This window comes from Rana temporaria, chromosome 2, assembly GCF_905171775.1.
Source record: "Rana temporaria chromosome 2, aRanTem1.1, whole genome shotgun sequence".
NCBI classification, from domain to species: Eukaryota; Metazoa; Chordata; class Amphibia; order Anura; family Ranidae; genus Rana; species Rana temporaria.
In genome coordinates this window covers 503106868-503251046 of record NC_053490.1, presented here as the reverse complement: position 1 = coordinate 503251046, position 144179 = coordinate 503106868, and the positions used below count along the sequence as shown (strand labels likewise).

At 45.0% G+C, this 144179-nt stretch overlaps 3 protein-coding genes across 3 annotated transcripts; 1 reads left to right on the top strand and 2 right to left on the bottom strand.

Annotated features, from left to right (window-relative positions):
• Positions 1-10736: 10736 nt before the first annotated feature.
• LOC120928365 (fibronectin type III domain-containing protein 11-like) lies at positions 10737-11579 on the bottom strand. The gene has a single exon (XM_040339462.1). The coding sequence runs from the start codon at positions 11577-11579 to the stop codon at positions 10737-10739; it is 843 nt and encodes a 280-aa protein (XP_040195396.1).
• An 8602-nt stretch (positions 11580-20181) lies between these two features.
• On the bottom strand, positions 20182-21078 carry LOC120928364 (fibronectin type III domain-containing protein 11-like). Its single transcript, XM_040339461.1, has one exon. The coding sequence runs from the start codon at positions 21076-21078 to the stop codon at positions 20182-20184; it is 897 nt and encodes a 298-aa protein (XP_040195395.1).
• A 53785-nt stretch (positions 21079-74863) lies between these two features.
• On the top strand, positions 74864-140776 carry PAXBP1 (PAX3 and PAX7 binding protein 1). The gene is made up of 18 exons (XM_040338886.1): positions 74864-75195; positions 76667-76792; positions 86061-86237; positions 87419-87637; positions 95442-95545; positions 96771-96991; positions 98816-99005; positions 103553-103676; positions 109971-110073; positions 112986-113101; positions 114843-115042; positions 126425-126569; positions 126753-126874; positions 131832-131908; positions 132128-132194; positions 133020-133166; positions 136589-136743; positions 139516-140776. Exons 1-18 carry the CDS (start codon positions 74967-74969, stop codon positions 139631-139633), a joined length of 2640 nt encoding a protein of 879 aa, XP_040194820.1. The 5' UTR covers positions 74864-74966; the 3' UTR covers positions 139634-140776.
• The last annotated feature ends 3403 nt before the right edge of the window (positions 140777-144179 follow it).

Below are 144179 nucleotides of genomic sequence, written 5' to 3'. Positions count from 1 at the left end.
GCCCCTCCATACTAGCAGAACATTCTTCTGGGATTTTAGGCATTCCTGATTCTATTAAATATTCCTTTACTCTATCCTCTCTTCTCTGACTCTTCGCTGATGTAGGTTTACTTTCCAGTTGGTACAGACCACTATAGTATTCTCTAAAAGCTTTCGCTATTGACTGTGATGAGCTAACTAAGTTATCCCCTTGTATTTTTATTTTTTCAATATGGTTTTTGGCTCTTGTTTCTCTCAATGCGTTTGCCAGCATCCTGCTTGGTTTGTTCCCATATTCATAGTATGCCCTCCGGCATCTACTTAATTTGGCCTTCGCCTTATCCATGAGTATCAGGTTTAATTTATCTCGGAGGGACGTTAGTCTCTCTTCAGTGTGTACTTTTTGCGATTTCTTGTGTTCATTTTCTAATATTCGGATCTCCCCAAGCAGGCGATCTAACTTTGCATTGAGAGACCTCTTTCGATGAGCTCCTAATGAGATAAGGATTCCTCTCAGATAGCACTTGTGTGCCTCCCATTTACACAACGGCGATGTTTCATCGTCTTTGTTCATTGCAAAAAACGTTTCTATTTCCTGATTTATCTTACTCTCTTAATCTGGGTCTTTAATTAATGTTTCATTGATCCTCCAGTTCCACTCCCTGGGACCTGATACCCCCCAGTCAATAGAGCAACTAACTGAGGCATGGTCTGAAATTGTAAATGAGCCAATTGAAGTTTCTCTTAAGTTCAACAGTATATTTTGATCCAAAAATAAGTAGTCGATTCTAGTATATGTTTTGTGTTTTGATGAATAGAAGCTGTAGTCTCTCTCATGGACATGTAGAGTCCTCCAACTGTCTATTAACTGTAGGTCTTGTAGTTTCCTTGCTTTTCTCAGTTTGATGTTGGATATATTATAAGACCCCTTGGAGGAATCCAGTCTAGGGTCTAGAACCATGTTCATATCTCCTCCCAAATTTAAGACCCCTTCTTTGTTTCGAGTTACAATCTCCGCGAATTTTTCCAATGCAGAGACTGGGTCTTCATTTGGGAGGTAGATATTTTACTAGAGTGACCTTTTGCTCATTTAATGTCCTTTTTACCATAAGAAATCATCCTTTCTCATCAGCCTCTACCTTTTGATTCCTTCCATTTTATACTTTTAGCCAACAAAATTGCTCCTCCATTGGCTTTTGAAGTCTGAGATGCCCCCATATACACTACTGGGAATCTTTGACTCTTCATCTTTGGGATCTTGTCTTTTCTAAAATGTGTTTCTTGCAAAAAAAACTATTTGATTTTAATCTTCCTAGTTCCATTACTATTTTAGATCTTTTTTTCTGGGATGTTTAACCCTTTCACATTATAGGTAGTAATGTTTATTCTATCCATCCTGACTCTTCCTCTCCACCCCCCTCGTAATTCTTTTGAGGTGGACCCCAAAGAAGGAGAGAAATATATATATATATATATATATATATATATATATATATATATATATATATATATATATATATATATATATATATAACCCCCCCTCCCCTCCCTTAGTATCTCAGATTATAGTCCTCTGTCCAAGTATTCTTTACTTCCCACCTCCGTGGCGTCCCTTAACCTAGGGGAGCTCCTTGGTTGGCGTGGGAGAAAAAAAACAAAAAACAAAGACCGATCTTAAAGGGGTTGTAAAGGTAAAAAAAAAAATCCTAAATAGCTTCCTTGACCTTAGTGCAGTCCTCCTTCACTTACCTCATCCTTCGATTTTGCTTTAAATGTCCTTATTTCTTCTGAGAAATGCTCACTTCTTGTTCTTCTGTCTGTAACTACACACCGTAATGAAAGGCTTTCTCCCTGGTGTGGAGTGTCATGCCCCCTCCCTTGGACTACAGGAGAGTCAGGACGCCCACTAACACACAGCTCCTTTCTCTATCTGCAACGTAGAGAGCGTCCTGACTCTCCTGTAGTCCAAGGGAGGGGAAATTCTCAGAAGAAATGAGGACATTTAAAAGCAAAATGGAAGGATGAGGTAAGTGAAGGAAGACTGCACTAAGGTAAAGGAAGCTATTTAGGAAAAACAAATTGTACCTTTTACAATGCCTTTAAACTCAGCACTACTCTTGTAACCAAAATAATACAGTATCTAGCATTCAAATGCATCAACATATACAGTAACATAATATTACTTGGCAATAAAGTGCTCAGTGCAATTAAAGTGCAGTTAAAGCACTGAAAGTCACCCAAGAACCACATCGACTTTACATAATTTTCACAAGTTCAGCACACCATATTGGACTTTTTATGATTGCACTCTATTTGTCTGCACTTATAGTATAAAGTGCTCAGTGCAATTAAAGTGCAATCATATAAATTCCAATATGATGTGCTGAACTTAACGAAAATTATATAAAGTTGATGTGGTTCTTGGTAGGACTTGCCGTGCTTTAATTGCAAGTAATATTATGTTACTGTATATGTTGATATAGGCATTTGAATGCTAGATACTGTCATAGGTGTGCGCACAGGGTGTGCCTGGGCACACCCTAATGATGGTGTGCTATGCAGATTCCCCCTGCTGCTTGACTGCAGAGAAAATGAACTTAAAGAATCTATGTCCTCAGTCCCTTTCGCTATCTCAAAAGTGAGACATTGGGGGGTCTGTTTAAACCCCTGATATTTCACCAAAGCCCACCAAGAGGGCTCCTAAAAAAAATTGTAAAAAAATAAAACAAATTTGTAAAAGAATATTGTATAAAAAAATAATAATATATAGATAAAAAATAAATTGTGAAAATAAATTGTAAAAGAATATTGTAAAAAAATAAATAAACTGTAATAAAAATTAACTTCTGACACTTTCCACTGCTCTACTGAGATATATACAGTGCCTTGCGAAAGTATTCGGCCCCCTTGAACTTTGCGACCTTTTGCAACATTTCAGGTTTCAAACATAAAGATATAAAACTGTATTTTTTTTGAAGAATCAAGAACAAGTGGGACACAATCATGAAGTGGAACGAAATTTATTGGATATTTCAAACTTTTTTAACAAATAAACTGAAAAATTGGGCGTGCAAAATTATTCAGCCCCTTTACTTTCAGTGCTGCAAACTCTCTCCAGAAGTTCAGTGAGGATCTCTGAATGATCCAATTTTGACCTAAATGACTAATGATGATAAATGGAATCCACCTGTGTGTAATCAAGTCTCCGTATAAATGCACCTGCACTGTGATAGTCTCAGAGGTCCGTTAAAAGCGCAGAGAGCATCATGAAGAACAAGGAACACACCAGGCAGGTCCAAGATACTGTTGTGGAGAAGTTTAAAGCCGGATTTGGATACAAAAAGATTTCCCAAGCTTTAAACATACCAAGGAGCACTGTGCAAGAGATAATATTGAAATGGAAGGAGTATCAGACCACTGCAAATCTACGAAGACCTGGCCGTCCCTCTAAACTTTCAGCTCATACAAGGAGAAGACTGATCAGAGATGCAGCCAAGAGGCCCATGATCACTCTGGATGAACTGCAGAGATCTACAGCTGAGGTGGGAGACTCTGTCCATAGGACAACAATCAGTCGTATACTGCACAAATTTGGCCTTTATGCAAGAGTGGCAAGAAGAAAGCCATTTCTTAAAGATATCCATAAAAAGTGTCGTTTAAAGTTTGCCACAAGCCACCTGGGAGACACACCAAACATGTGGAAGAAGGTGCTCTGGTCAGATGAAACCAAAATCCAACTTTTTGGCAACAATGCAAAATGTTATGTTTGGCGTAAAAGCAACACGGCTCATCACCCTGAACACACCATCCCCACTGTGAAACATGGTGGTGGCAGCATCATGGTTTGGGCCTGCTTTTCTTCAGCAGGGACAGGGAAGATGGTTAGCCTATATATACCCTAGATACCCTAAATGATAACTGCTACAAAGAGATACCCTAAATGATAAAAATAGATTTTTATCATTTTTGGGAACAGCGAAATCGTTAGGTACACCGGGGGGACTAGTGAATCCTAGAAAGTGACCTAATCGGGTGAACCTCCACTTTAAGTAAATGCGGTACTAGGGATTTTTTATAGCTTTTAATATCTCTTCTACAAATCTCAGTATTTTCTCCCAATACTTCTTACCTTTAGGGCACTCCCACCATACGTGGGCCATAGTTCCCAAGATTTTACAGCCCCTCCAGAAATCTCCTGATTGCCCATCGTTAAATTTACATAATTTGTCAGGTGTTATGTACCATCCAGTTATACATTTTAAAACTAATTTCTGCTGTACGGCTGTCTACCGCTGAGGTATGTGTCAGGTTCAACATTTTTCCAATTGTGATCCTATCCCGCTGTGTGCCTAATTCTCTTTCCCATTTTTTAATAAATGGAGGTATACTCTGCTCGTCCATCTCCAATAGGATCCTGTAAAGCTTTGATATAGAACCGTGCCGAATCGCGAAAAGACCTCTGATCTTTAAGCTGGCAAATGGTCCGGGGCTTAAGTGGTTAATTGAACAAGCTGAAGTTAGAAGCTGATTGGACACCATGCACAGCGTCACCAGATTTTGCTCTCTCCAGTTTAAATAACTCAGCCCCAATGGGTAAATGGAGTTCTCCACCTTACCTTAGGCAGAAGGATGGTGATATGTTGCCTACGAAGAGCTGGGTCGTGCTCAATCCATTGATGGCTTCAAAAGCAGCTTCCTCTTTTATAACAAGATCATCTTTGATGATGAGAGCCTCAAACTCCATTAGGCTTATATCTGTAAGCTCCTCGGGGGCTGATGTTAGTTCATGAAAGTGGTGAAGGTAAGCCTGGGAATATTCTTGCAGCTTGGGGCAATTAAATTATCTGGAGAATCTAGCAATTCCAATTCCGAGCAGCGTGCTTGTAGACCCATGATGAGGACCTTATCTGATGCCATAAACAACGCTTGTGCGTTTTCATCATTGATGGTCACATCGTTGGTGTAGATGTATTTAAGGGCCAAGCTCATTGTACCTCCGGAAATGCCAAGTATATGGTATTCATTGTTTTCTGTTTCTGTCCATCGTCCAGAAAACATACCCCTGGGAGAAGAATTCACATTACACTTCTGTTTTTAAAATAACGGTTTTCATAATTTAATATGTTGTTTTTTTTGTTTTGGATTTGCAGTAGCACAAATGCTACACAAAGGGTTGCCACCTTTTCTTCAAGTGAAACACTTTAGCAGCAATTTTTTTTTTTATTATATAAACTCAGGGCCGCCATCAGGAATTATAGGGGGTGCTGCCGCCTCAAATTGAGAAGGGGGGGGGGGGTGCCGCTGCGAATTGGGGTCGAGGGGCTTTGGATGCTGCGAACAAAAAAAAAGGGGGGAGTTGCCCTGGGGATTACAAAATATATATAAAAAAAGGGGGGTAGCCATCCGGGGCCCTGGGGAACTCTGGGCCCTTTAATAAAAATAAATAAATGTTAAATTTTTTAATAAAAAATAAATATATATAAAAAAATGTAAAAAAAGGGGGGGTTCCAACAGGGGCCCTGGGAACCTCCGGGCCCCTAGGGACCTCTGGGCCCTTTAGTAAAAATAAAATATATATAAAAAAAAATTTTTTTTTTTGTCCGGGGCCCAGGGGATATCTGGGCACTTTAAAAAAAAAATAATAATAATAAAAACACATATATATATATATATATATATATATATATATATATATATATATATATATATATATATAGTCCTGATCAAAAGTTTAAGACCACTTGAAAAATGGCAAAAAATCATATTTTACATTGTTGGATCTTAACGAGCGTCAACATGCAACAAGAAGAAATGAGAGCGAGACAAAACATTTTTTGAGCATTCAATTTATTGAAAATAACGATTAAACTGAAACAGGCTGTTTTTCAGCTGATCAAAAGTTTAGGACCACATGCCTTTAAAAGGCCAAATCTGTGCAAAGATGTTGATTCATTGTCACTTTCTGTCAGGTAGTCACACGTTGTGATGGCAAAGGCAAAAAACTCTCCCTTTTTGAACATGGTGGGGTTGCTGAACTGCATAAGCAGGGTCTCTCATAGCGCGCCATTGCTTCTGAGGTGGGACGCAGTAAGACAGTCATTTAGAATTTCTTAAATGATCCTGAGGGTTATGGAAGAAAAAAGTCAAGTGGAAGACCCAAATAAATGTCACCAGCACTGAGCCGGAGGATCCAATTGGCTGTCCGTCAAGACACTGGACGATCCTCGACCCAAATTAAGGCCCTTACTGGTGCAGACTGCAGCCCCATAACCATCAGACGCCATCTGAGACTGAAGGGCTTCAAAAACAAAAAACTTCTTCAAAAACCTTGTCTCCTTGAACGCCACAGAACTGCTTGTTTGGACTTTGCAAGAGAGCACCAAACATGGGACATTCAAAGGTGGAAGAAAGTTTTATTCTCTGATGAGAAAAAAATGTAACCTTGGTGGGTCCTGATGGTTTCCAACGTTGCTGGCATGACAAGCAGATCCCACCTGGGATGTTTTCTACGCGCCACAGTTACATAGTTAGTCAGGTTGAAAAAAGACACAAGTCCATCCAGTTCAACCACAATATGGAGGGGGCACCATAATGGTCTGGGGTGATTTTTCCTTCAGTGGAACAATGGAGCTTCAGGAAGTGCAGGGGCATCAAACGGTTGCTGGCTATGTCCAGATGTTGCAGAGAGCATTCCTCATGACTGAGGGCCCTCGTCTGTGTGGTAACGACTGGGTTTTTCAACAGGATAACGCTACAGTACACAATGCCCACAGGACAAGGGACTTCTTCCAGGAGAATAACATCACTCTTTTGGCCCATCCTGCGTGTTCCCCTGATCTAAATCCAATTGAGAACCTTTGGGGATGGATGGCAAGGGAAGTTTACAAAAATGGACAACAGTTCCAGACAGTAGATGGCCTTCGTGCGGCTGTCTTCACCACTTGGAGAAATGTTCCCACTCGCCTCATGGAAACGCTTGCATCCAGCATGCCGAAACAAATTTTTAAAGTGATCAACAATAACGGCGAGCTACTCATTACTGAGTTCATGTTTGGAAGTTGGATTTCTGTTTTGGGGGGGGTTTCGTTTTTTTTTTGGAGGTGTGGTCCTAAACTTTTGATCAGCTGAAAAACAGCCTGTTTCAGTTTATTCGTTGTTTTCATTAAATTGAATGCTCAAAAAATGTTTTGTCTCACTCTCATTCTTCTTGTTGCATGTTGAAGCTCTACTTGGAACCTTGTTAAGATCCAACAATGTAAAATATGATTTTTTGCCATTTTTCAAGTGGTCTTAAACTTTTGATCAGGACTGTGTATGTGTGTATATGTATGTGTGTGTGTGTGTGTGTGTACATTATATATATATATATATATATATATATATATATATATATATATATATATATATATATATATAGTGCCTTGCGAAAGTATTCGGCCCCCTTGAACTTTGTGACCTTTTGCCACATTTCAGGCTTCATACATAAAGATATAAAACTGTATTTTTTTTTTGAAGAATCAACAATAAGTGGGACACAATCATGAAGTGGAACGAAATTTATTGGATATTTCAAACTTGTTTAACAAATTAAAAAACTGAAAAATTGGGCGTGCAAAATTATTCAGCCCCCTTAAGTTAATACTTTGTAGCACCACCTTTTGCTGCGATTACAGCTGTAAGTCGCTTGGGGTATGTATCAGTTTTGCACATCGAGAGTCTGAAATTTTTGCCCATTCCTCCTTGCAAAACAGCTCAAGCTCAGTGAGGTTGGATGGAGAGGGTTTGAACAGCAGTTCTCAGTTCTTTCCACAGATTCTCGATTGGATTCAGGTCTGGACTTTGACTTGGCCATTCTAACACCTGGATATGTTTATTTGTGAACCATTCCATTGTAGATTTTGCTTTATGTTTTGGATCATTGTCTTGTTGGAAGACAAATCTCCGTCCCAGTCTCGGGTCTTTTGCAGACTCCATCAGGTTTTCTTCCAGAATGGTCCTGTATTTGGCTCCATCCATCTTCCCATCAATTTTAACCATCTTGCCTGTCTCTCCTGAAGAAAAGCAGGCCCAAACCATGATGCTGCCACCGCCATGTTTGACAGTGGGGATGGTGTGTTCAGGGTGATGAGCTGTGTTGCTTTTACTCCAAACATAACGTTTTGCATTGTTGCCAAAAAGTTTGATTTTGGTTTCATTCTTCCACATGTTTTGTGTGTCTCCCAGGTGGCTTGTGGCAAACTTTAAACGACATTTTTTATGGATATCTTTAATAAATGGCTTTCTTCTTGCCACTCTTCCATAAAGGCCAGATTTGTGCAGTATATGACTGATTGTTGTCCTATGGACAGAGTCTCCCACCTCAGCTGTAGATCTCTGCAGTTCATCCAGAGTGATCATGGGCCTCTTGGCTGCATCTCTGATCAGTCTTCTCCTTGTATGAGCTGAAAGTTTAGAGGGACGGCCAGGTCTTCGTAGATTTGCAGTGGTCTGATACTCCTATTTCAATTTTATTGCTTGCACAGTGCTCCTTGGTATGTTTAAAGCTTGGGAATCTTTTTGTATCCAAATCCGGCTTTAAACTTCTCCACAACAGTATCTTGGACCTGCCTGGTGTGTTCCTTGTTCTTCATGATGCTCTCTGCGCTTTTAACGGACCTCTGAGACTATCACAGTGCAGGTGCATTTATACGGAGACTTGATTACACACAGGTGGATTCTATTTATCATCATTAGTCATTTAGGTCAACATTGGATCATTCAGAGATCCTCACTGAACTTCTGGAGAGAGTTTGCTGCACTGAAAGTAAAGGGGCTGAATAATTTTGCACGCCCAATTTTTTATTTGTTTAAAGTTTGAAATATCCAATAAATTTCTTTCCACTTCATGATTGTGTCCTACTTGTTGATTCTTCAAAAAAAATTAGTTTTATATCTTTATGTTTGAAGCCTGAAATGTTGCAAAAGGTCGCAAAGTTCAAGGGGGCCGAATACATTCGCAAGGCACTGTATATATATATATATATTCACACACACACACACGTGTGTGTGTGTGTGTGTGTGTTTGAGCTTGGGAGGTGCACACCCTAATGCCATTGGCTGCGCACACCTATGGATACTGATACTGTATTATTTTGGTTACAGGAGCAGCGCATAGTTTAATATTCATTTTTCGCATCACTTGGGGTTTTTCACCTTACACTATAGCAGCAGCAGCCCAATTGTGTATTGTATATTCATATCACTATATACTTTGTTCCAATAGCATGGGTTTTCTCTCTAACTTTTAAGCAGAGAGATAGTTATGTCATCTCTCACCACTGGCCCACATGTGGAAGTTCTTATTGTGAAGACCATAAGTGGCCACGCTGGCAAACATTGCACTGCCACATTCCATTGTTGGGAAGCCCGCCTTGAGCAATGACATGTAATCAACTTTGCAATGTATACTACTAGACATGTGCACACTGAAATATTTTGTTTCAGAATTTCGTTTTCGTCCAAAAAATACATTTATTTAGTTACACCCCCAAAATTAAGTTTTTATTTCTTTAAAAATGCATGCCTACGAAAATCCGAATTAATTAAGGTCAAATGTTTCAATTGAAGGCTTATGGTGTCTGTCGAATGTTCTAAGAAGATTCGACAGAGCAGCTAAACTGTACGACGCCGCAATCGTACATTTCCGGTCGAATGCTTCGCCCACAAGCTATAGTAGAATTCTAATGTATGACTAATAATAATTATTATAATTATTATTACTAGTCAATCAACATTATAATGCTTCTATAGCCCATGGGCGTACATTCAACCGCAGGTTCGATAGACATAGAAGATTCAACATGACGGTGATAATAGCTATCTATATCAAACTGTTGTCGCAACAAAACGAAAATAAAGCATTTTTTATGTCAGATCTTTCAGATTTCGGATTCTGTGCGTTCGTTATCGTTTGTTAAAACGAACGCGAAAATCCCTGAAATTCGGACAAAAATGCATTCGGACGACAATGAATGCACATGTCTATATACTACCAGACTACTACCGGCATCTGTAAGGTGCTGAGAATATAAACGAGTGCCAAGGGAGATGTAACTCCAGCTTCTCTAGACGAGTCTACCTTGCTGTGGGTAGAGCAATAACTCTGACATAAAAGTTTGTTTTTTCAGTGACTTTTATTTATCGTTTTACGTGAAGTCACATTGTGTTAGGCTGAGGGGCAGGATGTGCCCATGCAATCAACATGGCGGCGTATACTACCAGGCTACTACCGGCATCTGTAATATGCTGAGGATATTCATGATTGCCAAAGGCAATGTAAATCCAGCTTCCCTCGTCAAGTCCACCTTTCTGTGGATAGCACAATAACTCTGACATGAATGTTTATTCTCTCAGTTACTTTTATTTATATAGAAGACAAAACCTAGTGAACAGGTTATGTGAGGGGAATCGGAATAAATGCAAGTGAAACATGACATCACACAATGACTTCTTGAAAAAAAAATGCGTGAGCAACCAGGCCAGGCAACAATGAACAAATAATAGTCCAAAATAAAACCTCAAATCATCATAGTAGTTTATTCCATGACTATATAGAGCAACAGATGACCAATATAAAGTGATACAAATAACTAAATGCGAAAGCACCCAGATGGGAATGACTAAGGTTTGTCCAAAATGAGCAACAGCTGATCATGGAGGTCTACTAAAAGACTACACGAAATATCAAAAATTAATAGTTTATTCAACCATGTTTCGTCCTATAGGACTTCTACAGGGGCCCTTGTAGTCAGTGTAAAGACATCACGCCACTCATCATACACTGTGTTGCTCACATTGGTCCTCCCGATGGAAAACTTGTATGTCTCTTCTGGGAGGAGAAAGTGGATCATGAAGGTGTTGCCATCCAAAATTATTACACCACTATCTGCTTCTTCATTTTCTGGTACATTTATCTGTCTAAAGCGCAGATCAAAACCATCTGTCAGATGTTGATGTCCAGAAACATGCCAGCTCAGGTTTGCCCAATCATCAAAAGCCGTTGACTCCAGTCGATCAAACATCACTGGCCGTTTAAAGTACAAGAACAGCCTTAAGGAGGGAGGGTGGCGGACTGCAGTTGGTGATATCAGTTGGTGTTTAAAGTGCAGTTGTTCATGCACTGACATGTTGTTAAAATTATTAACCAATTTGTTTAGTCCTGACAAAGATTCATTGATGGTCTCCTGCTTTGTCAGAGAGAACTCTCCTTGATTTGACTGCACCATGTCCACCAGTTCTGAAGGGCTTTTCCTCATCTCCTCTAAGTAATTCTCCAGGAGAAACATCTTTGTCATGACCTGGTCTCTACCCATCTCTTTCAGATGTTCGAGTCTCCGAGGGTCTAATAGCAGCAGTGTTTTGACATTTTGCTGACGTATTGATATTTTTTTGGGCTGGATTTTGATATAAAAATGTATTTTCCTGAGCACATCTTCGAAATGTTCGCGCATGGTCATGCACAGGTGATTGTCTATGAGCTTCAGGTAGTTGAAAACTGCAGGACGTTCTTCTTTATCCTGTTTGCTTTTGACAGATGTCATACTGCTTGTAGCTTCAGCCATTTACTTAGAGGATCTGTACCACTGTAATCTATTCAAGATAAAGGCAAGGCATATTAAGAAGCAGACCCTTTAAAAAAACAAAAAAGTAATTGGTACATTGGGGTTAAAGACTGTCTTTGGTTTTGGAGAAAAGTAGGAAGTTATGCAAAGTAGGCATTTCCAATTTTTTTTTTTAATGAAGGTTTTGGTGTATTCTTCAAGAACGGCATTTAAAAGAGATGTATTTTTTTTTTAAGAATACTACTTACCTAGGTGGGATGCAGCATCAGTCCGATGCTGCATCTGTCCCCTGCCGGCTCTAAGACTGAGAACCAAACGATCAAACACCGCTGATCGCTTGCTTCTCAGAGCTCCCTGAGCAGAGAACTGGTGACTGTCAGTCACTGCTGTCTGCTCTGCCACCCCCTCGCTCACTGGAGCACTGGGCTTTGGAGGGGGGCGGGAGAAGCCCGCTCAGGTTCTCAATGGCTCGCTGATAGGCTGAGCTGGGTGCCGTTCCAGGCATGTGGGCGGATCCTGACTTCATTGTCGTGATCTTGCCCCAGCCTGGACCGACTCTGTAAAGTCAGCCCGCTGTCTGCTGAGAACAAGTCACGTGATCCACATGAGAAGTACAGCCAAGTGAGGTTTGGCTATACACGTTCAGCTGCAAGGTGGGAAATGTCTTGGCCGCCTATGATTGGCTGTCTGCAGAGGCGGCTCTAGACTTTGTGAGGCCTTTGTAAGCCTGCACTTCATTTCGGACTTGTGTGTTAATATCCTCCTCAAGTTGCCCCTCTTCCTCTTCACTGCTGCCCCCAGACTCAAGGAGTATGTCAAGTTGAGAATGAGATGATGTAGATGTTGAAGGCTCAGCATCTCTAATTACAGGCGACGTGGTGGTCACCATCTCCCTTCTTAAAGCAAGCGCCTCTTTACTTTTGCCTGCACATTTATGATCTGTTCTAGTGATAACAAATTTCGTTTTCTAAATCGTGGGTCCAGGGCAGAGGAAAGGATTACAGTCTTTGGGACGTGTTCATGGATCCCCTTCCATCTGCTTTGAAGTTTGTCCGTTGCAGTGGCTTGGAAGCTCTTTAGCGGAGATGATTCAAAAGAAACACCGTCATTGGACCGCAACAGCCCCTTTACCAGTGCAGGCACGGATGATAGGGTAACATATGGGATTGCAAACAGCCCACGACCCCATAGTAAATACTTAACTTAACCGATAATAAAATAAAAACAAGCACAAAATTGTATTTTTTGGCAAAATTTTAATGGCCGTGGCACTCTATTGGTATAAAATAAATACAATTCATAAATATATATTAAATAATATTAATTAAATAAATATCATCAATTCAAATAAATCTATAAATATGACAGCTCAGTTATTGGAACTCGAACCAAAACAAATTTTAAACATAAAACATCCCCACCAGCCGGGGGGTTTGTTTGTAAAACAAGAAACCCGGCCTAACCCAACACCACGGCCTGTTCAATCGCATTTTGTAAACCTAGATTGAATATATCTATCCCGACGTCCGAAAGATGAACGCCATCCTGGCGGTACAAACCAGGGAAAAAACCCTCCAGGTCAACATGGCGGTACGCGAAACCTCGAATTACCGGTAAAAACTTTGCCATAGACCGATTGACGCGCTTCCGAATCTTTTCCCGAAAACGCAACTGATCCGTTGAAAACCAGCAGAGTCTGGGGATTATCTCCGAAAATACCACTACGGACGAAGGAGAAATTAATTTAAATCTCTGGATATCACTTTTTATTTGAAAAATCAAATACAAAGTTCTAACTGCACACAGGTCATTCCCGCCTAAGTGGATGATCAAAACCTTTGGCAACGGCCAGACGCTCAATAAGTGTACTAGTAAACTATAAAGATTAGCCCAACGAAGACCTCTGATTCCTTTCCACAGGACAAAGAAAGCCTCTTGCGGCAGGGATAAATTTTCGGATTAAACCCGTCGTGCCGCTCTTTTCTTCGCCCAGTAAATGTAAGAATGGCCAATGATCCATATACACTTTCTGGATCCTAAATAATAAATCAAATAAACAAATTAGGGCGAATGTACTTTTAAAAACAATTGGAATCCCACCTACCCAATTTCTGGATGTCCTCCGGCTTCATTCCATTTTCGGCTGCAACCGATGCTGCCTCAATCCGGAAGGAATGGGGGGTGAATTTGAACTTACTCAAACCCATAACCTTAATGCATTTCTTAAAAACAGCAGAAAACTGAAAATTAGTAAGAGGGGTTCCTTCTGTATGAATAAAAAGATGACCAGTTGCTAAAGGGCGGACTGCCATATATTCCTTCAAGATGACTAGTGGGCAAACGTTACGTTTGGCCGAAGGATGAATAACTACCCAACGCCCTCTCCCCAGCTGATCTGTTTTGGACTTGCTGACCAAAACTCTAAGCAAATTCTCCTCAAGAATAATGTGATCCCACATTAAACCCCCTAAACTATACCTGTTGTAAGGAATCAACTCCGAAATTCTGAATGCCCCAAAAAAGAAAAGAACAAAAACAGCCCTAAAAAGTAATGCTTCAAAGGCTGAAAAACATACGGAATTTGTAACTCAGCACAGCCCTTCAAGCATCTTCAAAGATATGGGCCTCCTATCATCCGGAATAGCCTTCTGTCTTCTGTAGCCTTTTAGAGCCTGTCTCACAGAAAAATAACTATTGCAAGACGGCATGTGCTGCAAACGACAGAAAAAGGATACCCCTGCCAACAATTTAACAATATGGCTTGGAGAAAAACTCCCAAGCATTAAAGTTTCCAAGAATAACAAAACCTGTTCTTCGGCTGGAAATAAATCATAAAAAATTTTCTCATTGCAAAAACTTTCCCACTTCTTCCAAGCTCTAGAATATTCACACCAGGTTTTATGAGCTACAGAAGACTTAATAGCCTGAGAAACGGAATTTAAATTAAATCCCATAGAAGCCCTGGACACGGGTGACCTTCTGCGTCCGCCGTGGGAAGCAACTGCCGAAAACGTAGCATCTGAAAACGAGAAAGTGCATCTGCTAAATTATTATCCTTACCAGGAGTAAAATGCGCTTTTAGCCAAATGTTACGTTTCAAGCATAGGAAAACCAGATGCCGCAGCAATTTAATAACCGGTAAGGATTTAGAGGAAAGGCAATTTACCGCAAAAAGCACACCCTTGTTATCCGTTTTAACAAGAATGCGCTTATTTTCAAAAAACCTCCCCCAAATCTCAATGGCTGCCACCACTGGAAACAATTCAAGGAGGACAATATTTTTTGTCAACTCCCTCCGAATCCACGCTTCAGGCCACGCCCCGCAACACCAGTGATCTCTCCATATGGCGGCGAAGCCTTTGGAACCAGCGGCGTCCGTAAAAAGGCAAAAATCGTTCGCAAAAACGAATTCTTCTTGAAAAAATGAACGCCCGTTAAACTCGTCCAAAAATTTTGCCCATACCACCAAATCCTCCTTTAAGGACTCCGTTAACCGGACGTGCGAAAAAGGAGACTTTAGTCCAGCTGTTGAAAGATAGAGCCGCCTGGAAAAAATCTTTCCCACCGTAACCCTGGATGTAAAGGCCAGCAGGCCCAACAGCGACTGCATTTCTCTCAAAATGACTTTCCTCCTCCTCAAGAATTTTTGGATCATGTTCTGTAGTCTAATAATTTTTTGCATGGGAAGCCGGAGTTCAGATAACTCTGTATCCAAAAGTATACCCAAAAATTCGATCGAAGTGCACGGAAGCACGGTTTTTTCGGACGCCAATGGAATCACGAAACATTCCGCTAATTTGAAAAAACTTTCAAGCAAATGTGAACAAAAATCTGAATCTTTTGGTCCAATAAATAAATTGTCGTCTAAGTAATGGACAATACCTGACCAATTAGTCTGTACCGCCAGAACCCAGTGAACAAAAGACGAAAAATCCTTGAAATAGGCGCACGAAAGCGAACAGCCCATTGGTAGGCATTTGTCAAAAAAATAAAAACCGTCAAAGAAAAAACCTAAAGAATTAAAGGCCTCCGGGGCAATTGGCAAAAGCCGAAATGCCGACTTGATGTCGGCCTTGGCCAACAACGCGCCAGGGCCCACCTCTCTAATTTTCTGAACTGCCTCATCAAAGGATGAATAAGTTACCGAACACGCCGAAACATCTATTTCATCATTTAGCGATTCCCCAAACGGAAAGGACAAATGGTGGATTAGTCTAAACGAGTTCGGCTCCTTCTTGGGAACTGATCCTAAAGGAGATGTCCTGAAATTTAAAAAGGGGGGGGAAGAAAAGGGGCCTGCTATCCTACCTTCATCCATCTCACACTGAAGTTTTTTCCAAACCACCTCAGGGGCTCTATCCACTGATTTCAGATTTTTTACTACAGAACAACCTTTACCTTCAAAAGCAGGAAGCGGAAAGCCAAAATGAAACCCTTTCATCAGAAATTCAGCTTTCGCCTTGTTTGGGTATCTGCCCAACCACTGAAGCATAATTTCCAGCTTCACTGGTGTTCGTGCCCTTGACCACATGTTCTCTTTGTGACTGCAATGATGAGTTCCTTTTATAGCACTTCACTACCGGATGCGACCCCGTGCAGAAAGAGCACTCGTGCCTGTACCTTCACGAGGTATTCCAACGGCACTGGGATTCATTATAAGAGAAACATGTTCCCTTTTTGTAGGCACTCGCTATATTGCTCACTACCGTTTGGCTGCCGGCGGCTTTTGGGGGGTAATCAAATTTAGCCAAAGGCTGACATCTTTCATCCCAAATTTTAGGGACGGGTGAACCACCAATTTATGGCGAAAGGATTCGTCATATTGATACCACCCCATGCCACCAAAATTGCGGTAAGCCTCCAGCACATGTTCCACGTGCTGAAACAAACCGCAACACAATTCTGATCTTTTCTCAGCTAAAACGCTTGAAAATATACAAAAACCTTGGAGCCAGTTAAAAAATGATCTTGGCACGGATTTGCCTTCACTATGTTTGTCTTCAAATTTCTTGTCCTGGCGACTATTGAATTCTTTAAAATTAGGGAGGAGTGACATTACATCAACAAAATCCCCATTCCAAATTTTTTCTTTAGTAGCCATGGGTAAGTGGAAACCCAAAGGCGACACATCACGCGGCATCACTTCCTTGAACAAACCCTCAGGAACTGTATTACTGGCAGCAATAGAATGCACGCCAGAAATCACTACTGCAGGACTGTCAGTAACATCCACATTCCCAGCCAAGCCAGTATTCACATTGGCTGGAACTGCAGCTGTGGCTACATTCTTTTGAACTGACTGTACTAAAACAGTTAAAGAATTTACTAACTCAGTCAATACATTATTAGTAATAGACTCACCTGCACTCACAGTGGAATTCCTACTATTCTCCACCTGTGAAACTGGATAAGTCATGCTGCTGTACATAATTGGTGTGTTCTGTGAGTTCCCACTGCCTCCAGCGGCAGCGCTATACTGTGCTTCTCCAGCTCTGACTGAAGTGACTGCTGTAGCATCTGGTTGCCTAGCAACCCTCTCCTCGCCATCTTCACTACAGGCCTGCCCAGGGGATGTACGCGGCCTGGAAGCTCTCACAGCGCTACCCACACTGCTCCGTGCTGGTGTGCTGTGCTGGGATGTCACCCTCTGACTCACCGCTCCCGACTCCCTGCGACCTCCGGGCGCCCGACCGGCCTCCTTCTCCCCAGCGCTCTTCTGCTTTCTCTTCCGTCCACCCGCCGCTGGGCTCTTCGGGACTCCCCCTGTAGACGCGGCTGCTTCAGCCGTTCTCTCCAGCGGCTTGCTTCTCCCTCTTGGGCCGCACCGCAACCACTGCTCCGGGCCGCTCCTGGGACGAGACCCCCGGAACCTCCTCCGCTCGTTCCACCGCTGCGTCCGGGGGAGACATGCCTTCCTCTCCTTCGGCGAGAGCCAGGCACCTGCGGAGCCATTCATCTCCTCCTCCACTCTCGGCCTTTTCCAAGATTTGCCTCAGGAGGGTCTTCATTTCAAGCAGGTAAGCTAAAATAGCTCCTTACAAGGACTGCTTGACAAATTGTCTGAGGTGAATCACCTCGGAGTACCCCTATATATAGGGTACCAGGTATTCCAGAAAATTCCGCCACTTCCTATTGGTCCCTACAATCCCTTCAAAAATTTAAAGGGACAGTAACACAATATTCAAATACTAGTCTGTCATGAAAAAGGCGGGAATGACCTGACAAGAAAAAGAGAGGGGCGGGGCTGCCACAAGCCCATGAAGGCGGGCACAAATTCTTGCTCCCTCCTTTTACATTCTTGGACACTCATGAATACAGTGGCGCATTCAAAGGGCTTAAGAGCACTGGAAAGTTCTTCAAGAATTCTCCACTGGTCTGGTTTTAAGTCCAGATAATGTTGGCCCTATGATGGGTCAGACAGAGTTGCAGTTACCGGCCACCTTTGTTCAATGAGTCGTTCAACCACATAGTAAGTGCTATTCCATCTTGTGCTTACATCTTGAAGAAGCTTGTGCTCAGATGTACCCATTTGCTTTTGTTCCTCCTTCAATCTGCTGCTGGCTAGCTCACTTTTTTTAAAATGTTCAACTAGTCCTCTTGCAGCACTAACGGCTCTCTCAATTCCAGAATTCTTTAACGCAGCACTGATCACCAGCTGCAAGGTGTGGCCAGTGCAGCAGATACTGGCCCAGCCATGTGTGTCTGCCAAGATTTTCGTAGCAGCCACAATATTTGCACCATTGTCATGCACAATGGCAATTATTTTCTGAGGTGGAATTTCAAATTTTTCAGTGACCTCCTCCAACTATTCGGCAATATTTGCTGCTGTATGTCTGTCTTCCAGAGGCATGGTAGTGAGGCAGATCGAAATCATCTTCCAGTCCTCCGCTATGTAGTGGCATGTAATGCCAAGGAAAGCCTTGGTCGCTATACTTGTCCATATGTCTGCAGTAATGGCAATTCTGCTTTCATTAGCGCTGATGGCGTCCTTCACATTCTGAAATGCCTCCCGGTACTTTCTCCCCACTAACTTGGTAAAATGTGTTCTTGATTGTATATAGTATATCCAGGGTTCAGTACACTGATCATGCTTTTAAATCCTCGGTCTTCAACCATGGACAGTGGCCGCACGTCGGTGACTAGCATTTTCATGACAGAATCTGTTATCATTGCAGATTGTTGGGGAGTGCAGGGACGATTTTGCTGCACAAACTCTTGTCATGGTGCGCTGTTTCCTTCTGCAATGGAAAAGATGATATGAATGATTAGTATGCAGGAAAAGCCATTTCTGTGTAACTCAATATATCATTTGAGTTAAACTTACCGTGATGTTTCGCCTTCCTCTGGGAACCCCACGTGTTTCCGTTTCATGTGCTCGTTCATCGTTGTTGTGCTTCCATGCCATGCAAGTTCCGTTTTGCAAAGTTTGCAGGTGACCATCTTCTTGGCAGAATTTAAATGAAAATGCTCCCATGCCTTCGAAGTTTTGGGTCGCACACCTTTTTCTGAGCTCATTGTGTCAGCAGCACCCTCTGCCATTTTAATAAGCGTTTTTTTTTTTGACAGCTAGAAGTTAAAAAAAAAAAAAAAAAAGCAACTGCAATTAATATTATTATTGTACAGTTTTATAAAAATAAATGATTCTTCAATATTTATGCACTGCTATTCCTCCCGGGAACACCAATGATGGGGCACTATTCTTCCCAGGAACACCAATGCTGGGGCACTATTCCTCCCAGGAACACCAAATGATGGGGTACTACTACCCCTCCCAGGAACACGAATGGGGCACTATTCCCCCCTCCCAGGAACACCAATGGGGCACTATTCCCTCCCCTCCCCCAGGAACACCAATGGGCCACTATTCCCCCCCTCACAGGAAAACCAACGATGGGGCACTACTATTCCATCCACCTCCCGGAACACCAACGATGGGAGTTAGGAGGATGGGGAATTGTCATATTGTATGGTACTGTTACTTGTTTTCTTTTCTTTTTTATTTGATTTTTTCACTTATTTTGATTGAATTGATGTTGGTCACATGTCTTATCATTTTTTTTACCTATATATGCTATTTCTTTGACCACATTTTTACATTAGGATTTGTTTATTGTATAATTTTTTCATTATTTATACACTTTATAGTATTGTAATTACTTACACACACATTAGGTTGTGTTTTCTAGCGCAACCCATCCCTTTTAAAATTTTCCCAACTGTTACGTGTATATCACATTTAGGTGTTGCTGCTGGACTTATTCACTTATAATATACTCATATCTCCTTTTTTTTTCAGTGTATATATAATCACTTTTCCTTAGAGATTTCCCCTTTGATAGAATACTTGTTTTTTACCTTACAGCTCGGCTCTCTGTACGGCTGCTTCTCGTCTCTGTTCCCTCGAGGCAGCAGCGGGCGGGGCTGAGAACTTAAATAAAACTCTCCCTATTAGCACAATAACTCTCAGACATGACTGTTTATTCTCTCAGTTACTTTTTGTTTCAATCATTTTTATAAAAAATTTAGTCAACTTACAAATCCACACCCACCACACTTCCTATCATTCTCTCAGTTACTTTTACATGGAGTCGCATTGTGTTTTCTAGTTGTCTATTGCGTTAGGCTGAGGGGCAGGATGGGCCCAGGATGCCCTTAGCCTCAGTGTAAGGACATCACGCCACTCATCGTACACTGTGTTGCTCGCCTTGGTCCTCCCGATGGAAAACTCATGTGTCTCTTCTGGGAGGAGAAATTGGATCTTGAAGGTGTTTCCATCCACAATGATTACACCACTGTCTGCTTCTACACCACTGTCTGCTTCTACATTTGCTGGTACGTTTATCTGTCGAAAGCGCAGATCAAAACTATCTGTCAGATGTTGATGTCCAGAAACATGCCAGCTCAGGTTTGCCCAATCATCAAAAGCCGTTGACTCCAGTCGATCAAACATTACTGGCCGTTTAAAGTACAAGAACAGCCTTAAGGAGGGAGGGTGGCGGACTGCAGTTGGTGATATCAGTTGGTGTTTAAAGTGCAGTTGTTCATGCACTGACATGTTCTTAAAATTATTAACCAATTTTTTTAGCCCTGACAAAGATTCATTGATGGTCTCCTGCTTTGTCAGAGAGAACTCTCCTTGATTTGACTGCACCATGTCCACCAGTTCTGAAGGGCTTTTCCTCATCTCCTCTAAGTAATTCTCCATGTGAAACATCTTTGTCATGACCTGGTCTCTACCCATCTCTTTCAGATGTTCGAGTCTCCGAGGGTCTAATAGCAGCAGTGTTTTGACATTTTGCTGACGTATTGATATTTTTTTGGGCTGGATTTTGATATAAAAATGTATTTTCCTGAGCAGATCCAGCCGATCTTCGAAATGTTCGCGCATGGTCATGCACAGGTGATTGTCTATGAGCTTCAGGTAGTTGAAAACTGCAGGACGTTCTTCTTTATCCTGTTTGCTTTTGACAGATGTCATACTGCTTGTAGCTTCAGCCATTTACTTAGAGGATCTGTACCACTGTAATCTATTCAAGATAAAGGCAAGGCATATTAACAAGCAGACCCTTTCAAAAAAGTAATTGGTACATTGGGGTTAAAGACTGTCTTTGGTTTTGGAGAAAAGTAGGAAGTTATGCAAAGTAGGCATTTCCAATTTTTTTTTTTAATGAAGGTTTTGGTGTATTCTTCAAGAACGGCATTTAAAAGAGATGTATTTTTTTTTTTTAAGAATACTACTTACCTAGGTGGGATGCAGCATCAGTCCGATGCTGCATCTGTCCCCTGCCGGCTCTAAGACTGAGAACCAAACGATCAAACACCGCTGATCGCTTGCTTCTCAGAGCTCCCTGAGCAGAGAACTGGTGACTGTCAGTCACTGCTGTCTGCTCTGCCAACCCCTCGCTCACTGGAGCACTGGGCTTTGGAGGGGGGCGGGAGAAGCCGTCTCAGGTTCTCAATGGCTCGCTGATAGGCTGAGCTGGGTGCCGTTCCAGGCATGTGGGCGGATCCTGACTTCATTGTCGTGATCTTGCCCCAGCCTTTGACCGACTCTGTAAAGTCAGCCCGCTGTCTGCTGAGAACAAGTCACATGATCCACATGAGAAGTACAGCCAAGCTGGGAAATGTCTTGGCCGCCTATGATTGGCTGTCTGCAGAGGCGGCTCTAGACTTTGTGAGGCCTTTGTAAGCCTGCACTTCATTTCGGACTTGTGCGTTAATATCCTCCTCAAGTTGCCCCTCTTCACTGCTGCCCCCAGACTCGAGGAGTATGTCAAGTTGAGAATGAGATGATGTAGATGTTGAAGGCTCAGCATCTCTAATTACAGGCGACATGGTGGTCACCATCTCCCTTCTTAAAGCACGTGCCTCTTTACTTTTGCCTGCACATTTATGATCTGTTCTAGTGATAACAAATTTCGTTTTCTAAATCGTGGGTCCAGGGCAGAGGAAAGGATTACGGTCTTTGGGACGTGTTCATGGATCCCCTTCCATCTGCTTTGAAGTTTGTCCGTTGCAGTGGCTTGGAAGCTCTTTAGCGGAGATGATTCAAAAGAAACACCTTCATTGGACCGCAACAGCCCCTTTACCAGTGCAGGCACGGATGATAGGGTAACATATTCTTGGACACTCATGAATACAGTGGCGCATTCAAAGGGCTTAAGAGCACTGGAAAGTTCTTCAAGAATACTCCACTGGTCTGGTTTTAAGTCCAGATAATGTTGGCCCTATGATGGGTCAGACAGAGTTGCAGTTACCGGCCACCTTTGTTCAATGAGTCGTTCAACCACATAGTAAGTGCTATTCCATCTTGTGCTTACATCTTGAAGAAGCTTGTGCTCAGATGTACCCATTTGCTTTTGTTCCTCCTTCAATCTGCTGCTGGCTAGCTCACTTTTTTTAAAATGTTCAACTAGTCCTCTTGCAGCACTAACGGCTCTCTCAATTCCAGAATTCTTTAACGCAGCACTGATCACCAGCTGCAAGGTGTGGCCAGTGCAGCAGATACTGGCCCAGCCATGTGTGTCTGCCAAGATTTTCGTAGCAGCCACAATATTTGCACCATTGTCATGCACAATGGCAATTATTTTCTGAGGTGGAATTTCTAATTTTTCAGTGACCTCCTCCAACTATTCGGCAATATTTGCTGCTGTATGTCTGTCTTCCAGAGGCATGGTAGTGAGGCAGATCGAAATCATCTTCCAGTCCTCCGCTATGTAGTGGCATGTAATGCCAAGGAAAGCCTTGGTCGCTATACTTGTCCATATGTCTGCAGTAATGGCAATTCTGCTTTCATTAGCGCTGATGGCGTCCTTCACATTCTGAAATGCCTCCCGGTACTTTCTCCCCACTAACTTGGTAAAATGTGTTCTTGATTGTATATAGTATATCCAGGGTTCAGTACACTGATCATGCTTTTAAATCCTCGGTCTTCAACCATGGACAGTGGCCGCATGTCGGTGACTAGCATTTTCATGGCAGAATCTGTTATCATTGCTGATTGTTGGGGAGTGCAGGGACGATTTTGCTGCACAAACTCTTGTCATGGTGCGCTGTTTCCTTCTGCAATGGAAAAGATAATATGAATGATTAGTATGCAGGAAAAGCCATTTCTGTGTAACTCAATATATCATTTGAGTTAAACTTACCGTGATGTTTCGCCTTCCTCTGGGAACCCCATGTGTTTCCGTTTCATGTGCTCGTTCATCGTTGTTGTGCTTCCATGCCATGCAAGTTCCGTTTTGCAAAGTTTGCAGGTGACCATCTTCTTGGCAGAATTTAAATGAAAATGCTCCCATGCCTTCGAAGTTTTGGGTCGCACACCTTTTTCTGAGCTCATTGTGTCAGCAGCACCCTCTGCCATTTTAATAATGCGTTTTTTTTTTTGACAGCTAGAAGTTAAAAAAAAAAAAAGCAACTGCAATTAATATTATTATTGTACAGTTTTATAAAAATAAATGATTCTTCAATATTTATGCACTGCTATTCCTCCCGGGAACACCAATGATGGGGCACTATTCTTCCCAGGAACACCAATGCTGGGGCACTATTCCTCCCAGGAACACCAAATGATGGGGTACTACTACCCCTCCCAGGAACACGAATGGGGCACTATTCCCCCCCCCCCTCCCAGGAAAACCAACGATGGGGCACTACTATTCCACCCACCTCCCGGAACACCAACGATGGGAGTTAGGAGGATGGGGAATTGTCATATTGTATGGTACTGTATTGGTACTGTTACTTGTTTTCTTTTCTTTTTTATTTGATTTTTTCACTTATTTTGATTGAATTGATGTTGGTCACATGTCTTATCATTTTTTTTACCTATATATGCTATTTCTTTGACCACATTTTTACATTAGGATTTGTTTATTGTATAATTTTTTCATTATTTATACACTTTATAGTATTGTAATTACTTACACACACATTAGGTTGTGTTTTCTAGCGCAACCCATCCCTTTTAAAATTTTCCCAACTGTTACGTGTATATCACATTTAGGTGTTGCTGCTGGACTTATTCACTTATAATATACTCATATCTCCTTTTTTTTCAGTGTATATATAATCGCTTTTCCTTAGAGATTTCCCCTTTGATAGAATACTTGTTTTTTACCTTACAGCTCGCCTCTCCGTACGGCTGCTTCTCGTCTCTGTTCCCTCGAGGCAGCAGCGGGCGGGGCTGAGAACTTCAATTTTTTTTTTATAAAAATGCAATAAAACTCTCCCTATTAGCACAATAACTCTCAGACATGACTGTTTATTCTCTCGGTTACTTTTTGTTTCAATCATTTTTATTAAGAATTTAGTCAACTTACAAATCCACACCCACCACACTTCCTATCATTCTCTCAGTTACTTTTACATGGAGTCGCATTGTGTTGTCTATTGCGTTAGGCTGAGGGGCAGGATGGGCCCAGGATGCCCTTAGCCTCAGTGTAAGGACATCACGCCACTCATCGTACACTGTGTTGCTCGCCTTGGTCCTCCCGATGGAAAACTCATGTGTCTCTTCTGGGAGGAGAAATTGGATCTTGAAGGTGTTTCCATCCACAATGATTACACCACTGTCTGCTTCTACATTTGCTGGTACGTTTATCTGTCGAAAGCGCAGATCAAAACTATCTGTCAGATGTCGATGTCCAGAAACATGCCAGCTCAGGTTTGCCCAATCATCAAAAGCCGTTGACTCCAGTCGATCAAACATCACTGGCCGTTTAAAGTACAAGAACAGCCTTAAGGAGGGAGGGTGGCGGACTGCAGTTGGTGATATCAGTTGGTGTTTAAAGTGCAGTTGTTCATGCACTGACATGTTCTTAAAATTATTAACCAATTTTTTTAGCCCTGACAAAGATTCATTGATGGTCTCCTGCTTTGTCAGAGAGAACTCTCCTTGATTTGACTGCACCATGTCCACCAGTTCTGAACGGCTTTTCCTCATCTCCTCTAATTAATTCTCCAGGAGAAACATCTTTGTCATGACCTGGTCTCTACCCATCTCTTTCAGATGTTCGAGTCTCCGAGGGTCTAATAGCAGCAGTGTTTTGACATTTTGCTGACGTATTGATATTTTTTTGGGCTGGATTTTGATATAAAAATTTATTTTCCTGAGCGGATCCAGCCGATCTTCGAAATGTTCGCGCATGGTCATGCACAGGTAATTGTCTATGAGCTTCAGGTAGTTGAAAACTGCAGGACGTTCTTCTTTATCCTGTTTGCTTTTGACAGATGTCATACTGCTTGTAGCTTCAGCCATTTACTTAGAGGATCTGTACCACTGTAATCTATTCAAGATAAAGGCAAGGCATATTAACAAGCAGACCCTTTAAAAAAACAAAAAAGTAATTGGTACATTGGGGTTAAAGACTGTCTTTGGTTTTGGAGAAAAGTAGGAAGTTATGCAAAGTAGGCATTTCCAATTTTTTTTTTTAATGAAGGTTTTGGTGTATTCTTCAAGAACGGCATTTAAAAGAGATGTATTTTTTTTTTTAAGAATACTACTTACCTAGGTGGGATGCAGCATCAGTCCGATGCTGCATCTGTCCCCTGCCGGCTCTAAGACTGAGAACCAAACGATCAAACACCGCTGATCGCTTGCTTCTCAGAGCTCCCTGAGCAGAGAACTGGTGACTGTCAGTCACTGCTGTCTGCTCTGCCAACCCCTCGCTCACTGGAGCACTGGGCTTTGGAGGGGGGCGGGAGAAGCCGGCTCAGGTTCTCAATGGCTCGCTGATAGGCTGAGCAGGGTGCCATTCCAGGCATGTGGGCGGATCCTGACTTCATTGTCGTGATCTTGCCCCAGCCTGGACCGACTCTGTAAAGTCAGCCCGCTGTCTGCTAAGAACAAGTCACATGATCCACATGAGAAGTACAGTCAAGTGAGGTTTGGCTATACACGTTCAGCTGCAAGGTGGGAAATGTCTTGGCCGCCTATGATTGGCTGTCTGCAGAGGCGGCTCTAGACTTTGTGAGGCCTTTGTAAGCCTGCACTTCATTTCGAACTTGTGTGTTAATATCCTCCTCAAGTTGCCCCTCTTCCTCTTCACTGCTGCCCCCAGACTCAAGGAGTATGTCAAGTTGAGAATGAGATGATGTAGATGTTGAAGGCATAGCATCTCTAATTACAGGCGACGTGGTGGTCACCATCTCCCTTCTTAAAGCAAGCGCCTCTTTACTTTTGCCTGCACATTTATGATCTGTTCTAGTGATAACAAATTTCGTTTTCTAAATCGTGGGTCCAGGGCAGAGGAAAGGATTACGGTCTTTGGGACGTGTTCATGGATCCCCTTCCATCTGCTTTGAAGTTTGTCCGTTGCAGTGGCTTGGAAGCTCTTTAGCGGAGATGATTCAAAAGAAACACCTTCATTGGACCGCAACAGCCCCTTTACCAGTGCAGGCACGGATGATAGGGTAACATATTCTTGGACACTCATGAATACAGTGGCGCATTCAAAGGGCTTAAGAGCACTGGAAAGTTCTTCAAGAATACTCCACTGGTCTGGTTTTAAGTCCAGATAATGTTGGCCCTATGATGGGTCAGACAGAGTTGCAGTTACCGGCCACCTTTGTTCAATGAGTCGTTCAACCACATAGTAAGTGCTATTCCATCTTGTGCTTACATCTTGAAGAAGCTTGTGCTCAGATGTACCCATTTGCTTTTGTTCCTCCTTCAATCTGCTGCTGGCTAGCTCACTTTTTTTTAAATGTTCAACTAGTCCTCTTGCAGCACTAACGGCTCTCTCCAATTCCAGAATTCTTTAACGCAGCACTGATCACCAGCTGCAAGGTGTGGGCAGTCTTTTATGAAGAGGTAAGTAAAACCCTGGACAGAGGCGTGGCTGTGGACGTGATATATTTGGATTTTGCAAAAGCGTTCGATACTGTTCCGCACACACGGCTCATGTGTAAGGTAAGGTCTACAGGATTGGATATATCAGTTTGTAAATGGATAGAAAACTGGCTGAAAGACAGAATTCAGAGAGTCGTGGTTAATGATTCTTACTCTGAATGGTCCAATGTTATGAGTGTACCCCAAGGTTCAGTGCTGGGACCCTTACTTTTCAATATATTTATAAATGATATTGGGTCTGAGATCAAAAGTAACATTTCTGTCTTTGCAGATGACACCAAGCTATGCAGTGGAATAACGTCCTTACAGGATGTCTCCAATTTACAAGCCGACCTCAATGCTCTGTCTGATTGGGCGACTAAGTGGCAGATGAGGTTTAATGTAGATAAATGTAAAGTTATGCACTTGGGGGCTAAGAATATGCATGCATCATACATACTAGGGGGAGTACAACTGGGGGGGTCTGTAGTGGAGAAGGATCTGGGGGTTTTAGTTGATCATAAGCTCAATAATGGCATGCAATGCCAAGCTGCGGTTTCCAAAGCGAGCAAAGTCCTTTCTTGTATTAAGAGAGGTATGGACTCCAGAGACCGAGATATAATTTTGCCCCTGTACAAATCATTAGTAAGACCTCATCTGGAATATGCAGTTCAGTTTTGGGCACCAGTTCTCAAAAAGGATATAGGAGAACTGGAGAAAGTGCAGAGAAGAGCAACCAAACTGATAAGAGGCATGGAGGAGCTCAGCTATGAGGAAAGATTAGAGGAACTAAATTTATTCACTCTTGAGAAGAGGAGAATAAGGGGGGATATGATCAACATGTACAAATATATAAGAGGTCCATACAGTGAACTTGGTGTTGAGTTATTCACTTTACGGTCATCACTGAGGACAAGGGGGCACTCTTTACGTCTAGAGGAAAAGAGATTTCACCTCCAAATACGGAAAGGTTTTTTCACAGTAAGAGCTGTGAAAATGTGGAACAGACTCCCTCCAGAGGTGGTTCTGGCCAGCTCAGTAGATTGCTTTAAGAAAGGTCTGGATTCTTTCCTAAATGTACAGAATATAACTGAGTACTAAGATTTGTAGGTATAGTTGATCCAGGGTAAATCCGATTGCCTCTCGGGGGATCAGGAAGGAATTTTTTCCCCTGCTGTAGCAAATTGGATCATGCTCCGCTGGGGTTTTTTGCCTTCCTCTGGATCAACTGTGGGTGTATATGATTTTACTGTGTTTTTTTATTTTGTTTTTTGTGGTTGAACTGGATGGACTTGTATCTTTTTTCAACCTGACTAACTATGTAACATACTGGCCCAGCCATGTGTGTCTGCCAAGATTTTCGTAGCAGCCACAATATTTGCACCATTGTCATGCACAATGGCAATTATTTTCTGAGGTGGAATTTCTAATTTTTCAGTGACCTCCTCCAACTATTCGGCAATATTTGCTGCTGTATGTCTGTCTTCCAGAGGCATGGTAGTGAGGCAGATCGAAATCATCTTCCAGTCCTCCGCTATGTAGTGGCATGTAATGCCAAGGAAAGCCTTGGTCGCTATACTTGTCCATATGTCTGCAGTAATGGCAATTCTGCTTTCATTAGCGCTGATGGCGTCCTTCACATTCTGAAATGCCTCCCGGTACTTTCTCCCCACTAACTTGGTAAAATGTGTTCTTGATTGTATATAGTATATCCAGGGTTCAGTACACTGATCATGCTTTTAAATCCTCGGTCTTCAACCATGGACAGTGGCCGCATGTCGGTGACTAGCATTTTCATGACAGAATCTGTTATCATTGCTGATTGTTGGGGAGTGCAGGGACGATTTTGCTGCACAAACTCTTGTCATGGTGCGCTGTTTCCTTCTGCAATGGAAAAGATGATATGAATGATTAGTATGCAGGAAAAGCCATTTCTGTGTAACTCAATATATCATTTGAGTTAAACTTACCAGCGCTGCCCCTTGTTGCGCAGTTGTTTTCTCAATCTCAATCACTCTAGCTGTAACTGCGCGTACGTCTACTCTCAGTTCTGCGATGGCAGCTGTCAGAGTATTTTTAATGTCAGCTGCGACAGAGTGGAGAGCGTTCAAACTGGGTCCTTGCGATTGATCAGCCGAATACCGGGAATCCCGGTCAGTGATTTTTCAGGCGCATTAAGACCCCTTTCACACTGAGCTGCCCATAGTATCGATGGTAAAACTCTATTTTTTACTGCCGACGCTATGGGCGGATTTGCGGCACATTTTGGCCACTAGCAGGCTGATTTTACCCCCCGCTAGCAGCCGAGAAAGGGTTAAAACCGTCCGCAATGCGCTACTGGAGTATAGGCGCGCTGTCCCATTGATTACACACCGCTCCAAAGATGCGGCTACCAGGACTTTTTTTTACCGTCCTGCTAGCGCACCGCTCCAGTGTGAAAGCCCCTCGGGCTTTCACACTGGAGTTAATGTGAAAGCTGTTTTAGGGCAGATTGCAGGCGCTATTTTTAACGCTATAGCGTCTGCAATACGCTCCAGTGTGAAAGTGGTCTTAACCTTTTCTTCAGCCGCTAGCGGGGGTTAAAATCGCCCCCGCTAGTGGCCGAAAAGCGCAGCTAAAAACGATGGTAAAGCGGCACTTTACCTCTAATGCGGAGCGGTGCCAGTGTGAAAGGGCTCTAAATACCCAGAAATAGGCAAAATGTGTTAAACTCACCGATGTATGGAGCAACCCAACCTTCCGTGTCCCAGAGGCAGTCCTAACTGACGCTATCAACTTCCTAATCTTGAATGTGTGCGTGAGGCCAGGCCACCGATTGGTATTGTTGACTAGTCATGTGATTATGTGCATACACTTCAATCATTGTAGTTTTATGGACATACACATATCTAGCTCTGAGAGATCTTGTACAAAAGAGGTAGTTCAATCAGCAATAGACATTTATTGATAGGGTTACATAATATATACAAAATACACACCAGACAGTATTTACAACACAATGTACAGTGTAGGTCCCCTGGCTTACATGGTATTTACAAATTACCCACAACGCCCATATATACAATATAAGATACAAGTATAGAGTTAGATTACCTGGTAACTTCAGGTCAGCCCATGGTGGCTGTTTTCTGTTCCCAATTCTGAAGAGAACTTAGCTTGCCTACAAAGCATTATATATTCCCCCTCCTTTCTGTAAGGTGGCTAATATAATTCTCCCTAATTGGTCACTGTACCTAGTAAATGTATATTGGGCACCGCCTGATTGGATGAGTCCCAGCAGGCTTTTGTTTACAGCCCATGTGCGATGTAAACAGGAAAACAAAAGGCCACCCTTTGAAGTTGTAGCCAATTACTGTAAGAAATACACAGCACTCAATACTATACATTTCTTTCTACCTGAAATATATATATCAAATTGCAGTTTTATATACAGCTGTTAATGGACATAAAACCATAAGGCAACAGATGGCCCTGTGTGGCCAGTTGAGAATATGAGACTCGGCCACACTTAAAATAATGGTTTTATGTGTAATCTTTCATTTGAAACTTTTGGCTTTGCCCTCTGAAATGATATACAACTCTTTGAGAAGAAACAAAACTTTTAAACTTTCCGTCTCTACAGTTCATGTTTCTGGATCCCAGTATTGGTAGTCATCACTTGTTCTGGATGTAATAAGTCCATAATAAAAATCATAAGATACCAAACATACAAAAAAAAAACGAAGGGGGAAAGAAAAAACTGGAGGATCCTTGTTCTCAACCGTCCAATAATAATAGTACGAAAGTCAGTAATGTCAATCGGGTCATGTTTCCCTTGCTTCTGGGACAGCCTTCCATGGTGATTCCAATCGGATAGATCATACAGTAATGGCCTTTGGACCAACTTTCCTGGCTTTCTGTGCTTGTACTTTATTAGTGTGGGCAAAGTTAGAGAAGGAAAAACAGAAGTACTTTTTCGACATATGCCTTCAAATTAATGCTTATCTTGTCATTCTGAGTATTAAGGACCTTTGATTAAAATTGTTATAGATATACTGTGACCTAATATGAGGCCCTTTCCCATTGACATGTGTAACAATTTAAAAGATTGCACCCTGCAGCCAGGTAGTCTGATTGCCATCCCCCATCTTTCTTCCTCCATTGTCATATGCCTGCAAGTAACTCTGCCCCGCCTTCTGCTGATTACCCCTGTGTGTGTGTGTGACCCTTCAAGTTTCCCGGGGGATCTTGTTGCCATCGCAACTCACCACAAACTCCTTTTACTGATGCTGTGTTCAGTTATACCAACCCTGATGGGTTGAAGCCTGGGCTGGTGCCCAACTTTTGTGCATATAGCTCCGTCCTTGGCTACCGTGTGCAGCTGCTGTATGAGTCCTGCCTTTAGCAGGCTAGGGAAGAGGTCATCACTTTAAGAGGTCTCCATGCAGATTTAGGCAGTGTCATCTAAGCAGACAAAAATAACTTAAAGCGGACAAGTTTCTACCATGAAATCCAGCATACTAGCGTGAGCTACAGTATGCCTTTATTTTATTTTTTTGCGCCGTGCTCAGTTTAATTCCGTAGTTAAGTTTCAGACTCCCCGCGGGGAATGGGCGTTCCTATGCAGAGGGAACATGATTGACGGCCGGCTATGGCGCGTCACGCTTCCTGAAAATAGCCGGTGTAGGACTCGGCTCTTCACGGCGCCTGCGCACAGACTAGGAGCTGACTGCGCAGGCGCCGCGAAGAGCCAAGTCCTATTTCGGCAAGTTCCCTCTGCATAGGAACGCCCATTCCCCGCGGGGAGTCTGAAACTTAACTACAGGATTAAACTGCGAGTACGGCGCCAAAAAATAAAGGCATACTGTAGCTCGCGCTAGTATGCTGGATGGCATGCTAGAAAAATATATATATATTTTTTTTTAGGGTGAACCCCCCGCTTTAATTTCAGAATGCGGATAAGTGTGATGTCACCAGTTACTTGTGGCTTCAGGAATGATTCAACTAAATTACTTAAAGGGTCACTAAAGGAAAAAACATTTTTGCCTAAAATTAATGTCTGCAAGGTAGACAGACAGAATAGTGTAATGATTCTGTTAAAAAACGAGTAAATACCTATTAAATTCCTTCATCTATATCACCTCCGGCATTCTAGTTTCTGTTCTCTCATTCACTTCCTGATCCTTCCTTTGCGGCGCTCGTTCATGTAAGAACTACATTTCCCATTATGAATTGCGGCACGCCCAGTAATTCACACCTCCTTGAAGTCTCTAACACGTAGAGAGCGTCCTGCCACACAGATGTAGTTCCCAGGAGGGGGTGAGCACGTTACTCACCACCGCAGTAAAGCCTCCCATCACGGTGGTGAGTAAAATCAGACAAGCAGGAAGTGAACAGAATAGAGAAGAAATAGAGCGACTTCTGAGCAAAAACGAACAATGAGGAAGTGAAAAGAGGAATGTCTGCAGGTAAAGGATGCTCATTATGAAAAAAAAAATCCTTTACAACCCCTTTAAGTACAATTGTACTATACTCTGTTAATTGCCAATCACTGAGTCTCACCAGTCCCAGTATATCTATATGATCTTTAAGCATTGCTTTTTGAACTTAGTTATGGCACAAAAAGAAAACTGACCAACATAAAAAAATTACCCATGACCACATATGATGACTGCCCAATATTAGAACTGTAGAGCGGACACAATGTCACCTATACAAGGAAACTAGTCACATGACTGTTGCTAGCTATTGTCATAGTTGGTAATGGCTACAATGTCACACATTTATATAAAACATTTATCCAATGTCAAAAGAGAAGAAAAAAACTGTTGGAACTTTGTCCCATCCCCCAAAATGATATAGGGAAGCTTTAATATTCTATAGGGGTACTCATACGGTAACCAATTGAACTACGATGTAACATGTATTGTATTGCTGTTGATTTTTGCCACTGTTATTTCTTTATTCATGTATAATCAGAGTGTACTATATGTATATTATCTACACTTTTTTACAAATGTTCCAACCATGTTGTACATTTTATTGTAATTTAATGTTGAAACAAAGTAAAGATTTTAACTTCAATATTATTCAACTACTCTTATTTTCCTAGAACATCATGCCGCTAAAAAACCCCACTGGGGGACCTTCCCATTTTTGTTTCTGCATTTTCAGGGTGCGCGGCACACTAACTCCACATATGCGTTTTTTTCTTTGTTTCATAATATTCTATAGTAACACTTTTTTTTGTTTTAACTGTTCTAAATGTTGTCCATATAATGTTACCCCTACTCCCCTCTTTTTTTTTTCCCACCATAACGACCTCAAGAATCACCAAAAATAAGGTGATATAGGAAAGAAAGAAAAATTGTTTTCCTTAGAAGAAAAAGGAGAGAAAAAAAAGTACACCTAAAAAGGTAAAAAAAAAAATATTCAGATTCAATGCTGCCCCAACCTTTGCATTGTTAAAGAGCATTGAATCTGTATTTTGTTAAACAACAACAAAAAAAATTGCATTGCTTTTATACAAAAGGCAATGTCCTCTCTGTAGTGATTACCATATTAACCACTTAAGCCCCGGACCAATATGCAGCCTAAAGACCCAAGGGGTTTTTACAGTTCGGGACTGCGTCGCTTTAACAGACAATTGCGCGGTCGTGCGACGTGGCTCCCAAACAAAATTGGCGTCCTTTTTTCCCCACAAATAGAGCTTTCTTTTGGTGGTATTTGATGACCTCTGCGGTTTTTATTTTTTGCGCTATAAACAAAAATAGAGCGACAATTTTGAAAAAAATGCAATATTTTTTACTTTTTGGCTATAATAAATATCCCCCAAAAACATATAAATGTTTTTTTCCCCTCAGTTTAGGCCGATACGTATTCTACCTATTTTTGGTTAAAAAAATCGCAATAATCGTTTATCAGTTGGTTTTTTTCGCAAAATGTATAGCGTTTACAAAATAGGGGATAGTTTTATTGCATTTTTATTTTTTTTACTACTAATGGCAGCGATCAGCGATTTTTTTCATGACTGCGACATTATGGCGGACACTTCGGACAATTTTGACACCTTTTTGGGACCATTGTCATTTTCACAGCGAAAAATGCATTTAAATTGCATTCTTTATTGTGAAAATGACAGTTGCATTTTGGGAGTTAAACACAGGGGGCGCTGTAACATTTAGTGTTCACTTAGTGTGTGTTTACTACTGTAGGGGGGTGTGGCTGTAGGACTGACATCATCGATCGAGTCTTCCCTATAAAAGGGATCACTCGATCGATGCGCCGCCATAGTGAAGCACGGGGAAGCCGTGTTTACACACGGCTCTCCCCGTTCTTCAGCTCCGGGGAGCGATCGCGACGGAGCGGCTAAAAAAACGAATAGCCGCGCCGTCGTCCCCGATCGCTCCCCGAGGCTTACCGACCGCCGCATGTAGCGGGGGGGGGGTCCCGATCGGACCCCCCACCCACGTCAAGCAGAGCACGTACAGGTACGTTGATGTGCCTGTCCGTGCCATTCTGCTGACGTATATCTACATGAGGAGGTCGGCAAGTGGTTAATTGATTTTCAGTGAAAATCAATTTGCAAGTCCAACAGGCCACAGGAATGGGTATCAGAGAGAGAGAGGCCCGACCCTGTTTAATAAAACAGACCACTAAAAAAAAACTAATAAAAATATTTTAGAATTTAGTTAGGCCTGACACTAATTCCATTCAAGGATTTTCCTTAAAACAAACATTAAAAAGCTATGTTTTAAGGTCCTCTGTGTTTCACAGTAATTTGATCAGACTTGGTTTCGATCATCTGTCCATGTGTGTATTTCTTCCTAAAATACAAAAGTCCAAACCATTAACATCTTACTGTACCTCTTCTGAGGAGGTTAATGGGCTAACTGACAGTATATGCTTGGCACAGACTGCCAGCAGAGGTAATGAGTCCATCCACTGTAAGTACAGTGACCCATGTACCGACTTCCTCACACATCTGTATTCTGACAAACAAAAATTATAGGAAAACATGGTGGGATTTGTAAGTACACAGTCTAAGAAGACCCCATGCTGACCTACCACCTTTACACATATTACCAGCACATGCGTCAATTTGGAAGGAGAAAACCAGAGAAACATAGGCCCTACTGAATCCATAATATGCCCCAAGGTGCAGCATAATGTTTTATGTAGTTTCCAAGTGTCAGAGTGAATGACACTTCACTCCTACCCCAGCAAAAGGAGAGAGAAAAACAAAATAAACTTATCTTGTATCTGTGCACAGGTTATTTATTCGCGAATACATTTCAATTATAGAAAAAAAAAGTAACATTTAAACTGGTACCAGTATTGAACTCATTACAAACGAGAGAGAGAGAAAAAAACAAATTATCAAATAAACATAAACCGTACAAAGTATACGCATTAGTGTGATCACACTTATTGATGACCAAAAATCTTGTTTACACATGGACCGTTCATACCCATTCATTCCATGACACACACACACACACATTCGTTTAGCTTGAATCCCCTAGATTTTGGATAGAGCTTTGGTAATTTGCAAATTAATTGTTAGGCGTTTCTTTTAGAGGATTGGCTATGTGTTTCTGCAAATGGGAGGAAAAAATAAACAGCCTAGAACACCAACAAAAATAAATAAATAAATAAAGCAAGAGTAAGCTTCTCTACTAGGCAATACTTGTACCTTATACCTTTAAATATTTATGGCAGACTTCTGATCCTTTGGGGAAGATAAACACCTATATTACTAATACCCATGTTTGAATACCTGGTCTAATATACGTTACCTTTGTTGGGTGTATGCATTGATGTATATATACATCAATATTGATACACCTGCTTAATATGTAAATACTTTTTCATGAGCTCACTGCACCTGGAAAATGTAACTTATAGACAAAAAGTTATTACCCTTTTTTTCCTTTCTTTGACACCCAAAGAGAGCAAACACTGCCACGTTGTTACATTTACATATTTACATTGGTATATGTTCACTGACATTCACAGTTGGATCTGGTGGAAATAAATTACTAGACATCTGAATGACACATTAGATCCGGTAATTCTTTCGCTGTTTCTATATTACTTATATTTAAGTTTTGTTCCCAGTAAGGTGAAGTCCTGGCAGATAACCTAGATAGGTTGGGCCTCCCTCCTGTATTTTCTCTTTGAATGGAACAGATGGATTTCTGCGGGACCTTAACAATTTGATCCAAAGATTGTTTTATTTCTTTCAATTCTTTCCTACACTGTACCACATCTGCATGGCATGCTTCATTTTTTACCATAGAAACTTGTTGTGATGTTTCCATTATTTTATTGGTATTTTCCCAATTATGAATATGCGACTGCAGTAGTTCAATCTCCTTTTCAAGAGAGGTGATTGTGGTAATTAATTTAAGTTCCTTCAGAACAGCTCTTCTGTGCTGTAATCTGAGATCGCTTTCCATGGAATTTACATCCAAAGGGGAGCAGGAGGCTATTTGCCTCTGGCTAGTAACTGCCAAGCCATGCCTATAGATCTTCTCTTTGGAGGAATTGTAATGGTGCCTCTTCCTGTTTGAAAAGGTGACAAATTCTCCTTTAGTGTGACTTGAATTGGACCTTCTGACTACATGAAAATGCTTGTGCATGCAGTCCATAATACATTGATATGAATCTGTAAGGGGATTTATAAAAAATACACATTTAATTTTGGATGGGCATTAGATATTAGGAGGGTTTTGTACTCTGGGTCCTCTCTGTCTACGTTTCTCCGTTTGCCTACAGAATAAGCTGACCATAGCCTGTTTGCATAAAGAAGTGGATTCTCATTATTTCCCTGTTGTGTTCTATACGCTGCTATTAAGCCTAGGTCAAAGGGATATAATATTTTTAGTAATTCATCTACCGTTTCATTGTAATCTACTCTTCCACCTTTAACATGGTCTGGTAGAGAAGACCATGTGTTTAAGTTAACTGTTAATAGTAAAACTTTAACCTGATCTCTGGAGTTGGCAACTCCCAGCAATTTACACCATTGCAAGACATTGTCTGTCTGCATGCAATGTTATGTGCACTCCTGGCAATAGTTTGCCAATATTGTTAGCTACAAGTAGCACATTTTCTAAAGACTGTCTGTCCTCCCCAGCCATCTTTTTTTTTTTTTAGACAATCTTAATGCATAGCAACATTGGGCAACAGCTCTTGTCCCCTCCTTCTAATGCATCTGGCCTCTTCATGTACAAATTCTATATTATATTTAGCTTTTGACGCAAGTTATGTGCTCCTCAGTATACTAACAGTAGTCTCCCTATTGATTATACACTGTACAACACAGCTATTTCTTATAGCCCCTTTCCTTTATTGAGCACTTAGAGCAGCCCATGTTCCTTTTTAGCATTCGAACCAAAAAGCCTTTCATAGTGTGCCCTTTTTTTTTTAAATATTGCAACCCCTTGTATATTGCTGAAAGAGACCACCAAATTTTTCTGCCCCTTCGATGGTCGCCATTTGTTGACTAGTCATGTGATTATGTGCATACACCTCAATCATTGTAGTTTTATGGACATACACATATCTATCTCTGAGAGATCTTGTACAAAAGAGGTAGTTCAATCAGCAATAGACATTTATTGATAGGGTTATATAATATATACAAATTACACACCAGACAGTATTTACAACACAATGTACAGTGTAGGTCCCCTGGCTTACATGGTATTTACAAATTACCCACAACGCCCATATATACAATATAAGATACAAGTATAGAGTTAGATTACCTGGTAACTTCAGGTCAGCCCATGGTGGCTGCTTTCTGTTCCCAATTCTGAAGAGAACTTAGCTTGCCTACAAAGCATTATATATTCCCCCTCCTTTCTGTAAGGTGGCTAATATAATTCTCCCTAATTGGTCACTGTACCTAGTAAATGTATATTGGGCACAGCCTGATTGGATGAGTCCCAGCAGGCTTTTGTTTACAGCCCATGTGCGATGTAAACAGGAAAACAAAAGGCCACCCTTTGAAGTTGTAGCTAATTACTGTAAGAAATACACAGCACTCAATACTATATATTTCTTTCTACCTGAAATATATATATCAAATTGCAATTTTATATACAGCTGTTAATGGACATAAAACCATAAGGCAACAGTATCAACTGTCACCGGGGTAACCAAAGACAGTAACATATCCCACCCCACCCACCACAGTATTATATTAGGGACAGAGGGGTTGATTTACTAAAGGCAAATTCACTTTGCACTACAAGTGCACTTGGAAGTGCAGTCACTGTAGATCTAAGGGGAAGATCTGAAATGAGTGGAAGATCTGCTGATTTTATCATCCAATCATGTGCCAGCAAAAATGCTGTTGTTGTTTTTTCCTTGCATGTCCCCCTCAGATCTACAGTGACTGCACTTCCAATTCCACTTCCAAGTGCATTTGCAGGGCACTTGTAGTGCAAAGTGGATTTGCCTTTAGTAAATAAACCCCAGAGTGTTTTAGCATTCTTAGCAGCATAGGCGTGTGCCCAGGCACACCCTAATCACCCTGTGCAGCACAGATTCCCCACTCCTTCCCCTTGCATTCTCCTCTCGCTCTGGCTGTTGCTACAGGGATGTTTTAGGATGAGTGGGGGAAGGGGCCGGTAAATATGTAACTTACTGGCCCCTTCCCTTTTATCGTGAGTGATCAGTAGTATGTTTGAGCTTTAGGGTGCACACCCTAATGCAATAGGCTGCGCACACCTATGCCCAAAAATATATAAAAAAACATTTTTTTTCCCTCAGTTTAGGGAGATACGTATTCTTCTACATATTTTTCGTTAAAAAAATCGCAATAAGCGTTTATTGACTGACTGGTTTGCGCAAAAGTTATAGCGTTTACAAAATAGGGGGTATTTTTATGGCATTTTTATTAATATATTTTTTTTACTAGTAATGGCGGCGTTCAGCGATTTTTTTTTCGTTACTGTGACATTATGACGGACACTTTTGACAAATTTTTGGGACCATTGGCATTTTTATAGCGATCAGTGCTATAAAAATGCCACTGGCAGTGAAGGGGTTAACACTAGGGGGCGGGGAAGAGGTTAGGTATGTCTCTGGGTGTGTTCTTACTGTGGGGGGGGGGGTGGCCTCACTAGGGGAAACACTGATCCTCTGTTCATACATTGTATGAACAGAAGATCAGCATTTCCCCCGCTGACAGGACCGAGAGCTGTGTGTTTACACACACAGCTCCCGATCCCCGCTCTGTAACGAGCAATCGGGGGTGCCCGGCGGCGATCAAACCCGCCGGGCAAGGGAGTCGGGAGTGAGCTGGCGGCGCGCACGCGCCCCTAGTGGCCCGCTCAAAGAGCCGACGTTATACTACGGGCTCTCGCCCAGGAGAGCCGACCTGCCGCCGTAGAATGACGGCGGCTGGTCGGCAAGTAGTTAAGCTTTTCATATTCATGTAACAATTTAAAAAAGAAAGGGAAAAACCGCAGAGTTACCCCCAGCTGGGTATTTACCTGAGAAGTGATGAGGTGTAAGCGTAAAAAAAATATATCTAAATATGTGGCACACAGTAAAAATATAGAGGAGTTTTGAGAAAAACTGTGAATATGTGTTAGACCCTCGGCCGGGTGTTTGCTGATGTGCCAGTGGATATTCGTGTTAGTACTACTCCAGTCCTCCTGTCCCGACGTCACGTGTTCCCGCCACCTGTGATCCCTGGACGGAGTTCCCGGGAGCGGAGAGGGCCGTACCAGATGATCTGAGGAGGAGAGAAGATGCAGTAGGAGCGCAGCCTGTGTACACCTCACTGACAACCGGGCTCCCCGCTCTACAGGTACCGGGGTGAGGGGCTCTCACTTACAAAAATTCATTGGTGACCGGGTCCTCTTATGCACACCCCAAAGTCTGTTTAGTTGATTTTGTGAAAAGTTCAGAGTCAAGCACTTTGTATTGGGTCAGAGCTAAGCCTTTAATGGCTATAAGAGCAGAAGGAGTTTTTTGTTTTTTTTAGTGTTGCTTGAGGTTTTCAGTTTTTTTTTTTCAATGTTATTTTTCCACTTGGTAAATGGAAATTCTAGAATGTAACACATGCTGTTTTTTTTGCCTAAGGCCAACCTGTATAGAAAATTGAAAACGATGTGACACATATGTTTCATAAAACTGTAATATGCATGTTTTATCTTTATAAGCAAACACCGCAAATACACAGCAGAAATCAAAAACAGCCGACGCGTTTCACACTTGGTTAGTGCTTATTCATGGCCTAAGTACAACTAAAACACACACAAAATAAATAGTGCTAACAAAAAACATGTGACCCGAATTAGCCACTAGTGGAGGAGAGCCTATGAGTAGAGGCAATGCTTCAGCTGTGGCAAAATCAGAGTCACTTGTGTGAATGAAAGGAAGCAATGAAATTCAAAAAATCATCAGGTGCAAGTAAATCACATGTCACTGAAATAATGAACAAGGCAGCAGTGAAAAAAAAGTGGTGCTACATTGATATTAATGCATATATTGATTCATATGTGGAATACGAATATGATGAAAATTAAATAATATAATGTATATGATCACAACGTGTAAAAAATCCCCAAAGAAGCTGCAAGGAAAACGCACGACGTGCTGATTCCTGTAGCTACTAAAAAGAAAAACATATGCTAGAGTAAAGTAAAGAATGTGCCGTGGGAGCGATAAAGAGTGGGCTCCTAATGTAAAATATCTCCAAAACAAAAGGCAGTATGATAAATGAGTGTAGCACATAAATATGTGAGCTTGTCTAGTGACCAGCAAGTACTGTGTAAGATAGTGGTTATTAGCTAGCGTGAACATTGCTGGCGTGACTGCAGAAATTATAATAAAGTTTCTGCAGAAAAATTATGTGGAGAAATTTTTGCATAAAGCCTAAATAAAATAAGTGAGTGTTCGAATGAAAAAGATGAAAATGAGTAAAAAAGTTGGTAAACCTGTGAACTAATATGTATTAGTGCACTGAGGATGCATTGCTGTCGGGTGCCCGATAGATCGTATCTAGGGATGAGCTTCGCGTTCGATACGAACGAACATTGGTCGTTCGATCATTCGACGAAACCCGAACAAAACTGGTCGTTCGCGCCAAATTCGAGTGACGTAAAACGTCCCATAATTCACTGCGGCGTTGAGCGCTGATGATTGGCCAAGCATGCTGTATGTCCCGCATGCTTGGCCAATCACAGCACGCCAAAAACGAAGAGCCACAATTGGCCAAAGCCAGGGTGGCTTTGGCCAATTATGGCTCAGGGGGATTAGTACACGCCCCACACTATAAAAGGCAGCCTGCACGGCGGCCTCGTGTAGTGTGTTCTGGCTTTGTTGCAGAGCAGTCAGACAGTTAGAGAGAGAGAGATAGATAGAGACACAGTGGCCCAGATTCAAGAAGCAATTGCGCCTGTGTAACCATAAGTTACACGGCGCAATTGCTTACTTGCTCCGGTGTAACGAGTGCTCCTGATTTAGGAACCTGGTTACACCGACTGCAGGCTAAAATCTGCACGGCATAAGGCTCTTATGCCACGCAGATTTTAGGCTGCATTCTTGCGTGGGCCGCTAGGGGGCGCTCCCATTGTGATCAGCGTGTAGTATGCAAATTGCATACTACCACTGATTCACAAACTTGCGCGGGCCCTGGGCAAGCCAGGTACGGAGTTTCCGTACGGCAACTTTAGCATTGGCTGCCGCTACTATTAGAAGGGGCAGCCTTGCGCTAAAGTATAGCCGCCGCTCCCGCGACGTGAAATTTGAATTTCACGTAGTTTGCGTAAGTGATTCGTGAATGGCGCTGGAAGCCATTCACGTTCACTTTGAAGAAAATGACGTCCTTGCGACGTCATTTGGCGCAATGCACGTCGGGAAAGTTTCCCGACGGAGCATGCGCTGTACGCTCGGCGCTGGAGTGCGCCTAATTTAAATGATTCCCGCCCCCGGCGGGATCATTTACATTGCGCGCGCTTACGCCGGGCAATTTTGCCGGCGCGCCCTCGCAATTTACGGAGCTACTGCTCCGTGAATCGAGGGCAGCGCAAAATATTTGCGGGGGCGCAGGGCAAAATCGTTGCCCTGCTCCCCCGCAAATATCGCGCAAATGTACCTGAATCTGGGCCAGTGTCTTTTCTACCTGACAGATAGATAGATAGATTGATAGATAGAGCAGGAAGGCTAGTCAGTATAGTTTAATCTAGTTTGTAGAGAATATATTCACATCCCTAGGAGTTGTCAATATATTTATAAACTGTATAGCTCAGCTAGATCTGCTATTAGTATCTGTCAGGCAGGAGTTTGTTCAACATGCAGTGCTCTAACGTGTTGTATTGCCTGCATTAGGGATTAGCTTTAAAATATTAGTCTGTGTTATTCAACGTGTGCTAGTTAATTGCACATAGACGCATTACCTGTTACTGCACGTGTGCAATTTATTTGCACAGAAACGCAGTCGCTGTTAATGCAACTGGGCTATTGAATTGCACAGAAACGCAGTCATTCTTACTGCGTGTGTGTTGTTTAATAGCAACTAAACGCAGTTGGTGTCACTGCGTGTGTACTGTTAAATAGCACTTGAGCGCAATCGCTATTACTGTGCGGGTGCTGTTTAATACCACCTAAACGCAGTTGGTGTCACTGTGTGTGTGCTGTTACATAGCACTTGAGCGCAGTCGCTCTTACTGCGCGGGTGCTGTTTAATACCACCTGAACGCAGTTGGTGTGACTGCGACTATTTTGTTACATAGGACCTGAACGCAGTCGCTCTTACTGTGCGGGTGATGTTTAATACCACCTCAACGCAGTTGGTGTGACTGCGACTATTTTGTTACATAGCACTTGAGCGCAGTCGCTCTTACTGTGCGGTTGCTGTTTAATACCACCTGAACGCAGTTGGTGTGACTGCGACTATTTTGTTACATAACACTTGAGCGCAGTCGCTCTTACTGTGCGGTTGCTGTTTAATACCACCTGAACGCAGTTCGTGTGACTATTTTGTTACATAGCACTTGAGCGCAGTCGCTCTTACTGTGCGGGTGCTGTTTAATACCACCTCAACGCAGTTGGTGTGACTGCGACTATTTTGTTACATAACACTTGACCGCAGTCGTTCTTACTGTGCGGTTGCTGTTTATTACCACCTCAACGCAGTTGGTGTGACTGCGACTATTTTGTTACATAGCACTCGAGCGCAGTCGATCTTACTGTGCGGTTGCTGTTTAATACCACCTCAACGCAGTTGGTGTGACTGCGACTATTTTGTTACATAACACTTGAGCACAGTCGCTCTTACTGTGCGGTTGCTGTTTAATACCACCTGAACGCAGTTGGTGTGACTGCGACTATTTTGTTACATAACACTTGAGCGCAGTCGCTCTTACTGTGCGGTTGCTGTTTAATACCGCCTGTTCTGTTACATAGCACCTGAACGCATAAATATGGCCTGAAGGACAAAGAGAGGCAGAGAGTCACGAGGGCAAGCAGGCTCTGCATCTAGAGGTAACGCTGGTGGTGGATGTGGTTTATCCTCTTCAGCACGTGGCCGTGGCCGCTCGTCCTTCTTTTCGGGAGCTGGTCGTGTTGAGAAATTAGTTGAGTGGATGACCAAGCCGTCCTCATCCTCCTCATCCTCTCTCACACAGACTGATCATAGTTTGTCTGGCAAAGCAGCTGCCAAGGCGTCCTCTACCCTCTGCACAATGGCATCACACAATCCTTCCCTAGTCCCACCGTGTCCTCCTGAGGAGTCCCCCGAACTGTTTCAACAGTGTTGGGTACATGTTACATGAAGATGGGCAGCGTTTTGAAGACTCCGATGACGGAACACAGATAGAGGAAGGCATTGATGTGAGCCCAGGGAGAGGGGGTGGCCGAGAGGGACAACAATCTGAGAGTGATGTTCACCCAGCTGGAGCATACTGCCAGGTTTTCCACAGTGATGATGAGGAGGGAGGGGATGATGAGGTCATTGACTCTACCTGGGTGCCTGATAGGAGAGAGGAGGACCAGGCACATCCTCAAAGAGGCAGGAAGCCCTCCAGGGGTCAGCTTAAGGTCAGCACACCAACTGCATTACGTGGCGCTGCTGTGTCTCAACGGTACAGCAAAAGTTCTTTGGTGTGGGCCTTTTTTGAAACATGTCCATCAGATCGTACCTTTGCTGTTTGCAACATATGTCTCAAGCGTATCTCGCGTGGCCAAAACATCACCCGCTTGGGCACCACATGTTTGTCCAGACATATGTTGAGCTGCCATGCAGCTCGATGGCAAGCATACCAGAAAGACCCACACCAAAGACCGAAGCGGACCTCCCCTTGCCCTTCTGTGACCTCCAACCCCCTAGACCCCCAGTCCTCTCTGAAGCCTGCACCGAAGGTGTAGAAATAGGTGTGTCACAACGTAGTAGTGGTAGTACATGCGGGCAATCTAATGAGAGTAACAGACAAATTTCCCTGCCCCAGCTGCTGCAGCGCCGAAAGAAGTACGCTCCCAGCCATCCACATGCCCAGCGGTTGAATGCTAGCTTAGCAAAATTGCTAGCACTTCAACTGCTACCTTTTCAGTTGGTAGATTCTGCCCCCTTCCGTGAGTTTGTGGAATATGCAGTACCTCAGTGGCAAGTACCCAAACGCCACTTTTTCTCCTGGAAGGCGATTCCGGCTCTCTACCGCCATGTGGAAGGCAATGTCCATGCCTCGCTGGACAGGGAGGTCAGTGGTAAGGTGCATCTTACTGCTGACTCATGGTCCAGCAGGCATGGACAGGGACGTTACCTGTCTTTTACGGCCCATTGGGTGACTGCTGGCAGCTGGGAAGGACGCAGGGCAAGGTACAGTAGTTTTGGAGGTTGTTCCGCCACCACGCCTCCAAAACACTACTACTGCTTGTGACACACCTCTCTCCTCCACCCCCTCCTCTTCTTCCTCTGTGGCCTCTTCCTGTGGTAATGTTTGTTCAGAACCAGCCGTTCTCTGTAGGCGTACCAGGGGCTACGCAGGAATGCAGGCCAAGAGATGCCATGCGGTGCTAGAGCTGGTGTGCTTGGGAGACAGGAGCCACACTGGGAAGAGGTTCTTTCAGCTCTGCAGGGGCAGGCTCAGAGGTGGTTGACGCCAGCTGAAGCCTGGAATGGTGGTCAGCGATAATGGCACCAACCTCCTCTCTGCCCTGCGACAGGGAAAACACACCCATGTTCCCTGTTTTGCGCATGTTCTCAATTTGTGGTGCAGCGGTTCTTGGGCAGGTACCCGGGCTTACAGGATGTCCTGAAGCAGGCCAGGAAAGTCTGTGTGCATTTCCGAAGGTCATACAATGCCACTGCTCGGCTGACAGACCTCCAAAGGGAATACAACCTGCCCAAGAACCGCCTAATCTGTGACATGCCCACCAGATGGAACTCTACGTTGGCCATGCTGCAGCGGCTGCACACGCAGCAGAGGGCCATCAATGAGTACCTGTGCCAATATGGCAGCAGAACTGGCTCAGGGGAGCTTGGTTTTTTTTCACCACGCCAGTGGGCCTTGATCAGGGATGCATGCACTGTCCTGTCACCATTTGAGGAGGCCACGAGGATGGTGAGCAGTGACAGTGCATGCATCAGTGAGACTGTCCCGCTTATTCACATGTTGGAGCACACCCTACGTGGAATAATGGACAGGGCCCTTGAGGCAGAACAGAGGGAGGAAGAGGAGGACTTCCTTACCTCTCAAGGCCCCCTTTATCCAGACACTGTTCCTGCTTGCCCACCTGGAACACAGGAAGAGGAGGATTGTATCAGCAGTATGGAGGTGGAGCCTAGCACTCAGCATCAACAGCAGCAGTCTTCAAGGGATCATTTACAGTCCCAAGGAACACGTGGACTTTTACGTGGCTGCCGATCCTGTCGTCCTCAGTGACCCAGAGGACTGTGCCCCGAATGCCTCTGCAAACCTACGCTGCATGGCCTCCCTGATCCTGCAAAGCCTGCGTAAGGATCCTCGTGTACGTGCTATCAAGGAGAGGGATCATTACTGGCTGGCAACTCTCCTTGATCCACGTTACAAGAGTAAGGTAGCAGACCTTATGTTGCCATCGCAGAGGGAGCAGAAGATGAAAGTTCTGCGGGAGGCCTTGCAGAAGGCTCTGTGCAATGCGTTCCCAGAACCGGGGGGATTACCAAAACCTGGCCCTGGACAACGTCTTGCTGAGGCTTCGGTGAGTCAGAGAAGGAGCGGTGGAGAAGGTGGCCGTCTGACCGATGCGTTCAAACAATTTTTTAGTCCGCAGCCCCAAGGTCTGATCGGTTCCAGCAACCATCGCCAGCGTCTGGTTTACATGGTCCGGGAATACCTAGGGGCAAGATCCGACTTGGACACCTTCCCCACCGAAAATCCTCTGGCTTACTGGGTCTTGAGGATGGATCACTGGCCAGAGCTTGCACAGTACGCAATTGAGCTACTGGCTTGCCCTGCATCCAGTGTTCTTTCAGAACGCACATTCAGTGCTGCTGGAGGCTTTGTGACCGATCACAGGGTGCGCCTCTCCACCGACTCTGTTGATCGACTGACCTTCATCAAAATGAATCAGGCTTGGATCAACACCAGCTACCAAGCACCTGATGCTGATGTTACTGAATAATCATTTTTTGTTAAAATGTCAGATCCCTTGGAGACTGCGTATGCTGATGCTGAGTGACTGTCCTGTTATGCTGCTGATGGAATATCCTTCTCCTCCTCACTTTTCTTCCTGATAGAAAGAAATGTTGTATTTCTGGGCTCCGCCACCAGTGCCTAAGGCCTAATTTTTCTGCCCCTGTTTAACAGGGGCGCCTAATAACAATTTTTGATGCAATATTTTGCACGTGGCTCCTTGTTGCGCACAAATTAAAGATATTGGGAGGGGTTGCAGTGTTGTGTTGTGCCTAAGGCCTAATTTTTCTGCCCCTGTGTAACAGGGGCATCTAATAACAATTTTTAATGAAATACTTTACATGTGGCTCTTTTCTGCGGTCCAATTATAGTATCTGTGCGGGGTTGCAGTGTTGTGACACCGCCACCAGTGCCTAAGGCCAAAATTGTTTGGCCCTGTTCCAGTAATTTTCTTGGTTGGATTCTTTTATCATTTGAGTTCATTCTAGCTTTCTCCTACGTTATCATAGTGTCATGTTTATTTCCCTTTACTAAATACTCATCATTGTCAATGTAAACACCACAAACATAGATTTCTTATTTTAGACAGAATTTATATTGTTATACCTGAAGGGTTCCACATGTACTTGCACTTTAAGGCTGGCTCCACCCAGCAGTGATGACAATGGTCAAGGGGCATAGTAGCCATCTTAGAGAGACCACATGTAGGAAGCAGATAACCTGTAATGTCCTGAGATGCATTTTACAGTGTATAGCCTGTACTGAAATAAACATCCATTGTTCCAGACCAGAGTCTTGTGTCCCTCACAACACCAAGGATATAACAGATATAAGAAGAAGCCAGACATTGTTCAGTATGCAAAAATATTTATTATCTCACACTTATAAAGTGTTTATATTTGTTCAAAATATATCGTATTTTTTATTTATTTTTTGGGTTCAAGGCATATTATTTTTATTTTTTAAGATTTTTAAACTTTTTTTTTTTTTCTTTTTTATTTAAATCCCTCCCCAGCTCATCTACCAGTCTGTTTAATTTTAGTTCCAAATCTTTTCTTTTATTTAACACATTTTCTAAGATGAGGTTTGTTTCCTCTATTTCAGAGATAGTTGACTTTATCTCCCCGAGAAGGACATTGGCACTGTTGGTGTCGACTGTGCTCCCAACACCTCCGACACCTCCTGAAATTTGGGAAAAAACACATGTATTAAAATTATGTAGGCCTACATGTATTACCTGCAGCTGTGCTGTAGGACACTGATCTGATGTGCTTGGATTCTGCAATTCCTGCACAACCGTCGAGGGTGGGTCTTGTCTGGGTCTTGGCTGTGGCGTGTCCACTTTAGCAGCTTCATTGTGCCCTATGAGATTGTTAAAAAAAAAGGGATACATAAATCAAAAAGATTAGAGGCCTAAAAGAGGAATATCAATCATTCTTTTTAAAAAGTGTGGTACAATTGTCTGTTTTTGCAATCCTTCTAAGCTTAACACAGGATTTTATCCATTTCCTACATGGAAAAACAACAAGTATACACTGGATCACCTCTGTGTGACACCCTAACTGGTTTGTTCTTGTGGCCAACACTCAGTGCCAATCATTACCTCCCTGGGGCCAGAAGCAAAATGACATAACACATGAAAAAAGAGAAGCGGGGGCCGCTGACGACAGTGACATGTCACATTAAAGAAAGTTGAGAAGTGGGGGTGTTCTGCTTTAGGAAATGACATCTTACATGAAATTGCGATGGAAGGGTTGCTGACTTATTGCCTCTTCTCCCATGCAGCCAGCGAGTTGAGAAGCGGGGTGAGGGTGCGAAAATGTCTTTTTACCAGTTTGGGCCTCAAGTTATTTGGGGGGCCCTTCACAGCTTTGAGGGGCCCTAAGCGGCTCGCATAGTGAGACTATAGGCCGGATCGGCCATGCCAACCATTGTGCTACTGAGTCCATATGTGTAATCAACTTCTGTGCTCAGCATACTCTCCTTATACTGTATATTGACGTGAGTTGGATTATTTAAATCTAGTTAATAACACATCTACAGTTGTGTTTAAAATTATTGAACCCCCCCCCCCAATGCTGTAAAGTGTTTAAGTGAATTTAGTGTACATTTGTAATTGTATTCAGAATGAAATCCTACAAGGACTTCTTAAAGAACCATATGCAACTAAAATGACATCAATTGGTTTTGTAATACAGTAGTAAATGTTTATTTTGTGAATTCTTCATTTACACAATTATTCAAGCCCTTAAAGACTACTTGTCTGAAGAACAGAGGTTCATTGAAGTGTTTTCAATCAGGTCTTGAAAACACCTGTGGATGTCAGGGAGCTGCAATAAAGCCTAATAAGCACCAATCAGGCAGCTTTCAAATGACTTTGATACTCGGCTCCTTCTAGACATTTACTAGTGTGGTTACAAACATGGTGAAGTCAAGGGAATGGTCCGGGAAGACAAGAGAAGAGGTGATTACTCTTCACAGGAAGGGCAATGGCTATAAGAAGATTGCAAAGATGTTAAACATACCAAGAGACACCATAGGAAGCATCATTCGCAAATTAAAGGCAAAGGGCACTGTTGAAACGCTACCTGGTCGTGGCAGAAAGAAGATGCTGACTTTGACTGCTGTGCGCTACCTGAAGCGTAGAGTGGAGAAAAGTCCCCTTGTGACTGCTGAGGAACTGAGAAAAGATTTGTCAGATGTGGGTGCTGAAGTTTCTGCTAAGACAATACGGCTCGCACTGCATAATGAAGGCCTCCATGCCAGAACTCCCAGGCGCACCCCCTTGCTGTCTCCAAAGAATAAGAAGATTCAACTGCAGTATGCAAAAATCATGTGGACAAACCACAGAAGTTTTGGGATTGTGTTCTCTGGACTGATGAAACAAAATTAGAAGTGTTTGGGCCCATGGATCAACGCTATGTTTGGAGGAGGAAGAACAAGGCCTATGATGAAAAGAACACCTTGCCTACTGTGAAGCATGGCGGGGGGTCAATCATGCTTTGGGGCTGTTTTGCTTCTGCAGGTACAGGGAAGCTTCAGCGTCTGCAAGGTACCATGAATTCTCTTCAGTAACAGGAGATAGTGGATAACAATGTGATTCAGTCCGTCACAAACCTGAGGCTTGGGAGACGTTGGACCTTTCAACAGGACAATGATCCCAAGCATACCTCCATTCCACTAGAGCATGGTTGCAGATTAAAAGCTGGAATATTTTGGAGTGGCCATCACAGTCACCAGACTTAAATCCGATTGAGAACCTCTGCTGGGACTTAAAGAAAGCAGTTGCAGTGCGCAAGCCTAAGAATGTGACTGAGCTGGAGGCTTTTGCCCATGACGAATGTGCGAAGATACCCGTAGATTGCTGCAAGACACTTGTGTCAAGCTATGCTTCAAGTTTAAAAGCTGTTATAACTGTAAAAGAATGTTGTACTAAGTACTAAGATTGAATGTCAATTGGGGGTTGGATAAAACTGATAATGATGTGAGCACAGAAAAGACATTTGTGGTTATTTCATTATAAATGTTATGTTATATTTGTCTGACCTACACGTGCCTCTTTGATTTAATTGGAAGCAGGATGACAGGATGATCAAAATCAATGTCAAACTGAGAAAAACAATCAATTTCAGTGGGGGTTGAATAATTTTGAATAAAACTATACATTCAATAAAAAATTGTTGTCACATAAAAAGAACTTAAAGTGGAGTTCCACCCATTTTTTTATGTTTGTCTGTGCTGCATGCCCTAATCTCATAGTGTTCAGAATGGACAATTTTTATTTAATTTGTTGCTTGTAAATACCTTTATTTTGTAATCCTTCATTACTTCCTCCTCCTTCTTATCCTAGGCTATTAAGTCACAAGGCTATTTGCAAGGGTTTCTGGGATAGGCATCATGTTTCCCAGTAGTCCTTGCAAACCTGACTGAAACCTATTACATTGCTTGTGCAGCACTGAGCATGTGCGAGATATGCAAAGCTGAAATCCAGGAAGTCATACAGTCTGGCTTCATGATGCCCACACTTAAGATGGGCACGGTCTATTTCTAGATTATAAACTATCTAAATGCTGTAACAACCTAACAAAACGGACCTTAGTTTACAGACTAACTTTACTAGAATACATTCAGCTTGTGTATTACAGGGGTATTTATATTTAAAAAGTGAAATTGTGGGTGGAACTTCCCTTTAAATGGAATGACCAACCAAATATTATGCCCACAAACATGAACCTTGAAACATCTATTTTTGAAGCGTATATATACAGAACCTGAAATAAATACCACAAATGCCGCAAAATAATAAAAATAAATACTCAGAGTACACATGAAAATTACTTACGTCTTATGAGGACTTTTTTAATTCTCTCCATCTCCTCTGGATTTCTCCTTTTAAGGTCAGACCACTTATTACTTAACTGAACCCTTGACCTCTGCACCCCGAATTTTTCATGGAGAGTCCTCCGCACCTTGTCCATAATCTTCCCCTTTAGCCTATTCGGTTTGGGGTAAGGCCCTAGTTGGCCATCATAGTCATATTCCTCCAGAATTGAAACCATCTCCACCAGCTCCGCAAACCTGAGACTGGTGGCTGGTTTACTGCTCCTCCTGGGGTGTGCCTGGCCTCTCTCCACACTTGAGGTTGCAGCTTCCTCTCTCTGAGTCTCCTCCATCATGCCTTCATTGAAGTGCAGTGACCGACCGAAAAGGGGCGTGACAATTGCTAGAACGATCGTCATAGGCGGGGATACACGCGGAGCTTCCCGCATGAGCAGTGGATATTGCGTGAGTTACGTAGTTCGCCGTCGGTATAATATGTTGTGAAAACGATCGTGCAGTACGACGATACGAAAATTGAGTTTTGGACTTTATGATCAGTGGATGAGTTTGTGGGTTAGATATGGGTAGAAAGCTAAGGCTTGGCTGACATTATTGTTTTTGGCTAAATTTTGACGTGCAGAAATAATGGAGGCCTTCATAGAACAGGAGTTCTTCACAGTATTTGTTAAAAGGAGGCCACGGATGGCAACCCCCCTTTTCTCTGTAATTTTAGTTCCCCAAAAAAATAATTTATTGTGCCAAGATCTGGCATTGTAATGGCCCCCCCCACCCCTAAAATAATCGACATATTGTTGCCACACAGCACGTGCACTTTGGGGGGCAAAGCCTGTATGGACAGTCTCACGGCCCACCACCACTGGAACATCAGTGGCCTCATCAGGCACAAGAGTCATGTAGTTTGTTCAGGGTCTCTTTAGGAAATTGTGCAATATGCAGGAGCAAAGTATGACATGGTTCTGATTCTACTTAAGAAACCTGCAGTCCCTATCTTCTTTGCACCGCCTGTATACTGCTCTTCAAAGTATATAGGGAAAAAGGGTCTTGTCAGGGCCAATCCTCACTATAGGCTCACTATGCAAGCCGCTTAGGGCCCCGCAAAGACGTGAAGGGCCCCCAAAGTACTAGAGTCCCCGCCTGGTAAGAAGTCATTTTCGCCCCCTCACCCCGCTTCTAAACTCGCTGGCTGAGTCCTTTCTGACAGCAGAACAGCCCCTCCCCCTGCTTCTCAACTTTCTTTAATGTGACCTGTCACTGTCGTCAGCGCCCCCCCCCCCCCCCCGCGTCTCATTTTTAATGTGCCATGTCATTTTGCTTGGGGCCCCAGGGAGGTAAGGATCGCCACTGGGTCTTGTGTAATGATCCAGCACTGTGGGCTGGATCTGTGACAAATGCAGTCACAGATCCAGCCATCCCTCCCTGCGCAATACTCTGCAATATTACCCCCCATACTCTGCAATATTACCCCCCATACTCTGCAATATTACCCCTCATACTCTGCAATACCCCCCATACTGTCTGCAATACCCCCCACACTCTGCAATACCCCCCCACCTTCTGCAATACCCCCCCCATTCTGTCTGCAATACCCCCTACACTCTACAATACCCCACCACACTCTGCAAACCCCCCCCCATACTGTCTGCAATACCCCTACACTCTGCAATACCCCCCCACACTCTGCAATACCCCCCCCACACTCTGCAATACCCCCCCACAGTCTGCAATACCCCCCACAGTCTGCAATACCCCCCATATTGTGCAATACCCCCCTTAATCCGCAATAACCTCAATACTCCACAATACCCCAATACTCCACAATACCCCAATACCTTGCAATACGTCACCTATGGGGATTTTCAAGTAGCGAAGTTTGGCGCAATTCCCCGAGCGTGTGCAATTTTGAAGGGTGACATGTTAGGTATCTATTTACTCAGCGTAACTTCATCTTTCATACTAAAATACTGTGCAAGATAAAAAGTTGCAACAACTGCCATTGTATTCTCTAGGGTCTTTAAAAAAAAAAAAAAGCATATATAATGGTTGGGGGTTCAATGTAATTTTTTAGCAAGTACATGATGATTTTTACATGTAGGAGAGAAATCTCAGAATTGGCCTGGGTGCTCCAGAACGCCTGATGGTGTTCCCTGCAGGTTGGCCCTCTCTATGTGGCCACGCTGTGTAAAGGTCTCACATGTGTGGTATCGCCATACTCGGGAGGAATAGCATAATGTGTTTTGGGGTGTCATTTGTAGTATGCATATGCTGTGTGTGAGAAATAACCCCCTAATATGACCTAAACTAGAATTTTTTTTATTTTTACAGAATTTTCAGTCTTTTTCCATTTATAGCGCAAAAAATAAAAACCGCAGAGGTGATCAAATACCACCAAAAGAAAGCTCTATTTGTGTGGAAAAAAAAGGACAATTTTTTTTTTGACGGGTACAATGTTGTATGACTCAGTAATTGTCATTCAAATTGTGAGAGCACGGAAAGCGGAAAATTGATATGGTTAGGAAGGGGGTTTAAGTGCCCAGTGGTCAAGACTGATGCTGAGTGACTGTCCTGTTATGCTGCTGATTGAATATCCTTTTCCTCCACACTGATCTTGCTCATAGCTATTAAGAACATTTTTGGTTCTGGGCTCCGCTAAGGCCCAATGTTTCTGCCCTTGTTTAACAGGGGCGTCTAATAAAAAATTTTAATGCAATACTTAGCATGTGTCTCTTTGCTGAGCTCCAATTACAGTATCTGTGAGGGGTTTGCAGTGTTGTGACACCGCCACCAGTGACTAAGGCCCAATTTTTCTGCCCCTGTTCTAGTCATTTTCTTGGTTTGCTTCTTTTCTAATTTGAGTTCATTCTAGCTTTCTCCTACGTTCTCATAGTGTCATGTTTATTTTCCTTTACTAAATACTCATCATTGTCAATGGAAACAAATCTACATTTGTTCTTTTAGGCAGCATTGATATGATAAGAAGCCAGAGATTCTTTAGTATCCAAAATTATATTTATTGGATCACAATTAAAAATGTGTCATTTTTTATTTATTTTTTAGATCTAAATATATATATATATATATATATATATTTTTACATTTATTTATTTATTTTAAACCCTCCCCAGAACATCAAGAATGTTCTTCAGGTCTTGGTCCACCCTCTTATTCTCCCTTATGATGTTCTCCAGGGCTATGTTCGTGTCCTCTATTCATGCCCTGCAGGACATTATCTCCCCGATGAGCACCTGGGCACTGGAAGTGTCTAAGCCACCACCAACAGCTCGTCCATCTGAAATTTGTGAAAAAACATGTATTAAAATTATGCAGGCCTACATGTATTAACTGAAGCTGTGCTGTATGACACTGACCTGATGTGGTGGCATTGTTCACTTCCTGTACATCCGGCGAGGGTGGGGCTTGGCTGGGTGTGGGGTTGGTCGGCTCCATTGATGAAGCTTGCTTGCGGCCTATGAGAAAAAAAGTAAAAAAAAAAGGGATAGATGAATCAAAAAGATTAGAGGCCTGAAAGTGGAATATCAATCATCCTTTTTAAAAAGTGTCGTACAATTGTCTGCTTTTACAATCCTTCTAAGCTTAACACTGGATTTTATCCATTACCGAAGCTGCTGCATTTCTCTATCTTTGGACAAGTTTCCTACATGGAAAAACAACAAGTATACACTGGATCACCTCTGTGTGACACGCTAACTAGGTTTTTGTTGTGAGCAACACTCAGTGCCGATCATGACCTCCCTGGGGCTCAAAGCTAAATGACATGGCACATTAAAAATGAGAAGCGGGGGGCGCCGACAACAGTGACATGTCACATTAAAGAAAGTTGAGAAGTGGGGGGAGGGGGTGTTGTGCTGTCGGAAATGATATCTTACATTACTTTGAGAAGCAAGGGGTGCTGACTTCTTGCCTCTTCTCCCATGCAGTCAGCAAGTTGAGAAGCAGGGTGAGGGGGCGAAAATGACTTCTTACTAGGCGGGGCCTCTAGTTATTTGGGGGGCCCTTCGCAGATTTGCGGGGCCCTAAGCGGCTTGCATAGCGAGCCTATAGGGCGGATCGGCCATGCCAACCATTGTGCTACTGAGTCCATATGTGTAATCAACTTCTGCGCTGAGCATACTCTCCTTTTACTGTATAATGACTTAAGTCGGATTTTTTAAATCTAGTTAATAACACATCTACATTCAATAAAAAATTGGTCTCACATAAGAAGATCTTAAATACAATGAACAACCAAGTATTGGGGAGCTGCGGTGGCTCGACGCGATTGGCACTGCGCTGACAAGCCATTCACCTTTGCAGCTAGAGGTTCTGATCCCATGCTCAGCTACATGTAAATTGAGTTTGGTGGTCTCAGCCCGGCTCCCGGTGGGTGTGCTATGCGAGGTAAGCTTGCGCTTAGTACGCCCACCCCCCCTCCCACAAAAACAACCACACTTACACGCACTCGAAATTGGGTTAACATGCACGCACTTTGACCACGCGGTCTCTAAAAAGAGAGGCGAAGGACTAACGGGGCTGGTTGAGCGGGCTAGATCCTCTCACTCCCTTATAGGGAGTCCCTCTGCCCCGTTGGGCTTCAAAGCGGAGCAGGTAGGGCGGGCTGTGTGGGAGGACCCCCTCACACACCCACCATTGCCACCCGGGGCATAGAGAAAGGTGGCAAATTGCCTCTGGGGGAGGCCTGCCTACTCCCAACTCCTGCAGTCCGGCTCCTCTCTCGAGTACACGCACAAAATACACTTAGAAAAAAAAAAAAGTATTATGCCCACAAACAGGAACCTTGAAACATCTATTCTTGGACTGTCTATATACACAACCTGAAAGAAAACCAAATGACGCAAAAGAATTAAAAGAAATATTCAGAGTACACATGAAATTTACTTACGTCTTCTGAGAACTCTTCTAATTCTCCCCATCTGGTCCTGCTCTCTGCTTTTCAAATCACACCATCGCTTCCGCAGCTGCTCCCTGGACCTCTGCACCCCGAATTTTGCACGGAGAGTCCTCTGCACCTTCTCCATTATCTGTGCCTTATTTTTATTGGGGTTCTTGTAAGGCCCTTTTTTGCCGTTGTAGTCCTCCTTTTTAAGGACAGCCACCATCTCCACATCTCTTTGAAGCTCATGTTGGTGGCTTTGTAACTCCTGCTCCTCCTGGGGTGTGCCTGTCCTCTCTCCTGCCTGGTTGCAGCTTGCTGTCTTCCCTCCATCATGTCTTCTGACTCTTGCATTGAACGACTGAAAAGGGGCGTGTCAATCACTCGAACGATCGTCATAGGCGGGGATACATGCGGAGCTTCACGCATGCGCAGTGTATAAAGGGATATTGCGTGAGTTACGTAGTCCGCCGTCGGTAGAATATGTCGTGAAAACGGTCGTGCAGTACGAAGATAATAAACTTGATCTTTGGACTTTATGATCAGTGGATGAGTTTGTGGGTTAGATTATGATATGGGGAGAAAGCTGTGGCTTGACTGACATTTGTTTTTTTTCTCAATATTTTGACTTGCAGAAATAATGGAGGCCTTCAGAGAACAGGAGTTCTTCACAGAATGTGTTCAAAGGGGGCCCCCGGATGGCAACCCCCCTTTTTTCTAGAATTTTACTTTCCCAAAAAAATAATTTATTGAGCCAAGATCTGGCATTGTAATGCCCCCCCCCCCCTAAAATAATTGACATATTGTTGCCACACAGCACGTGCATTTTGGGGGGCCAAGCCTGTATGGACAGTCTCACGGGCCACCACCACTGGAACATCAGTGGCCTCAGCGCTGTCTTAATGAGAGGGCACACCTGGGCACTGCCCGGGGGCCCCAGCTGCATGGGGGGCCCCTGCCCTTTCCCCAAAGCAGCTGGTCCTTGAGCCCGGGCTGCCCCGAAATTGGGGCAGCCCAGGCTGCCCCTCTACATCCCAGTTATCCCCCAGCACTCTGACCCCTCTACATCCTAGATATCCCCTACCTTCTACCTACTTGATTTCTGTTTACATGCACTGTCTCCATTGTAGGGGCCCCAGAGCATTACTTTGCCCAGGGGCCCATGATGCTATTAAGACGGCCCTGAGTGGCCTCATCAGGCACAAGTGTCATGTAGTTTGTTGAGGGTCTCTTTAGGAAATTGTGCAATATGCAGGAGCAAAGTATGACATGGTTCTGATTCTACTTAAGAAACCGACAGTCCTTATCTTGTTTGCAATGCCTGTATACTGCTGTTCAAAGTATATAGGGCCAGACGGTCTTTTCAGGGCCGATCCTCGCTATAGGCTCACTATGCAAGCCGCTTAGGGTCCCGCAAAGCTGCAAAGGGCCCCCCAAATTCCTAGAGGCCCCGCCTGGTGAGAAGTCATTTTCGCCCCCTCACCCCGCTTCTAATCCCGCTGGCTGAGTCATTTCCGACAGCAGAACAGCCCCTCCCCCGCTTCTCAACTTTCTTTATTGCGACATGTCACTGTCGTCAGCGCCCCCCCCCCCCCCCCGATTCTCATTTTTAATGTGCCATGTCATTTTGCTTAGGGCCCCAGGGAGGTCAGGATCGCCACTGGGTCTTGTAATGACCTGGGGGGAGTGGTGGCGGGGAAACTCATGCTATTTTTTTCAATGATTTTTATCCATATTGCAGGGAACAACCATTACATTAAAGCCGCAAGCAGTATTAAATTACTTTTTTCTGAGAGTAATCTCATGTTGTGCAGGGACATTTCTAAACACGTGCCACTACTATAGACACCCAGCAGGTACCATATGAGATGGTACATATAGAAAATAAACATCTTATGGCACATGTAAGCAACAGAAAAATTTCCATCAGGTTTCCAGTTACATTAATTGGTCATATTTCGCTATGGTACATACATATATAAAAGGGGTACAGAGTGGTCGGCCACCTGGGCCCAAATAAAACAGAAAAAATGCATAACCATATCCTCCTACCTCCTCTGGGGGCTCCTCCTCCACCCCCCAGACCCTAATGCCCGATGAACCCGAGCACCCAGGTACCAGGGCAAACTACAGGGATAGGAGCCTTGACGAAATAGTGTCACGAGACCCCCGGGCTCATCACACACATGTATCAGGAGCTTTAAGCCATTTGTCCCAAATTTTCTCATACTTGGTTGGGCAACCTCTATGAGTATAGAAAAGCTTTTTATATGGTAGTACAGCATTTATCTCCGATATCCAGTGAGATAATATCGGGGGGTCTGCTCTCATCCATACCCTAGCAATTACTTTCCGGGCTGAGAAAAGTGTCTCGTGCAAAAATAGCTTGGTATGTTTATTACCGTCCGGATTTGGGAAAATCCCCAGCAGGCAGGGCTTCGGCTGAAGTGCAACCGGGGAGCCCATTTTGTCGTGGAGAAATTTCACCACTTGAGACCAGAAAGCCTGTATTTTGGGACAGGACCACAAGAGATGAAAAAAACTAGCTGCTGGCCGAGCACACATGGGGCATGCCGAGGAGGAGTCTGGTTTATATTTTGAAAGCCTGAGAGGTGTAAGATATGACCTATGAACTATAAAAATCTGGGTAAGTCTATCTGACAGTTTAGGGGATACTAATTTGCAAGTATCTAGGGCGTCACTCCATTCGTCGTCCGCTATAGGGCCCAGGTCGTCCTCCCACCGAGTCTTTACCGCGTATGCCCCCACTGTGGCCGAAGGGAGTGATAGCATGGAGTAAAACTGTGATATAAGCTTCTTGGGATCAGGGTACCTCACAGACGCCACCAGTGGGCACACATCTAGGGATAGGTCCCCTAAAGGGAACTGGGCGTTGTAGGCATGGCGTAGCTGTATGTATCGGAAGTGTATTGCATTGGGCAATGCAAATTCCAGCTGCAGAGCTGGTAGGGACTTCAGTCTACCGTCAGTGACCACATGAGAGAGATAGAAGATACCCCTAGAGCTCCACCACTCGGCGTCGGGGATTCTAGCAAGCTCAGGGAGGGCCGGGTTATGCCATAGGGGGGTGGAAGTAGTCAGGGGCGGTATACGAAGTTTTGCAGAGGCTATGGACCATACCCTCCTGTACTGGTGTATAAGAGTCTTACGGTCAGCTGACCCACCTCCCCTCCCAAACCCTCCTGTTATCGCCATCAAGGGGTCCATCGTCCGACTGGCCCATCCTGGGCATATGAGACCTAAAAACCTGTCCCTGTCTGTTTTGTCGATATGGAATAGTTGTGAGAGCTGAGCCGCAAGATAGTAGAGACTAAAGTCGGGTAGGGCCAGGCCCGCTAGATCAGTGGGGTGCTTTAGTTTGTGCCATGGTAGCTTGTGTCTGGAAGCGCCCCACACAAAGGGCTTTAATATAGCTTCAATTGCCAGAAAGTGTCTAAGCATGAGGTATACAGGGGAGTGCCAAAGCATGTACAGGATTTTAGGTAACAGAACCATTTTAATCAGGTTCACACGGCCCGTAACCCCCAGTGGGAGGCGCGCCCATATCTGTGTTTTCTGCTTGAGCATATCAAATAATGGGGTGATGTTGAGCGAGACGTAATCCCCCGGGTCCCCAGAGGTCCTGACACCCAAATACTTTATAATGCTAACTCTCTGCAATGGGAGCAGGGCCCTGTCTCTATTCGGTGCGTAGCTGTCGAGTGGAAGGATCTGGGACTTGTCCCAGTTTATCCGGAGGCCGGAGAGCGCACCAAATCTCTCTATAAGGTTCAGGGCCAGGGGCAATGAGCTTTCTGAGTCATCTAGATAGAGGAGAGTGTCATCTGCATATGTACTAATCTTTTCCACCACCCCCCCTCTACGCAAGCCTACAATGTCTGCATGGGCACGAATTGCTATGGCTAGAGGCTCAGCCGCCAGCGCATATAGCAGTGGCGACAGAGGGCACCCTTGTCTGGTTCCCCTGTGAAGGGTGAATTGATCTGATGGCCAGCCATTGGCTAAGACCTTGGCCACCGGGCTTTGGTACAAAAGCTGTACCCACTTGATAAAATTGGGGCCTAGGCCGAACCTACACAAGCAGTTCCACAGGTAGCACCATTCGACAGAGTCGAAAGCCTTGGCTGTATCCAGGGCAACCACTATTCTAGATCCTGGATTATCATGGGGGGCCTGCAGATTAATAAACAACCTCCGTAGGTTAAAGGAGGTGTTCCTCCCTGGCATAAATCCCGCCTGATCACCATGTATCAGGGAAAGGATGACCTTGTTCAGGCGGATGGAAAGCACCTTTGCAAGTACCTTCACATCCACCTGAAGCAGGGAGATGGGACGATAGGATTCCGGGAGGTGGGGATCTTTTCCCGGTTTAGGGATCAATACTATCGTGGCTCCTCTCATGGAGGCCGGCATTTCAGATGTTTCGAAAATGGAGTTAAACAACTCCAATAGTCGAGGTACCAGTATTTCAGAATAGGAGGAGTAAAATTCCACTGGTAGGCCATCCGAGCCCGGAGCCTTGGAAGTGGGGAACTCAGTTATAGCATGCGCAATCTCTTCAGCTGTTAGGGGTTCCTCAAGCTCCCTAGTCTGGGCCTCAGTTAGCTGGGGGAGTTGTATCCCCGACATAAAGGATTCTATCAAAGTGAGGTCATCCGACACCGTGGTAGCGTATAGAGAGGCGAAAAACTCCCAAAACATTCCCGCAACCTGTGCAGGTGCATTTACCAGAGTGCCATCCGAGGTGCGTAGAGAAATCACCACCGGGGGACGCTCTTCACTATGCACTAGGTAAGCAAGTAGCTTACCCGCTTTCTCGCCGTGTTCAAATGACCTCTGCTTGAGGAAGAACATTTTACGCTTGGACTTTTCATACAGCAGCTGATCTAATGCCCGAGAACACACCTTAAGACTACCGGCCCTGTCTTCTGTGGGGTCGTTTAAAAAGTCTCTTTCCGCAGACTCTAAGGTCCGCGTCGCGTCATCCACCACCGACGCAGATGTCTGCTTAATCTGATTGATGCGAGTTGTAAGGGTCATCCTAGCATGTAGCTTAAATGCCTCCCATACTATCTGCGGTCGTGCGGAGCCTTCGTTAGTAGTAAAAAATTGTCCCCATTCAATCCCTAGATCGTCCTCTTCTGGCAATAAAGTCAGCCAGAAAGGGTTCAGTCGCCACGTCAATGGTGGCCGTGCGTGAGGTAGGGACAGCTCAACCCAGTACGGGCAATGGTCAGAAAGTGATCTAGGTGAAAACCCTGCATCTGACAGTCTGGGAAGGAGTGGGCTAGAGCAGAGGATTAAGTCTATGCGGGACATTGAGTGGTGGGAGGCGGAAAACATGAGTAGGCCTGTAGAGTGGGATGCCTATATCTCCACGTATCAACTAAGTTAAAGTCTCCCATAAGTCGTGCGAATCTCGTTGGGTGGGGGCATGCCGAGGGTAATACTGATCCAGTCAGCCTGTCCAATGTCTTATCAAACACATTATTGAAGTCTCCTAACCAAATAGCAGGTATAGCAGGGTGTAGTGTCATAAAGTTGAGTCCTTCCGTCAATATCGTGAACTGAAATGGGGGCGGTACATAGAAAGCCATTATAAGGACCATATCACCGTGCAATTTTGCCTTTATGAAAACATACCTTCCCATTGGGTCCAACACTAAATCTTGAAGTTCAAAATGAACTGTCTTGGCTATCAGGAGCGACACCCCCCTAGTGTGAGTGGTGTGAGCGGAGTGATAGGCCCAACCTATCGAGGGTCTTCTAAGCGTCCGCTGTATGGAGCCCTCAGCGTGGGTCTCCACCAGGGCAACCACATCTGCTCTGAGTTTTTTCAGTTGTCCAAATACAGCAGATCTCTTAATAGGATCCCTCACTCCCCTCACATTCCATGTGAGGAATCTCAACGTGGCCATGGGTCAAAGTAAAGCCAGGGTGAAATCCCAGAGCACGAACCACTCTTGTATGGAGGCTGCACCCAGCCAGGCGCAGACCCCAGAGACACCAGGATAGAGCCATAAGCAACAAATGTACCAGTTAGTGCAAGTTTAAAAAAGAAATAACCAAAAAAGGAGAGCCATATGTGAAAAAGAAAATGACCATCTCTAAACAAAATTAACCCTTCCCTACCCACCCCCCACCCCGCCCTGCACTGACCCCAACTGGTGCGGGCGCCAACCCCTAACTGCCAACATGGCATTAGTAGTATGCAACCTGAGAAGAAAACACATAGCATCCATACAACAGAATCACATATCTCAATAAGTGAAGGGCTGGTTGCAGGCCAAACAGTCCAACTCAGGGTGCACACTACCGCGCACGGGGCGATACTTCGCTGTATCGTGCAGCTTATTCAAGGACTATGCTCACCAATCTGGGCGAGCTCGCTAACGAGGCAGTTCCCTCCGCCGGCCTGAGGGAGGCATTAAACCTGGGACCATGACCATAAACAGGAGAAACAAAATGAAAATATATAAAATGTAAGAAGGAGGTGGGGGGGAAATCACGGAGAGAAGTAGGGGGAGCAATGTCAACAGAACACACATTGCCCACAGTAGTCCTCCCGCACCTCCACGTGACGCAACACTGTTCTAGGGGTGCCAGCGATTCGAAGGCCCACGGGCGGCCATCCGCCTGTCTCACGAGGCAACAACCACCCATTTCTCCCCCCCCCTGGTGGCGGCGCTCAAAGTTCCCTCGGTGCCCGCAGAGGATGGGAGGGGGGGAGCAGGCGTATCAGAGAGCAATGTCTTCATGCAGTTATGTGTCTCACCCCCACTCCATCGGGTGTACGCTGGGATACAGGAGCATAGTGAGTGTCAGTCGCCCAGTAATAAGTGTAGACACAAAAGTGCAGGGGGCACCACCCGCTTGGGGGAACCCAGCCAGGGCTAAGGGGTATAGAAGCAGTGAGCAATGTTCAGTATGCAACCCCCACCCTTATCTCGGTTGTATTCAGGCTGATTCTCACCCAGCGGGGCCCGGACCGGAGAGACACCAAAAAAAGCCAGATTTGGGGATAAAGAGTCACAGGAGAGGGGAGAAAGGCTGGATAAAATAAAACAGGTATACTTATCAGTGTGCATCCAGTCGCTCAATCCACGCTATAGCAGCCTCAGGATCCTCAAAAAAAGTGCGCTCTATCTTCTCCCTCTACACGGAGACGGGCTAGAAACAGCATTGCGTACTTGATATTCTTTACCCTGAGGCGACGTTTTGCTTCTGTAAAGGTTTTGCGTTTTTTTTGCACCTCCGCCGAGAAGTCCGGGAAGACCGCAATCATCTTGTTTCCGAACGGAATGTTAACCCTTTCTCTGCTGAGGCGAAGGATGGCGTCTCGATCTCTGAAGTTCAAAAACTTTGCTATGAAAGTACGGGGGGGTGCTCCCACGGGCGGTGGCCTGCCCCACATTCGGTGCGCTCGCTCCACTACAAATGTGGGTGAGAACGACCCCCTACCATACGTGTCTGCAAGCAGGGTCTCAAGAAACGTTTGGGGGTCTCTCCCTTCCTCCCCCTCAGGCAGGCCAATAAAACAAAGATTACACCTGCGTAATCTGTTTTCGCATGGTATCTGTGGCGACCTGTAAGGGGGGGATGGAGTCTTCCACCGTGTCTATTCGGGTTTCGGCCTCCCTGACCCTCTCCCTCAGCTTCTGAAAGTCCTGCCGGACCAAGGAGATATCTACCTTCACCTCCTCGCTGCGTGCTGTGAGGGTGGTCTGGCAGGACGTGACTGCTTCTTGGCAGGCTGTAATAGCTTGGAGAAGCCTGGCTGTATCTGAGCCGGGAGCCGTTTCTTCTCCACATGCTGCGTTGCCATCTTGGCCCGCCTGATCAGTCTCCGCATGGCGGTATTGCGCCAGTTTAGCGATCGCTCCAGAGGACTTCTTCGGCGGAGACATGTTCTCTTAGGGTGCCCGATCCGAGGGATGTCCACTATATCTTTGGTAGCTATTAGGGTCCCAGGATATGAATACAGGATAGTCTGCCGACGGAGCTCAGCTCACATGCGTCCTATCCCATGTCGCTCCAGGCCACGCCCCAGCAGGTACCATATTTAAAAGGAATTTTTTTTTTTTTCACTTTAAGCATCATTAAAATCGCTGCTCAAGAAAAAACTAAAGTTTTTAAAACTTTTTTTTCCATTGATACATGTTCCCTGGGACAAGACTCGGGTTCTCAAAGACGTTTTCCATCAATAACTTGCATATTGGTCTTTAAAATGAGCGTTTTTGAATTCGAACGTTCGAGTCCCATAGACTTCAATGGGGTTCTAAATGTTCGTGCGAAACCGCGGTCTGTTCGACCGTTCTGGTGCGAACCGAACCCGGGTATGTTCGGCTCATCCCTAATCGTATCGTATGTGGGGAACAGTAGCGGTGTATAGCCTCCCAATGGTCATGTAAAAATGAACCAGTAAAAACATATGGAGGTGGTCTGTTCCTAGTAGTTGGTGATACATACAGGCTGGTGTATAAGCATAAATTAATATTTTGTTATATGATTGTTCAAAACATGTCGTTTATCATACTGCACACCTGGTCCCTCTTCAATTTACATATACCGAACACTCCTCTCTCCTTGGTCCTTTTGCGAGTTATGCATCTAATCAGCCATTCTGTATTTTTACCTGCACTCCTCACTCACCTTGCATTCAGATTTCTATTTCCTACCAGTAAGCCATCCATGCCCTATCAATTGCTACCCATATAACAATGTACAGGCATGTGTATATATATATATATATATATATATATATATATATATATATACACCATGCACCTATGGGTAGGGTTTCTTGGCCTATATGTTTAATTTTATCACTTTTTAGACCGAGTTATATTACCGTATTTATTGGGGTATAGCGCGCGCCCGCGTATAGCGCGCACCCCTAAAGTTGCCCCGAAATTCCTGTGGAAAAAAGATTTTTTGTACTTAAAGTTTTGGTGTCTTGCGCGGCGTCCATCGGCGGCCTCGTCGGGTCCGGCGTCCGTCTGCGGCTTCGGGTGTCCTCTTCGTCGGGTCCGGCGTCCTTCTGCGGCGTCCTCCCCGCTCGTTTCCCGCTTTCCCGCATCGATTTTGAATACTGCGCCGGCATATACCGAGCGCAGTACACTCGTGTATAGTCCGGCAGGCTCGGCTACTCTCGCGCTCACGTCCTGTACGTCCAGGACGTGAGCGTGAGAGGAGCCGAGCCTGCCCGACTATACACGAATGTACTGCACTCGGTTTATGCCGGCGCAGTACACTCGTGTATAGTCGGGCAGGTTCGGCTCCTCTCGCGCTCACGTCCTGTACGTCCAGAACGTGAGCGCGAGAGGAGCCGAGACTGCCCGACTATACACGAGTGTACTGCGCTCGGTATATGCCGGCGCAGTATTCAAACTCGGCGCGGGAAAGCGGGTATCGGCGTATATCGCGCACCCACGATTTTGCCCTGATTTTCAGGGCAAAAAAGTGCGCGGTATACACCGATAAATACGGTAATTAACTGCTATTATGTATTAATGTTATACAGCAACTCCCAGTTGGCTAAAAAGTTTCCGCTGCAACTTTCATATTTCTCTGTACATTAAGATACCTTTATATTAATGAAAGAATAATTGTTTTTCTTTCTTTTTACCAAGTACTCTTTTTTCATATACGGCTGCACTTTGTACTCCTTTACATGCATACAGTTATGGTGTATTTATTACTCTTTATATCTAAGGACAGAAGGATTGTCACATCTAATCTTTAGTATCGGATCACTCCAGGTCCTTTGAATTCATGTATCTGTTAGCTAGTACCTACCATACCGTATTGCATTTCATTTCCCCGCCTTACAATACAAATATACTCATACATACGCACATATGTGCATGTGCGTTCATGTGCATTTACGTTTTTTTCTTGTTAGCTAGTACCTACCATACTGTATTGTAGTTCATTTCCCCGCCTTACACTACAAATATACTTATATGCACACACATATGTGCATGTGCGTTCATGTGCATTCACGTGCACATGTTTTTTCTACCATGCACCATCTAACCCTCTTTGGCCGTGTCCATATATTTATTCTATTTTTAGATCTGATCCCATTTTTACTTTGCGCAGCCGTTTTGAACAATCATATAACAAAATATTAATTTATGCTTATACACCAGCCTGTATGTATCACCAACTACTAGGAACAGACCGCCTCCATATGTTTTTACTGGTTCATTTTTACATGACCATTGGGAGGCTATACACCGCTACTGTTCCCCACATACGATACGATCTATCGGGCACCCGACTGCAATGCATCTTCAGTGCACTAATACATATTAGTTCACAGGTTTACCAACTAATCATTTTCATCTTTTTCATTCGAACACTCACTTATTTTATTTAGGCTTTATGCAAAAATTTCTCCACATAATTTTTCTGCAGAAACTTTATTATAATTTCTACAGTCACGCCAGCAATGTTCACGCTAGCCAACCACTATCTTACACAGTACTTGCTGGTCACTAGACAAGCTCACATATTTATGTGCTACACTCTTTTATCATACTCCCTTTTGTTTTGGAGATATTTTACATTAGGAGCCCACTCTTTATCGCTCCCACAGCACATTCTTTACTTTACTCTAGCATATGTTTTTCTATTTAGTAGCTACAGGAATCAGCACGTCGTGCGTTTTCCTTGCAGCTTCTTTGGGGATTTTTTCCACGTTGTGATCATATACATTATATTATTTAATTTTCATCATATTCGTATTCCACATATGAATCAATATATGCATTAATATCAATGTAGCACCACTTTTTTTTCACTGCTGCCTTGTTCATTATTTCAGTGACATGTAATTTACTTGCACCTGATGATTTTTTTAAATTTCATTGCTTCCTTTCATTCACACAAGTGCACTCTGATTTTGCCACAGCTGAAGCATTGCCTCTACTCATAGGCTCTCCTCCACTAGTGGCTAATTCGGGTCACAGTTTTTTTGTTAGCACTATTTATTTTGTGTGTGTTTTAGTTGTACTTATTCCATGAATAAGCACTAATCAAGTGTGAAACGCGTCGGCTGTTTTTGATTTCTGCTGTGTATTTGCGGTGTTTGCTTATGTTCCTTTAATAAAGACAACTCAAGAGTTCTTTGGTGTGTGGCCGTCCATCCGTCCTTTGCTACTTTCAATTGCCTAGTGCATTGCCAGCACCCTCATCCACCTGGACTTATCCACAATTGCACTTGGGATTTCCCTGGAGCGGTGAACCCCACCTCGCTCATCTCCTGTAGCATGTCTGCAGTCTCTGACCATCTCCTGTAGCATGTCTGCAGTCTCTGATCATCTCCTGTAGCATGTCTGCAGTCTCTGATCATCTCCTGTATCATGTCTGCAGTCTCTGATCATCTCCTGTAGCATGTCTGCAGTCTCTGATCATCTCCTGTAGCATGTCTGCAGTCTCTGATCATCTCCTGTAGCATGTCTGCAGTCTCTGATCATCGCCTGTATTATGTCTGCAGTCTCTGATCATCTCCTGTAGCATGTCTGCAGTCTCTGATCATCTCCTGTAGCATGTCTGCAGTCTCTGATCATCGCCTGTATTATGTCTGCAGTCTCTGATCATCGCCTGTATTATGTCTGCAGTCTCTGATCATCTCCTGTAGCATGTCTGCAGTCTCTGATCATCTTCTTTAGTATTTTGAGGGGAGAGCCATGCGCACTTGCGCTGCAATCGTGATGCATCGTGGAATCGAACCGAATCGCGGACTTGATAATCGTAATCGCATCGAATCGTGAGACCGGTGAAGATGCGCAGCCCTAATGTGCACCATCAAAAGGAATTATTTTCATCTCTCTGCCGCTAATATTTTAGCTTTTATGAGACATAAAATAGATTCCTTAGATCTGATGATATAAATCAACGTACACAGACTGGCTGGGGCCTTGTGAATGCCCCCTGTGGATCCTTTTAGCCACAGTGACTGGGAGTCCCTTTGAAGACGTCCAAAAGGTGGCAATCTATGTTTACTCAAATGGGAACTTTTATTGGCATCTAGGTGTCAACTCTGGCCTAGAAACTGGTCCTGTCCTTTTCAAATGCTAATGAAAGAACATATGTGGCATGACTGATAATGCCTACTAGGGTTGTCCCGATACCACTTTTTTAAGACCGAATACAAGTACCGAAACCGAATACCGATACATACATTTATTTTCTACAATAATTTTTTTTTATTCTTTTATTTTTTTTCAGCCCTGTTGGGGGGCTTTGGTGAGATATCAGGGGTCTTAACAGACCTCTGACATCTCCACTTTGAAAAAAGAGAGAAGAACGGAGGGCACACCGACCTAGTGTGATACTGCTTAAATGAATTTTATTAAAATCAATCATTATACTCACAATATGGAGTTTAAAACCAGGCCTTAAAAGACAGTACAGCAGAAATCCAGCAACATCAGCAGAACACGATAATCGCTTGAATCTACAATCGATGTTTGGTCTGACGCGTTTCAGGGGCGTACCCCTTTCTTCAGAGCTCAGTGGTCTGCAGTGCTCCCTCGCCATGGGACTTGTGAGATTAAATACACATATGCACAAAGAAGTGGGCATGTGCTGAAAAGTCACTTGTTCTGCTGATGTTGCTGGATTTCTGCTGTACTGTCTTTTAAGGCCTGGTTTTAAACTCCATATTGTGAGTATAATGACTGATTTTAATATTTTAATAAAATTCATTTAAGCAGTATCACACTAGGTCGGTGCGCCCTCCGTTCTTCTCTCTTTTTTCTTAGCTTCATGAATTCCCACGATTCTGAGGAGGGCTGCAAGACTCTGGAAGATACCTTTTAACTGAACTACACCACCCCATAGCACTTTTTCAAAAAATACCGGAGCGCAGGAGATTTGTCTTTGTTTGTTATCTCCCGTTTGAGACAGAGAAAGGGACTAGGGACACAGATTCCCCAGTCCCTTTCTCAGCAGCCTCAGCTACGCTGAAAATTAATGGAGAGAAGACAGCATCTTCTCTTCATTCATAAACTGAAACATTGTAATCACAGTTTACAATGTATCAGTTATATGAATGGACAGTCAGTGATCACTGACTCTGTCCATTCGGAGCAGTAAGGAGCCGGATTTACCGGCTCCTACCACCGCTCTCCATCCTGACAGTTCCAGGGGGTGGAGGAGGAGCACAGAAAGAGAGAGAAACATGGCGGAATACACGACGGAATACACGGGGGGGACAAGGAGGGAGATAGAAACACAGCGGGGGACAAGGAAGGAGAGAGACTGCAGCAAAACGGAGGGGGGCTGGAGGAGGACACGGGACAGTCTGTGGTGATCGTGTAGGGGAGTTACAAGCACCGATCACCGCTGATTTTAAAGCAGCTGAAAGTCGCGCGGGGGGGGGGGAGAGAAGAGGATCTTGTAACTTCCCCATGCACTGATCACCGCTGACAGTACAAGTATCGGGTGAAGCATCGGGAGCATTTGCCCGAGTACAAGTACTCGGGCAAATGCTTGGTATCGGTCCCAATACGGATGCTAGTATCGGTATCAGGACAACCCTAATGGCTACTATATGTTTAATAACCCAGAATTAAACTACATCTACAATTACACTATTTCTACAGATCACGTCACATCTCGTTAAGGAAAAACTATCTTACGCTTACATTTACGTCACAACAGGTTCTCTTTATAGAGACATTGGGGGTCTATTATACCCTCCATGTCTCCTCTGCCCTCCAACCAATCACACATACAGCTCCATACACAGAGCTAACTGGGGGAAAGTGACAGACACATGACTAGAGGGAGGAGCCATACTGCACCGAGAAACAGTGAGAGGGTGGAAGCGGGGTGGGGCAACACAAGCGCTGTCCGGGAGAATGAAACGGGGCATGGTTAGCGGCATTGGGTGGAGCCAAACGCTGGCTAATCTGAAGTTATGGGAGGGGTTGGGATACTCGGTGCTGATCTATGGAGTGGGGGGAGGAGCGGCAGTGCGCAGAGATCCAATGAGAAGATGGAGGTGGGGCGGGCGCATGCAACAACTTTCCAGGCCCCTCCTTCCATCAGAGTGCTTCCTTACATCAGGTGTCCCCAGGCAGTGGAGTCCCTTGGCTATGCCTCTCTCCGACCGATGGTTTCCCTCAGAAAACCTGATTCCCCAGGCTCTCGGCTGGTATCGGAAATCCGCCCCTCCAGCCTACTGCACTGCTGCTCCTCCTACTCTCCCTCGCAATGTTATTATGCCGTCTACCACCATGCCCGGTGCGCGCCCCGGTTTTTATGGTCTCAGTACAACACCATAAAAACAGGGGGCGCGGACAGGGGCGGGGGTGGTAGACGGCCGAATAACATTGCGAGGGAGAGTAGGAGGAGCTGCAATGCAGAGGGACGGAGTTCGGATCTGAGTTGAGAGCTAGGGGAAAACCGGAAAGATCTTGTGGCGGTCATATTTTTGAAGCCTGATTTCCCGGGATACCAATATCGGGACTATTGGCAAGTATGCTACACCCCGCACTCCTCCACAGTGAGGATACACCGAGAAGGGGGCAAGCGGACATCTTGTTACACCCACCGAAGTTTTACATTTCACATTTATTTTTAACATAAAAGGAAACAGAAAATGGAGCATATGGTGAAATACACTATTTGGAAATCCATCAGACTGTTTACATGTTGAATTATAAAAGCAGAGGTGTTCTGTCACATTAACAAACCTGTGAGATCAGCAGGCTCTGCCTCTGCTTTTAAAATGTAACATCTAAACAACTGTATTTCACCTTATATGCTAAATTTTCTGTTAAAAATAAGTGTGAAATGCAAGACTTCGATGGGTGTAACAAGATGTCCGCTTGCTGCCTTCTCACTGTATCCTTACTTTGGAGGAGTGTGGGGTGTAGCAAGATAGTGGCGAGAGAACGCCTCTTCCATTTCTGACAAAACACCGGTATTCTGACAGGACACCGCTTTTGACTGCAGGTGTTCTGTCAGATGAGGAAACCTGATATTAGTGAAACGTATGCGGAACGTCACTTCTGTTCACTGATCTGACGGGTTCGCTAATCTGACAGAATACTGGTGTGAACTGAGTCATTGGCTGCCGCAATTATTCCATGCCTAGTGGAAGCGCGGTGATGAGCAAGCTCTGCCTGCTAGGTGTTGCTCTAACACATTAATTAGGATAGACACATGTGTTGCATTGAAGGCTGCCCTGCGGTAGGGGTCGTGTTGTAGTGGACAGTGACACCATATCTCCCCTAGGCCCTCTTCTCCCCTGGGGACAGGGACACTCATCTCCTCTAAGGACAGGGACCCCATCTCCCCTGGGTTCAGGGACACCCATCTCCTCTGGGGACAAGAACCCTTTCTCTTCTGGAGACAGGCACTCCATCTCCCCTAGGGACAGGGACCCCATCTCCCCTGGGAACTGAGATCCCTTCTCTTGTAGAGAGTGCGGTGTATGAGAGGCCGCCGTTCAGAAGGAGGGATCACTGCGGGTGTTCTGTTATAAGTTCCAACTGTACTGCGCATGCGCAAACGCGTCCACGAGAGCATCTTTCTGCTTCACGTCGTCTTTTATCATAAGCTAGTGTAAGGGGTTAGCTCGGTAGCGGGGTGTGTGACCTCCTGAGTGGGTTCACTACACACTGAATTATACAGAGAGGCAGCCGTGCGTGGTTGAAAAACAAGGGTTATGGTTTATTCTTCCATATAAGCATCAAAACAGCATAAACAAAATAAAACATAAAATAAACCCTGGCCACTTGGGCCGTCTACCTTCACAACACAGGAACCTACCTATGGAGTCTGGCACAGCCTACTGCTGGGCAGACACTACTGGTCTTCCAGCAGAAAACAATAGTCTTTTTTATTTTCTTATCACACAGCAAAGATATCAACTACCACTTCACCTTCAGAAGTCTTCCTCAGCTCACTGCTCTCCTTAACACTACAAGCCTCAGGATGCAGCATTGAGCAGTAATCCTCTGGACAATTTATAGAGGCGTTAATTTCCTCATTCTGAACAGCTGAAGCTATCCAACGTCCTTAAGGCCAGGTTCACACTAGTCCGACATACGCTTCGACATTGGGAGCTCATGTCGCATGACGTGTGAAAAGCAATGTTTCCCTATGGGAGCCGTCTTAACTAGTCCGACACATGTCGGTCCGACTTTGAAGACGCTCCCTGTACTACTTTGGTCCGACTTTGATCCTACTTCACTCCATTGAACATCATTGAAGTAGGATCAAAGTCGGAATGCAGTCTTGCACGCTCCGACTTTGGCATGCGACATGTATTCTACTGATCTTGAGGGGGAACTCCACACCAAATTTTAACAAAAAAAATGGCATGGGTTCCCCTCCAAGAGCAAACCAGGCCCATGGGTCTGGTGCGGATTTAAAGGGGAACCCCTCTACGCCGAAAAAACGGCAGGGGGTCCCCCCAAAATCCATACCAGACCCGTATCCGAGCAGCAGCCCAGCCGGTCAGGAAAGGGGGTGGGGACGAGCGAGTGGCTCGCACCGACTTTTATAGGTCTCTTTTGACGTCACAGTCCCATCATGCTCCGGGTGCAGGGAGCATGATGGGACTGTGATGTCATAAGAGACCCATATAAGTCAGTGCGAGCCGCCGCACACGGCATTACAGCGGGAGGAAATGTGTCAACAGCGAAGAAGGAGAAGGCAGAAGGCCTGGGCAACACCCCCCCCCCCCCGCCCGCCGAAGACATCGGAGGAAGACCGGGAGGGGGCCACTTTGAAAGAGCTAAAGAAGAAAGCGGACCCCACCCGGCGGAAGAGAACCAGACGGCGGTGAAGACTGGGACCCCCCCCCCAGAAGACGTCGGAAGAAGCAAGCCCCCCCTCGTAAAAGAGCTAAAGAAGAGAGGGGGGGGCCCCGGAGCTGACTAATAAAATATTTTAGAAACCTGTGTAGCCTGTTTATTTATTTTTAACACTTTACTTCCAGGTGAATGGGTAGGGGTACGATGTACCCCATACTCATTCACCTAGGGTGGGGGGCCGGTATCTGGGGGCTACCTTGTTATAGGGGGCTCCCAGATTCCGATAAGCCCCCGACAACCAACGGCCAGGGTTGTCGGGAAGAGGCCCTGTCCTCATCAACATGGGGGCAGGGTGCTGTGGGGTGGGGGGGGCCACAGTGCGCCCCCCTGCCCCATAGCACCTACCTCTCCATGTTGAGGGCATGCGGTCTGGCACGGTTAAGGAGGGGGGGGGCGCTCGCTCGTCCCCACCCCCTTTCCTGACCAGCCGGGCTGCTGCTCGGATACGGGTCTGGTATGGATTTTGGGGGGACCCCCACACCGTTTTTTCAGTGTGGGGGGTTCCCCTTTAAATCTGCACCAGACCCATGGGCCTGGTATGCTCTTGGAGGGGAACCCATGCCGTTTTTTTTGTTAAAATTTGGTGTGGAGTTCCCCCTCAAGATCAGTAGAATACATGTCGCATGCCAAAGTCGGAGCGTGCAAGACTGCCTTCCGACTTTGATCCTACTTCAATGATGTTCAATGGAGTGAAGTAGGATCAAAGTCGGACCAAAGTAGTACAGGGAGCGTCTTCAAAGTCGGACCGACATGTGTCGGACCAGTTAAGACGGCTCCCATAGGGAAACATTTTTCACACGTCATGCGACATGAGCTCCCAATGTCGGAGCGTATGTCGGACTAGTGTGAACCCGGCCGTATAGTGTGAACCCAGCCTAAACCTTTCTGGCTACTTCTGCAGCCGACACCCGATAGTAATTGGTGAATTTTCTAAACAAGGCAGAAATGTATCTCCCGTCTGTGACAACACCCCCAGATTTACCTGACTTCCTGTCACACTAGTAATGCACGTTTTATTATACGCTATACATCATCATCCTTCTCTCCTGGGGACAGGGACACCCATCTCCCCTGGGGACAAGACCCTATCTCCCCCTGAGGACATGGACCCCTTCTCGCCTGGGAACAGGCATCCTATTTCCCCTGGGTACAGGGACCCTATCTCCCCTTGGGAATTGGACCCCTTCTCCCCTGGGGAAAGAGACTTCATCTCCCCTAGAAATGGAGACCCATCTCCCCTGGGGATGGGGACGCTATCATGCCTATGGACAGGAACCCCATCTCCCCTGGCAATGGGGACTCCATCTAACCTAGGAACCCCATCTCCCCTTGGGACCAGGACCCCACCTCGCCTAAGAACAGAAACCTGATTACCCTGAGTATGCCAACCTCACGCCCTGCCCGATCACCCTGAGTATGCCAACCTCACCACCCTGCCTGATCACCCTGAGTATGCCAACCTCACCACCTTGCCTGATCATCCTGAGTGTGCCAACCTCACCGCCCTGCCTGATCACCCTGAGTGTGCCAACCTCACCGCCCTGCCTGATCACCCTGAGTGTGCCAACCTCACTGCCCTGCCTGATCACCCTGAGTGTGCCAACCTTACCGCCCTGCCTGATCACAGAGCGTGCCAACCTTACCGCCATGCCTGATCACCCCGAGTGTGCCAACTTCACTGCCCTGCCTGATCAACCTGAGTGTGCCAACTTCACCACCCTGCCTGATCACCCTGAGTATGCCAACCTCACCGCCCTGCCTGATCACCCCGAGTGTGCCAACTTCACTGCCCTGCCTGATCAACCTGAGTGTGCCAACTTCACCGCCCTGCCTGATCACCCTGAGTATGCCAACCTCACCGCCCTGCCTGCCATGTGTCCTGTGTGAGGGCCCTCCTGTGACAGCTTTCAGGATTTCACCCCACTGTGTGTTCCCCCTACATGGATACATGAATGTGGTCCCACTGCACGACTGACCCCTCTGTGTGCTCCCCCTATACAGGGACCCCTTGGTTTGGCCCCCTACATGTCTGCATATTCTGACCACCTCCTGTACCATTTTCACAGCAGAAATAAAGAAGGTGTCGTTGACGCGCATGCGCAGTACAGTCGGTTGGAGATTTTTGTGCACTGTGAGGTTGCTGTAGTCAGTGTAATAAGCGCGTTGCATTAGAGGCCGCCGTGCGGTAGGGGTCGCTGTTGGCTATGGCGGTGTAGTGGGCGAGTAACAGTGGAGGCCGCCGTCCGGTAGGGGTCGCTGTGGGTGTTAGCGGCGCAGTGAGCGGGCTGTGTGTGGTGCGGAGCTCGGCGCGGCGTTGGTCGGTGTTGTGTTCGGTGTGGCCGGTCCGCCATGTTTCGCAAGGTTCGGCGGGTGAATGTGAGGAAGAGGAATGACTCGGAGGAAGAGGAGAGGGAACATGAGGCCCCAGAGCACAGCGAGCCGCCCGCCGCGCCTCCTCCTCCCCCCCTTCCACCCCCCAGCTTCCCTCACACAGACGGCGGCGGTTTTCAGGCGGCCCCCCGGGCCAGAGAACCCAAATCTAAATCTAAACTACTCAGCTTCCAGGATGACGAGGAGGGTGAGTGTGGGGGATGGGTAATGCACAGCAGGGAGTACCACCGGTGATAGAGATCCCCCTCCCCCCGTCACACAACGCTGGGCGGGGCATGAGTGCAGAAGAACTACAAGCCCCAGCATGGTTGACTCCTCCCTGCTGACGAGGCACTACACGTCCCAGCAGGGCTGACCCCTCCCTCCGATGGGGCACTACACGTCCCAGCAGGGCTGACCCCCTCCCCCCGATGGGGCACTACACGTCCCAGCAGGGCTGACCCCCTCCCCCCCGATGGGGCACTACACGTCCCAGCAGGGCTGACACCCCCCCCCGATGGGGCACTACACGTCCCAGCAGGGCTGACCCCCCTCGATGGGGCACTACACGTCCCAGCAGGGCTGACCCCCTCCCCCCGATGGGGCACTACACGTCCCAGCAGGGCTGACCCCCGATGGGGCACTACACGTCCCAGCAGGGCTGACCCCCTCCCCCCGCTGGGGCACTACATGTCCCAGCAGGGCTGACCCCCTCCCCCCATTGGGCACTACACGTCCCAGCAGGGCTGACCCCCTCCCCCCGATGGGGCACTACACGTCCCAGCAGGGCTGACCCCCTCCCCCCGATGGGGCACTACACGTCCCAGCAGGGCTGACCCCCCCCCCCCCCGATGGGGCACTACACGTCCCAGCAGGGCTGACCCCCCCCCCCCCCGATGGGGCACTACACGTCCCAGCAGGGCTGACCCCCTCCCCCCGATGGGGCACTACACGTCCCAGCAGGGCTGACCCCCGATGGGGCACTACACGTCCCAGCAGGGCTGACCCCCTCCCCCCGATGGGGCACTACATGTCCCAGCAGGGCTGACCCCCTCCCCCCATTGGGCACTACACGTCCCAGCAGGGCTGACCCCCTCCCCCCGATGGGGCACTACACGTCCCAGCAGGGCTGACCCCCTCCCCCCCCGATGGGGCACTACACGTCCCAGCAGGGCTGACCCCCTCCCCCCGATGGGGCACTACACGTCCCAGCAGGGCTGACCCCCGATGGGGCACTACACGTCCCAGCAGGGCTGACCCCCGATGGGGCACTACACGTCCCAGCAGGGCTGACCCCCGATGGGGCACTACACGTCCCAGCAGGGCTGACCCCCGATGGGGCACTACACGTCCCAGCAGGGCTGACCCCCGATGGGGCACTACACGTCCCAGCAGGGCTGACTCCCGATGGGGCACTACAGGTCCCAGCAGGGCTGACTCCCCCCCCCCGATGGGGCACTACACGTCCCAGCAGGGCTGACTCCCCCCCCCCCGATGGGGCACTACACGTCCCAGCAGGGCTGACTCCCCCCCCCCGATGGGGCACTACACGTCCCAGCAGGACTGACCCCTCCCCCCGATGGGGCACTACACATCCAGGAGGGAAAAGGGTAATGTGTTCTTATTTCCTGCCATTGTAGTTCCTGATCGTTTGTTTTCTGGTATCTTTTACTATACAGAGGAAGAAGTTTTTAAAATAAAGAAATCAAATCACAGCAAGAAGATCGTAAAACTCCTTAAAAAGGAATTTAAAGAAGATAAGGAGAAAACAAAGCCCAAGTCAGATGTTCTCCTAGGACTGGATGGTAAGAGATTCATTCGGCTGTGTACTTCTCTATTCTCATACATGGACTGTATTCCTCACACTCTCAGTCCACTTACTCCTTGATGGCCGTTCTGGGTGGACGTCGTATGACATCCTCCCGATGGCGTGATCTGTCACCTGGCCAGCGGATGACTGATCAGTGACCACCCCCGGTGCCTGTGTCATTGGGATTGATTGACAGCAGCGTGAGCCAATGGCTGCACTGCTATCAATCTATCCAATCAGGACACGAGACACCAGCCATAGCTGGTGTGCTAGTTCCAGAGGAGAAGAAAACTGGGCTCAGGTAAGTAAAATGGGGGGGGATGGGGGGCCGGTGACTGCAAGAAGTTTTCTCTTCAGTTCATAGACGGACACAGCCTTCTTTGACATTAGGGTTATGCTTCTTCCTACCAGGAGAGTTTAGGCAGAATTTAACAGCACTTAAAGTGTTAAAACCTTTCCTTCGTGCCGCTCCTCCCAGGGGGCGTGGCTCCCCCTGGCATAACCCACATTCTTCTCTAGGAGCCTCAGTCTTTTTCTGCCTAACGACAGGAGAGTCAGGCGCTCTCTGGAGTTCCTGTACTCTAGAGGTTTTTTTTTTCCTGGCGATTTTTCTTGTTCTTGCATTTTTGAATCCTGCGATTCTTCTATCAACAGCCGACTGGGTGACAGGCTGGGTCCTCGACTCTTGTAGTCCCCCCATTTTCGGCCATCGAGCGTGTGCCGGCCCTTAGCTCAGCTTTGGGACGTCCACGACAGGCCCCGTTGCTCCAGGGGCGGCCGGGGAACTTCGGTTCTAGGGCACACATATGACCGGTCTCTCTGGCTTTGTCACAGTGTGTCTGGCCGACAGCCATGCCGTTTACGGACGTTGGTTCTGTCTGAGATACCTCCAGCCGGGTAGTCGCAGGACGGGTAAGTAGTGGCCCCTTACTCAGGTAAGTGGTCTGGCTGGTGTTTTCCCTGGGGAGGTCGACCGAGGGTCCGCCCTGCTTTCCTCTCTCCCCTTCCTCTCCCTCCTTCCCCTGACTGGGTGGTGGCTGTGAAGGGGGGCCTCCTGGGTTTTCTTTATTACCACCGGGGCCCGTGTGTTGTTGGGGGGGCTGTGTTGTTACTCTGGGGGATGCTGCTGTGTGCTGCTGTTATATGAGGTGATTTTTACCTCAGACGGCGGCCATCTTGGAAACTTCCCTGAGGTGACAATACACAGCACAGCCTCTGGTCTCTTGTGACCGTTTTAGTGCTGTGAAACGCTGTGATTCTTCCCTGAGGTGACAGACACAGCACAGCCTCTGGTCTCTTGTGATGATTCTTCCCTGAGGTGACAGACACATCACAGCCAGCACATCAGAGCACACCTCAGGTTTTCAGCTCTCTCTGCAGCTGGGTGGGGTGGTGAGTACCAGGGGCCCCAATGCTCTGCATTAGCTGCAAGGAGGTGACCAGTGGGGATTTTTTGTCCTGCCTTGCAGGGTGGGTGACTCGGCGCTGGCGCTATGGAACCTGAGCCAGGTCTCCCTCTCCACTAGGCCTGAGTTAACCCTTAACGCCCCTTCCACATCTGTTATGTTGGCTGTCCTGGGTTTCTTGCCAGGTTTGAAGCAGCTAGTGCCCGGATGGGGGGTTAAAAAGCGCCCCCTCCCTGAGCCTGCTTCTGGGGATGTCTCTGACATGGAATCTGGTTCTGGTATGTCAGAGGCTGCGGGCTTGACCCACATGGATAGTGAGGATGTCTATGCTGCAGTGTCAGTTGCTGGCAAGATTTTGTTGGAGCTCTTGTTTCTGCGGTGCGTGGGACTCTAAAAATTGAGGTTGTGGCGGAGACACTTCCGTGTCAGTACCTTTTGGATTCCCCAGACCGCCACGCAGGAATGGGATGCACCGCAAAAAGTTTGTCAAAAAACTTTGCAACCCGTTACCCCCTTGAGGGGGACTTAAAAAAAAAAAAAAAAAAGTGGGTCTCTCCTCCGCCAGTGGACCCCCCTATGTCCAGACTGAGCAGGGCCGCCACATTGCCTGTGGAAGGGGCTCCTGCGTTTCAGGATCCCGCTGATAGGAGAGTGGAGGCCATGGCCCGCTCCCTATTCCCAGTGGTGGGTTCGGCGGTGAGGCCGGCTCTGGCCGGGCCCTGGTCAGGCCCCGACTGACAGGGCGAAGCTCCTGCTGCAGGAGCTGGAAGAAGGGGACGCTTCCGAGTCCTCTAGGGACCTGGCTGAACGATTAGTTCAGGGTCAGAAGTTTCTCTGCGAGGCGGCCATGGATACGTTCCGGGGCTTCCGTCTATGCAGGGTTCTGCGCCGCCTTGTGTGGCTGAAGAGCTGGTCTGCGGACTAGTCCTCTAAGGAGGCCTTGGTGATGGCCTTTAAGGGTGAACGGTCCTTTTGGGACTTCCCTGGATGGCATCATTGTGGATGCCACGGGTGGTAAGCGCATGCTGTTCCCACAGTCTGGGAAGGGCTAGGGACCTCGCCCTGTGCAAGGACCCTCCTTGACTACCTCCGAGCCTTTTTTCGCCCGCCCTGTGTGGTGGGGGTAGGTCTACATGGTGCTTAAATCCCAGCCGCGGGGTAGCAGCGCACCTGATACCGCATGCCTAACAAGTCTGCGGACGTACCTGCTTCCGCCTGTAGGTCTGCTCCTGCCCGTCTCTCGGGTGGCAGACTGGCTTCGCACGTTCATGGCTCTGTGAAGGTCTCTCCTCTCCGACCGTTGGGGTTGCAAAGTGGTTTCCTTGGGGTACAAGATTGAGTTTCTCTCTTGTCTGCCAAACAGGTTTTTTCCCTCTGGCCTCCTCCGGTTGGCTCTGTCAGGGGCTGTCCAGGATCTTCTGGTCAGGGGAGTGTTTGTGCCTGTTCCCTCGTTGTAACGGTCTCAGGGGTTTTACTCCATTCTGTTTGTGTCCCCACGGAGGATGGGGCCCGGTCAATCCTGGGCCTCAAGTCCCTCGTTTGTTTTGTCAAGGTGCAAACTTTCAGGTGGTGTCGATTCGCTTGGTAATAGCGGCACTCCATCAGGGGGATTTTTTTCTGGCATCCTTGGATGTCATGAACGTGTACCTACATGTTCGCGTATCCTCAAAGCACCAGAGTTTCTGTGCCTTGCGGTCGGGGGGGACCATTTTTAATTGGTGTCCTTCCCATTCGGCAGGGTTTTCGCCAAGGTGCTCGTCCCGATACTGGCCCGGCTGTGTCAGCGGGGGTTTGTTATCATGGGATGTCTGGACGACATTCTCCTTCAAGCTTCTTCAAGCTCTGCATTGGTGGAGCCGTGTCTATCACGTGTTACCTGGGCTAGTCCTGGATTCCGCCGGGGCGGGAGTGTTTTTCTCCTAACGGACAAACTTCAGACTTTGCTATCTGCTGTGCAGCAGTTGCCGACCCAGAAGCGGTCATCTCTGCATTTCTGCAGGAAGGTTCTGGGTCCGTTGGTGGCCTCGTTCGAGGCGGTTCCGTATGTCCAATTCCACGCCAGGGTACTAAGGAGGGAATTGCTGTCACGATGGGACTAGCTTCCGTCATCTCTGGATTGCCAGATTCAATTGAGTCATCTGATCATGTCTTCCCTGGTGTGGTGGCTGATTATTCCGGTGCTTCGGGCCAAAAAGTCATTTTTTCTGCAGGCCACTGGACAGTGGTCACGACGGATGCCAGCCTCTCCGTTTGGGGAGGGGCGCTTGGGGCACCCAGTTAGCCCAGGGGCTCTGGACTCAGGTGGAGTCCTGCCTACTGATCAACGTTCTGGAGCTCCGAGCAATCAAGCTTTGCCTTGCCAGGTGGTCCCTGGATCCACAGGGCCGACAGGTCAGGATCCTGTCCGATGACGCCGTGGCGTAGGTTGATCATCAGGGAGGCACACGGAGTTCTGTTGCAGCCACGGGGGTCGCGCACATCCTTTTGGTGGGCCGAAGGGTCCGTTCCGGCTCTATCGGCCGGGTACATTCCGGGAATACGGAATTGGCTAGCCGACTACCTAAGTCGCACTGCACTGGGCCAAGGAGAGTGGTCTCTCCACCCGCAGGTGTTTCGGGGTCGGTGCCGAAAGTGGGGCACTCCGGACGTGGACCTTCTAGCGTCTTTATCGGTAGGTGCCACGGTTCGTGGCCAGGTGTAAGGACCCGTGGGCGGATGCGTCAGGCGTGTTGGTGGCTCCTTGGGGTCACTGTCGCCTACTTTACACCTTCCCTCCTCAGAAACTTCTTCCTCGCCTGCTGCGCAGAGTGGAAGCTGTAGGGATTCTATTAGTCCTGATTGCCCCAGATTGGCCGCGTCGATTCTGGTACGCGGACCTGATGCGTCTGGTGGCAGACGCCCCCTAGCCTCTTCCCCTGGGAATTGATCTTCTGTTACAGGGTGCGATCTTCCACCCTGTTTCACAGCCACCGGCCTTAGCGGCGTGGCTGTTGAGAGCCAGGGGCTTAGGGACCGAGGCCTATTGGGCTCGGTGGTCTCTGCCGTGCTGCGTGCACGGAAGTCTTCCTCACGTAGGTTTTTTCCTCATACATGGAAGGCCTACATCTCTGTGTGTGGGGAGATGAACTGGCACTCTCGTACATGCGTTGTGTACAGGGTTCTGCTGTCTTTGCAGCAGGGTCTGGTTCAGGCTCTCGCCTTACGTACGGTTAGGAGCCAGATTTCTGCTCTGGCTGTTTTTACTTGCAGCGACCCTTGGCGTTGCACTCCTGGGTACGTACGTTGGGTCAGGGGGTCTGGCAGGTGGCCCCTCCGGTGCGCCCTCCATTACCCCCATGGGACTTGATTTTAGTCCTTTCAGTACTTCGGGATGCTCCCTTTGAGGACATTCAGGAGTTTTTTTTTTTTTTTTTTTTTATTGTCACAAAAGGTGATTTTATTTCTGGTAGCAATTGCCTCGATCAGACGGGTGTCTGTCTGATCTGGCGGCCTTGTCTTGCAAGGCTCCCTGCTTGGTCATCCGTAAGGATGAGGTGGTGCTGCGGCCGCAGCCGTTTTTTCTCCCTAAGGTCGTTTCGGCTTTTCACATTGATGTGGACATTGTTCTTCCATCCTTATGTCCTCGGCCGAAATGCCAGGAGGCAGCCACTTTGCATCCTCTGGATGTGGTTCGGGCCCTACGAGTGTACTTTATATGTTACGGTTCCGTTCCGGAAGTCGGGCTCACTGTTCGTGTCGGTGGCTGGCCCTACAAGAGGGCCTTGCAGTCTCGTCGGCCACCGTTCATAAGTGGTTCCGACGGATTGTGCTTCAGGCCTATGCCCTGAAGGTGCGTGCGCCCCTTTCGGGTTGTGGCGCATTCGACCGGGCCTCTTGGGCTTCCGGCATCATGCCTCTGTGTTACAGCGGTGTTAGTATGCATCCTGGTCGTCAATCCACGCCGTTTCAAAGTTTTACCTTCATACCTTCATAGACGGACACAGCCTTCCTCAGCCGCAGGTGTTACGGAGTTTCTCCGTTAAGCAACTCCGGTTTTTGTTTGGGGTGTAACCTGGTTTGCTGTGTTACTTTCCCACCCCTCGAATTTTTTGACACTGCTTGGGGACGTCCCCAATGTCAAAGAAGGCTGTGTCCGTCTATGAACGGAAGAGATAATAGGATTTTTGTACTCACCGTAAAATCCATTTCTCTGAGTTCATAGACGGACACAGCACCCACCCCTCCTTGGTTTGTACTGCTTGTTACGGACTGAGGCTCCTAGAGCAGGGTGTGGGTTATGCCTGGGGGAGCCACGCCCCCTGGGAGGAGCGGCACGAAGGAAAGGTTTTAACACTTTAAGTGCTGTTAAATTCTGCCTGAACTCTCCTGGTAGGAAGAAGCATAACCCTAATGTCAAAGAAGGCTGTGTCCGTCTATGAACTCAGAGAAATGGATTTTACAGTGAGTACAAAAATCCTATTTTTTTAAATCAAATAAAGGATGATTAAAAGAAAAATCCTATTTTTTCACCTTAATTCATAGAATGCATTAAGGTAAAAAAAATGAGGGTTTACAACCCCTTTAAGGTCCCTTTCACACTTGTGCGACCTGAAAGTCGCACGATGACTTGATGCCTGTGTAATCTGGAGATCTATGGACCTCAAGTCGCATCAAAGTCAGACCAAGGTAGTACAGGGACTACTTTGAAGTTGCTGTGACTTGAAGTCACACAGATATGAATGGTACTCATTGAAAATCACGGGGGAACCACTTATCATGCGACTTTTCCTAAGACGCAGGACAAGTCGCACAAGTGTTTTTTTTTCCATTTATTTAGCCAAAAATTTACACCCAGTGGTGATTATAATACCACCAAAAGAAATGATACAAAGTTTATATGGGTACAGCGCTGACAACTGAAAATTGGCCTGGGCAGGAAGGTATTGAAAATGTCTAGTATTGAAGTGGTTAATGGCTTGTTCACATGGGGGGGGGGGGGTCTGTAAACCCTGCAGTTTTTTACTTTTTTACTCCCTTTAGCTGCAGTGGCCGTAGTGTACACATACCTCAGCTGTGATGCTTTGTGGCAGGAATGATATCCCCTGTCACTTTTCAAGTGAATGTGGCTGCTCTGCAAATGCTGTGATGTACTAGTGAAGGATTCAAGGGGTTAAAGTATGAGGTTGTCGTGCTTATGAGGATAATTTTCCTGCACGGTATTTATGAATGAGTCATTTTTAAACCATAGTATTTTTAAGATACAGGAAATCAATCAATATGAACACTAAAAATAGGAGATTTATTCACCAGACATGTATTCATACAAAATAGTTATATAATAATGACAAAAACAACGGAACACAAAATTAAGGCAACATTCACACTGGGGTGGGGGGGGGGGCGTTAGCGGTAAAGTGCTGCTAATTTTAGCAGTGCTTCACCGCTGTTGAGTGGCCGACTATAGGGTTAAAAGCACCCGCAAAGCGCAACTGTTAAAACACTTTGCAGGCGCTTCGGCAGTGGTGCCGAAAAGCTCCTCGACAACAGCAGTAAAGCGCCGATATAATTAGCAGCGCTTCACTGCTGTGTGTGTATGTATGTATGTGTAATTATATATATTGTAATATTGGGGGTGTTTAGCTCAAGTGGGATATGCGATTTTAAGCAATTCACGCCAGTCCGGAACTATGTTTAAGGGATTGTTGGCCCACTTTTATTGAAAAGGCAAAAATAAACAAAATCCAAACATAGGTTTCCCACGCAGGGGGTTTTCACTGTCCACACAGAACTGTACCTTCAGCCTCCTGGCCTATACGTGCCAAAGAAAATACCGAGCCACCTCGCTCTTGTCAGCAGTAGCACAACTGCTCAGGCTCCAGCATGGAGCTCTCCTGACTCCTGTCAGCAACCTTAGACTCAGGTCTCTGGGGTTTCACAGTGCAGCCTGCACTCTCCAGCTTCTCTAGCCACTTCACAGTGCACACCTGCACTCTCTGAGTTCTCCCTTGCAAGCCTGGACTCCTGGGGAGGGTGGAGCCCAGAATACTGGTCCTGAGTCTCCTATCAGGCCCACACACACCTGCACAATCAGTGTGCTGATCAGCTCTAAAGCCTGAACCCAGGACTGGGGATTTTATTAACAATTGAGGAAACTTGAATGCCAGTTTCCTCTGTAAACTGCAAGCTCCCTGGAGCCCCTCAAGCAGTCCAATTGAAAACCCTGGGTCACCACACCCCTGGGTTACCACACTACTACAATATATATATATATATATATATATATATATATATATATATATATATATATATATATATATATATATATATATATATATATATATATATATATATATATATATATATATATATATATATATATATATATATATATACACATACACATACACATACACATACACACACACACACTTATATCTATAAGATTAAATATAATTTATATTATTTGAATGTCCAAATACTACTACTGGGTAGCAAAAGTTCATATGTTTAAGGGTAACTAAAGGTTTAGTTTTAAAACAAACCTCTTATACTTGCCTCCTCTGTACAGTTGGTTTTGCACAGAGTTGCCCAGATCCTTCTTTTCTGGGATCCCTTAGCGGCGCTCCTGTTCTCGACTGCCCTATTGGAGAGCTGCTCTGTTTGTGTGTTTTTTTTTTTTTTTTTTTTTTTACAATTCTTTATTTTTTTTATTAGCCCTACTTGGGGGGCTTTGGTGAGATATCAGGGGTCTAAACAGATCCCTTACATCTCCCCTTTTGAGACAGGGAAAGGGACTGAGGACACCGATTTGCCCCAGAAACTCCTCCATTTATAAACGGAGACATCGTAAACATAGTTCACAATGCTCAGTTATAAATGAATAGTGTCAGTGATCACTGACTCTGTGCATTCAGAATAGAAAGGAACTGGTAAATGACAGATTTACAGGCTCCTTCCTCTGCTCTCAATCCTGACAGATCCGGGACAAGGGAGGGACCAGAGGAGCACAGGGGAGGGACTGGAGGAACACGGATGGGGCAGCACGGGGGGGGGGGGGACTGGAGGAACACGGAGGGGGCAGCACGGGGGGGGGGGGACTGGAGGAACACGGAGGGGGGAGCACAGGGAGGGGGGGCTGGAGGAACACGGAGGGGGGAGCACAGGGAGGGGGGGGCTGGAGGAACACGGAGGGGGGAGCACAGGGAGGGGGGGGCTGGAGGAACACGGAGGGGGGAGCACAGGGAGGGGGGGGCTGAAGGAACACGGAGGGGGGAGCACGGGGGGGGGACTAGAGTAACACGGAGGGGGGCAGGACTAGAGTAACACGGAGGAGGGGGGAGCACAGGGGGGACCAGTGCAGAATTGGGGAGAGGTAGGAGGACACAGGGGACAGTCGGGACAATCGGTGCGAACAGTTACAAGCACTAATCTCCCTGTATACCTTTTATTAAAGCAGCTGAAAGCCGCGGGAGGGGAGAAGGGGCCTTTCAGCTGCTTTATTAAAAGGTATTCAGGGAGATTGGTGCTTGTAACTGCCCACACAGATCATCTGTGAGGCTGCCCCATCCCCCCTGCTACACTGAGGACGCCGGTATCGGAGCGTTTGCACGCGTACAAGTACCCATGCAAATACTAGTGTCAGTATTTTTAATGCTTTGTTGTTCCTCTTTTCAAATACCAAAAGCACATCAAAAACTGATGAGTGTGAAAGGCCCTAAGACAATTTGGCACTATCAGAAAGTGTTGTGTTTTGCAGATTATACCGGCCTCAATTCCAGACCACAAAAGAGAGCGACTAGAGGCAAGTGCAGACAACCGTGTGCCGGAGCACAAAGATATTTATTCTTTACATTTTGTATTTTTCTTCTTTTAATTTAGGTCAGCCTGTAAGAAATTTGGCTATTAAAGATGGCGGCCAGGAAGATATGAACATCGGTAGTGACCTTGGTGAGGAAGAGATGGAAGTAGAAAGTGAAAAAGAGGAGGAGAAACCCAAAGCCGGTTCTTTTGCCAACTCCCTGTCGTCGTCGTCATCTTTAAATGTTCTGCGCCCAGGTACTACGTCAGTATATGTTTAATTGATCTTTTGGTATTGAAAACACAACTCCATTTCAGTGAGAATTTCCATGTGTTCTGCAGTGGACATACATGTTGGGTACTTTTGGTTCTTATGTCCAACCCAGGCTTTCATTATAAAGGGATCCAAGCAGTATCCTGTTCTGAAGTTAAACTTTGTGGATGTCTTCATTTTCAGTGCCCCACTAGCATAAGGAAAAGCTTGCACTTATTATGACAGCTTGAAGTGTCATCCTGGGCTTTGTGAATGTAGTGTAACTGTGCATTGAGGCAATAGGAAGTTGAGATTGTCTGACATTTTGGCCTGTCCTCTCTATCTTGTCAAATCGGCAAACCAAGCAAAACCTTTTCTTTTCTTTTTCGTTCAATAGTAATTCATTTTATTCAAAGCAGGGTTAATTTGATTTAAATGACTAGTAAAAAGGTTTGATTTAAATCATAATTTTTAAAGAGCAACTGTCATCTCTGTCCCGCAGTGGATCCTCCTCTGACCCTCTGTTGACTCACCGACAGTCCCATTTACTTTAATGGGACGGCTGGTGATGTGGCAGTGACACAACAAGGTGAGGGACGTGGATGCCCACTAACGGGCGCTGCAATGATGCATCTGAAATGACAGGTGCTCTTTAAATGTAAGGACTTATTCTTACTGGTATGAAATCTAGTTTTAAAGATTTTTTTTTTTTTTTCATAATTTTTATCCACCCTGATTCAAAGGTAATGCGCGGGGTCTGTTGTAGTACCCTTTGTGTCTTTTTATATATATATTTTTTTATTTGTCAAAGTGTACGTAAAGATTTATTCCAAGTATGGTTATTTTATACATCTTGGATCAATGTAACTATGTAGATACCATACCTGGCCGATGCCGCTTGAAATAACTGACGTAGATACCATTGTTGCAGTGATCTCTGCTTGCTTCCAGGACCCGTGCCGAGTCGCTGTCCTTTGCATTTTTACCCAGGAGATAGGCCACTTCACACAGGCACCATTCAGAGAAGGCTTTGCATTTTTCTGAATGAATACAATATGTTCTCTGAACAAGCTGGAGAGGTGGAGCGTTGATGTCCATCCTTGGAATTCCTCTTTAAGGTTAAATTCCTAGTTCACTCCCTGATTTTCATAACGAGGAAAATCTGTGTGTTTTTTTTTTTTTTTAGGAGAGATCCCAGATGCAGCCTTTATCCATGCTGCTCGCAAGAAGAGACAGCTGGCTCGGGAGCTTGGAGATGTTCCATCTTTGGATGTGGATGGTGGTAAAAGGTTGGTGCGGGAGGATGAGAACGATGCCAGTGATGATGACGATGATGATGAAAAGAGGCGGATCGTTTTCTCAGTACGAGAAAAATCACAAAGGCAGAAGATAGCTGAGGAAATTGGTAAGCCTTATTAACATGTTCCTTTATAGAGTTGATGTTTTGTTTTGTACTAGGTGACAGGAACGTTTTACCAAGCAGTTCCTGTGTGTTAGTTATCTGGGTAAAACCAGGCATAGACATTAGATAGCCGTTGAATGCATAGGAAAGAGATTTTTGTATACATATATTTCTCTTCCGTTCATAGACGGACACAGCCTTCATTGACATTAGGGTTATGCTTCTTCCTACCAGGAGAGTTTAGGCAGAATTTAACAGCACTTAAAGTGTTAAAACCTTTCCTTCGTGCTGCTCCTCCCAGGGGGCGTGGCTCCCCCAGGCATAACCCACACCCTGCTCTAGGAGCCTCAGTCTTTTTCTGCCTAACGATAGGAGAGGAGTCAGGCGCTTCTGGAGTCCCTGTACTCTGCAGTTTTTTTCTTGAGATTTTTCTCGCTTTTATTATTTTGTTCCTGCATTTTTGAATCCTGTGATTCTTCTATCAACAGCCGACTGGGTGACAGGCTGGGTCTTGACTCTTGTAGTCCCCCCATGTTCGGCCATCGAGCGTGTGCCGGCCCTTAGCTCAGCTTTGGGACGTCCACGACAGGCCCCATTGCTCCAGGGGCGGCCGGGGAACTTCGGTTCTAGGGCACACATATGACCGGTGTCTATGGCTTTGTCACAGTGTGTCTGGTCGACAGCCATGCCGTTTACGGACGTTGGTTCTGTCTGGGATACCTCCAGCCGGGTAGTCGCAGGACAGGTAAGTAGTGGCCCCTTACTCAGGTAAGTGGTCTGGCTGGTGTTTTCCCTGGGGAGGTCGACTGAGAGTCCGCCCTGCTTTCCTCTCTCCCCTTCCTCTCCCTCCTTCCCCTGACTGGGTAGTGGCTGTGAAGGGGGGCCTCCTGGGTTTTCTTTATTACCACCGGGCCTGTGTGTTGTTGGGGGACTGTGTTGTTACTCTGGGGGGTGCTGCTGTGTTCTATGAGTTGATTTTTACCTCAGACGGTGGCCATCTTGGAAATCTCCTTGGTAACGCTGTGATTCTTCCATGAGGTGACAGACACAGCACAGCCTCTGGTATCTTGTACCAGTTTTAGTGCTGTGAAGCACTGTGAATCTTCCTTGAGGTGACACACATCATAGCCAGCACATCAGAGCACACCTCAGGTTTTTCAGCTCCCTCTGCAGCTGGGTGGGGTGGTGAATACCAGGGGCCCCCATGCTCTGCAATAGCAGCAAGGAGGTGACCAGTGGGATTTTTTTTTTGTCCTGCCTTGCAGGGTGGGTGACTCAGCGCTGACACTATGGAACCTGAGCCAAGTCTCCCTCTCAAGCTATGCCTGGGTTAACCCTTAACGCCCCTGCCACATCTGTTTTGTTGGCTGTCCTGGGTTTCTTGCCAGGTTTGAAGCAGCTAGTGCCCGGATGGGGGGTAAAAAGCGCCCCCTCCCTGAGCCTGCTTCTGGGGATGACACAGAATCGCTGTTTTTTTCTGGTTCTGTTATGTCAGAGGCTGCGGGTTTAACCCTTATGGATAGTGAGGATGACTCTGCTGCAGTCAGTTGCTGGCAAGAATTTATTGGAGCTCTTGTTTCTGCGGTGCGTGAGACTCTAAAAATTGAGGATGTGGCGGAGGCACCTCCTTGTCAGTACCAGCAGACTACCACGCACCGCTGAAGTGTTACCTTGTGTTCCTTATTTGGACAATATGTTATACAAGGAATGGGATGCACCGCAAAAAGTTTGTCGAAAAACTTTGCAACACGTTACCCCCTTGAGGGGGGCTTTTAAAAAAATAAATAAAAAAAAAGTAGGTCTCTCCTCCGCCAGTGGACCCCCCTGTGTCCAGACTGCGCAAGGCCACCACGTTGCCTGTGGAAGGGGCTCCTACATTTCAGGATCCCGCTGATAGGAGAGTGGAGGCCGTGGCCCGCTCCCTATTCACGGTGGTGGGTTCGGCGGTGAGGCCGGCTCTGGCCGGGGCCCTGGTCAGGCCCCGACTAAAAGGGCGAAGCTCCTGCTGCAGGAGCTGGAAGAAGGGGCTTCTGAATCCTCTAGGGACCTGGCTGAACAATTGGTTCAGGGTCAGAATTTTCTCTACGAGGCGGCCATGGATACGATCCGGGGCTTCCGTCTATGCAGTGGTTCTGCGCCGCCTTGTGTGACTGAAGAGCTGGCCTTGGTGATGGCCGTTAAGGGTGAACAGTCCTTTTGGGACTTCCCTGAATGGCATCATTGAGGATGCCACGGGTGGTAAGCGCATGCTGTTCCCACAGTCTGGGAAGGGCTAGGGACCTCGCCCTGTGCAAGGACCCTCCTTGCCTACCTCCGAGCATTTTTTCGCTCGCCCTGTGCGGTGGGGGTAGGTCTACATGGTGCTTGAATCCCCGCTGCGGTGTAGCAGCGCACCTGATACCGCATGGGTAGGAGACTGGCTTCGCATTGCAAAGTGTTTTCCTTGGGGTACAAGATTGAGTTTCTCTCTTGTCTGCCAAACAGGTTTTTTTCCCTCTGGCCTCCTCCGGTTCGCCGGTTGACTCTGTCAGGGGCTGTCCAGGATCTTCTGGTCAGGGAAGTGATTGTGCCTGTTCCCTCGTTGGAACGGTCTCAGGTTTTTACTCCATTCTGTTTGTGTCCCCACGGAGGATGGGGCCCGGTCAATCCTGGGCCTCAAGTCCCTCGTTTGTTTTGTCAAGGTGCAAACTTTTAGGTGGTGTCGATTGGCTTGGTAATAGCGGCACTCCATCAGGGGGATTTTCTGGCATCCTTGGATGTCATGAACGTGTACCTGCATATCCTCAAACCACCGGAGATTCTGTGCTTTGCGGTCGGGGGGGACCATTTTCAATTGGTGTCCTTCCCATTCGGCGGGTTTTCGCCAAGGTGCTCGTCCCGATACTGGCCCGGCTGTGACAGCGGGGGTTTGTTATCATGGGATGTCTGGACGACATTGTCCTACGAGCTTCTTCGAGCTCTGCATTGGTGGAGCCGTGTCTATCACGTGTCAGGCTCTCAGAGTGTTCGGCTAGTTTCTGGATTGTCCTGAAATCAGGGTTGATTTAGTCTCAGGGACTGGAATACCTGGGACTAGTCCTGGATTCCGCCGGGGCGGGAGTGTTTTTCTCGTAACGGAAAAACTTCAGACTCTGCTATCTGCTGTGCAGCAGTTGCCGACCCAGAAGCGGTCATCTCTGCGATTCTGCAGGAAGATTCTGGGTCAGTTGGTAGCCTCTTTCGAGGCGGTTCCGTATGCCCAATTCCACGCCAGGGTACTACGGAGGGAACTGCTGTCACGATGGGACTAGCTTCCGTCATCTCTGGATTACCAGATTCAATTGAGTCATCTGATCATGTCTCCCCTGGTGTGGTGGCTGGCGTTTCCGGTGCTTCGGGCCGGAAAGTCATTTTTCTGCAGGCCACTGGACAGTGGTCACGACGGATGCCAGCCTCTCTGGTTGGGGAGGGGCGCTTGGGGCACCCAGTCAGCCCAGGGACACTGGACTCAGGTGGAGTCCTGCCTACTGATCAACGTTCTGGAGCTCCGAGCAATCAAGCTTTGCCAGGTGGTCCCTGGATCTACAGGGCCGACCGGTCCGGATCCTGTCCGATAACACCACGTCCGTGGCGTAGGTTGATCATCAGGGAGGCACACAGAGTTCTGTTGCAGCGACGGGGGTCGCGCACATCCTTTCGGTGGGCTGAAGGGTCCGTTCCGGCTCTATCGGCCGGGTACATTCCGGGAATACGGAATTGGCTAGCCGACTACCTAGGTCGCACTGCACTGGGCCAAGGAGAGTGGTCTCTCCACCCGCAGGTGTTTTGGGGTCTGTGCCGAAAGTGGGGCACTCCGGACGTGGACCTTCTAGCCCCAGATTGGCCGCGTCGCTTCTGGTACGCGGACCTGATGCGTCTGGTGCCAGACGCCCCCTAGCGTCTTCCCCTGGGAATTGATTTTCTGTTACAGGGTCCGATCTTCCACCCTGTTTCACAGCCACCGGCCTTAGCGGCGTGGCTGTTGAGAGCCAGGGGCTTAATGACCGAGGCCTATTGGGCTCGGTGGTCTCTACCGTGCTGCCTGCACGGAAGTCTACCTCACGTAGGTTTTTTCCTCATACATGGAAGGCCTACTTCTCTGTGTGTGGGGAGATGAACTGGCACTCTCGTACATACGTTGTGTACAGGATTCTGCTGTCTTTGCAGCAGGGAGTGGTTCAGGCTCTCGCCTTACGTACGGTTAGGAGCCAGATTTCTGCTCTGGCTGTTTTTACTTGCAGCGACCCTTGGCATCGCACTCCTGGGTGCGTACGTTGGGTCAGGGGGTCTGGCAGGTGGCCCCTCCGGTGCGCCCTTCATTACCCCCATGGGACTTGAATTTAGTCCTTTCAGTGCTTCGGGATGCTCCCTTTGAGGACATTCGGGAGGTTTTTTGTTTATTGTCACAAAAGGTGATTTTATTTCTGGTAGCAATTACCTCGATCAGACGAGTGTCTGTCTGTTCTGGCGGCCTTGTCTTGCAAGGCTCCCTGCTTGGTCATCCGTAAGGATGAGGTGGTGCTGCGGCCCCAGCCGTTTTTTCTCCCTAAGGTCGTTTCGGCTTTTCACTTGGATGTGGACATTGTTCTTCCATCCTTATGTCCTCGGCCGAAATGCCAAGAGGAGGCCACTTTGCATCCTCTGGATGTGGTTCGGGCCCTACGAGTGTACTTATATGTTACGGTTCCGTTCCGGAAGTCGGGCTCACTGTTCGTGTCGGTGACTGGCCCTACAAGAGGGCCTGGCAGTCTCGTCGGCCACCGTTCCTAGGTGGTTCCGACGGATTAACCAGGACGATCGGGGGCCTCTTGGGCTTTCCAGCATCATGCCTCTGTGTTACAGCGGTGTTAGGATGCATCCTGGTCGTCAATCCACGCTGTTTCAAAGTTTTACGTGGATGTGTGTGCATCTTTTGATGCCTTCCTCAGCCGCAGGTGTTACGGGCGGCAGTTTATGTTTGGAGTTTCTCCGTTGAGCAACTCCGGTTTTTGTTTGGGGTGTAACCTGGTTTGCTGTGTTACTTTCCCACCCCTCGAATTTTTTGACACTGCTTGGGGATGTCCCTAATGTCAATGAAGGCTGTGTTCGTCTATGAACGGAAGAGAAAATAGGATTTTTGTACTCACCGTAAAATCCATTTCTCTGAGTTCATAGACGGACACAGCACCCACCCTCCTTGGTTTGTACTGCTTGTTACGGACTGAGGCTCCTAGAGCAGGGTGTGGGTTATGCCTGGGGGAGCCACGCCCCCTGGGAGGAGCGGCACGAAGGAAAGGTTTTAACACTTTAAGTGCTGTTAAATTCTGCCTAAACTCTCCTGGTAGGAAGAAGCATAACCCTAATGTCAATGAAGGCTGTGTCCGTCTATGAACTCAGAGAAATTGATTTTACGGTGAGTACAAAAATCCTATTTTTTTTTTTTTTTTTTAATGTATCTCTATATCATTCACACTTGTATTGCATTGGGGCCAACTCGCACCATATCACATTATGGTAATGCACGTTTCATGTGTTGGTGCAATGCAGTTGCATTAAATCTGAATAGCGTCCCAACACACCTTGCCAGTGGATGTGCATTGCAATGTGGTGCTGAAAGTGCTGCTTGCATGATTTTTGGTCGGTTGTATTAACCAAAATAAAATGAGTAAGCTGCCCTAATGCAATGTACTTTATTGTGTGTGTGATTTTTTTTTTTTTTCTCAAATAACTGTTTTTATTGAAAATAGTTGCTCACAACATACAAAAGCATAAGATATAGCATGAGGGAAGATGTACAAAATAAGACACAGATCTGCGTACGTTACAGGTCTTCCAGCAATGACAAGTATGGTTCGTTGTTGCACTGCTAAACAGTAGTAAGCACATACCTGAAGTTAAATATGCTATATCATAGAAGCATACATTAGAACACTGCAAAACGTTAAACCTGAAGGGAGTCACAGGGGTACTCACGGGAAGAAGAAAAAAAAGAGACAAAAGAAAGGGGTGTAGAGAAGAGGGGAGAGAGAGGGGTCATTGAATCAGCTCGTCACCTGATTATAGTGGGTCCTCCCAAAGTCGCCACGGCCCCCAGACAACATCATGGGCCTCCAGCCTGTCCTGTATCCTGGCAGTCATTCTCTCCATCAGCTCCACATCCTTAACTCTGGCATATAAAGCCTCAGGGTTGGGGGAGAGCGATTTTTCCAGTTAAGAGCTATGAGACAATGTGCAGCTGTGAGAATATGGTGCGTCAACTTTTTGTAGGGCTTGGAGACTCTCAGGGGGGATAGGCCCAACAATTGCTGCACCGTGGTCCAGTAGGGCGTGATCATTAGGCAGCTCCAGTATATGTGAAAGAGGGAACCCCTGTCTCCCTGGCATCGCCAGCAGCGATCAGAACAAGCAGGGGTATATAGTATGAAGCACGTCAGGAGTCGTATACCAAAAGAGAAGGACTTTATATGCATTTTCCTTGTACAATGTACAAAGTGAACTCTTAGCTGCCTGGGACCAAATAGTCCGCCATTGCTCCATGGGAATTACCTGGTTAAGGGCTTTTTCCCATCGAATCATATAAGAGTGTTTACCCTGGGATTCTAGGGGGTAGGCATTTAGTATTTTGTATATATCAGAAATTAGGCCTTTCTGGGCCGATTCGGCCAAGACCAGCCTTTCAAATGGAGTGGGAAGGGAGAATTGCAGGTTAGGTGCTATGGACAGGGCATAAAGGACGAATTTGCAGGTAACTATAGAATACCGTCTTAGGGAGATCAAATTTAGTTTGGAGGCTAGAGAAGGGCATTAGTCTGCGTGACAGGGGGTCTACCAGATTTCCAAAATGAAAGAGATTCCGGGATGTCCATGGGTGAGACATTTGGTGAGTAAGGCTATCTGGCACCTTGGGATTATACATGAATGAGGTCAGAAGCGAGCTCTCCGAGGACAGTCCACACGGTCGCGATATTGTGTGTGATTTTAATGCACCATAGAGGACCAGATGGTGTGAATAGACCCTTAGGGTGAGTGATAAAGGACAGCATAACTTTAAAGCGGGATTCCACCCGCAATTTTTTTATTTTTTGTTGTTATAAAGTCAGCCGCTACTAACACGGTAGCTGCTGACTTTTAATAAGGACCCTTACCTGTCCTAGGCACCCGCGATGATGGGCCCCCGACGGCGATCGCTCGGTCCTGGCACCTCCATTCTGACTAATGGAAACAGGCAGTGAAGCCTTACGGCTTCACTTCCCGTTTCCTACTGCGCATGCGCCACTTGCACAGCGCTTTGTGAATGGGTGGCTGCCTCCTGGGATACACACAGTTCCCAGAAGGCAGCGCGCCCCATTCACCAGAAGACACCGTGACGGAGGAAGAAGATGACCGCGGTGGAATAAAAGGCAGAAGGGCTAGTTCCACATAGCAACAGCCTTTTCTGGGGAGTATAATTTTTTTTGGGGGGGGGGGTTAAAATTAGGGTGGAACCCCACTTTAAGAGGAGTTAACCTATTACTATTGATTCCCTAACTACTACAGTGTGGCAGTAACGGAGCTCAGTAGCAGCTGTGAGTTTTCCTTTTTTACAGCTGCCTTTTGAGCTTTTTTGTAGAAATGTTCACAGGGTCACTTGTATGCTACTGCCTGGGTGCTACCCACACCACAGTATATCTAAATAAAGTTATATAGTGCTAGAGATCCCCATTAAGGTGTTCATTTCATTCCACATACACCATATTGGCAGCATTTTTCCTCCGTTTGGGACCATATTTCAGAAAATGCAGTTTCCACAGCTTTGTTTTTTCTGTGGCAGGAATCGAGGGAAGTGATGATGAAGCTCTGGCAACAGGGGAACAAGATGAAGAAATCAGTCGCTGGGAACAGGAACAGATACGAAAAGGAATTAGTATACCACAGGTGGGCATTTTCTTTTGGTACAACTGGCATGTAATACAGGAAGGTTTTACACGGTTCTAAGAAATAATGTTTATGTCCAGCCAATTTTTTCATGGGGCTCGGTTAGAGAAGTTTACCCTCACTTCCTGTCAGTGATTTCACCAGACACAAAGTAAGGCAAAATCTGCAGTAGAATTGCAGACAAATAAGTCTTACAGGGGTTCTAATTTTTCCCATGCTATAAAAAACAAAAAAACAAATATTGTTGCTGTGGAAAAGTCCACCTCACTTCCTCTCTGGCAAAAGGTTGTCATGTCGACATGCCAAAGTGAGGAGAAATCCTTAAAGCGTAGTTCTGCCTTTTTTTTGCAGTACAAATACTGCAGCTGCTGACATTGGACACTTACCTGTCCAGGGCACCCGCGATGTCGGGTGCTTCCGCCGTGCCTGCGGCTTCACTTCCTGGTTCCCTACTGCGACTCGCGCTGTGCCATCCCACTGGTCCCTTTTGTCTTCTGGGACCTGCATATCTCCGGACGAAGGAAGTGGCGTATATACCCGAGGGTGGCTGGGGTATCTTTGCTCTGAAGTGGGAGCAAAATACTTGTATTACACAGGTAATTGGGTGGATCTCCGCTTTAAAATCTGACACTTCACCACAGATCTGTATGTTTGAAGGTCCTTTTATCCAAATTAGTGAAACTGCTCCACTAAGGATACAGTAAGTGAACATTTAAAGGGGTTGTAGAGGTAAAAAATGTTTTCCCTAAATAGCTTCCTTTACCTTAGTGCAGTCCTCCTTCACTTACCTCATCCTTCCATTTTGCTTTTAAATGTCCTTATTTCTTCTGAGAAATCCTCACTTCCTGTTCTTCTGTCTGTAACTACACACAGTCATGTGAGGCTTTCTCCCTGGCGTGGAGAAAGCCTCTTGAGGGGGCGAGCAGGAGAGTCGGGACGCCCACTAACACGCAGCTTCTTTCTCTATCTGCAAAATAGAGAGTGTCCTGACTTGCCTGCTCGCCCCCTCCCCCTCAAGAGGCTTTCTCCAGGACAAATAGAGTGAATCTCTGTAACGGGGGCACAGACGGTAATAAAACCTGACAAGCATTCTAACCCCTCTCCACTTTATCCAAAACAAACTATTTTACTGATTCTTTAAGCTGCAATATATAATTAGATGCACGTTAATAAAAGACCTTTCATGACTGCTTGATTTTACCAATATTGTCTGTTCTCTTTTCAGGTCCAAGCACCCCAACCTGCCGAGACAAATAATTTGTTCTACCCAAGCACTTACCAGGGAATACCCTATGGTTCAGCCTACAATGTTCCTTACACCTATTCTGCTTTTGGATCTGCTGAAACAAAACCTCTAAAACCAGATAATTCTGTCTCTTTCAAAACTCCCCATAATGAGATGACTCCTGTTACTATTGATTTGGTAAAGAACCAGCTTAAAGACAGGTAGGGCAGACTAGCTTTCCTTTGGGGGACTACCGCAGGCTTTCAGTTGCCCTGGCCTTTGTATGGGACCAGGAACCGTAAAGCCTTTGTTTATCAACAATGAACCGAAGAAGTCGGATGGAATCGAGAATTGAGCAAATGGCTTTCCTACTGAGGTTGCTTTCTGGGCCAGGGCTGTGTCACTAGGACTTGTGGACCAAAAATAGAGATGACAATGAGTTTCACAGAGGGCCACAGGTATACAAGGTTAAGCCTACATGCAACAGTTCATTTTGTCAAAGTTTGATTAACCCTTGGCACAAATTTGTGATTTGGTTTGCTGTGGAAAATGTTAACGTATACCTCCAGTTTTCATCAGGGGGGAAAAAAAAAACTTCTAGGTGAACGATGTGCATTGTTAGCAAATATTGGCAATTAAGGCCTTTCTCTGTTAAGAAATAACTTTTATTTCCTCTCTGATTTGTGAATGGAAGGGACTGTTTTTACAAAAAAAAACCTATCGTCTGCATTTTTTAAGACGTTGATGAGCCCTAGCAAGGATCTCGCCAAAAAATGAATCTACTATTGCAAGACATGTCCAAAACCTGACTTGTATCAGTGCAACTTTAAGTTAATATAGTGAGCTGAGCACAAAATTTGAAATGTGAGGCATTCTGTACACCAACAGTGTTTGGAGCACTTCCAGGTTCCTATATTGCAAGGTTGTGTTGTCATTTTTTTTTTTTTTTTTAGAATTAATTAAAACGGCTGCATTGTAAGGTGGAAAAGTAATTCTAATAACCTTTAAAGAGATTTTTCACTCTAGAAAAAATAAAAATCAGCAGTTACAAATTCTGTAGCTGCTTGCTTTAATTAAGAGGACACTTAACAGTCCAGGGATCCAGCACCACCCTCACCTGGGCTAGTTCTTTATTAGCCTTTAGGTTCAGGCCGGCATCTTATCTGTGGGCAGCCGGCTGTGCTGCTTGCAGCTTCACAGCCTTCTGCCCACTGCGCATATTCAAGTTGTTGCGCTGCGCTTTGTGAATGGTCCCACAGTTTTCTGGGGTTCGGCGAAGACCACCCAGGTGACCTGAGCAGAAGTGGAAGCCAGGTGCCTGTCAAAACTAGGTACCCCCCCCTAAAAAAATTAAGGGGTGGGACTTAAAGCAGAGCTTTCCCTATTGGGCAAAGTTTTGCTTAATCACAAAACAATTTTTGTAGCAATTATGTTATCTTTTTAGTGAAAAGCTTTGCTTTTGTGTCATTATTTATGGAAGGCTGATATATCTTGATAGAATTTCATTTTAACTAGTTGTTCTGCTCTAAATTGATTAATCCGAAGGATTACTCATCTATGGAAGTTGAACATTCTGGTTAGCACCAGATTCCATTATATGGACTTCTTTCTCTTCCGTTCATGGACGGACACGGCAGCCTTTGACCTTAGGGTTATATCCGCTTCCAGGAGATATAACCCTAAGGTCAAAGGCTGCTGTGTCTGTCCATGAACTCAGAGAAATGGATTTTACGGTGAGTACAAAAATCCCATTTTCTATACTAAGCAGTAGAGCTAAGGTAACCACCTTGCTTTTCTCCTGTTCTGCTCTAAAGTGAGATTTCAGGTTTTTTAACTCCCTTTGGCTACCAATATTTAGAGACTCAACTCCTTACTGTACATCCGTATTACTTGGCAGGAATGTGTTTTGTGATGTAAGGTTTAAAAGAAAAACTTATATCAGAATGGTGTGTGGTTTAAAGTTGGGAGCTATTGTTGCAAAAACGTTTGTGTGCAGAAATGGGGACAGCCATAATCATTTGCTCACGTGTAATGTTTTATACCAGGCTCAGAGCAATGGAGGATACTCACAAAGCAAATCTGGAAATGTATGAGAAGCATGAGCAAAGTCGGCAAGACTCCAATAAAGCAATTAGCCGATTAGAAGGGTGTTCTGGGGATAATGCGGAACAGTATCAGTTCTTACAAGAAATGCGAGGGTATGTCCAAGACTTGCTTGAGTGTTTCCGTGAAAAGGTAAGAATGCAATCATTTTTAGTCTTCTAACGTTTCAGACCTTTTTTTGGTTTTCACATTATTATCTCCAAACATTTCTATTGTACTTGTGTTTTCTCAGCGCTTGTTTGCTTAAGATTATTTTTTTTCTTTCATTATTTAAATCCAATGCCAATTTAGTCCAAGTGCGTTTTCATTTTATTATTAGACAAGCAAAATGTCACTTTGCATACCTCTTACAGATGCAAAAAAATGCTCTTTTGAAGCCCATTTTCACACACATTTTTAATCTAGTTCTTTGTTCAAATGCCCAGATATCTGCAGTTAGTCTTAGTTTTGACGACGTTGTTTTTTTCTGGCCCTAAATCATTCCTGGTTTTCTATTTGGACCACTTGCTTATCTCTTGGTTTCTACACATTCGACTTGGTCATGTGTACACCTTCCATGTGCCTTTTTTAAATCTTCTAATTAAATAACTGCTGTTCTGTTTGTTTAAATATCGGGGCAGCCTATTGTTAAGAGTTGGTGCTGGTAACTACAATGGAAAAGAATAGGTTGCAGTAGGTCTCAAGAATAAGAGTGGATTCAATTCTCCCGAATGAGACTGCAGAACTGGTTACTAATATAATGTTTGCCTAGATTAATCTTTTATCGGGGTTGGACAAAATTGAAGAATCGGGTAGCTGGTGTCTAAATTATATAGAGTTTCTTGTCCTCTTGCTCTAGAGAAGTGCACAGACTAATCTTACAGGTCCCATTAATCATACATAGATACATTTAGGCCTTGTACACGTAGGTTTTAGAAAGCTTTTGCACAGCCAAGCTTTAAGCAAACTTGTAGCCATTAGGGCTGGTTCCCACTGGTGCCATGTCCAACATTGGATGTGATTTGCACCACAGTGCAAATCACATGTGATCTCTTTGCAATACGATTTTTAGCCATGCAATTTGTATAGCTGAATTTGCATCGCATTCAGACCAAACTCGCATAGGACCCTTTTTTGGTCAGCAGCAGAATTTAATCCAATTCCTGTCCGAATTTTCAGTTCACACTGCGATATGCAAACTGATTTGGTGGCGTCATTAATATTTTCAATTGACACTCCCGGTAGTTCGCATAGGGCAGTGTGAACTGCCGTCGGGAGACATGCAGGGTTCCCACCTCACTGCAGTGTGGACAAAGCCTAAAGTACCACTTTGCTCCAGTTTGGGGTAAACACAGATCCTAATGGTGTGTTGTCACTTTTAACAAGCTTCTAACAGGCTTCAGTATTGTGTCAACACTACTTGAAGCTTCTTTAAAGTTGAAGTATGCATACCATAAAAATTGGACCTTGCAACTAAAATGCTTCATCCAATTTTTTTTTTTTTTTTTTTTAAACTGCGCAGCGCCATGTATCATTACTGGTAATGGGCTATGCTTTGATATAGTTGGGTGGAGAGGGTCCTTGGCATTAGATGAGTTTCAGTTTGCAATTGCCTTTTTCATTCCAGATATGAACAAATGCAAGACAGGTATAAACTAAAGCCAGGCTTAACTTAAGTTCACCTTTTAAAAAAAAAAAAACATGATAGAGTACCTGCAAAAATCAGCGTTTTTTTTCTCTCTCTAGAGACTACAGAGCATTGCACACACGATCAGCAGGTCAAGGATGCAGTGTTGGGCTCTTGCAGAATCTCAATTTAGCTGTCTGGCATCCCATTTTCTTATAACATAGTCCCATTAACATAACGCAAAAAAAACAGACAAAGAGGGGAGAAAAAAGGGGAAAAAAAAGAAAAAAGGGGGGGGCTTGTTTCCCCTGTGCCTCCTAGTACCTAACACATTGCAACTCAGCCCTGTTCAGACCAGCAAGTCCCCACCTTATGCATCGTTACTCACAGCACACCCATCCTGCAGTTCATTTATAGCTACAAGTCATCTGCTGTGGTAGAAGACTATACTTGTAGTTCATTCACAAAATTCTGTACATTTAATGATGGCTGTGTCTGTTCATCTAACTGGCCACCAACCAGTTTTGGCATTGTGTGAAAATACAGCTTCCCTTAATTGTTCCATAGGTGTGATGTGCTGAAAGAGGAAGTAAACTATACAAAAAAAATAAACCCTGCAAGACCAAGGCATAATGAGCCAGTCCACGTCTCCCCCCCCCCCCCCCCCCTCCAGCCGCCGACATTTCTCCCGGCGCTTAATTCCGGGTATCGCGGCTCCGGCACTGTGATTGGCTGGAGCTGCGATGACGTCACTGTAAGCCGCTGGTAAAGGCACACGGACTAAAGCAACGGCACATAGGTGCCATTGCTTCAGTTTTCCCGGCACATGCAGACACAAGGGCATATCTCCTAAACCGTTCAGGTTTAGGAGATATCCTGGGTAGCTAAGGTAAGCCTTAATATAGAAAAAAAAAAGGATGAAACTCCTGCGCTGTGTAGGATGGATGGGGGAAGGGAAGGGGAAGGTGAAGGGATAGGTAGGTGAGATGAAAATGGGCACTGCAGCAAACAAAAGGGGAATCTGTCCTTTTGAGACAAAAAGTGGTATATATAAAAAGAAGTTATGATTGTCTGCGCTGTGGTATTCCAGTGTTTTAAATAGGTGCAGTCCTGGCTAGACTGTATAGTATAGCACAGTGAAAATCTTCAGTGAGAGGCAAAAAACATATGTGTAAAAATCATATATACAGCATGAACAAAAAATCCTGGATTGATTCAAACAGAGAAGAAAAACCGCAGTTCCAAATAGAGCTGATACAGCAGTGGATGAGTAGATGATTAAGAGTGAGAAAAGTTCCAAACTCAAAAGGGTGAAGGTATGCAGTCCGATCAAGTCCACAAAACGTGCAACCCACACCTCAGTGAATCTTGCAGCTTACCTTCCAGCTGTCACTCAAAGCCAAATAGATTACCAGTATTCCTATTGGGTGGATGTCTTCCTGTCAGCTCTCAGTGATTGGTCATACATATGGAAGAAAACAACAAAGAAGCTGTAGCCTTATCCTCCTATCGCTCATGGAGGGGGGGGGGGGGGTTCAGTTTGCAAATGGGGGGGGTGAGTATCCACTTACACAACTTACACAGTGAGTAGGGAAAGGGTGCCTATCTCCACGAGTGCCAAACTCGTTTCCTTAACTTCTTGCTGCCACCGCTTTTACTCCTCAGCATGCGTGGAGCCGTCCGCTCATGTCGAAGTGAAGGAGGCAGGGGAAGGAGAAGGGAAAGGTGCACATCGCATAAAACTGTACAGAAACGTTTAATAAGGCATAAAAACAATCAGTAAAAAACTCACATGGAGCAGTAGGGTGGCGATCGCATATCCACGATCCATATGCCTTATTAAACGTTTCTGTACATTTTTTTGCGATGTGCACCTTTCCCTTCTCCTTCCCCTGCCTCCTTGACTTCGACATGAGCGGACGGCTCCACGCATGCTGAGGAGTAAAAGCGGTGGCAGCAAGAAGTTAAGGAAATGAGTTTGGCACTCGTGGAGATAGGCACCCTTTCCCTACTCACTGTGTAAGTGGATACTCACCCCCCCCCATTTGCAAACTGAACCCCCCCCTCCATGAGCGATAGGAGGATAAGGCTACAGCTTCTTTGTTGTTTTCTTCCATATGTATGACCAATCACTGAGAGCTGACAGGAAGACATCCACCCAATAGGAATACTGGTAATCTATTTGGCTTTGAGTGACAGCTGGAAGGTAAGCTGCAAGATTCACTGAGGTGTGGGTTGCACGTTTTGTGGACTTGATCGGACTGCATACCTTCACCCTTTTGAGTTTGGAACTTTTCTCACTCTTAATCATCTACTCATCCACTGCTGTATCAGCGCTATTTGGAACTGCGTTTTTTCTTCTCTGTTTGAATCAATCCAGGATTTTTTGTTCATGCTGTATATATGATTTTTACACACATGTTTTTTGCCTCTCACTGAAGATTTTCACTGTGCTATACTATACAGTCTAGCCAGGACTGCACCTATTTAAAACACTGTTTTCTTAGGTCACTTTACTTGTGTCTGCATCACCTCCCATTTCCCAGGCCCAGCAGCTGCTGATCAGTATATTCCGACAACAAAGTGTCCCCACTGTCACAATAAAAGGTTTCAGTGTGGGAGATTCCTTCATCCACTTCACTTGTGTGGATGGAGGAATCGATTTGCTTCATTTTTATGTGATACCGGCCCACTGAGATAGTAAAATTTAAAACACTTCACCCTAAATAAAATCTTGCGGGTAGTCAAGGTAAGTCGACTCTCATAAGATGCCAGTTTCTAAGGAGAGTTCTGTTATAAAGGGACGTGTGTATATTTGAGTTTTATGGTAATGGATGTTAAGGTTCTCTTTATTTGACACCATAAGATAGCAGGGATGGTTTCATGTACATTGCACTGCATACTATCAAACATTTGACTTTGTTTTTAGTCATTACAGACTGCATTTCTCTTGTGTTTTGACGTGTTGATTGGAAAGAGAAAATTAGAGGGAAGTCCTCTTAGTGCTTGGAATAACCTGTCCCCGTAGCATGCACAAAGGCCGGCTATTATGAATGTTGTTATATTTTTACAGGTGCCTCTGATTATCGAACTTGAAACGGCAATGCACCAGCTGTTCAAACAGCGAGCTGCCCGCCTTGTCCAAAGACGACAAGATGATATTAAAGATGAATCTTCGGAGTTTTCGAGCCATTCAAGTCAGTCCATCTTGAAGGTTTTTATTATTCATTAAACAACCTTGTTAGTAAATCACTTGCAATGTCTGTGCTTTAACCATTTCAGAGCTGGTTTAGGTGGTCAAATTGGTGCTCATTATTGTTGCAGTGTGTCCTTGTGGACATGTGGGAGAGACTGTCATGTGCAATCCTAAGCCTTGTGTGTTCATGTGTCAGATTATTATGTTAATACATTTTAGTTCTAGGCCAGCTCCTCCCAAAACCAATATTCTATTGGTTTGTGGTCAGTGCTGCATAGAGGTACTGCCAATGAATTTTATATCTCTGAAATGGTAGTGTTGAAATTGTCTTGCAGTAGTTTGTGTCTTTCCCCGCCACAAATCCTTAACAGGGAGTATAATCTGTAATCTGTTTATTTTTTGCTATCTGTGTCCCATTGGGGAGATTTCCCTTCACTTCTTGTCTCATAGCCAGACAGGAAGTGAAAGAAAATCCCTACAAATTAAGGTAATCCATTGGGCACCCCCAGGTCATCGGAGCTAGCATCACTTTTGGAAAATGTCCCCTTCTTTTCTGGGGATAACCCAAAATGTTCTTTTACTTTCAATGCTAATAGTAAACAGGACAAATAACAAGGGTAAATCTCTTTAAAGGGGTTGTAAAGGTTATTTTTTTATTTTTTTTAAATAAAAATAACAAACATGTTCTACTTGTTCTGTGCAATGGTTTTTCACACAGCAGCCCTGATCCTCCTCTTTTGGGGTGTCCCGCCTGAACTCCTGACTCCTCCCTTATATTGGGTGCCCCCACAAAAAGCCCCTTTCCATAGGGGCACCCATGTGGGCGTGCTCCCAAGTCCCACTGCTGCGTCCATTGACAGACAGCGGGGCTTGGCCCCGCCCGTGCTCCTGTGTCACTGGATTTGATTGATAGCAGCATGAGACAATAGCTCCTGCTGCTATCCATCTGTCCAATGAGGAGAGATAGTGGCTGGAACTGCTGGGCTTGTGCACATCGCTGGATAGGATTGGGCCCAGGTAAGAAAACAGAGGGGTCTGGGGGAGTGCTGCGGCAATTTTTTTTTCACCTTAATGCATAGAATGCATTAAGATGAAAAAAAATCGAGATTTTACCACCACAATAAAATCTGACAGGTTCTAATCCCTAGTCAATATTCCAATCGCACACGTTCCTGGACTTTTGAAACGGCTCATAGAAAATAGGTGGATGCTGAAACGATCACCAGCTGGGCACTGGAACCATCAGACAAATAAACAAATTGTAGATACGTGTAGATAAACATGGATCGTAGATACGTCCAAAAATGTAATGCAAAAAAGCATCACAGAAAGTGCAACGTTTCGAGGCCACGCAGGACCTCTTCGTCAGGCAAGTGGTCCTGAGGTTCTAATCCCTCTCTACTCTGTCCAACACTAAAAAAAGTTTTGCGTTTAGTTATACGTACTTTAGTACTGATGGCAGTGGAGAAATCACTCCTTCCAGGTGAGCCGAGGAGATCCCACAGCAGGTACCCCGCAGGTGCTGGCCTGGCTCACCACCGCAATAAACAAGGAAACTTGGAATAGACAGCTGCACATCGCAACGGGATACCAATAAAAAAACGTATCTATGTAATGTAGACAGATGCAGTCACAGGAATAAACTAGGGCTGCAACTAACGATTCTTTTCATAATCGATTAGTTAGCCTATTTATTGTTTTGATCGGTTAATAACCTTATTAAAAAAAGGTAATTTTGCTGCGATTTACATTTTTTTTTTTGGGCCAATTTGTTGTTGGGCAGATAAAAAAAAACACAAATTGCCGCAAAAAACGCATTATTGCATGCTTTTCTGCTGCTTCTCCATTGAAGTATATTGAACCAAAAATAACAAAATAGCATTGTTTTTGCATTAAAAAAAAGGTCCTTACCCTTTCCAAACACGCAGCAGCTGAAAAAATCATGGATGTGAACGTGTCCCATAGGAAACCATGTAAATGAACTCTAGTGTTTCTGCAAAAAGCACCAAAAAACAGAGGTGTGACCCAGGCCTGAGATGTTTAGTAATAAAAGGGGGGGATAAAAAAACTAAAATCAGTACAAAGCGCAAATAATCGCTACTGTAAGGGGTTAATTTTTTACTGTGGGACAGTGAAAGTAATATTTACAGTAGCGATTTGCTCTTTGTACTATAAAGGGTTCATTTTAGTTTTTTGTAACCCCATTATGTTACTGGCCAATTAATCGATTATGAAAATAGTAATCAATTAATTTCATAATTGATTAGTTGTTTAGGCCCTAGAATGAACGATAGATTAACCTTTTTCACACATCTTGTGCTTAAAGCAGAGGTTCACCCTCAAAATTAACTTTTTCGCTAACCTATCTCCAGCCTTAATAAAGGCTTGTAGCGTTTTTTTTATTTTTTTATGTGTACACTTACCTGTATTCAGCCGCACTTCCGGGTCTTCTTTCTTGCGGGGAGTGGACGTGTCGCTCCTTTTCCCCGACGGGGAGCTCTGCGCAATGTCTCCTGGGAGTGAGTGTTGATCCTCCCAGGAGACGATTGACGTGTGGGTAAAGCATGTCATCGCCTTCCGAAAATATCCGACGGGGACACGGCTCTTTACGGCGCCTGCCATGTAGAGATGACTGCGCAGGCGCCGTAAAGTGCCGAGTCCCCCTCGGATATTTTCGGAAGGTGATGACACGCTTTACCCAAATGTCAATCATCTAAGGAACGCCTACTCCCCGGGGGAGCGAGAACCCGGAAGCCCCATGAAAATAGCATAAAACCGTAAGTACAGCGGTACAAAAACAAAAATCCAGCATACTGTAGATGTCAGCAGTATGCTGGATGTAACGTTCTATTGTAGTTTTAGGGTGAACCCCCGCTTTAATCATTGTTTAGGTTGGATTTTCCAAGGTAGAATTCACTGTCCATTTTGAAGATGGGCTTGTGCTGAGGGGTGTCTCCTGAGAGCGGCCAATATACCCATAAAATCTGCCTTTCCCATGAATGTAGGCTAAACTGTGCATGCAACATGAGGGACTATTATGAACACACTGACTATAGGATTAATCGTATAGTCAGTGTGTTCATAATAGTCCCTCTTGTTTCCAGTCCTCTATGATTGGAATATTTGTTTGTATATGCAGTTAGGGACTGAACCACGTGTTACATACATGATATGATATATCAATGGCCTCAAATCATCTTTCTCTATAAACTGTGCATGCGCAGCTCAGTTTACATGCCAGAGATTGCTTTGTATTTTATTTTATAAGAGACATTGCATTCATTGCTTATGCGATTAATAGCCTGCCCGCTCACAAGTGTTATAATACCTTCAGTTCTGCTTTAAATGCGTGTTTGAGGAAGCTCAAACATTGGCTCCAACTGTAATATTTTTGACATGTTTGCTTTCTGGATCCTGAAGGGTCTACAGCAGGGGTCTCAAACTGGCAGGCCCTCCAGCTGTTGCGAAACTACAAGTCCCATGAGGCATTGCAAGACTGACAGTTACAAGCATGACTCCCACAGGTAGAGAAATTATGGGACTTGTAGTTTTGCAACAGCTGGAGGGCCGCCAGTTTGAGGCCCCTAGCCTACAGGCTTCGCTAGAGATTCTTCTGTCTGCCATTTATGTGCGTTCAATCCAGTCTGTGTACCAGTTCCCTGTGTTCTGTCCTTTGCTCTTCAGCATTGCCCACTTCTTTCACCTTGCAGAATATTTATTCGGATGTTCCTGGAATTGAGCTGAAAGCATGATATTGTGCTATTAGATCACCTCCAGCTCCTTCATTGCCATATCATCATACAGGACGTTTCACAATGCTTCTGTTTTTTTTTTTTTTTTTTTTTCATTTTTCTATGAAATTATTTTTGATAAAGTGGCTAGCAAGCATTCCAGAGGTTCTATAGAGAAAAACATAAAAAAAAACACAGTGGGGAATTGCATACATATGTTTAATAAGACATTTAACAAGCATGTCATTTTAAATGGTGCCATTCATGCTGTGCATTTACCTGCATTTAGATGCATTCAGCTTAACTATGTTTAGAGAAAATGGAATTCTCTGCATCCAGAAATTCTGAATGTATCTAAACATATTTACAGTCTCTTGAAAAAGTATTCATACCCCTTGAAATTTTCCACCTTTTTGTCATGATACAACCAAAAATTTTAATGTATTTTATGTGATAGACTGGCAGGACAATTTATAAATGGTTTTATTTTATTTTTTACAAATATGTGAAAAGTGTAGCGTGCATTTGTATTCAGCCCCCTTTACGCTGATACCCCCTAACTAAAATCTAGTGGAACCAATTGCCTTCAGAAGTCACCTAATTAGCAAATAGTCAAGCTGTGTGTAATTCTCTGTATAAATAGAGCTGTTCTGTGAAGCCCTCAGAGGTTTGTTAGAGAACCTTAGTGAACAAATTGCATCATGAAGGCCAAGGAACACATCAGACAGGTCAGGGATAAAGTTGTGGAGAAGTTTAAAGCAGGGTTGGGTTATAAAAAAAGAAATATCCCAAGCTTTGAACATCTCACGGAGCACCTACCAAGACATGGCCGTCCACCTAAACTGACAGGCCGGGCAAGGAGAGTATTTATCAGAGAAACAGCCAAGAGGCCCATGGTAACTCTGGAGGAGCTGCAGAGATCCACAGCTCAGGTGAGAGAATCTGTCCACAGGACAACTATTAACCGTGCACTTCACAAATCTGGCTTTTATGGACGAGTGACAAGAAGAAAACCATTGTTGAAAGAAAGCCATAAGAAGTCCTGTTTGCAGTTTGCGAGAAGTCATGTGGGGGACACTGCAAACATGTAGAAGGAGGAGCTCTGGTCAGATGAGACCAAAATTGAACTTTTTGGCCTAAAAGCAAAACACCATGTGTGGCGGAAAACTAACACGGCACATCACCTTGAACACACCATCCCCACTGTGAAACATGGTGGTGGCAGCATCATGTTGTGGAGATGCTTTTCTTCAGCGGGGAGAGGGAAGCTGGTCAGAGTTGATGGGAAGATGGATGAAGCAAAATACAGGGCAATCTTAGAAGAAAACCTGTTAGAGTCTGCAAAAGACTTGAGGCTGGGGCGGAGGTTCACCTTCCAGGAGGACAACGACCCTAAACATACAGCCAGAGCTACAATGGAATGGTTTAGATCAAAGTATATTCATGTGTTAGAATGGCCCAGTCAAAGTCTAGACCTAAATCTAATTAAAAATTGCTGTTCAGACACTCTCCATCCAATCTGACAGATCTTGAGATATTTTGTAAACAAGAATGGGCAAAAATGTCCCTCTCTAGATGTGCAAAGCTGGTAGAGACATCCCCAAAAAGACTTGCAGCTGTAATTGCAGTGAAAGGAGGTTCTACAAAGTATTGACTCCGGGGGGCGCCATACAAATCTACACCCCACTTTTCACATATTTTTTGTACAAAATGTTAAAAACCATTTATCATTTTCCTTCCACTTCACAATTATGTGCCACTTTGTGTTGGTCTATCACATAAAATCCCCATAAAATACATTTACGTTTTTTGGTTGTAACGTGACACAATGTGGAAAATTTCAAGGGGGATGAATACTTTTTCTAAGCACTGTACATTTTAAAGCTGACCTCCAGCTTTTATCTTAGTCTGGCTCAAACAAACGCCCTCATTAACGTGTGGCTGCTGGATGTGTTGACATCTTGGATGTCGAGTCCAGCAGAATCGGAGCTGATCCTCTAATATTTCTTTTCACTCCTCAGTTGCTACATAAAGGGTTATGTAGGGAGAGGTAGAGAGTTGAACCGTTACAAAGACTTATAAGACACTCCTAGAAGAGGACTTTTGCATGCAAGGAGGGAGAGGGCGGCACGGGAATATAAATGCTCATTTCCAGCACATTGCAAGAGAATATAAAATGACTTGTGAAGGGAACTGTATTTGTAATATTTTCTGTGATATTTTTTTTCTTCGGTTTTCTAAGTTAAGGACGGGTTATTTTTTAATAAGAAACTGATATTCTAGTCTTTTGGGGAATCGTGTAAGATTTGTAAATGTTTTCTGATTTAAATGTCTGCAAAATATCAATTTATAAACCATCAAAACATATTTACAACTTTTGTTTTGAATCCTGAATGCCACAGTTCAGGGGCTGTGAGTTGTCAAGAAAATAACCGCATTATGATGGGAACATTTTGATCGTGGTTTGTTATTCTGTAGATAATTTTAGACAAGATTTGGTGCTTGATAAATAAAGATGTCCAGTAACTTGTCTGATTTGTAGTTTCTGTTACGCGATTTCACAGGTAAAGCTGTCATGGCACCAAATCTCGACACTTTTGGGCGAGATCGAGCATCTTACCAAGAACACGCAAAGCAGAGGAGGATAGCTGAGAGAGAAGCCCGAAGGTAAACAGGCTGCGCACCCTGTGTGTTGTGTGTTTTTATTTTTTATTATATATATAAACACGCACACAGTATTGTGCAAAAGGTTTAGGCTGGTGTGAAGAAATGCTGTAAAGCAAGAATGCTTTCAAAATGTGTATATATAATCTAAATCAATATTTGGCGTGACCACCCTTTGACTTCAAAATTGCATTAATTTTTCTAGGTACACTAGGTAATCTCAGACAAATTCAATGATGTTGAGATCAGGCCTCTCTAGGGGCCAAAACATCACTTCCAGGACTCCTTGTTCTTTACACTGAAGATAGTTCTTAATGACATTGGTTGTATGTTTCGGGTCATTGTTCTGCTGCAGAATAAATTTGGGGCCAATGACACACCTCCCTGATGGTATGGCATGATGGATCAGTATCTGCCTGTATTTCTCACCATTGAGTACACCATTAATCGGGCAACGGTGAGGACCATCGACGCAGTGGTCAGGCAAGGAAACTTAGTGGTTGTAAACCTCAGACATGAAATATGAACAAAGCATATCCCTCTATAGTGTTTACTTATCTAAATTAAGAGCACTAATTGTCACTTCTGTTTTCTGCTTCGTTCCTCTGTTATCAGCATGAATCACTTGTGACAAGTTTTCCTAACACAAAAAGAAGATTTGGTGACAGGAGAGGGACCTCCAGCTAATTGACAGCCTCAGCTCTGTTCCTGTGTGCTGTGTGAAGGGGGATGGGCCTCCTCCCTCCGATCAGCTCTGTGCTCTCCTCGGAGTGTAATATTTTTTTAATCTCTCATACTTGACTATGTGGAGGCAGCATCAGACTGATGCTCCATCTGTCCCCCGCCGCCTCTGCACTGAGAAGTGAGCCACCGATGGCTCGGTTTTCACAGATCCCCAAAAGGAGAGCTGCTGACTGTCAGTCAGCGTCTCTCCTCTTTGCTTCTCCAAGCTCATTGGAGAGCTGAGCTGTGGAGGGGCGAAAGCGGCCGTCTCAGCAGCTCGCTAAAACTGCCATCAATCAAGGCAGCTGGCGGATCCAGACTTGGGAAGTCCAGTGATTCCAGTAATGTCAGCGGAGAGCGGCCTTCAGACTGCTCTCCACTGAAAACGGGTCACAGGAGTGCAAAATCAATTGCACTCCTATGACCCAGAGGAGAAGCCCAGCCTAAAAAGCTCAGGCTGGACTTCTCTTTTAAATATTTGGCTTTTTGAATCGATGTAAAGAGATTGACTGCAGGTACAATTTATGTAGGAGGATTTGTTTTATCTCTGTGTTCTACCTCAGCCTGATCGCTTCACTGGGTATATGTTAGCGTTTGTAAAACACGTTAGTGCAGCAGATGAAAGATGCATCATGCTTACTTCCATTGGAAGATGTTCAGCAGTGTCATCGGCACAGAACTGGAGAAAAACCAGTGGGACCCGTGTACTTTCCAGAGAAGTCTGGCTAGAAGTGGTCTTCATGGGAAAAATTGCATCCAAACAGCCATACCCATACTGCTGACGTGGAAATGTGGCTAAGTGAATCAACTATACATGAAAACATAGGAACTGGTTGCAGAAAAATGGCAGCAGGTGCTCTGGTTTGATGAGTTAATATGTGAAATATCTGGCTGTAGCAGGAGTCCGTTGGGGGAATGGGTCGAGATCGGTACAATAATGAGTGTCTGCAGGCAACAGTGAAGCATGGAGACTGCATTTCTTCAAATGGAGTAGGAGATTTGGTCAGGCTCAATGGTGCCCTCAGTGCTGAGAAATACAGGCAGATCCTTATCCATTATCAACAAAGAAAGGTGCTACTACCCCAGATTAATGAAGCTCCTCCTGAGCTGTCGGGTGCAGGATGTGCAGTTGCTCAGCTGCCAAAGTAATGAATGGATAAAGAACAATCCGCAACTCTAAACATGCTCTTAAATCAGTCCGAATTTATTGTATCTCCATAAAAAATACAGCAGAGGTACTTATCCATCATGCCATACCACCAGGGAGGTGTATGATTGGCCCCAAATTTATTATGCCGCAGGACAGCGCCCCCCAAACATACAGCCAATGTCATTTTAGAACTATTTTCTGTGTAAAGGAGGAGTCCTGGAAGTGGTGGTTTGGCCCCCACAGAGACCTGATCTCAACATCGAATCTGTCTGGTATTACATGAAGAGACGGAAGGATTTAAGGCAGCCGACATCCACAGAGGATCTGTGGTTAGTTAGTTCTCCGAGATGTTTGGAACAACCTACCTGCCAAGTTCCTTCAAAAACTGTTCAAGTGGATCTCAAAGAATTTATGCAGTAAAGGGTGGTCACAGCAAATATTTATTTAATTTGAATTTCTTGTCTATTTACTTTCCATTTTTTTTTAATTGATAAAAATAAACTATTTCCTCTTCTGTTTCCAAAAGCATTCTTAAATTACAGCATATTTTCACACCTGTCTAAAACTTTTGCACAGTACTGTATATAACGTATATGTATGTTTTCTCAGTATCTTTAAAGCATATCACAATAATATATTGCTGCTTACCAGTCTTTAAATGTGGCGCCTGCATTTGTTTTAGTTTAAGGTTTTCTTTTCTTTATTTTAAATTCATAATCATTAAAAAAAAATACCCTTCCTGTCCCTGTATAAATAGAGGACGTCATTCAGACTGGACTTCAAACATGTCTGCCTCTTTGTTATATGCATTGAATACGATAAGTTATGCTACTATGCTGCATTTTTTGCATATATATTGTATATGTTATTGACGGAAACCCGAAAATGTTGTATTTGATTCCTGGTAATCTTTATTTTTTTTGGAAAATCTTCAATACAAACATGGTAAAAAAAATCAGTAATTTTTGTAACATCTTTTGAGTAATGTGGCCTTTTTATAGCCTTTAATCCTAAACCAGCTTTTTTCCTCCTGTTTTTTTAGAGCACGACGGAGGCAAGCTCGGGAAGTAACTGGCAAGATGGCCGAACACCTTGAAGGTCTTTCTAGTGATGATGAAGAGACATCCACTGACATCACTAACTTCAACATGGAGAAGGGTGGGTGTCTTTTTCTTTGCAGTAATACTGTGAAGCCCTGTACACACGATCGGTTTGTCTGCTGAAAACCGACCGATGACGGTTTTCAACGGACAAAACTGATCGTGTGTGGGCCCCATCGGTTTTATTTCTATCGGTGTAAAAAAATAGAACAAAAATTAACGCATGCTCAAAATCCAGTCGACGTATGCTCGGAAGCATTGAACTTCATTTTTTTCGGCTCGTCTTAGTGTTTTACGTCACCGCGTTTTTGCACGATCGGATTTTTGACAGATGGTGTGTAGGCAAGACAGATGAAAGTCAGCTTCACCGGATATCCGACAAAAAAATCCATCGGATTAGATTCCATCAAATATTCGATCGTGTTTACAGGGCTTGAGACGCTCAACACTGACCCATCGATGCTGAAAATCTTAGGCTAGGTTCAGTCAGTTGGTCTCGGTTTTGCTTTCTTACGCTGTGTGTCGGCTATTGATGCATGTCTGAGGGCACTATTGTGCTTACTAAAGTAAATATACCTGTGGAGCAAAATTGAATATGTGGGGATTTCAGGTTCTCACAAATGGCTCTCGCAGGTGCAGGAGAAGATTCCTCCGATACGGATCTCTGCACTAAATGGTTCTTGCAATCTTCTGCAATGGATTGTGGATTATGTAGTCTGATTTCCAGCCTGTTATGTAAATGCTTACTCTGAAATATAAACCTCTAGGTTATAGATGGTCCTTTATAACACCTGTGCTGCTACATGGTATAGGTGTAAGTAGGGTAATTTTTATTTCTTTTTTGCTATTTAGCACTGCGCTACTTTTACTGGTAATTACACGATTATGCAATGCTCCACCCAAATTAAATTTTATATAAAAATTTTCACACAACTAAAGCCAAGGTTTTATCTCCGTCAAAAGGGAGAGTATTGCCTCAATTATAGCTAATAAATGGTGTATAGTGTGCCATCATCCAGGAGGTATACTTGAAAAAATTTAGACCAATGAGTATAGGAAAAAGGGCTGCTTGGGGCCCAATGTCCAACCATAGTCATTGGTCGGGTGTGTTGGCTAGGATTTTAAAGGCACTGATAACGCAAACCATAAAGGTAATATAAAAAAGATTTATTAACCTAAAACAATATAAAACGGTTTAATCTCCCTGCTTTGCCAAGAGAAAAAAAAAAAAAACAGCCACATATCTGCACTCTGTAAAGGGCCATGTGTTAACCAACACAGGCTTCTCTTCTGTCATTCGCTCAGCTGATCAGCTTGTACTGTAGTGAATGACGGCACAGCCGGGGCCGTCTTACCGAAGTGCATTGGGCGGTCCTGAACTGATTAAAGAAAGTGTATATCCTCTTTTGCAGATTGTAATAGAAAACATTGCATAGCTATTTTCTTACCCAGCTTCCGGGTAGTGCCTCCCGCAGGAGTGGGCGTTCCTATACAGCAGTTAGTGATTGGCGTGATGACAAACACTACACCCCCCTCCCCCCCCCCCCCCCCCGGTCGCATAAGGAGCATCACGAGTTGCCGAAAGAATCAATCACGAACTGCTGCAAAGGAACTCCCGCGGGAGGGACTACCCGGAAGTCTGGTAATAAAATAGCTATGCGAGATATGTACAGCAAAAAAAAGGCATACGGTCAATGTCGAGAGTGAGCTTAATGTAATGTCAGAAAATTGTTTTTAGGGTGAACCCCCACTTTAATGGGGAGCCTTTTATTAAACGTTTTATTTCTTCTTTATTCTAGATCGCATTTTAAAAGATTCAAGTAAAGTTTTTGAAGATGCACTGGAAAATTTTTATTCTTTTGACTGTATTAAAGAGCAGTTTGACAACTGGAGATGTAAATATGAGAATTCCTATAAAGATGCTTTTATTGGACTTTGCTTACCAAAACTTTTAAGTCCTCTTGTACGGCTGCAGCTTTTAACTTGGAACCCTTTGGAGGTATTTTGAAAATGTGCATTCCTTTTGATATTAATAATCCCTGAACTATGGCTTTAGAGTGTCACCTATGGACTGTTTCGGGTATTGTAGTTTTTACCATTTTATGTGACGGTTTACACCATGAATCTCGCAGGAATGCGCTGTGGATTCCTGTGCCATCTACATGTGAACTGGGTGCAGTGCGATTTCAGCCCATTCATTTGAGTAGGCTGAAATTGTGCCGGACCACACCAAAAGTAGCTACTTTGCATGGTATGCATTCATTCATCTAGTGCAGGCAAAGGCACTGCATTTGGGGTGTTAACACTGACACCTGCTGCAGATTACAAGTGCAGTGCCATTGAATGCGGTGCAGGAAAGGCACATGGAACGCAAGTTTCCCACACCGCTTTCTGGTGTGAATTGGCCATAAGACTTGACATGTTTGGTATTTGTTTACTTAAAGCAACCCCATAATTTATATTTTACAGAAAATTGAGTGTTTGTAATAAATTGTAGTTTATTTTTGTACAAAATTATGCTTTTGAAAAAAAAAAAGTTGTGCAAGTATTGCGAGACGTAAAAAAAATATTTGCAACAGCCACCTTCTTATTCTACAGGGCCTCTGCTCCTGAAAATACATAGTAGTTTTGTGGGTTTAAAAGACTCATGTTTTTTTACCTTCATGTATTCTATGCATGAAGTTAAAAATAATCTGTGTAGCCGCTTCCCCACAATAAAAATACTTACCTGTGCCCTATTGCAATCCAGCAATGTGCACGAGAGCTTCGGCTCTCTGGGGACTTTCCCTCATTGGCGGAGACAACAGAGGGAGCCGTGGGCTCCTGCTGCTGTCAATCACAGCCAGTGAGCCCACGAGAGAGAGAGAGGGACGGAGCCAAGCCTGTGTGTGAATTGACACGTAGAGCAGCGGCTTGTGAGCAAGCCTGCCTGGGTCCCCCCATAGCAAGCTGCTTGCTCTGGGGCACACAGCAGGAGGGGGAGGGGCGGCGGGCTTGGAGCGCTAGCAGGGGACCCGAGAAGAGGAGGATTGGGGCAACTCTGTGCAAAACCACTGCACTGAGCAGATAAATGAGACATGTTTGGACTTTTTTTTTTTTCACATTTAAAAATAACGAAGCTTTAACCACTTACGGACCCCCCACTGTATATATACGTCCTCTTTTTAAACATGGATATCTCAGTAACGGCAGCAGCTGCTGCCACAACTAAGATATCCATGTTTTCAGCTGGCGGCCGTGTAAACGATAACGGCGGTCTCCGCGGCGGATTCGCCGCGAGATCGCCGTTATCGGTGGCGGGAGAGGGGCCCCCCCCTCCCGCCGCTTTTCCGCGCCCTCCGCCGCTTACCGGAGCCGTCGGTAGCGGCGGAGGAGATCCGATGCTGCCGCCAGGAGAGTGAGGACTTGAGTGAGGGCAAGATGGCCCCCACCCGTCCTCATAGCTCTGCTGGGCGGAAGTGACGTCAAAACGTCAGTCCCGCCCAGCCTCTTAAAGAGACAATTTTTTTTCTGTCATTTTTTTAAATGACAAATTTTCCTTTTTTTTTTTTTTTTTTTTTTTTGCATTTAAGCCTAAATATGAGATCTGAGGTCTTTTTGACCCCAGATCTCATATTTAAGAGGACCTGTCATGCTTTTTTCTATTACAAGGGATGTTTACATTCCTTGTAATAGGAATAAAAGTGATCATTTTTTTTTTTTTTTATATTTTAGTGTAAAAAATAATAAAATCAATAAAATTAAATAAGAAAACAAAAAAAAAATTTTCTTTATCGTTACATCACGGGACACAGAGCGGCATTCATTACTATATGGGTTATATGGAGTACCTTCAGGTGTAGACACTGGCAATCTTCAAACAGGAAATGCCCCTCCCTATATAACCCCCTCCCATAGGAGGAGTACCTCAGTTTTTACGCCAGTGTCTTAGGTGTTAGTCATGGTTTAGCTTGCCTCCGCATCCTTGGGATTAGGTGAGCTACCGGTTCTGTCCAAAAAAGCCTGCGCGCTAAAGTGGTCAGTAACCGGACCCCAAACCCTTGGGGTATAGCCCATAATGCTTTCTTTTTAAGAGAGCTGGACCCTGGGCCCAGAACTTAGAAAACCTTTGGGGCGCCTAATGTTTTCTGTTTGCCAGGGTGCTGTATGGGCCCAGGACAGTGGATCCTTCATGGAAGAAGAAGGTTCCCAGGGCCTGAAGGTCTAGACATCCCCACGGAGATGGGGGAAGATTGGACCTCTTGCTTGGCAAAGTCCTGCGGCATGGAGCAGGTAAGTAAGGGGAAAAAACCTGCGGGGCTTGGCTCTTAGCAAGTTTTTTCTGGGAGGTCACAGGGGACATGCCTAAAGGTTATGCATTGCATCTGGCAAACCAGTCACATATCATGAAGATAGGATGGCTCTATATGTTATATTTCCCCATAAAAAGTGACCTCCCTGGTAGTGTTGCAAAAGCTGTGAGTTGGGGCCTTTTATGTACAAGTGTATGTGTGTGTCAGAGAGCTATGCTTACCTGCAAGCCTCCAGGCGATGCTCTATCCAGTCCTCTCCCTCATGCCTGCAAGGCAGGCAAAACGCTGACCTCCTCGTGTGTTCCAGGCCTGCGGCTGCAGGAACAGAGAGGCCCTTCCTCCCAACCCCCCCCCCCCGTCGGCGGGCGCGCGCGCGGTGCGCGTGCACGTGTTATAGACGCATTTGGCGCCGTTTTAGCTGGGGGGGAAGGGCGGGTCAGTGGTTTAAAGGAAGGGGCGGCCCTTCCTTAGATGCCACAGCTCATTCATTTCTCTGGCTTAAGGGAGGAAGGACTGGAGTGAAGCACGGGGCGCTGAGGACACACAGTGGCCAGAAAGAATACTACAGTCTTCAGAAGATTGTGGTTTAGCCTAGGAATAGGCTGGTTTTCTTTTCCATCTCATAGTCTTTTCTTTGGCAATACTACTCAGGGGGATAGAATGTTTTTTCTTGCCTAGATTGAAAAAAAAAAAAAAAGAAAAAAAAAAAAAGAAAAAAAAAAAAAAAAAAAGAAGAAAGGTTTTTTTTTAAAAAAAAAAAAAAAAAAAAGAAGGTGTCATCTAGGGTAGAGGAAACATTTTTTATTCCCCAAACAGGTGTTTGGGCATTTAACTATTATAAGTCCCAGGTACCAATAAGTAGCAGGTGTACCTCGGTATTGTACCATGGCATCAGGAGCAGAGGGTACAAAAGGTGGGGATTCCCCCGCAGAATCTGAGGTCTCGGATAGAGCTATGCCGCTGCTTTCCCCACAGGGAGCCTTTGGGCCATCGGGGTCTGGGGCTAGAGCTGACGCGAGTCAACCCAACCCTAAGGTGGTCATGGAGGAGGTGTTACTCGCCTCTTTAAAGGAGATGCGGAGAAGCATGGGAGAAATGATAGCCGCAGCCATGCGGGGTAGTAAGCGGAATAGATCTCCGTCACCCGTGCGCGGACCCTCGGAAGAGGAGGTCCTTTCCTCTGGGGAATTGGACCTCTTGGACAGAGACCAGGTAGGTTCAGGGATCGAAGATCCGGATACAGAGGAGTCTGGGGCAGTCTCCCTGAGGGAGAGCTGGTGGATTCAGGGCTTGACGGACTTGGTCCATAAGGCATTCAACCTACCTGTACCAGATCTCCAGGTATCCACGGTTTCAGCTTTGGGCTCACTGAGGGCGCCTCAAAGCAGTGCTGTGTTTCCGATCCATCCTCTATTGGAGGAAGTCTTGTTCCAAGAGTGGAACAAACCAGACAAGGTTTTCTTTCCACCTAAGAAATTTTCTGTCTTATATCCTATGGAAGAAAAGTTTTCCAAGAGATGGGCTTCTCCTGCAGTAGACGCAGCCATCTCATGTGTTAACAAATCGTTAACATGTCCTGTAGAAAACGTACAGGTTTTCAAAAATCCAGTTGATAGACGCTTGGAAGCCCTACTTAAGAACTCCTTCACTTCTGCAGGGGCAGTAGTACAGCCAGCCGTGGCTGCGATTGGAGTCGCTCAAGCTTTATCGGATCAATTTAAGCAAATGCTTGAACTTATTCCTGCCGAGCAGGCAGAAGAATTTTCGGATGTCCCTAAGGCCATATGTTTTACGGTAGACGCAATCAAGGATTCTATCCAACAAGCGTCACGTTTATCATTATCCCTTATCCATATGAGAAGACTCTTATGGTTAAAAAGCTGGGAGGCTGAGCCCCCATGCAAGAAGCTCCTGGCAGGGTTTCCCTTCCATGGAGGACGGCTCTTCGGAGAGGACTTAGATAAATACATTCAGACCATTTCAAGCGGCAAGAGTACTCTCTTGCCAACTAAGAAGAGGGTTCAGGGACCTGCGTTTAAACGACAGTCCTCCCCTGGGCAGGGGCCCTCTAATGCCAAGCAGTATCGACGGCCTCCTGCAAGAACAAACTTCGGCTTCAACAGCAGATCACGAGGACAGGCTGTTAGGGGCAAGAGGCAGTGGTTTCGCAAGCCAGCAAAACCAGCCCCCAAGTCTACCTCATGAAGGGGCGCCCCCACCCACGAAGGTGGGGGGAAGGCTGCGACTCTTTTCGGAGATTTGGGAAGCCAACATTCCCGACGAGTGGGTACGGTCTTCCGTGGCCACAGGCTACAAGCTAGAGTTCCTAAGGTTTCCTCCTCCTCATTTCCAGGAGTCGAGGATTCCAAACGATCTGGAGAAAAGAGCCGCATTAAGGTCGGCTCTAGATCATCTACTTTCCCAGGAAGTAATAGTAGAGGTACCAGTCCTGGAACAGGGGCTGGGTTTCTACTCCAACCTATTCATCATCCTAAAGCCCAATGGAGATGTCAGGCCAATTTTGGACCTAAAGATGGTAAATGCATACTTAAAGGTCCGCTCATTTCGGATGGAATCCGTGCGGTCAGCAGCTGCCACACTCCAAAAGGACGACTTCATGGCGTCCATAGACATAAAGGATGCCTACCTTCATGTTCCAATTTATCAGCCACATCAAAGATATCTACGCTTTATGGTGGCTTCGCGTCATTTCCAATTCGTGGCGCTTCCCTTCGGGTTGGCTACGGCCCCCCGGGTGTTCACGAAGGTTCTAGCTCCAATCCTAGCCAAGCTAAGGATCCAAGGGGTCACGATCCTAGCATACCTGGACGACCTCCTAGTCATAGACCACTCATCTCCCGGCTTGGAACGAGCAGTGGCCCTCACGGTCCAATACCTCGAGAGGTTCGGCTGGGTCCTAAATCAAGAAAAGTCAACATTCCAGCCCACAAGGCAGTTGGAATATCTCGGCATGAGATTAGACACGGAACAACAAGGGGTGTTCCTACCTCTGAGGAAGGTCAAAGCCATCAAGGAATTAATCCTACTGGTTCTAAGCAAGAAAAAACCGACTATTCGCCTATGTATGAGATTACTAGGCAAGATGGTGGCTACTTTCGAGGCGGTGCCATACGCCCAGAGCCACACTCGCATCCTGCAGGCAGCCATCCTGTCAGCATGGAGCAGAAGGCCACAGGCCTTGGATATCCCGTTGCCTCTCTCATCAAGAGTCCGGCAAAGTCTGTGTTGGTGGTTAGACCCTCAGAATCTACTGAAGGGAAAATCTTTCAGCCCAGTGGCTTGGAAGATAGTGACCACAGACGCCAGCCTGACGGGCTGGGGAGCGATTGTGGATGGTTCCACTCGCCAAGGTATTTGGGCAAAGCCAGAGAAGCTTTTACCCATCAACATCTTGGAGCTCAGAGCTGTTCGACTAGCCCTCAGGGCTTGGACGTCGAAATTGCAGGGGCTCCCGGTGAGAATTCAATCAGACAATGCCACGGCAGTGGCATACATAAATCACCAAGGGGGGACCAGGAGTCAGGCCGCTCAGAGAGAAGTGAGCTTGATTCTCTTATGGGCAGAGGCTCATGTGCCCTGCATATCGGCAGTATTCATTCCCGGAGTGGACAACTTTCAGGCGGACTTCTTAAGCCGCCAGACTCTATGGCCGGGGGAATGGTCTCTGCATCCACAAGTCTTTCAAGCACTCTGCCAAAGATGGGGAGTGCCGGACGTGGATATCATGGCATCGAGACTCAACAAGAAGCTAGACAGGTTCATGTCCCGCTCAAGGGATCCGATGGCCTGCGGAACCGATGCTCTGGTTTGCCCTTGGCATCAGTTCAAGCTTCTTTATGCGTTTCCCCCGCTCCAGTTACTACCCCGCCTGCTGCGCAGGATCCGGGTGGAGCACATACCAGTTATCCTGGTAGCTCCAGCATGGCCCAGAAGGGCTTGGTACTCACTAATCCTAAGGATGGTAGTGGGAAACCCTTGGACTCTGCCTCTAAGGCCAGACCTGCTATCGCAAGGTCCGATCCTCCACCCTGCCTTACGGCATCTAAATTTGACGGCCTGGAAGCTGAATCCTTGATTCTCAGGGGTAGAGGTCTGTCTCAGAAGGTAATCTCTACCCTAATCAGAGCCAGGAAACCGGTCTCTAGGGTGATTTATCACAGGGTCTGGAAGGCCTATATAGGCTGGTGCGAGTCCAAGCTATGGCTTCCTCGCAAGTTCACCATAGATAGAGTTTTAAGTTTTCTCCAGCTAGGAGTGGATAAAGGATTGGCATTAAGCACAATCAAAGGACAGATTTCTGCCCTGTCAGTGTGGTTCCAGCGGCCACTGGCCACCCACTCGCTGGTTAAGACCTTCCTTCAAGGGGTCTTACGTATTAAACCTCCAGTTAAATCCCCGCTTTGTCCGTGGGATTTAAATCTTGTTCTGTCGAGTTTACAGAAACAACCGTTTGAGCCGTTGGCTGAAGTTCCTTTGGTTCTACTGACAAGGAAGTTGGTGTTTTTGGTTGCCATAGTTTCCGCAAGAAGAGTTTCGGAACTGGCAGCCTTATCCTGTAAGGAACCATATCTTATATTTCATAAGGACAAGGTCGTTCTCCGCCCTCATCCTTCCTTCTTACCGAAGGTCATATCCAGTTTTCATTTGAACCAGGATTTGGTATTACCATCCTTCTTCCCTAAACCTACTTCCAGAAAGGAAGGGTTGCTGCATACCTTGGATATTGTCAGGGCCATGAAGGCCTATCTTAAAGCTACAGAGAAGATCCGGAAAACAGATGTCCTGTTTATTCTACCGGATGGGCCCAAGAAGGGGCAGGCAGCTGCAAAGTCCACCATTTCTAGGTGGATTAAGCAATTGATCACTCAGGCCTACGGCTTGAAAGGGTTGCCTCCTCCAGTATCATTAAGGGCTCATTCTACTAGAGCCATGGGCGCCTCCTGGGCAGCGCACCACCAGATCTCTATGGCTCAAGTTTGCAGGGCGGCAACCTGGTCTTCTGTCCACACATTTACAAAATTCTACAAGTTGGACGTAAGAAGGAATACTGATACTGCCTTCGGGCAGGCAGTGCTGCAGGCTGCAGTTTGAGACCCTCGGATTCCGGGGGCTCCTCTTTTTTTGAGTTAAATTTAAAATTTAAGATTATTTTTCTCAAATAAGTTGGATTTATTATGATTTGAGTATATCTCTAAATTAAATCCTTTTGTCTTGGAGATGTTCTCCCTCCCCTCATTGTAAGCATTGCTTTGGGACATCCCATATAGTAATGAATGCCGCTCTGTGTCCCGTGATGTAACGATAAAGAAAAAGAGATTTTTAATACAGCTTACCTGTAAAATCTTTTTCTTGGAGTACATCACGGGACACAGAGCTCCCACCCCTCTTTTGAGGACCATTTTGGGAGGCATACTGCTTGCTACAAAACTGAGGTACTCCTCCTATGGGAGGGGGTTATATAGGGAGGGGCATTTCCTGTTTGAAGATTGCCAGTGTCTACACCTGAAGGTACTCCATATAACCCATATAGTAATGAATGCCGCTCTGTGTCCCGTGATGTACTCCAAGAAAAAGATTTTACAGGTAAGCTGTATTAAAAATCTCTTTTTTTTAAAGCGCCCCGTCCTGACGAGCTCGCTCGCAGAAGCGAACGCATACGTGAGTAGCGCCCGCATATGAAAACGGTGTTCAAATCACACAAGTGAGGTATCGCCGCGATCGTTAGAGCGAGAGCAATAATTATAGCCCTAGAGCTACTCTGTAGCTCAAAAAATGCAACTTATAGAATTTTTTAAACGTCGCCTATCTAGATTTTTAAGGGTAAAAGTTTGACGCCATGCCACGAGCGGGCGCAATTTTAAAGCGTGACATGTTGGGTATCATTTTACTCGGCGTAACATTATCTTTCACAATATATAAAAAAAATTGGGCCAAATTTATTGTTGTCTTATTTTTTAATTCAAAAAAGTGAATTTTTTCCAAAAAAAGTGCGCTTGTAAGACTGCTGCGCAAATACGGTGTGACAAAAAGTATTGCAATGACCGCCATTTTATTCTCTAGGGTGTTAGAAAAAAATATATATATAATGTTTGGGGGTTTTAAGTAATTTTCTAGCAGAAAAAAATCTGAAAAACACCTGAGGTCTTTAAGTGGTTAAAGTCACATTAATCCTATTCAGGTGTTAATGGTTAAGAGTTGTGGAATAGAAAGATCTACAGCAGAACCCAGGAAAAAATTACAACCCCTGCCATAGGTCTAAGAATGAGTCTAGGTTTGTTTGGACACTAGTTTAAAGTTACCTGAGCTTTTTTTTTTTTTTCCAGAAAGCTGTCATTGCGGACAGCCAAGCCTAAGCGGCTGAGGCATTCCCTGCCCTGCAGCTGCTCCCCTTGTATACGTGGGGCAGGAAATGCCACTTATAACTGTCTGTGTGCAATGCCCGCTTTCTGGCAGGATAGTTTGGGTGGGTTTGGACTCATGTCCAAGCATGCCTGAACTCTTCCCTACATAGGGCAACACTAAGCCATCAAGAGATTCAGACTGTAAGTTGTCCAATTTGCTGTGAATAAGTGCATGTAATCCAAAGTCTGTGTATATTTTCTATCATCTTGGTGATTCTTGGGTCACTGCTGCAGCACGTGCCCTTAATACAAAATTGTAATTATATAAAATATTATAAATAAGGTGTTTAATTCAAGGAAACATCCAGGCAAACCACTAAATATTTAAGGAAATGCATATATATTTGTTCTTTTACCTGCCAAACATATGTAATTCTGAATAGCCAATTTTATTTTTTGATATATAACATTTTCCAAACTGCACTTCCAGACAGGTGACGCGTGAAGTTGATTAAGCAGTTTATCTTCCTAGTTCGGCAAGGCAGCTATATTATCTCTCCATTGCCAGCCTTCACATTGGACAGTGATTCAGCATTATCCGAGCTGACCTTGAAAGTATTAAAGCGGGAGTTCACCCATTTATTTAGTTTTTGACCTTTTCCCCCTAGATTCCTGCTTGTTTTGTCTAGGGGAATCGGCTAGTTGTTTTAAAATATGAGCAGTACTTACCCGTTTTTGAGATGCATCTTCTCCGTCGCTTCCGGGTATGGGTCTTCGGGAGCGGGCGTTCCTTCTTGATTGACAGGCTTCCGACGGTCGCATCCATCGCGTCACTAGTAGCCGAAAGAAGCCGAACGTCGGTGCGGCTCTATACTGCGCCTGCGCACCGACGTTCGGCTTCTTTCGGAAAATCGTGACGCGATGGATGCGACCGTCGGAAGCCTCTCGGAAGACTGTCAATCAAAATAGGAACGCCCAGTCCCGCAGCCCATACCCGGAAGCGGCGGAGAAGATGCATCTCGTAAACGGTAAGTACAGCTCATATTTTAAAACTAGCCGATTCCCCTAGACAAAACGAGCATCCATCTAGGGGGGAAGTAGTGTCATGTGCGGGTGAACCTCCGCTTTAAGGTTGACAGAGCGGTTTGGTTCACACCTACGCAGTTTGCTATTGATCCGCTTCTGTGGTGCATTTTGCATTTTTGCAAGTGTGTTTTTGATGTGTTTTTTCACACACTTTTTTTTTGGCCAATTTGTTGGGCAGATAAAAAAATAAATAAACGCAGATTGGGCAAAAAGGTACTACGTGCTTTTCTGCAGCTTCTCTATTGAGGTATATTGAACCAAAAAAAGCACTGTTTTGCGTTTTTAAAAAAAATTCCCTGACCCTTTCCAAAAACACAGCGGCTGAAAAAAAGCATAGACGTGTCCCATAGGAAACCATGTTAAATGGACTGAAGTGCGTTTCTGCAAGAAGCACAAAAAAAATGGGTGTGAACCGAGCCTAAAGTAGGAGTAATTAGAGGGCATGCTTAACACAAGAATGACTGGTCAGAATTACAAATCCTTTGGCAGGTAAAATGGTAAACACGTATGCATTTTAACCTTTGTATTTAAAGTGATTGTAAAGTCTCAATGTTAAAGCAGAGTTCTGACGGAATAAAAAAAGGAATTAAGTCAGCAGCTACAAAAAGTGTAGCTGCTGACTTTTAATAATCAGACACTCAGCGCCGGCATCACTACTGTGGGCACCCAGTTGTGGCTTCATAGCCAGGCACGCACTGCGCATGCACGACCACGCTGTGATTGGCTAAGCAATCTTCTGTGACGTGTCCATGAAGATTACAGGGAGGGAGGGGGAAAGAGATGAACTTCTTCTGGCGCCGCGGAGCCCCGGGAGGAAGTGTAGCTGGATATGTCTAATAAGATGTGGCATGTCAGGGGGTCACCGCCACTTAAAGTGGAACTCTGCTTTAAGGTGAAAAACCTTCTTGGCTGCAGCTTCCCCCCCAGAGCCCCATCTTCAAGCAGCTGCTGTCTGTGCTCATTGGACAGCTTGATAGCAGCGAGAGCCATTGGGTCCTGCTCTCTGTGTCAGTGGAACGCAGCAGCGAGACTCGGGAGCGTGCCCGCGGGGGCTGCCGCATAGAAAGCGCCTTTCCGTGTGGGCACCTGATGAAAGGGGCGGATCCAGGAGCACCGGCTGGGCAACCCAGGAGAGGAGGATCAGGGCTGCTCTGTGCAAAACCATTACACTTCTTTTTTTTATTATTATTATTACAATCACTTTAACTGTTAGCCTGGATTTCTTTTGTAACAAAATCTCCAACATTCTTCAGTTATTTAAAGAGACTGTGTGACCAGACTATCTATTTCATCAAAACCTATTTTAGACATGTTATCTATCTGTAAAAGCGTGTCTTGTAGACATTGAGCAGCCCTGAGACTGCCACTGGGTGCTACCATCTTGGATGTGATATCAGAAGCCCAAGCAGATTCGGCACTGTCCTTCTAGTTATGTTCTATAATATTATTATTCTTTGCTCCTCCCTAACAGCTGCATACAAAGTTGTGCAGGAGGAGGAGCTGGGCCATTGCAAATGAATAAAATCTTAATGGGGAAGGAAAATGTTGCAAGTTGTTGTGTTTTTTTTTTTTTTTTTTTCCTGTAATCTTTTAAGTTGGTGACAGGATATCCTTAACATGCACCTTTTCTCTTTCTTTTAGCCCAATTGTTGTGACTTTGAAAGCATGATGTGGTTTGAGTGTTTACTCTTCTATGGCTGTGACGTGAAAGACGCAGACAAGGAGGATGCAGACCTTGCTCTATTGCCATCCTTGGTGGAAAAAGTAGTTCTCCCCAAGCTTACAGGTATGTTTGTTTTATGTGTTGCTGTGATTTGCACTAAGCCTGTAAGACAGCAGAGCATTGTATGGTTGTTTTACATATTTTTATTAGTTGGAAACTTCTTTCCATTCATGAATTTAACAGTGATGTCTGATGACGTTATTCAGCATTGTTAATTTTGTGTCTTTCTTGTCATTTGTCCCCCAGGTATTGCTGAGAGCGTGTGGGACCCCTTCTCAGCTACACAGACGAATAGACTGGCTGCCGTGATGCAAAAGTTAATACATGGATATCCCACGGTTGTAAATTCTGGCAATAAAAGCACAGAGGTATAAATCTCTCTAGCCCTAGAACATTATAATTTTGCCCAGCTTACTATAGGGAATATAAGCATAACAAAAACATAGCCTATGTTATGTAGGATGTAGTTCACCCAGACCTTCATTATTTTTTATTAGGCTTCTGATACCCGTGAAATAGATATAATAAAACAACAAATGGTATGCTCGAGTCTCTCTGTGCCTGCACCATGAAAATACTATGATTTAGAGTCTGTGCATAGCTGTTTGTTTATGATAGTTTTTTTTTTTCATTTTGATTCATTTTGCCTAGGTTTACCAGGAGGTTTTTAGAAATAGAAAAAAAAATTGAAGTAGAAATGTTGAAATTAAGTAAAAGAAAAGTATATAGTAGAAGATTGTTTTACAAAAGTGGAAAAAAAATATCCAGGCAAATGAGAAAAGACACTATATGAAATGCATATATTGTTTTACATGCCAAAGAATTTGTATTTCTGTCCATCCATGTGCAGTTCATGGCATTGTGAAATATGTCCCCTTCCGTAAAGTCCTTTTTCATAGAGCTTCCTTTACCTTAGTGCAGTCCTCCTTCACTTACCTCATCCTTCCATTTTGCTTTAAATGTCCTTATTTCTTCTGAGAAATCCTCACTTCCTGTTCTTCTGCCTGTAACTCCACGCAGTAATGCAAGGCTTTCTCCCTGGTGTGGAGTGTCATGCTCGCCCCCTCCCCTGGAATACAGGAGAGTCCGGACACTCTCTACTTTGCAGATAGAGAAAGGAGCTGTGTGTTAGTGGGAGTCCTGACTCTCCTGTAGTCCAAGGGAGGGGGAGAGCACGACATTCCACACCAGGGGAGAATGCCTTGCATTACTTTGTGGAGTTACAGAAGAAGAACAGGAAGTGATGATTTCTCAGAAGAAATGTGGACATTTAAAAGCAAAATGGAAGGATGAGGTAAGTGAAGGAGGACTGCACTAAGGTGTAAAGGAAGCTATTTCGGATTTCTTTTTTATTTATTTTTACCTTTACAACCCCTTTAATTTGCTCCATACCGGCTTTGCAGAATTGGGTCCTATGGACAGGGAGCGTATGATGTCACGTAGGATCTTCAGGCAGTAAGATCCTATGTACAATCTTGTTCATACAATGCATGTTCAACGCTTTTTCTAATTTTTACATGCATACCATGTGAATGTACACTATTGGTTTATAGGACACAGGTGGCTCCTGGCACCTATTGTCCTTGGGTACTAGGATGCAAGCGGCTCCTACCACCTAGCAATCTTGCTTTCTAGGGCCCAGGGAGCCACTCAGGGTAGTGCATAATGACCGATACAGTGATCTCCGATTGCACATTGTTGATACTTACAAGTTGTCCCAATAGAGTAGCTGCCAATAGAGTACATTAGCTATGTACACATTTAACCACTTGATCTTCGGAAGGTTTTACCCCCATCATGACCATTTTTTTTGCTGTTCAGCACTCTTGCGCGCGGGATTGCAACACTGTACCCAAATGTAATTAATATACTTTTTTTTTTTTTTTTCACAGAAATAGAGCTTTCTTTTAGTGCTATTTGATCACCACAGTTTTTTTTTTTTTTTTTATTATGTTAACGAAAAAAGGCACAAAAATTTGAAAAAACAAATTTTTTACTTTCAGTTAAATACTATCCAATAAAAAAATAATTTCCACTTTCCATTTTTTATTATACATTTAGGCCAAAATGTATTCTGCAACACGTCTTTGGTAAAGAGTGTATATTGGTTTGTGTGAAAGATATCTTTGACGCAGTACTGGTAATTGCGGTGATCAGATATAATACTGTATACTGGCTATACTAATGACACTGGCTGGGAAGGGCTTAAAGCGGAGTTCCACCCAAAAGTGGAACTTCCGCTTAACCCACTCCTCGCCCCCTTACATGCCACATTTGGCATGTAATTTTTTTGGGGGGGGGAGTGGGGGCTTCAGGAGGAGTGGGACTTCCTGTCCCACTTCCTCCTTCGGCCGAGGGGCTGCTAAGGCGAATAGTCATATCGCCTTTTGGCAGCCCCTCCCTGTAGGCGATCGCCTGGGACACGTGACAGGTCCCAGGCAATCGCCTGTCCAATCGGGTGGCGCAGCGCTGCTCGCGCATGCGCAGTGGGTGCCCGGCCGTGAAGCCGAAAGCTGTCACGGCTGGGTGCCCACACTTAGAATGGAGAGGGGGGCAGAGGAGTGGAGCCCCGGCCGGCGCGTCGCTGGAACGTGGAGCAGGTGAGTGTATGTTTATTAACCACTTGACCACCGGGCCTATTCTGGCACTTCTCTCCTTCATGTGAAAATCACAATTGTTTTGCTAGAAAATTAATCAGAACCCCCAAACATTATATATTTTTTTTTTTAGCAGACATCCTAGGGAATAAAATGGCAGTCATTGCAATACTTTTTGTCACACCGTATTTGCGCAGCGGTCTTACAAGCGCACTTTTTTGGGGAAAAAAATCACTTTTTTGAATTAAAAAATAAGACAATTTTTGCCCAATGTTTTTATATATTGTGAAAGATAATGTTACGCCGAGTAAAATGATACCCAACATGTCACGCTTAAAAATTGCGCCCGCTCGTGGCATGGCGTCAAACTTTTACCCTTAAAAATCTCGATAGGCGACGTTTAAAAAATTCTACAGGTTGCATTTTTTGAGCTACAGAGTAGGTCTAGGGCTAGAATTATTGCTCTCGCTCTAACGATCGCGGCAATACCTCACTTGTGTGGTTTGAACACCGTTTTCATATGCGGGCGCTACTCGCGTATGCGTTCGCTTTTGCGCGCGAGCTCGTCGGGACGGGGCGTTTTTTAAATTTTTTTTTTTTTTTTGTTTTCTTATTTATTTTTATTTATTTTTATAATTTTTTACACTTGTAATAGAAAAAAGCATGACAGGTCCTCTTAAATATGAGATCTGGGGTCAAAAAGACCTCAGATCTCATATTTAGGCTTAAATGCAATAAAATAAAAAATAAATTAAACTGTCATTTTTTTAAATGACAGAAAAAAAAAATGTTGCTTTAAGACGCTGGGCGGGACTGACGTTTTGACGTCACTTCCGCCCAGCAGAACTATGGGGACGGGCGAAGGAGATTTTTCCTTCAGTCTCGTCCCCAGTCACTTGCCGAACGGACCCGATCGCCTCCGCCGCTACCGACGGCTACGGTAAGCGGCGGAAGGCACGGGAGAGCGGCGGGAGGGGGGGGGCCCCTCTCCCGCCACCAATAACGGCGATCTCGCGGAGACCGCCGTTATCGTTTACAGGACCGTCGGCACTAAAGATGCATACCTCGGTTGTGGCAGCAGCTGCTGCCGTTACCGAGATATACATCTTTAAACACAGGACGTCTTTTTGACATGAGGCGGTGGGCAAGTGGTTAAAAGCCAGCAGCTACACTTTTTGTAGCTGTTGACTTTTAATAAATGACTGGAACACCCCTTTAACATCAAGGACAAATCAACAGGTGATGTGTGTAATGTGTCTGCTTTGCACAGGGAAGAAAGAGCCAGATCGTTGATCTGTGTACATAGTCCTGTGTGTTTGTAAACACAGGACTCTGTGCTGAGATTGGCTACAGGCGATCAGCAGGTGTCGGCCATAAATCATTGGCTGGCAGCTGCTGACAAATCCCACTGTAGGCAGCAACAGCATGGGTTAGCAGGAGGCGTGAGCACATGCGCCCTTACTCTGGAACAGGCTGGATGATGTGGAAGTACGTCTTCCAGCTTGTCCATGCCGCCCACACACAGTAAATGTACTGCGGGGAAATGATGGCACATTAGCAGAAATGTGTACTTGAGTACAGCAATAATTAATGTCCATATGCAGTACCGTGGATGCTAATTTTGTCTGTTTTCACACAGCTCCAGATTGCAGTGCTTTGCATAGCTGTATACATTGGCCAATAGAAATACAATAATGCTGCGTTCAGATCCCTACAAATTATGGATCTTCATGCATAATATTGTACACCCCTGTGTAGTCTAAAGGTTGAAAATCCCAGGCTTTTATTGCAGAAGAGAAATGCACTATATCTTCTGCAATTAAATGCCCCTACCTGCCTGCTCGCTGTCCCCCTGTGACCTTAGCCGGTGTTCTATCGATTTTGTGCCCTCCGTCAAAGTGCGAACAGAAGGGCTCTCTCCAGCTGAGTTGATGATCAGCTGGAGTGATGTCACCATAGCGCATACTCGCAGCGTTGTTTTTTTTTATGACGGGCAATGTCATTTCATGGGCACAATTGAAAGTTACGCAAAGAGCGGAGGAACACCGTAGATGTCAGATTGTGCCTCACTGTAAACCCGTGGCGAGAGGCACAATATGACAAATACGGTGTCCCTCTGCTGTTTGCATAGCTTTCAATTGTGCCAGAGAAATGGTGTCACCCATCGAAAAAAGACCCCTATAGTGTGTGCATGCGCTATGTGACGTCACTCCAACTGATCGCCAACTCAGCTGGAGTGCCTGTCCGGGCACTATTGACGGTGGGAACATATCGACGGAACACTGGCATGATGGCCTCCGTTGGACAGGAGTATTGAGCCGCTTGAAATTTAACTGGTTAGTTAAATTATCCAGCTAAAATGTTCTGATCTACATTTGACCCTTTTTTTTCTGTTATTATTTTTTTTTTTTTTTTTTTGGACCATGGAACATGATTTGCTTTTTTCCATCTACAGTCCCAACTGCCAATGAGTTTAGCAATGGCGGCTTGTCTACTGCTTATGCAATAGGATTGTGCACCCTTTATAATACACAGCCAGCCCTTGTATGGATGGGAAGTGTAAACAGAAGGGGGTTAATGGCCGGCCTGTTTGCAGATATGCACAAAAGCATGCAGAAAATATTTATGTAAACTGAAAAACATTTGTAACGGCTTTTCAGAGTGTTACAGGCTGATGCTGAGAAAAAAAAAATATTTGTATATGATATATCCTTTTGTTCCTTTCCAGGCTCTACTAAAAGGTTTGTTAGTAAGAATGAGAAGAACGTTGGACGATGATGTCTTTATGCCGTTGTATCCTAAAAAGTAAGAGCTTATCCTTACCCAGCTGCTCTGGCTTAAAATGTATGAATCTTTGTTTTTAAATGCTATGTAAAGTTTTTTTGTGTGTTTTCCATAGTTAAAAATATTACATCCCTTTTCTGCTTCATGCTCATTCTCTGCATTTAACCTTTTGTGGTGTATAAATGTATTTGATTCAACAGTGAGTAGTGTTTTCCTCATTGTCAAATCTTCTGTTCTTAGTGTTATAGAGAATAAGAATTCGGGGCCATGTGTGTTCTTTCAGCGCCAGTTCTGGTCATCTGTGAAGGTAATGACATCAAATTATTTCTGTGCATTTAAAATAATTCTCCAAACACACTATGCAGTGTGTGTGTGTGTGTGTGTGTATGTATATATATATATATATATATATATAATATTAGAGCCACACGATTCTGGTTAAAATGAGAATCACGATTTTTTTGCTTAGAATGAAGATCACGATTCTCTCACGGCGTAAAATCTTTTACATTTATACAAAAGAAAAATAAGGGGGGGGGGGGCTAACTTTACTGGCTTTTTTTATTTTTATTTTTTATTTTTTCATTAAAGTAATTTTTTCCAAAAAAAATGCATTTAAAACGACTGCTGTGCAGATACAGTACAACATAAAATATTGCAACAACCGCCATTTTATTCTCTAGGGTCTCTACTAAAAAATGATCTAATGTTTGGGGGTTCTAAGTAATTTTCTAGCAAAAAAAATGATTTTAGCTTGAAAAGAGCTGTCAAAAAAAGGTTTGGTTTCCTAATTTACATGCAGAAGTTTATTCCTTTGTGAAAGAATGTTTTCAAAACTTGGCAGATTGCCCAGACTTTGACTTTTGGCTGAGAGCAGAGAGGAAATTCTTTGCATACCAAAGTGCAGAGAGAAAATTATTTTCATGTCAAAGATTGTGAAACCCTGTGCCAAGAATCGCAAGGGGAAAAAGATTGCGATAACGATTCTTGACGATTAATTGTGCAGCTCTAATATATATATATATATATATATATATATATATATATATATATATATATATATATATATATATATATATAAATCATTTATATTGGTCTTTATTGTGCTGATGATTTTTCATCACTGTTTCAGCTACTTGGTAACTTCCTGAAGTGGTACGGCGTTCTTTCCAACAAGTGTTTACAGGAGCTGGCAATAGACGGCCTGCTGAACAGGTACATATTGATGGCATTCCAGAATACCGAGAGTGGAGAAGACAGCATCAAGAAAGCCCAGAGTGTAAGTACTATAAATCATGGTGCCTCTTTAACCCCTTCAGCTCTGGAAGATTTAACCCCCTTCCTGACCAGGCCATTTTTTGCAATTCTGACACTGCATTACTTTAACCACTTAAGACCCGGACTATTTTCGCAGGTAAAGGACCTGGCCAGTTTTTTCGATTCGCCACTGCATCGCTTTAACTGACAATTGCGCGGTCGTGCGACGTGTTTACCAAACAAAATTGGCGTGTTTTTTTTCCCCACAAATAGAGCTTTCATTTGGTGGTATTTGATCACCTCTGCGGTTTTTATTTTTTGCGCTATAAACAAAAATAGAGCGACAATTTTGAAAAAAATGCAATATTTTTTGCTTTAATAAATATCCCCCAAAAAGATATAAAACTATTTTTTTTTTCTCAGTTTAGGCCGATACGTATTCTACCTATTTTTGGTTAAAAAAAAATCGCAATAAGCGTTTATCGATTGGTTTGCGCTAAGTTTATAGCGTTTACAAAATGGGGTATAGTTTTATGGCCTTTTTATTAAAAAAAAATTTTTTTTACTACTAATGGCGATCAGCGTTTTTTTTTTTTTGTGACTGCGGCATTATGGCGGACACATCGGACAATTTGACACATTTTTGGGACCATTGTCATTTTCACAGCGAAAAGTGCTATAAAAATGCACTGATTATCGTGAAAATGACAATAGCCGTTTAGGAGTTAACCACTAGGGGGCGCTGTAGGGGTTAAGTGTGACATCATGTGTGTTTCTAACTGTAGGGGGGCGTGGCTGGACGTGTTACGTCAGTGATCGTCGTTCCCTATATCGGGGAACAGACAATCACTGACATTGCCACAGTGAAGAATGGGGAAGGTGTGTTTACACTCACCTCTGTCCGTTCTTCAGCTCCTGTGACCGATCGCGGGACACCGGCGGCGATTGGGTCCCGCGGTCACGGAGCTTCGGACCGGGTCGCATGCATATATCGGCGTTAGGCGGTCCTTAAGGGGTTTGTAAAGGCAATCACCGCCCCCCCCCAGCCCTCCTGTTTTACTTACCTGAGCCAGTTCAGTTGCTCGGCGCGTCCCCGGTGTCCTCTTCTCCAAGGAGTTTTGGCGTTGATTGGATTGATCGATAGCAGTGCCGCCATTGGCTCCCTCTGCTGTCAATCAAATCTAACGACATGGGCCCTGGGTGTGACTCAGGAGCGCGCCCGCAATGTAGCCCTCTTGGGAGAGAGCTTCCCAGAGGGGGTTATCTAAATTAGGGAGGAGTCGCGAGAGCCAACGAGGGACTCCAGAAGAGGATGTTCTGGGCCACTGTGCAAAACGAGCTGCACAGTAGAGGTAGGCATGATATGTTTATTTAAAAAAAAAAAATATATCCTTTAGTATCCCTTTAACCACTTAAGGACCGCCTCCTGCAGATATACATTTGCAGAATGGCACGGCTGGGCACAGGCACGTACCTGTACGTCCTCTTTCAGTGCCCAGCCGTGGCACTACTTAGTTTGAGGTAAATCTAGAGAAAGATTTAACATGCAAGTAAAATAAGTCCATTGTTGGGGTCAACAATACACTTTCAAGCCTAATTGGATTTTTAAATGTATATTGAATAAGTACATTCCAGGTACATCGAAACAAAAATGGCTGCGCTGCTATCAATCTATCCAATCGGGCTTTGAGACACCAGCTAGAGCTGTTGTGCTTGTCCCAGGGGGAGAATAAAACCAAGTTTGGGCAAGTAAACCGGGGGCACTGGGGGGGGGGGGGGAGCTTTAGCGCTACAGTAGGTTTTTCACCTTAATATATAGAATGCATTAAGGTGAAAAAACATGAGGATTTACAACCCCTTTTAAGGGGATCTGTGTGGTCTCAAAATACCAGTTATGTGGTGGTTATCACACATTTTAAAGAATCACGTTTTTTGAAGAAAATTTATGCACAGGTAAAATTTAAAAATGTTGCCGTTAGTAATTTATTTTTTATTTTTTTTGAGCCTGTAAAGCATTGCAATTTGCTAAATATATTACTAAAGTTGCTGAATGAATAGTTCTTTTGTATTTTTCAACTGTGTATGTATCAAAGTATGCTTTGAAAGATATATAGTAATTCTGGAAGAGGGTGTGAAAATCAATATGCATGACAGCCACTTGGAATATACTGTTATGTATAAGAGCAACGTATGCTTACTAAGGGCTCCAAGAGCTGTGTTTTCAGATGCTGATTAACCACTTCCCTACCGCCGCATTGTCAAATGACGTCGGCAGGAACCCTTCCTCGATCCGGGTGGACGTCATATGACGTCCTGTATTCCCGGCGTACTAGGGCGCGCGGCACCGCTCGTGACCGGCGGCCGCGATTGCCGGTGAACACGGCATGAGTGTGGATCTGTGTGTGTAACACACAGATCCACCTCCTGTCAGAGGTGAGGAGACCAATGTGTGTTCCCAGTACAGAGGAACACACATCGGTCTCCTCCCCTTGTGAGTCCCCTCCCCCCTACAGTTAGAACACACTATAGGGAACATTTTAACCCCTTCAGTGCCCCCTAGTGGTTAACCCCTTCCCTGCCAGTCACATTTACACAGTAATCAGTGCATATTTATAGCACTAATCACTGTATAAATGTAAATGGTCCCAACAACGTGTCAAAAGTGTCCCATGTGTTCAACGCAATGTCACGGTCACAATAAAAAAAATCACAGATCGCCGCCATTACTAGTAAAAAAATTAATAAAATAAAAATGCCAAAAATCTATCCTCTATTCTGTAGACGCTATAACTTTTGCGCAAACCAATCAATATACGATTATTGCGTTTTTTTTTTTTTTTTTACCAAAAATATGTAGAATACGCATCGGCCTAAACTGAGGGAAATGTTTTTATTTATTTTTTTAAATAAATAGTGATATTTATTAAATAAAAAAGTAAAAATTGTATTTATTTTTTTAAATTGTCGCTCTTTTGTTTATAGCGCAAAAAATAAAAAACGCAGAGATGATCAAATACTACCAAACGAAAGCTCTATTTGTGGGGGGGGACATAAAGATTTAGTTTGGGTACAGTGTTGCATGACCGCGCAATTGTCATTCAAAGTGCAACAGCGCTGAAAACTAAAAATTGGTCTGGGCAGGAAGGGGGTGAAAATGCCCTGTATGGAAGGGGTTAATGGAACCCATTGAGTTTCTGTTAACTAACATATGAAAGTAATGCAGGAAGAATTGTCCTATTCCCTTGAGCTGAGGTCAAATTACATAATAAGCAGGGGAAGCCACATTCAGCTCTTCTATAAACCCATTGGGATGTGTCCTACATTTCTAGGAAAGATGATACAGGAAACTCCCCCATATTGATACTTTCTGTCTTCAGCTCTTGCAGCTTTTATTCTGTTCTGCACAAGCCACTTAAGTTATTTTTTTTCTCTTCTTTTTTGCAGGTTATTGCTTGTTTTCCTAAGCAGTGGTTTTCAAACCTCAAAGGTGGCAAAACAATTCCACAGCTGGAAAACTTTGCCCGCTATCTTACACATCTCTCCGGCATCATTTACAGGCAGAATGTGGGCTGCTCAGATGTAGAGAAAAGAAATGCCAGGTAATTGCGTTGCTCTATTTATCCTGCATATATGTAAATATCTAGAACTATAAAAGCTTGATAGATACCAGTTGCTTTTCAGTCAGCACTTTTTTGGCTTATTTTAAAAAAAAAAAATCAACGTACTTATCAGATTGCTTTTCTGAGACGCGGTAAGGGCTGCCACAAATGTAAGCGAGCTCTTCATTTTTTTTTTTCTTTTTTTTTTTTCTAAAGCAGTCGAAATATGTTCCTGTGTGAGCAGGTCCAGCACCCCCCCCCCCCCCAATTCTACTGAATGTAATCAAATCATTCCATTTGCTTTGTTGTGATTTAGCTGTGATTGGCCACAGCTGATCAAATGGCTCAGATGGGCTGTGATTTGCTGTGAGTGACCAATCACAGCTAGCAACACAATTGTACACAATGGATGGCTTAAACAGCGATCTATTGTGTACAACTGTCATGTGACCTGCGGTATTTGGTTACAGCAGTCACATTGGAACCGGCAGCAGGATGATACAGTGAATAGTCATCGGCTGTGTCCAATGACAGATCGTGCTGCTGTGTGGCCCCTGCGATCCAGAGTGACGTCATATGATGTCCCCCTTGATAGACGAGAGGCCTGGCACCGGCGTCATTCCCTCATAGGCCAGGTGAGAACCACTTAAGATGTTTTCACCCAAACAACTGTTAAAGCAGAAGTTAAACCCATAGATTTTAATCGTCTCAAAAAAGTTACATTTCTGGCATGTGTCAGGAATGTAACGGTCACATTGGTTGTGCTCTCCAAACTCAAACCATCCTATGGCTGGTGTCATAACTGATCACATGTGCAGTTGAACATTAAACAGAGGCCAAGATGGCGGCTTCCTTGGCTGAAAACGATAGGAAGATTTACTTCCACTTTAACATAGGGGAGAGATGCACCTAGTTGATGTTTCACCTGAGCAGTTGGAACCCGGCATTGCTAATACCAGTGACTACTCACAAAAATGCGCTCCGTTCGAGAAAGGGGAACCATTCCAAATAGATGTAAGCTCTTCCTAAACACTGGCTACCGGGGTACAATATGCCTTCACCATGTGGCATTTTAACATCTCTCATACCAGTGGCTTACTCTCAGAAGATGTTCATTTAGGACGCTATTTCTGCAGAGTGAGACCCCTTTCACACTGAGGAGTTTTTCAGGTGGTACAGCGCTAAAAATAGCGCTGCTATACCGCCTGAAAAACTCCTGCCCAGCAACCTCAATGTGAAAGCCAGAGGGCTTTCACACTGAGGCGATGCGCTGGCAGGAGAGAAAAAAAATCTCCTGTCTTTGGAGTGATATGTATACCGCTCCTTCCCATTTAAAACAATGGGAAACCGTGCCAATACCGCCCGCAATGCGCCTCTACAGAGGCGCATTGCGGGCGGTATTAACCCTTTATCGGCCGCTAGCAGGGGTTAATACCGCACCGCTAGCGGCCGAATCCCGCGGCAATTCCGACGGTATAGCGCCGCTATTTTTAGCGGCGCTATACCGCGCCTCCCGCCCCAGTGTGAAAGGGGCCTAACAGAGAGGAGAGATGTATTCAGCACTTTATATTTGGAGGAATGGGTGTTATTAATGAAGTGGACATCCGTATCTTGAGGAACAAACTCTCGGCCATAGCTTCTGATAGTAAGCGGGGATTTGTTACACAAAGGGAGATGAATAAAATCCGACAAAGTCACATAAATACCCAGGTTAAGGTGGCTCAAGATTTTATCCATTCTTTTAAAAAAAGAAAGATATAAAAAAACAACTGCCGCAATGGTCACATCTTATATAATGCATTCTGTCAGATGTAGTGAATTAAGTATTTTTGTTAGATCTGCAAATTATGGTCATCTCTTTAGAAAGTGCGCTCCCATCTTTATTGTGGGCATCTGAAGCCCCGCTCGTAGCTCCTGCAATATGGTGCTGCTGGCTACAAAGCAAGCACCACCTGATCTCGCGCATGCGCATTGCATACAAAGAGCGGTGCACTCATATTGCGCAAGCTGCCCATTGACTCCTGGGATTGATGGCACTTATATCCCAGGAGCCGTGGTGAGGTACAGTGGAAGTGCACCTGTCTAATGGTCAAAAAAGATAATAAGCTTTGAAAACAAAAAACATTTCCGATGATTAAGCCCTGTACACACGGGCCAAATGTCAGGAGACATCGGCTGGTTAAAAAAAATCATTTAGCCTGTGTGTATGGTACCCTGTCCCAACAGAAGCCAGCTGTTTTGGCTGTCTTCTGACGGATCAGCATGCTGGAAAACCAGCAGCCAATCGGCGCTCTCAGCCAATGGCGGAGAGTGCTTATTTGAGTGCTTTGGCATGCAGGGCTGTGGAGTCCGAGTCGAGGAATCGGAGGAAATTTTGGGTACCTGGAGTCGGCAAACAATGCACCGACTCCTACTAAATTTAGATTGTCGGAACATTTAGGAGTCAAAACATTTATCTACCGACTCCACAGCCCTGTTGGCATGGGGGTGGGTCTGTTCCCCTATCAGAACACAGCTCAGTGTGGGAGATCGCTGTACTAATAGTGGTTCGTTGGTACAGAGGCTACAACCGGTGTGTACCAGGCTTTATTGGCAATGTGATCTGCAACACGGGGGGTGAACTTCAAAAAATGGGTGGGACTCGGCTTTAATGAGCAGTTTATCTAGTATGTTAATGAATATATTAAAAATATAATATCTGAAGTGATGATCTTATCATAGAAGATTTTTTGTCTTGCACCTCACATATGGCTATTTTGTTTCCTATCCCAGGGACCAGATCCGGCAGATAGTAAAGCTGCTTGCAGCCATCCGCGCTCTGGAAAACGCGGTGTCGGTAGCAAACGATTACAACATTAAAGATATCAAGACCTCTTCAGATGGGAAATAAACTTGAAGACGCTATGTGCTGTGAACCCATTCCTTTTGTGTATATATCCTGTACCTAAAGTTTCTAATTGCTGTATAAAGCAGTTTGGTTTTAACACAAAGGTCAATATTTCTAAAAGACAAACAAGTGACTGAGGATTGTATGTGTACCTAGGTTTATATGCACAACCATTGCATGCATTACTGCACAATGGTTCAGAGACCATTTGTACTGGAGTTTCAGGGCAAGGGTAACGCGGGCCTGGAGGAATGTTTGTTTCTCTTCCATTGAGAGAAATAAATTGCAGTAATTTATTGTCCTTAATAAGGCAATGTCTATGGGATGCCAAATGCACCCCTATGCTAGTCTCATTTATCTATAAACTTGCTCCGCCTCCAACGTCCCTGGCATTACGGACACACCTTCATTCCCAGAGCTCAGGATAATGAGTGAATTTCCTTCTCCAAACCGGAGCCACAATCCAAAGAAATGCATCTCCTGTTGTTTACATGAACATGCTCCTTCCAGAGCCTGAAGTGAATCGCGAGAATTCCATCTTTCAGAAGGATGTTTTGTACAAGAAGATGGAACCGAAAATGAGTTGGATGTCCCTCATTTTGGAATCACTTGTTCTCCTCTCCATAATGCGTTGTCACTGTAAATACGAAGCTGGTTCCTAATTTTTATGGATCACTCAATTCTGTTCTTGGACAAGATGAAATGATTTCCCACAGGGCATGAGCCACACAATGCCTTGTGCCTCAGTTGTTCTAATTTTATAGTGGTACAAGTGAAGCGCTATTTTAGACATCCAGACTTTTTCCTTTATCTGTACCTTTAAAATCTTATGTGAGTTGGTATAACAACTTTGCTGATTCCGGGGCTTTAATGACGAGTTTGAGGACAGGGAGATGCCTGGCTGTCTATTATTCTCAGTGGGACTTCTGCCCGTCTATGGTCGGCTTTACAATTTTGAAGCAAATGACTGAGGGTATTCCTGCTTCATGCCCTGTTCATGTCTGCTGTGTGAAGTCCATACTACTTTTGTGAATTGTGTACAGAAGGACTAATTCAATAATTATGTACAGACGCTAAGCTTAAACCCACTTCTGAGAACTCTTGTATATTTTCTGACATTAAATAAATTTCTTAGGCTGTTTTTAACTTGTCTTGTATTTATGATGCTAAAATGACCAAGCAAATGTAGTTTGTTGTGAGGCTTTTTTCTCCCCCAGAGGCACTCTATATTCTTCATAGCCACCAGGAAGAGAAAATCTCCCAACACAATCTGAACTTTCTATAGAATATATAAAGTTGAAGACAGCAGATATACATGAAAAACTTATGTAGGGAGATTTAGGTGGTTTTCTACTATCAATGGCTACTGGTCAATTCTGGGCAGATGTGTTAAATCCTGGGAGTCTCTCCTGTTAGGTGATGAATTTGGGGTTTCCCATGTCATTCTGTATACCATGTGTTCTGTGACAGTCTGTTAGTTGGCAGTGAATACCCATCTGTGTTCCAGTTCTCTTGGAATTTGGCTTTCATGCTTTGCCAATCTACCTGGGGTTTCCTTGTGAAGCCGTCGGGCCTGAGCTGCAGAAGTCTTTTGTCAAAATGCTCTGTTTTGTACCAAGACTGTGTGGGGGGATATTTGTTACTTAAAGTGGAGGTTCACCCTATAAAAAATTTCTAACAGTACATCCAGCACCGTGCTGCATATAAAATGTCACTGACCTTTATTTATTTTTTCCCGTAGATATCGTTTACCCGTGGAATTCACCGCGGCTTCCAGGTAGGGAATCCCGCGGGAGTGGGCGTTCCTATTGGCATGCTAAACGACGGCGCACACATCGCGTCACGACTTCCCGAAAGAAGCTCGGCTCTATTCGGCGCCGAATAGAGCCGACCCGAGCTTCCTTCGGGAAGTCGTGACGCGCTGTGTGCGCCGTCGTTTAGCATGCCAATTGATTGGCATGTCAATAGGAACGCCCACTCCCGCGGGATTCCCTACCCGGAAGCCGCGGTGAATTCCACGGGTAAACGATATCTACGGGGGAAAAAAAAAATAAAGGTCAGTGACATTTTATATGCAGCACGGTGCTGGATGTACTGTTAGACATTTTTTATAGGGTGAACCTCCACTTCAAAGGGGGATACTAATGCCTAGACAAGAAATGCATTCAGGTAAAAAATGTTTAGGCTTTACAACAACTTTAACCGCTTAAGGACCACATGCTGTGTGTGTGTATGTATATATGTATATGTATGTATATGTATATGTATATATATATATATATATATATATATATATATATATATATATATATATATATATATATATATATATATATATATATATATATATGTGTGTGTGTATATATATAATGTATATTGTCGGCAGAATGGCACGGACAAGCATTATCACATACCTGTACGTGGCCCTTTAAATGCCTGTCGTGAGCGTGCCACCAGCGGCGCGCCTTCCCCGTGAGTCGGACCACGGACTTGATCGCCGCGGGGATAGCCGCGATCGTCTCACGGAGGTATAGGCAGATCAAGGAGATGCTTGTGTAAACACGCATCTCCTTGCTCTGCCTAGTGAGAATGGCACTGTACCGTGTACTCGGAGGGGAGATCAGTGTCATGTGACAGAGAGCCCATCCCCCCTACAGTTATAAACACAAGGCAGGGAACACTTAACCCCTACAGCGCGTCTAGTGGTCAACCCCTTCACTGCCAGTGTCATTTTCACAGTAACCAATGCATTTGTATAGCACTGATCGCTGTGAAAATGACAATGGTCCCAAAAATGTGTCAAAAGTGTCTGTGTCCGCCATAATGTCGAAGTCACAAAAAAAATCACTGATCGCCGCCATTACTAGTAATTTTTTTTTATAAAAATGCCATAATACTATCACCTATTTTGTAGACGCTATAACTTTTGCGCAAACCAATCAAACGCTTATTGCGTTTTTTTTTTTCCTACCAAAAATATGTAGAAGAATATATTTTTTTGGGGATATTTATTATAGCAAAAAGTAAAAAAATTATTTTTTTTCCAAATTGTCGCTCTATTTTTGTTTTTAGCGCAAAAAAAACCCCGCAGAGGTGATCAAATACCACCAAAAGAAAGCTCTATTTGTGGGAAAAACAGGACGCCAATATTGTTTGGGAGCCACGTCGCACGACCGCGCAATTGTCAGTTAAAGCGACGCAGTGCCGAATCGTAAAAAGTGGCCTGGTCTTTGACCACCCAAATAGTCCGGGGCTGAAGTAGTTAAGAGTTCCACTTAAATTTGAGCCACCTGGCCCAAGTGAGCTCTTTTTACATTACAGAATGATGTAGCACCTCTGTTCTGTAATCGAATGTATAGTAGCATTCACTAATACAGTAAGCGTTGTAGTACTGGCACCTTCTGCTGGAATTATAGAATTGGACTGAACGCTTCTTCGCTATTCAGTCAAAGCCTTTAATTGACATAGATAAATACAAGGCTTTATGCGATTGGCTGAGGTGGAAATGCACAGGAAATCGCCCGTACTGGAACACAGCGCTGCTTATTGTATGTAGCGAATCTTTTTGCAGTTCATTACAGCAGCTGCATCATTCTTTAATGGATATAGCCAGATGGGTTTATCCTCCAACAGCTTTGTAGGCTAAACAGAAGGTTGTAGGGCTAGACTGAAATGTGACCTTTGGCCTCTGGGCTCTACGTTTTGTTGCTTTCCATTGCCGGATGTACTGTGTTGGCCACAGAGCACTCTCCAGGTTCAGAGCTGTAGCACAGACTCTGTTGTGGCCAGGTATTTTGAGGACTCAAGTTTGTGAGTAAGGCTGCTGGTCCTGAAATAGAATGGCATTTGGAAGCTGGACCCTGCTGGAATGTGAAGGGCTACCCTAAAATGTGACCTACGGGCACTGGGCTCTGCATTGTCGCACTTCCCAGGCCGTTGTAAACTGTTAGCCATAGTGTTCTTCATATTCAGAATTGTGGGACTTCCATAGTGAATAATGCCAATCAATCTGAAGCACAGAGCGCTACCTCACAATTGGTTGAGTACTTTTTTTTTTTTTTTTTTTTTTTAATCCAGCCACTGCAATCTTTCCGTGGTAACTGTTTAGGCTTTCGCCTGACATTCAACCTAGATGAAGTACCTTCCTGTTGCTGATAAATAAAAGTGAAAGTAAAGGATGTAAAAATCAGTAAAGGGATTGCCCATTGATATCTTGATAGTGCACAAATACATCCAAAAAGACTGTTCCACCACCTTCTAGAGTAAATGCCTGAATCTCATCGTCGCCTCCAAAAGGATTTGAGGACTCCCTCTTCAACCTACTGGGTGCCCTTCCCCCTACACTGGTCAGTGTGGAGTGTTATTCATGATAATGCTATTTATTAGAGGGTACTGGCTTCGTAAGGGTCTCATCATTAATATCTTAAACTTTCTATTTAAGATAGTATGCATCTGGCTGAGCCCTCCACTGCGGCAGCAGATTAGGTGGCTCCTATGATTTCTGATAGCGGTGCTTGAGGTCTTGCTGAGCCGTCCCCTGTTGGCATAG

Coding starts and splice junctions, on each gene's coding strand:
- LOC120928365 (XM_040339462.1), bottom strand. CDS start 11,579: ATGGCTGAAGCTACAAGCAGTATGACATCTGTCAAAAGCAAACAGGAT.
- LOC120928364 (XM_040339461.1), bottom strand. CDS start 21,078: ATGGCTGAAGCTACAAGCAGTATGACATCTGTCAAAAGCAAACAGGAT.
- PAXBP1 (XM_040338886.1), top strand. CDS start 74,967: ATGTTTCGCAAGGTTCGGCGGGTGAATGTGAGGAAGAGGAATGACTCG. Junction 86,238..87,418: donor TTTAAATGTTCTGCGCCCAG/GTACTACGTCAG, acceptor TTTTTTTTTTAG/GAGAGATCCCAGATGCAGCC. Junction 126,875..131,831: donor CTGGCAATAAAAGCACAGAG/GTATAAATCTCT, acceptor GTTCCTTTCCAG/GCTCTACTAAAAGGTTTGTT.